Source organism: Aegilops tauschii, chromosome 2 (assembly GCF_002575655.3).
Source record: "Aegilops tauschii subsp. strangulata cultivar AL8/78 chromosome 2, Aet v6.0, whole genome shotgun sequence".
In the NCBI taxonomy this organism is placed as follows: Eukaryota; Viridiplantae; Streptophyta; class Magnoliopsida; order Poales; family Poaceae; genus Aegilops; species Aegilops tauschii.
Genome location: NC_053036.3, coordinates 552,161,143 through 552,305,321, shown reverse-complemented (window position 1 = coordinate 552,305,321; position 144,179 = coordinate 552,161,143). Strand labels below are relative to the sequence as shown.

Here is a 144,179-nt window from a genome sequence, read left to right as displayed (position 1 = left end):
TTAGAGGACGTCTAACTTGTTTTTGCAGCATGTGCTATGTGATGTGATATGGCCAGAAGATGTGATGAATGATATATGTGATGTATGAGATTGATCATATTCTTGTAATAGGAATCACGACTTGCATGTCGATGAGTATGACAACCGGCAGGAGCCATAGGAGTTGTCTTTATTTTTTGTATGACCTGCGTGTCATTGAATAACGCCATGTAAATTACTTTACTTTATTGCTAAGCGCGTTAGCCATAGAAGTAGAAGTAATCGTTGGCGTGACAACTTCATGAAGACACAATGATGGAGATCATGATGATGGAGATCATGGTGTCATGCCGGTGACAAAGATGATCATGGTGCCCCGAAGATGGAGATCAAAGGAGCAAAATGATATTGGCCATATCATGTCACTATTTGATTGCATGTGATGTTTATCATGTTATGCATCTTATTTGCTTAGAACGACGGTAGTAAGTAAGATGATCCCTCACTAAAATTTCAAGAGACGTGTTCCCCCTAACTGTGCACCATTGCGAAGGTTCGTTGTTTTGAAGCACCACGTGATGATCGGGTGTGATAGATTCTAACGTTCGAATACAACGGGTGTTGACGAGCCTAACATGTACAGACATGGCCTCGGAACACATGCAAAACACTTAGGTTGACTTGACGAGCCTAGCATGTACAGACATGGCCTCGGAACACAAGAGACCGAAAGGTCGAACATGAGTCGTATAGCAGATACGATCAACATGGAGATGTTCACCGATGATGACTAGTCTGTCTCACGTGATGATCGGACACGGCCTAGTTTGACTCGGATCATGTATCACTTAGATGACTAGAGGGATGTCTATCTGAGTGGGAGTTCAATAATCAGATGAACTTCATTATCATGAAGATAGTCAAAAGGTCTTTACAAATTATGTCATTGCGTTTTAGTTCTACTGTTTAAGATATGTTCCTAGAGAAAATTTAGTTGAAAGTTGATAGTAGCAATTATGCGGACTGGGTCCGTAAACTGAGGATTGTCCTCATTGCTGCACAGAAGGCTTATGTCCTTAATGCACCGCTCGGTGTGCTGAACCTCAGCGTCGTCTGTAGATGTTGCGAAACATCTGACATACACGTTTTGATGACTACGTGATAGTTCAGTGCGTAATGCTAACGGTTTAGAATTGTGGCACCAAAGATGTTTTTGAAACGTCGCAGAACATATGAGATGTTCCGAAGACTGAAATTGAGATTTCAGACTAGTGCCCACTTCAAGAGGTATGAGACCTCTGACAAGTTTCTTAAGCCTGCATAATAAGGGAGAAAAGCTCAATCGTTGAGCATGTGCTCAGATTGTCTGAGTACTACAATCACTTGAATTGAGTGGGAGTTAATCTTCCAGATAAGATAGTGATAGTTCTCCATAGTCACTGCCACCAAGCTAGTAGAGCTTCGTGATGAACTATAACATATCAAGGATAGTTATGATGATCCTTGAGCTATTCGCGATGTTTGACACCGCGAAAGTAGAAATCAAGAAGGAGCATCAATTGTTGATGGTTAGTAAAACCACTAGTTTAAGAAGGGCAAGGGCAAAAGGGATACTTCATGAAATAGCAAGTCGTTTGCTGGTCTAGTGAAGAATCCCAAGGTTGAACCCAAACCCGAGACTAAGTGCTTCTGTAATGAGGGGAACGGTCACTGAAGCGGAACTACCCAAGATACTTGCTAGATGAGAAGGCAGGCAAGGTCGACAGACGTATATTGGATATACATTATATGAATGTGTACTTTACTAGTGCTCCTAGCAGCACTAGGGTATTAGATACTGGTTCGGTTGCTAAGTGTTAGTAACTCGAAATAAAAGCTGCGGAATAAACGGAGACTAGCTAAAGGTGAGATGACGATATATGTTGGAAGTGTTTCCAAGGTTGATGTGATCAAAGCATCGCATGCTCCCTCTACTATCGAGATTTGGTGTTTGCGCTGAGCATGATTGTATTATGTTTATCGCAATACGGTTATTCATTTAAGGAGAATAATGGTTGCTCTGTTTATTTGAATAATACCTTCAATGGTCTTGCACCTAAAATGAATCTCGGTCGTAGTGATACACATGTTCATGCCAAAAGATATAAGATAGTAATGATAGTACCACATACTTGTGGCACTACCACTTGAGTCATATTGGTATAGAACGCATGAAGAAGCTCCATGTAGATGGATCCTTGGACTCACTCGTTTTTGAAAAGATTGAGACATGCGAACCATGTCTATTGGTATATATGCATGAAGAAACTCCATGCAGATGGATCGTTTGGACTCACTTGATTTTGAATCACTTGAGACATGCAAATCATACCACATGGGCAAGATGACTGTAAGGTCTCGTTTTCAGTAAGATGGAACAAGAGAGCAACTTGTTGGAAGTAATACATTTGATGTGTGCAGTCCAATGAGTGCTGAGGCACGCAGTGGATATCGATATGTTCTTACTTCACAGATGATTTGAGTAGATGCTAAGAATGTTTACTTGATGAAACACAAGTCTGAATTATTGAAAGGTTCAAGTAATTTCAGAGTGAAGTTGAAGATCGTCGTGACAAGAGGATAAAATGTCTATGATATGATCATAGAGATATCTGAGTTACGAGTTTGGCACACAATTAAGACATTGTGGAAAGTGTTTCACAATTAATACCGCCTGGAACACCATAGTGTGATGGTGTGTCCGAACATCATAACTGCACCCTATTGGATATGGTGCATACCATGATGTCTCTTATCGAATTACCACTATCGTTTATGGGTTAGGCATTAGAGATAACCGCATTCACTTTAAAAGGGGCACCACGCAATTCCGTTGAGACGACACCGTTTAGAGAAACCTAAGTTGTCGTTTCTTAAAAGTTTGGGGCTGCGATGCTTATGTGAAAAAGTTTCAGGCTGATAAGCTCGAACCCAAAGCGGATAAATGCATCTTCATAGAATACCCAAAACAGTTGGGCATACCTCCTATTTCAGATCTGGAAGCAAAAGTAATTGCTTCTAGTAACAGGTCCTTTCTCGAGGAAAAGTTTCTCTCGAAAGAATTGAGTGGGAGGATGGTGGAGACTTGATAAGGTTATTGAACCGTCACTTCAACTAGTGCGTAGCAGGGCACAGGAAGTTGTTCCTGTGGCACCTACACCAATGAAGTGGAAGCTTATGATAGTGATCATGAAACTTCGGATCAAGTCACTACCAAACCTCGTAGGACGACGAGGATGCGTGCTACTTCAGAGTGGTACGTGATCCTGTCTGAGTTATCATGTTGTTGGACAATACTGAACCTACGAGCTATGGAGAAGCGATGGTGGGCCCATATTCCGACAAATGGTTAGAAGCCATAAAATCCGAGAGGATCCATGTATGAAAACAAAGTATAGACTTTGAGAGTACTACTTGATGGTCGTAAGGCTGTTGAGGTAAATGGATCTTTAAGAAGAAGACGGACATGGACGGTAATGTTATCGTCTATGAAGCTCGACTTGTGGCAAAGAGTATTTCCACAAGTTCAAGGAGTTGACTACGATGAGATTTTCTCATCCATAGCGATGCTTAAGTCCGTCGGAATCATGTTAGCATTAGCTGCATTTGTGAAATCTGGCAGATGGATGTCAAAACAAGTTTCCTTACCAGTTTTCGTAAGGAAAGGTTGTATGTGATACAATCAGAAAGTTTTTGTCGATCCTAAGGATGCTAAAAGGTATGCTAGCTCCAGCGATCCTTCCATGGATTAGAGCAAGCATCTCGGAGTCAGAATATACACTTTGATGGAGTGATCAAAGTTTTTTGGGTTTATACAAAGTTTGTTAGAAACTTGTATTTACAATAAAGTGAGTGGGAGCGCTACAACATTTCTGATAAGTATATGTGAATGACATATTGTTGATCCGAAATGATGTAAAATTTCTGGAAAGCATAAAGGGTTGTTTGAAAGGAGTTTTTCAAAGGAAGACCTGGATAAAGCTGCTTTCATATTGGGCATCAAGATCTATAGAGATAGGTCAAGACGCCTGATGATACTTTCAAAGAACGCACACCTTGACATGATTTTGAAAGAGTTCAAAATAGATCAGCAAAGAAGGAGTTCTTGGCTGTGTTACAAGGTGTGAGTATTGAGTAAGACTCAAGACCTGACCAAAGCAGAAGAGAGAAAGGACGAAGGTCGTCCCCTATGCTTTAGACGTAGGCTCTACAGTATGCTATGCTGTGTACCGCACATGAAGTGTGCCTTGCCATGAGTTGGTCAAGGGGTACAATAGTGATCCGGGAATGGATCACATGACAGCGGTCGAACTGATCCTTAGTATCCAGTGGACTAAGGATTTTCTCGATTATGGAGGTGAAAAGGAGTTCGTCGTAAAGGGTTACGTCGATGCGAACTTTGACGCTAATCCGGATGACTCTGAGTAGTAAACCGGGTTCGTATAGTAGAACAATTATTTGAAATGGCTCCAAATAGCGCGTGGTAGCATCCACAAGATGACATAGATATTCGTAAAGCACACACGGATCTGAAAGGTTCAGACCCGTTGACTAATAACCTCTCTCACAAGCATAACATGATCAAACCAGAACTCATTGAGTGTTAGTCACATAGTGATGTGAACTAGATTGTTGACTCTAGTAAACTCTTTAGATGTTGGTCACATGGTGATGTGACCTATGAGTGCTAATCACATGGTGATGTGGACTAGATTATTAACTCTAGTGCAAGTGGGAGACTGTTGGAAATATGCCCTAGAGGCAATAATAAATAGGTTATTATTATATTTCCTTGTTCATGATAAACGTTTATTATCCATGCTAGAATTGTATTGATAGGAAACTCAGATACATGTGTGGATACATAGACAACACCATGTCCCTAGTAAGCCTCTAGTTGACTAGCTCGTTGATCAATAGATGGTTACGGTTTCCTGACCATGGACATTGGATGTCGTTGATAACGGGATCACATCATTAGGAGAATGATGTGATGGACAAGACCCAATCCTAAGCCTAGCACAAGATCGTGTAGTTCGTTTGCTCAGAGCTTTTCTAATGTCAAATATCGTTTCCTTAGACCATGAGATTGTGCAACTCCCGGATACCGTAGGAATGCTTTGGGTGTACCAAACGTCACAACGTAACTGGGTGGCTATAAAGGTGCACTACAGGTATCTCCGAAAGTGCCTGTTGGGTTGGCACGAATCGAGACTGGGATTTGTCACTCCGTGTAAACGGAGAGGTATCTCTGGGCCCACTCGGTAGGACATCATCATAATGTGCACAATGTGACCAAGGAGTTGATCACGGGATGATGTGTTACGGAACGAGTAAAGAGACTTGCCGGTAACGAGATTGAACAAGGTATCGGGATACCGACGATCGAATCTCGGGCAAGTAACATACCGATAGACAAAGGGAATTGTATACGGGATTGATTGAATCCTCAACATCGTGGTTCATCCGATGAGATCATCGAGGAGCATGTGGGAGCCAACATGGGTATCCAGATCCCGCTGTTGGTTATTGACCGGAGAGTCATCTCGGTCATGTCTGCGTGTCTCCCGAACCCGTAGGGTCTACACACTTAAGGTTCGGTGACGCTAGGGTTGTAGAGATATTAGTATGCGGTAACCCGAAAGTTGTTCGGAGTCCCGGATGAGATCCCGGACGTCACGAGGAGTTCCGGAATGGTCCGGAGGTAAAGATTTATATATGGGAAGTCTTATTTTGGTCGCCGGAAAAGTTTCGCACTTTATCGGTATTGTATCGGGAGTGCCGAAAGAGGTCCGGGGGTCCACCAAGGGGGTCCACCAGCCCCGGGGGGCCACATGGGCTGTAGGGGGTGCGCCTTGGCCTATATGGGCCAAGGGAACCAGCCCCAAGAGGCCCATGCGCCAAGAGATAAGATAAAAGGAGAGTCCTAAAGGGGGAAGGCACCTCCGAGGTGCCTTGGGGGGGAAGGACTCCTCCCTGGCCGCACCCTTCCTTGGAGGAAGGGCCAAGGCTGCGCCCCCCCTCTCCCTTGGCCCTATATATAGTGGGGGAAGGGAGGGCAGCAATATCCAAGCCCTGGCGCCTCCCTCTCCCTCCCGTGACACCTCTTCCTCCCCGCTTGCGCTTGGCGAAGCCCTGCCGGGATCCCGCTACTTCCACCACCACGCCGTCGTGCTGCTGGATCTCCATCAACCTCTCCTCCCCCCTTGCTGGATCAAGAAGGAGGAGACGTCGCTGCTCCGTACGTGTGTTGAACGCGGAGGTGCCGCCCGTTCGGCGCTAGGATCATCGGTGATTTGGATCACGACGAGTACGACTCCATCAACCCCGTTCTCTTGAACGCTTCCGCTCGCGATCTACAAGGGTATGTAGATGCACTCCCCTTCCCCTCGTTGCTAGAGTACTCCATAGATTGATCTTGGTGATGCGTAGAAAATTTTGAATTTTTGCTACGTTCTCCAACACTTTCCTCTCCGCAAAAAATCTGACGTTCATGTTCTCTTTCTCAATTTTCAGCGATACGTCTCCGTGCACTTATTTCTCCCTATTCGCTTCATACAATGTGATAATGGTCGTGAATTTGATAATGTTAAAAATCGTACATTCTTTCTTAACCACGGCATTCTTCTCCGTTTTTCTTGTCCCTACACTTCTCCTCAAAACGGAAAAGCTAAACGTTCTCTTCGTACTATAAATGATATTATTCGTACCCTTCTTCTTCAATCTTCCATGCCTTCCCAATACTGGGTTGAGGCTCTCCACACCGCTACATATCTTCTCAATATTCGTCCTACCAAAGCCAATACCAACATCACCCCCTACTTTTCTCTGTTTCTGTTTCATCCAAACTACTCCGACATTCGTGTTTTCGGTTGCCTCTGTTTTCCTAACACTTCCGCTACTACCGCTCATAAGCTCTCTCCCCGCTCTGTCCCGTGTGTTCTCCTTGGGTTTTCGGATGAACACAAAGGCTATCGCTGCCTTGACTTATACACTGGTCGGGTTCTTGTATCTCGGCATGTCACCTTTGCCGAACACATCTTTCCATTTGCTCAACGTACTTCTCCATCACACCCCACTACTTCCCCACCTAACCATCCTCCTACTCGTTTCCCTTTTTATGCTCCTCTCCTGACATCTCAATCTCCAAATACCTCTTCACCACCATCCCAGCCAAACGCCCCTACACCGCCGACACCCAATCATAACCCTCCACCTTCGCCACCTGCATCATCGCCCATACATACCGATGCGCCACCTTCCCCTCCCGCACCATCCCCCACACATGTTGATGCGCCACCATCCCCTCCAGCATCATCACCCACACACACTGATTCCCCACCATCCCCTCCATTGTCTGCACCATCCGCTGCGCCGGACATCCGTGTCGCTCCCCTTCCCATTCGCGATGTTCCCATTATTCCCTCAGTCAATGACCATTCTATGCGCACTCGTTCAAAATCAGGTTTTCATCAACCCATAGATCGTCTCAACCTTCACGCCACCTTGCTTATCTCAAGTTCCCAAATCTTACAAAACTGTGCTTCTTGATCCTAATTGGGCTGCAGCTATGCAAGAAGAATATTCGGCCCTTACTGAAAATAATACTTGGAAGCTTGTTCCTCGTCCGTCCAACACCAACATTGTCTCTGGTAAGTGGGTGTTTCGTCAGAAGTTTCACTCCGATGGTACTCTTTCTTGCTACAAAGCTCGTTGGGTATGTCGTGGCTATTCCCAACAACATGGCATTGATTATGATAAAACTTTCTCTCCTGTAGTTAAGCCTAGTACCATATGCACTGTTCTCAGCCTTGTTGTCTCCTCCACCTGGCCTATTCATCAATTAGACGTAAAAAATGCCTTTCTTCATGGTTCTCTCCAAGAGACCGTCTACTGTCAGCAACCTCTCGGTTTTGAAGACCCTTCTTATCCCAACCATGTTTGTCTTCTTCAAAAATCTCTCTATGGTTTCAAACAAGCTCCACGTGCATGGTTTCAACGCTTCTCTTCCTTTATTCAAACCATAGGTTTTGTTTCCTCTCTTTCTGACGCTTCTCTCTTTGTCTATCATCATAATTCTGACATTGCATACTTACTTCTTTATGTTGACGATATCATTCTCACTGCTTCTTCTCAAACCTTTTTTTGACCGCGTCATTACTCATCTCCGCTCAAAGTTTTCTATGACAGGTCTTGGTCTTCTTCATCATTTTTTAGGCATTGCAGTGATTCGTGATTCATCGGGTCTGTTTCTTTCCCAACGTCAATACATCCTAGATCTTCTCAACCGTGCTGGTATGCTAGACTGTCATCCTTCCCATACACCTGTCGACACTAGTTTCAAACTTTCTGCCAATGGTGATCCTTTCAATGATCCTACTCTTTATCGTAGTCTTGCTGGTGCTCTTCAATATCTTACCATTACTTGTCCTGAAATTTCTTTTGCTGTCCAACAAGCTTGTCTCTATATGCATGCTCCTCGCATACCTCACTATAATCATATCAGGCGCATCCTTAGGTATCTAAAAGGTACTCTCGATCATGGTCTCCACATAAACAATTCTTCCCCTACCTCTCTCACCGCGTATTCTGATGCATACTGGGCTGGTTGTCCCGACACTCGATGATCTACATCCGGTTTTTGTGTTTTTCTTGGTGACAATTTGATTTCTTGGTCCTCAAAAAGGCAGGTAACCGTCTCCCGCTCGTCCGCTGAAGCTGAATATCGTGCGGTTGCACATGATATGGCTGATACGGCCTGGCTTCGTCAGTTGCTCTCGGAGTTGCATCGACCGCTTGCACATGCTACCATTGTTTATTGTGATAACATCTCAGTTGTTTACATATCCGGGAATCCTGTTCAACATCGCCGGACTAAACATATTGAGATTGCTATCCATTTTGTTCGTGAGAAGGTGGCTCTTGGACAAGTTCGGGTGCTGCATGTTCCTTCTACGGCTCAATTTGCTGATATATTTACCAAGGGACTGCCATCAACATCCTTTTGTAATATTCGATCCAGTCTCAACGTTGTCGAGCCTCCCGTTGATACCGCGGGGGGATGTTAGACTATTACTTGGCTCTCAAGTTATCTAGTCCTAGTCGTATTGTAATAGGTCTAGTTGGTTTGTAATCTCTTATATATACCGCTCGGCTAGCAATATTCATTAATAATAATAGTTCTATTCAATCTTACACGTTTTTTGACGCAAAATGCGTCAGATATGGAATTCGGGCGGCAGGCGCAAGTGCGATGTTTAACAAAGCCCGTGCGCTGCTGATTGATGCAGGGCTGGTCACTTGCACAGCCGCCCTAATCCTGGGCCACTTTCAGGTAGCCCAGGTGGCGGGTGGAGCTGGCCCATCCAACTAAGGGAAACAGGCTGAGATCCCTCAGTCCTCTTCACCGAAATAGTCCCGTCCCGTGATTCTGCTCCCTTGCAGAACCTTGCGGCGACGATTCTCCAAAGGAGGTTGGGCGCCGGCGCCGCAGACCTCGCCGTGGTAGTGACCCCGCGCACCTGCCCCCGACCGGCGTCCCCCCGATGTGGCGGCTGCCCGGGCTGCTCTCCCAGGCCGCCGCGGCCGGGAGGGCGGCGGCGAGGACCAGCAGCGGCCACGTCAGGGGTTCCAAGGGGTTCTCCAGCGGAGGGGACGGGTCCCCGCTGCCCCGGGGGTGGCTGCGAAGGCTGTGGATCGAGGAGCTGAAAAGGGAGAAGGAAGCTGCGAGGAGACTGGGGGGAGGCGCCTTGGTCTGCAAGGCCGAAGGTGTCGGCGAGGATCCGCTCGGCTATTTGGCCAACGCCGCGCGCGCGTTCGTGAATTCCGGGTCCGCCGCGGCGGGGATTGACAAGGTGAGGGCTGGTGGGGCGGCCCGCGGCGAGGTGGCCCCGTCTAAAGGCGGCCACTATGACCCCAAGGACCTTCCATACCTAGAGGCAAGCGGATTCTGTAACTTTTAATCGCAGTTTGTTACTTGTAGTACCATTCGATTTTGATCAGATGTTATCTTAGACTCTATGCACCAATCCTTTTTAGATAACGGAAGAGGAAACCCTCCTATCAAGCGCATGATGAAGTCCTTTAGAGAATGGAAGAGAAAACTCTCCTGCCAGTAGTTAGTAGACTCTGTTTTTGAAACTGAACTCTGATTACGATGTGTAGCAGGGTCGTGCGGGAATTTGTAGGTTAGCTGAACAGGGCCGAGTAGTGGTATGTGAATGAATATTTCTGGGGGTAATATAGCAGGATACTGGCCAATCGATTAAAAGTTTGTTCCCTACTGCTTACAGTTATACTTGATGGTTGATGTTTCATCCAACAGTAGCTGTTTCAATGTGCTGAAATCTGAGTGATTTATAACTATTGGAATAACCAAGGTGGCCTCTATATGTGTTTTATAGGCCAAACTGGAGCCTCTCCTCTCAAGAGCCAACCTCCTTATAGCCAGAGATGTGGAATGGGCAAATATCATGTTTGCTTTCGAGCAGGTGATTTATATGAACATGCTTCTCCAGCTCGTTCCATAATGGAATAGCAGATTATGTGAACTATTGATAATTTGCTTACTACTATTGTTCTGAAATGCAGGAGAGTAGATATATCATAATGGATCCACTCTTTTCCCAGTCTGTAAGTGTGTCTCCTTCCAGCTAGCTGGTTTGGTTGTTGTGTTATTTTCATCATCTATGCTTCATCTCCGGGTCTTACACATTGACTTGTTTCTTTTTCAATGCCAGCCTGTAGGATATATTCGAGAGAAAAGCAATGTCATCTTTAGGCAGGTACATCTATGTGGTTACTTGATCATAAATAAATTTGTATTACCTTATGCTAACACTTTATGGTAATTTATTGAAATTTGTTCGATAGACCAGAGTTTCCATTAACCTTCCTATGCTGAAGAACACCTGTTGGTAGCATGCCACTTATTGTTGTGATCTTTTGGTTGGACAGATAACGGAAGTCTTCCACTATATTTCTTTTTATTGGATGCTTTTTTGGTTGTTCTCTCCTGGGCAAGGAGGTTTTTGTGATTGCTTCTCTTATTTTCGTTTTTGGAATGATTGATGTTACATATTTTCAGTTGGAGTTGACACTGATAGTTTATGTACGGTACACGGTGTAAATCTTGAAATATTTCCTATGGGACGTGAAATGGGGGTAAATGTAAGCTATAGGGACTTAGGAAATGGAGACATGGGAAAATCTGATGTGTTAGAGAGAGGTGTCAGTGGTGAATGTTGAATGTCGTGGAAAATTGGTTGCTCTCCCATGTCTAAGCCTCCACTGTGCAGTGTTATCATATTGAGTAGTTTTTGGGATGCTCTGGAAGGACTGTATCTTGGACTTGGTTTTAGCTTCATGGAAACAATTGGCGTTGTGCAAGAAAAACTTTAGTTATCATGAAGAATTTTATATGTGTAACATGTTTTATCCATTTAGTAATGGAGGTATGGGAATATATTTCTTATCTAGCTGGCAATATATTTCTGATATGGTAGAAGTGTCATCTGGTATGTATGTTAATTTACTTTCTTAATGTTTGTTCTTTGTCATGTTTATAGATATGATATGGCCTATTTATTTACAACATTACAAAATTTCACTCACTTGCTGTCTTGATCAGTTATGATGCTAAAAGTTAATTATGTTCTTTTCTTAGTATTGCTAGTGTAGGAAATAATCTAATGCTATTGTCTCTTCTTTGTGTGCAAAAAAGCACCTTATTGTATTTGGCATTTGTTTGTTCATTTGTATCTGACGTTTATTTATTCATTTTTTTCCTTGATGGCAACTATTACTACCTTAGTACCTTACAACATTTCCCTTTTTCTGGTATTTCAGTTACTTCGGTCGAGACGGCCATTTACTGCACAATTTACTGATGCTATGGGTAATGAGATATTCACGGTAAGAATTTGCCATTGTGTTTTTTTTCTTTTGGGGACGAGCCATTGCTGTTTTTCGTTGTAAATACATAGTTGGAATTTCTGCAAAGATATTAATGCTATGCATACTATTTGGTTCAGGTCCGCCGGCCATTTTGGTTCATCAACAGCTCCATTTATGCAGAAGTGGATGGCAAGGTACACAAATATTCTTGATTTGATTGCTATAACTCACTCAGATGGGAGTTTTGTCCTCGTATGAATGTACAGGAATACTGCTGATGAAGTTTCATTATTCTCCTTTGATCAGGAGGTAGGTGTAGTCCACAGGCGCTGGCATCTTTGGCGTAGAATTTATGATCTGTACTTAGGGTAACATGGTCTTCTGATCTCCCAATTCCCTTATTTCTTTAACCCAGTCTAAGTTCTTTATGTAGGTGTCATTCTTGCTATACCGTCTGAAAGGTTGATTTTCATCTTGTTTGTCCTTTAGGAACAAGCAATTTGCTGTGGTTGAGAATCCTGGATTTTGGAACTGGACTTTTACCCTGATTGATGAAGATGAAAATGTGTTGGCCCAGATTGACCGTAATTGGAGGGGAATTGGTTTCGAGGTAATGTCCTTTTGAGTAGGCGCGTACTTTCATGCATTTGAAGGAAATTCATTATGGGATGTGTTTGATAGATGTCTAGCGAAACGTAATCAGTAATGTAAGCTAACGATCCACACTCTTATCACTAAGAACTATGATGTGATACTATTGCTTGACATTGCTTCTGCACAAGGAAATTATCATACATCATTGGACACATAATTATAGCATGGTTGTACAATCCCATATCTTTTCCGAGTGCATTTTGTGTTGCATTATCTTAGCCTGTAGAAAGGACGTGGCTGACTGAGGAGTAATGACCGATCAATTTATCTTTGGTTGTATCTCATTGCAGCTCTTTACGGATGCTGGCCAGTATGCAATTCGGTTTGGTGATGATGGACAAAGCAGTAGACTTGGTCTTGGTTCAGATGTAAGTGTTCTCACTTGACAGACATTAAGAGCATATCTGCCTTGATGTAGCTGTGCCCTCCTGCCGGATGTGAAACTTAGGATCATATGGCGCGTTTCAGTTTCTGTATTTGCACGATGTTGCTCTTTACACTGATATTTTAAGAACCTCCCTTTAAACTGGTCTCAAACTCACATTTCACTGATGCTTCCAGATCGAAGAACTAAACGTTGTTCGCCCGCTGAGTTTACCTGAAAGGGCCGTAGCTCTTGCTCTGGCAGTGTCCCTGGACTCAGATTACTTCTCTAGGAGAGGGGGCTGGTATGCATGCATACCTTACTTCAGTTTTCTACATTGACTTGTCTGGATAGATTCACTGAACTATTATTACCATGCAACCTGGGGTTTATCACCTACTGGTGCCCCTGACACTAACCGAAGTGCTTGTTTCTTTCAGGGGACTGCCTTTTCTCATCGCCACAGAGTAGACGCGCATACGAATGCCATCCTCTCAGTTCACAGCGGAACTTAAATTGCCAGTTCTTTCACCATTGATGTCTGAAGAAGCTGGTGGCATTCACTGTCGCCACACCATTGTGATCATTACACAAGTGTACCGTGTTTTTTTCGTTACCGTGACCGTACTTGGTTGGCTTTTCGTATGAATTTTAGTGCACTCTGAGAGTTTGACAGCTCGCATCGAATTCCCTGCTGCCTTCACACGAACTGCCAGTGTGACTGCTCTTAGGCCTCATTTGGTTCATAGGATAGGATCATCATAGGAATAGAAAACTTGTAGGAAATGAGGTGACATATATCTCAAATCCTATGAGTAGGAATAGGAAAAGAGATGTCATTTGGTTCACACCATAGGAATTTTTTCATCGAGTCTAGGCTAATGTTTATTTTCCTTTGAAATGTGGAGAATATGAACCAATCCTATGTAGAAATAGGAATCCATTTCTATGAACCAAAGGGCTCTAAAGGAAAAATTCTTATAAAAATCCTACCCTATAGAATTCCTAAGAAATTCCTTCAAACCAAAAGGAGGCATTAGCAGGAAACTGAACTCGTACGTCTGCTGGTTACAGCGTCTCTCTTTTCATCCCTTTGTTTATTTAGGAGATAAATACACTCATGGTCATTATAGTTGCGATCGAAGCACGATACGGTCACTGAACTTAGGAATACGCTCGATACGGTCACTCAATACAATGTGACGTGAAAATACGTTCACTGTAGCACGTACACGGTGGGTACAGCGTTGTTGACCACGTGTTGACCGGTCGTCCAGGCCAGGTGGCGAAACGTGGAGGTGTCGCCGTCGCTTTTTTGCATTTAGCCCCCTGGCCATCGCGGAATCCACCCATTCACCCCTCCTCCAGTCACGTCGCCTCTTCGTCTTCGATTAGAAACAGGGGAGCGGCTTCTGCATAGGCGACGCCGCCGCCCCCGACGATCGTCGATAGTGCAGGCGAGCTGAGGCGTGGAGCTCGTCAGCGGTTGCACGGGCGGCGCCGCCGCGTGTGTTCTTCTCGTCGGAGGCGTCGGGGATGGCCCCTGTTCGTCGTGCGGAAGGGGCGCCACCCCCTCTATACAGTAAGTTTTCGCCCCCCATGGAACCCGAGCCTTTTTGTGCGTTTTGATCGTCAAAAGACCTCCTTTTAGGGCCGCATTGCCATCTTAGATGTGTTCTAGTTGCAAGGTAGGACCGATTGGTCTAGGGGTTTCAGTCAGGAATTGGGGGTTAAGGGAATTAGGGCTTAGGGTTTTTGAGAAGTTACCAAATTGAAGATATCATCGATTGTGATGCATATACTGCTGTTGTTGTTCTGTCAGGTCGTCGAAGCAGCAATTTTTCGGTGCAGATCAACCATGGTGGATTTTTTGTTGGCCAAGGCAGGAATCGTTCTTATGTAGATGGATCAAGTGGAAAGGGTCACCTGGTCTCCTATTATGATTAAAAATCTGGTGGAAGAAATAGGTTATGAGATGGCAGGGAGGGTTAAGGTTTTCTACTGTGTCCCCATCCTCACACTTAGCACAAATGGTCTCAGGGCAATTACTGATGATGAACAGGCTACCAGAATGCTAATGTTTCTTGATATTGGTCACCACTTTTTCAATCTCTATTTGGATCATGATGATAGCTTCTGTGCAAACCTTAGTGAGGATGATGTTCTGAATCATCCAAGAGCTAGTCTGCCTCCAGTTTTCAGCCCAACAAGAAGAGTTCATAGCAATGCAGAGAATGCAGAGACAGAGCATGGAGAAGCTGAGGCAGAAGGAGAGCATGGAGAAGCTGAGGCAGAAGCAGATCATGGAGAAGATGAGGCAGGAGCAGAGCATGGAAAAGGAGAGGAAGCAGAGACAAATGTGCCACCTATTCCTATCCAAGTTGTGTATCCTGATTGTGATGAGGAGGAGGATGTCAACCAGTTTGAGTTTGTCAAGAGGGCATCAGTTCATACAGAGGATGGTAATCAAAGACATGAAGAACAGGCAGAGCTAGAAGGTGACGCAATTGAAGAAGATGATGGAGCAAGTGATAGTGATGATGAAGATTATGAACCTGATATGCTTGTGGACAGTGACAATGAGATAGGAGATGGTGATGATGATTTGTATGCAGATAATGTAGATGAGGATGAACCTGAGCAGAGAGATGAAAAGAAATCAAATGATAAAGCAAAGCAAAAAGGGAAAGAGAAAGTAGTTCCTACCAATCAACAAAAAGGGAAAGAAGCATACCACTTTGATGAAGACATGTCAGAGAATGATGATTTGTGGGCTCCTGATTCAAATGATGAAGAGCTCAATTTGAAGTTCAAATCCTTCAGAGAAGAGGATCTTCATAAGCCAAAGTTTCATGTTGGGCAGGTGTTTGAGAGTGTAGAGCTGTTGAGGACTGCCATCAAAGAGTACTCATGTCAGAACAGAGTTGATATCAAGTTGCCTGTGAATGACAGGAAGAGATTGAAAGCAAAGTGTGATGAAGACTGCACATGGTACTTGTGGGCATCATATGATAACAGGACTATGGCTTTCATGGTGAAAAGATATGTGAGTGAGCACACATGCAGCAAGAAGTGGAAGATTAGGGCTTTCACAGCTAAATTCCTAGCACATAAGTACCTAGAGATGTCCAGGGCTGATCAAGACATGAACCTTATGAATTTTTCTAGGGTTGTTCAGAAAGAATGGCATGTTACACCAGGCAGAATGAAGTTGCAGAGAGCTAGAAGGATGGCAATGAAAATAGTATATGGTGATGAAGAAGGGCAGTACAAGCTGCTTTGGAATTATGCTAATGAAGTCAGGAGAAGCAACCCTGGCTCATCATTTTATGTCTCCCTTGGTGAGAATGCAAGGTTCAGCAAGCTATATATGTGTGTGGATGCTTGCAAGAGAGGATTCCTTTTGGGTTGTAGGCCAGTGATCTTTGTTGATGGCTGCCACATAAAAACAAGGTACAGAGGTCAACTACTTGCAGCTGTTGGTGTAGATCCAAATAATTGCATCTTTCCAATAGCAATTGTTGTTGAAGTGGAGGACACCCCTAACTGGGTGTGGTTCCTTGACACACTAAAAAGGGATCTTGGCATCATCAACACTGAACCCTGGACTATCATGTCAGATAAGCAAAAGGTAACACTTGGTAACATTGATCTTCATCTTGTACTTGTTTCATGCACTTGTTACTGTTGGTAGCTATAGTTAAAGCCTTTCATTCATACAATGTGCAGGGTCTCATTACTGCAGTTGAACAACTATTCCCTCAGTCAGAACACAGATTTTGTGTGAGGCACATGTGGCAGAACTTCCAGCAGCATTTCAAAGGGGATGTTTTGAAGAATCAACTATGGAAGATAGTAAGGAGCAACATAGTTCAGTTATATGAGAAGGGGATGGAGGAAATGAAGCTACTAAATGCAGATGCTCACAAGTGGCTTCATGAGCGGGAACCCAACACTTGGGTGAAAGCCTTTCAGAAAGATTTGCCAAAATGTGATATATTAGTGAACAACATATGTGAAGTTTTTAACAGGTTAGCATGATCATTTTTTGATGCTTAGGTTATTTGCTAACAATCTTACCAAAATATTGTCATACTTAGGTTGTTCTAACAGGCTAGGGAGCTGCCAATACTGACCATGGTTGACAGAATATATAGGCAGCTTATGACAAGGCATTATAACAAGCAGATTGAATCAGGCAAGTGGCCAGAAAATATATGCCCTAAAATCATGAAACAAGTTGAGAAAGCAAGTGAGTTTGCAAACACATGCTATCTGGATTGCTCAGGTGATGGTCTTTTCCTAGTAGGTGACAGAGGGACAGATTACATAGTTGACTTGCATAAGAGAACATGCACTTGTAGAAGAATTCAGAAATCAGGGGTGCCATGTTCTCATGTGGTAGCCTGCTGTAGAAATGAAAGAATTGATCCTCTTGAACTGGTAGACCCTTGCTACTCCAAGCAAATGTTCAAGAAGGCATATGAAAGCATTATCTACCCTTGCAAATATACGAGAGAGTGGCAGGACATGTGTGGGCCCCCAATACTGCCACCATTGTACCAGAAGCATGTAGGAAGGCCATCCACTACGAGAAGACAAGCACCTGGAGAGGTTGACCATAGAAGGGGAGGGGGGAAAATCACAAGGCATGGTGTAATCATGCATTGTTCATATTGTGGTGAGCCAGACCACAACAAGTCTGGATGCAAATACTTGAAGGCAGGAATTCCACCACCAAGTGCAAATAGTAGCGGCAATGGTGCACCCAGTGGGCCACCCACAGCTCCAGATGAAGGCAATGGTACACCCAGTGGGCCACCCACAGCTCCAGATGAAGGCAATGGTGCACCCACGGTGCCACCCAGAACTCAACATCAAGATGATCCAGTCTTAAATCAGGTAATAAAGAGTTGCAGCTCATGAAAACCAAATGCATTATCTCCATAAAGAGTTGCAACTAACACAAAGTGTTTCGGTCCTGTCTAATTACAGGGAGTTGAAGAGCCAAGTGTTGTGTTAGAAGATCTTATGGTGGATAACATGGTTGCCCAGGTATAAATTACTGCATAATCAGTTGCTTTTATTTCCTTACTATTTTCTAGTATCATATATTTGAGAGAGGCCATTACCTTATCACATATTCTGCAGATGCCAACACCAAGGGTTGTTCAAGAGAGGCCATTACCTTATTCTGGGTTTCTCACTGCTGCCCAAGTGATGCTCAACCAGACTAATGCTAGTCAAGGTAGTCAAGCTAGCTCAAGCACCATTAGGCCAGGTGAGTTGGCACAAAAGCTGGAGGCAATGAAAAATCATAAAGATAGGGAGTTGGAGGAGAGGAAGCAAGCCATCCTTGCTTCTAGGAGGGAAGAAGAATTGAAAAAAGCTCAAGACATAGCAAGGAAGAAGCATGAGGTAGCACAGAAGAAAGCAGAACTGGCTGAGAGAAGAAGATTGGCTGCACTGGAGAGGAGTGCCAAAAGAAAAGAAGAAGCAGAGATAAACAAGAAAGCTCAAGCTGAGACCAGACAAATTGTTGCAGAAACAATGAAGACTATAGCTGCAGAGAAAAAGGCAAAGCAAGAAGCTGAGAGAAGAGCTGCTGCTGAGAAGAAGGAGGCACAAAGGAAAGCAGACAGGGAAGCAGCTGCTGCAAAGAAAGAAGAGGAGAAGAGAAAGGCTGCTGCACAGAGAGAAGAAGAGAAGAAACAAGCTGCTGCTAGGAAAGAAGAAGAGAAGAAACAAGCTGCTGCTAGGAAAGAAGAAGAGAAGAAGCATGCTGCTGCTAAGAAATAGCTGGAGAAGAGGCCTGCTACAAAAAGAAAGCCAAGCTGGCTAGCCAATGAAGCTGATTATCCAAAAAAATCAGCAAGATCATCAATGTTTGATGTCTTTAGGTAGTTTTCAAAGATATGCCTATTTATGATCATGTAGGAGGTGTTCAAATGAGCATTTATGAAACTTGTGTATTCATTTTGGTGGCTGATGATGTGTACTCATTTTGGTGGATGATCATGTTTGGTGTTTTTCTCATGCCAAATTTACTACAATTTAACAGTTTAATACCATTTTCTCTTGTATTATGCTGATCACCAATTGGCACTTCACATTCAAACACATGCTACTGCTTATTGGACAAAGAAAGTGTTGATGATCATGAGCAATATGATGACTAGCACTTCACATTCAAAGAAACTGCTTATTGTACAAAGAAACTGTTAATTGTACAAAGAAACTGGTACTGCTTAACATTGCCACTTCACTTTGCCAGTTAGAACATCACATCAACAATCATCTACATGATCACTTAACTTAAATTGGCACAAAGAAACTGGACTGAACAATTGACATTATCATGCATTGATCATGCATAGAACATCACAAAGTATTGCATCAGGGTTCACCACCACTTAACTTTCCATTGCATCATGCTGAAACAAAAGAGTTGAAGCACCACCATTGCATCAGGGTTCACCACCACCATTACAAGACACAAAATAACTAACACCAGGGTTCAACACCACCATTACAAGACACAAATTAACTAACAACATAGACCTAGCAACACCAGAACATCATCATCTTCACTTCTTCAACATGATCACCACCATTCCTGCAAGACCCAGCACCACCACAACACCAACCAGCATCTTCATGAGCATCACCAGCTCTCTCCCAAGCATCATCAGTGCAGCAGCTTGCTGCCTGGTCATCAGATTGGCACTGGTCATTAGATTGGCACTGTCATTCTTCTTCAAAACCTTCTTCACATTGCTGACAGATCCATTCATATAGAACAGTTCTTGTGCTTTCAGAAGTTCCTCCATGCGTTCCTCCGCCGCACCAATAGCATCCACTACCGCATCGCTAGTGAGATACTGCTTCTCAACTAGGTGCTCAACATACTCCAACTCCCACCTCCAGAAATCACAAGTGACCTATCCAAACCAGAGACGAATTGGGTGAAAAAAATCTTCAATCTCTGGATCCAGAACATAAGACAAATCACAACAAGAATGTAAATTGAACAGTATAACTTACCCCATGCTTCTGGCACTTGTAAAACACCCATCCGTCAGGCTTCTCTGTGGTGGAGATGTACATGCGCACCTTCTCCTTGCAGGTCGGGCAGCGGGCCAGTGGTAGCGCCAGTGCACGGCGGCGAACAACAGAGGAGGAGGAGCTGGTGGCAGACATGACCACCAGAGGGCAAGGAACTGCCCTCCTCGACGGCGGCGGCGAGGTGTGGCGGAGCAGAGCGACGGGACGGAGGCGCAGCAGAGCGACGGGAGGGAGGCAGAGCGACGGGAGGGATTTGACGGGGACGAGCTGCGGGTTAGCGATTTGAGGATGGGGAATTTTGCTCTTTTACAAAAAAAACCTCCATGCAAATTTGGCCGAATCCAAATGAACTACGTGGCAGTCAACAGTTGGTCAAACCCACCGCCTACCCACCGTGTACGTGCTACAGTGACCGTATTTTCACGTCACATCGTATTGAGTGACCGTATCAAGCGTATTCCTAAGTTCAGTGACCGTATCGTGCTTCGGTCGCAACTATAGTGACCATGGGTGTATTTATCTCTTTATTTAGTGGGTGGAAAGGGAAGTGCTAGTGTGATAACGACTTGAAAGTCGCCATTCTTTGCTTTACTGCTGAACCTTTGTGTTTACAGTATGCTGGTGGGGGTGGGGTTTAAGGGAATCTACAACGCCGGCCTGAAACGTCCACAGACTGATGCGGACATTTTTTTGTCATTCAACATGGTGCTGCAAACATCCACAGATGTGTCCGAGTGCGAGAGTCCGAACCTGCGCCACGTAGGACTCCGATAACTCTAACTCATCCAAAACCTCACCCGGAGCCCGCATATTTGGCACTCCATGTGGCACTGTATTGACTCCCTCCCAGCCCACTGTCGTCGCTCTACCACCTTGGTCGCCCGCCCAGGCATTGTCTGACCTTTGCCGCTTTACCTGGGCATCAGCATGCTTTGTTGCTGTCGTCGGTCCCCCTTCCCCCCTCCCATACGTCTGCTGCTCAGGTACCTTTCGCCTGCAGCTGTTGTCAACGGACAACATGCTCGACAAGTGTTTTGTCAAAATGTCATAGAAAAGTTGTTGACATTTTTTCCTTATTTTGAAGTAAGCGCGATGGATTCGGAGGATGAGTACTTCTACAACAACTTCATCTTCCTCATTGAATAGGAGGACGGATATGAGGATGAAACAGTGATGATTCAAGCGGTCCTAGCAGACGCGGAGCTAGCGGGGGAGCATGGCCTGAATTTCAAGGGATAAATTAAGGGACATCCAGTGTTGAATGGAAGAGAGCATGAGGGCATTTCACATCAGTGGACAACTACTTTGCCCGTGAAGCCTTATTCGCTGGCAATTTTCGCCGACGCTTTCAGATGCAGAGAGATGTTTTCAATCGTCTCTACGATGGTGTCCAGGCTTGTATTGACTACTTCATCTTGAAGAAGGATGGCGTTAGGAAACATGGATTCGTTGTTTGCCAGAAGTGCACACCTACATTGAGGATGCTTGTCTATGGCACAAACGCAGATTCATGCGACGAGTACCTCCGGATGTCTGAAAGCACATGCTGCGCAGTGTCATGATAAGATTTGCTACTGTGATGGTCGACGTGTTTGGATGGTAGTACTTGAGAGAATCATCCGTTGCTATTGCGGAGTCAACTAGAACATACTACCTACTTCATGGTTTACTAGTCCCCATAGTATTTTGGGTCAAAAATTAACCATATATTTGACTAGCAAAATATTAATGCATGTCATAAAAAAAATATTGTTGGATTCGTATTTGAATGTAGTTTTCAATAATATTACTTTTGCTATGTCTAACTTATATTTAGTAGTTAGAATCTTGGTCAACATATGACCCCAAAAAAAGATGGATACTAGTAAACCAGGACATAGGTAGTAAGTGGAATTCATGTTTGTCCATTTTATTTCAAAACTTAATTTTTGAATTGTAATATTTAAATTTGAACTGGGTTGCATTTGAGATTTTCACTACTCGAAGAATTATGCTTGTATATGGTTTTTTTAGCATTGCGGACTTAAAACAGAAAAGGAGAAACAATGCAGATATTTGATGGATAAGACTGAATTGCTAGCTGCATTATACGGCTTCGCGGATACATCCAGAGATGTTAGGCCAACCCCAACGCATGACCCCAAATAGTCCGCCCGTGTCTGTTTGAAGGTAAATGGACACAAAATGCAGTCCAACACGCGAGAGCAAACGGACAAATGTCTTTTTTCGGTCCGCTTTCAATCCATTTTCAGCCCAAATTTGGGCCGCATTTGCGTCAAAACGGACAACACGCAGACGGGCGGGACGCGCACCCATGTCTCCCCTGGCCCGCCCGTCGGGGACACACGCGCCCATTTCCCCTCCCTTTCGCCCAAAACCCTCTCGCGCTCCCCCTCCCCTCCCTCCTTCATGGCTGGCGCCCTGAAGAATCCCGGCGACCCGGTCGCTACCGCGCGCTCCGCAACGAAGAAGAAGGATCCCAAGAAGCTGCGGTAGGAGCTCACGCAGGCGGAGGTCGCCAAGCTGGACTATGTATCAGCCAAGAGGAGGGCCGACGTACAATTGCGGCGGAGAAGAAAGCCGTGGCCGACTTCACCGCCGAGGCGGCCGCGCTGCGTGCCAGGCAGCAGAAGGTTGCCATCGACGATAAGGAGGCCATCGTCGCCAAGGCTCACGCCCTCCTCATGCTAGGGTTGTGTCGACCCCCGCCGGCCATCCTCTCGGTCGTTGTCATGGCCGCGGCTAGCACAGGCTCGTCCTCCATCACACCGGAGACGCCAGAGTTTCATCCGCCGCGGCTGCATGGCCAGACCCGGGTCTCCATGTCGCCGGACGGCAGCGTGATCACGCCGGCCACCCCGCCCATCCCGAGCGTCATCGACCTCAATGTCAGGTTCAACGGCACTGGCCATTCGTCCAACGGGATGCACAGGAAGCAACCTCGGTAGATTCCTACGGCCAACCTTGCCGGCGCCCGCAAGTTGTTCGACGAAATGCCACTGCCGACACTGACGGCCGACGACCCTGACTACGCCGAGTTCATGGAGAACATCATCTACGAGGGCCATGACGAGGCCTTCCACGTCAACGACCAAGGCCATGCTTTCGACCCCGACGAGACCCAAAGCCAAGACGGCCGTGGCCAATATGGTGACGACCAATTCGGTGACCATGAAGAAGAGGAGGCCGGCGACCATGGCATGAAAAGATGATGACACGTATTGCGAAGAAGAGGAAGAAGAGGTTGACATTGCTGAGGAGTCATTGTTTATCGGTGTGCTCACCCAAAGGGCCGACGCACGAAGAAGGAAGCAAAGCATTCGCACGGGATCATACACCAAAAAAAGAAGACACTTTGATTTGCGAGAGTTGGATGGAGATAGGCCAAGACCCACGAAAGGTGTCGAGCAAAGAGGATTCGTCTTTTGGACGAGTGTTCATAAAACCTTTTATGAGCGAAGGAAGTTTGCGCCCTACAAGTTTGCGATCACCAGAGGCATCAACTCAATCCAAACTAGCATCGACATGACCAACATGTCCCCGAAGAGAAAGATTTGGTTCGCAAACCGTCAAAAGGAGATGTTCGATCAAGACGACCTGAACTAGGGAGGCCTCAGCCGTGGACTATGGCCGTTCTTTTTGAAGGTTGGCTAGTGTGCCGAGCGCTGGCTTTGTTGCCGGCGTGAAAAACTTGTTCATTTTGAAGGCTGGCTAGTCTGCCGGCGTGAAACTTGGTTGCTTGACCATTTTGTAGGATGTCATATATTTGCCGGCCGCTGGCTGTGTTGTCGACATAAACCACGGCCACTGGCGTGAACTATGACCGTTGGCATGAAGCTACATCTTTGTTGCTTTGTCAAAGTTTGCATGCAGCCGAACAAGATGCAACCGAGATGCTGCATGTTAGGCGCACAGCCGACGCATCCAGAAAAACGCGCGGACGGCATCCCATTACCAATACCGAAACGGACAAAATTTAGACAAAACAGACGTCCGTCTGGGATCGTATATGTTGAATTTGGCCTTAAGAAAAATTAGTAGGGGGATGACGTTGGAGATGCCCTAGGCTAAAAGGAAGGCCATGCAGAGATTGGACCACGGATCGCGTGGGCTTGTCGAGCGATCCGACGCTTCTGTACCCAAAAGGCAAAAGAGGTTCGCAGGCCGAAAAGTTGTGGGCTTTAGCTTTACACGTTTGACAGAGAAGACCCCGTTCCCTTTCGGCCGCTTTTGCACTCCCGCCCTACCCCCCCTCTCCACTCCCGCTCCGAACCCAAACGAAACGACCGCCTCTCTTTTTCCTTTTCCTTTTCGTTTTTCAATTCATTTCTCTCTCACAGAAATGCTGCATTCAATACCAGAGCCAAGATGAACTAGGCTAGCGGTGCAGTAATAGCTGCAGTAACTCACGCACCATGCTTTCACCGGCATTTTCACGTCGGATAATGTGCAGCGGCCAGGCTATTTTTGGGGAAACGAACGGCATTTGTGATGGTTGGTGAGGGCTTTTACTCCAAGCTCATCCTCCCGGTAAAGAGGAACCTCCTCCTTTTCTTGTAACACCGCATCATTGCCAACTAAAAAAAACCCATCATATTATTGTTTTCACGAGAGACACATATTTCTTGGCGAGAGACGGTGAAATATTGACATTTGAAAGCGGTAGAAAAACGTTTCCGCCTGGGATCCGTCGCACCCGAAACAACCAACAATCAACCCATTTTCCATCTCCAGTGAGATCCCCACATCCAAACCAGTCAAGCTTCTTCCTTCCCTCTGACGGCGACACCGCGGGGGCCCTCACCTCCTGCGAGTTTTGGTTGGCGACGCCGTGGTCGGCAGGGGTGTCCGCATCTCAAGCTTGGACCCGCCTAATCCGAGTGGCATCAAAATAAAAAAAACATGTGAGCCCGCAAGTTGTCCATGTCTTCGCCGAGGTCTTGGCTCGGTCTCGTTGTCCCCTTCTCTGCCTCACAATTTTATATCAGAAAACTTACAAAATAGCCACACGTTGTGAAACAAAACAATACTATATTGAAACATGTGTGCATTGATACACTTTACTTATTTATTGGCACATATCTTGCTCATGGATTAACTAGAGGAAGGAGCCCGAAGGCTATACAGATTAATTACAAATCCACAATGATAACAAGGAAAATTTGTGCGTAAGAAAATCCAGACGAAGCTCGCAAAGGACACATGGTAGTGAGCGTTGTACAAAGTCCGACATGTGTCCTAAAGAACCATGTAGGCAAAAAAGCGCGTACTCAAGCTCTGGACATTGCTGGCCATCGAGAGGGACGCCAATGTCGATCCGTCATCGCTAGTCGCCACCGACTAGCAGAATAGGCTGTTAGCGACTTAGCGTAACATCCACACATGCACGGAAGAAACCAAAAAGTTTGAAAGTGGGAGTTTGAAGAAGCAGCCACTGAAGGTGTTGAAGTAACAACTGTGACGTTTATTGAAGAAGTTGAGATCGACACCAATGGTGTCAGATGCATTAGCCATCTAAGCCCCTAAGAAGGGCAACAATTTCCATGAGGCAAACATAACATTGCCAGATATGCCATTACCAACCCCCCCCCCCCCCCCCCACACACACATGGTAAGCATGATGACTGAAGCTAGCGACCATAGATACCATTGGGTTACCGCATGTCCTGGCCATAGTGCAACGATTCTCTCGCTTTACATACTCACTCGAAGGGAGTACATAAAATTGATCCCAGTCCTTGTTCGATACTGGTCTTACCTAGGTTGTTTAGTGTCATCAGTCTTTTGCCCCCACAGTGCACGAGTCGATTGTTGACATGAGCAATGGTTTTTCTGATAATGCTCGAACTCGCATTTTCCCTTTCTCTCCCCCTGTATCCCTTGCTGCCCGAACAATGTATTCCCGTCATGTATTAATAAGTAATGTAAAGGGAAAGACCGATTTGAAAAGAAGTACCGGCTTGAAAGCACTTCCTAATTTAACGAACTACTCCCTCCTTCCCATAATGTAACGTTTTACATTATGGGACGGAGGGAGTTTTGTTTATATATGTTTGATCCCAAATATATATGTTGTCATATTTCAAGTAGATTTAAGATCAAATCTCTCCTACCTTAAAAATTAGGTAAAGCTTTGTCTAACATTTCCTTCTTTGCCCCCCCCCCCCCCCCCTCTCACACCCACATCTTTTTCTTGCTTTGCAGTTTTTTCCATCGGTTTTCCTTTAAAAGCCTGCCTCAATTGCCTCACGTCTTGTTGTTTTGCCAAATGGAAATTATATTGTCTTTGGTAAGTCAATATGTACCGATTCAATAGGCAGCAAAAGTTTATTTTTGGTACACAATCGCTTTATTACAATATTCATGGTGATTGCGTAGTTGTGTCCACTTTGCAATGCCCGGACAATAATTTAGTACTTTTTTTTAGCACAGTACAATCAAAGTCGCTCCTATACACGAGCATACACTCACCTCTATGATCGCAGGCATGCACGCACGCTCCATCATTATGAGCACCTCCGAGATATTGAACCGGCATAGCATCTTGAAATTTTACAAAGTCACTCACAGTTGACGGAAACATCTCCTCCATCTGAGCGAAAATCTTGAAATCCTAAAATAGATCCAACTCCCCGCACTGTTAACGTAATTTTTTTCCGCTGTTTTGGCAATGTTAAAGAAAAAATCATTATATCACACGGACACCGAGAAGAGGATAATCCTGTTGCAGAAAAAAGAAAATCAGTGCCATTGTTGCTCGTTCGCCGGTCGCCGGCCACACCTCAGCCTACAGCGCACGCGGTGCAACGCCCCTGGCCGACGAGGCGAGAGAAAAGAGGAGGACCGAGAGCTGACCGAGAGCACGTTCTTCTACCTGTACGTACTTTTACCACCACGAACGATTGATTTTACCGCACCAGTCCGCTCGGTAAAACCGGAGCCAGTTCCCCCACTCCGCGCACTGTGCGCCTACGCGGCAGTCCATTCACGCGCCGGCCTGTTTACCTTCCCTATGAAAAGAGGGCCCGACTCCCCACCCTGAGCCATCCCATCCCATTCCTCCCCATTGATCACGCTTTCCCTCCTGCCGCGGAGCAGCATCTTCGCCCAGAAGCTAACGTCCCATCGATCACCTCCTGCCTTGTTTTTTTCTCCACACAGCAGCAGCAGTCACCCCACCGCCGCCTTTGACTCGCAGCGACGACTCCTCGTCCGACACCCCCCCTCCTCCTCCTCGCGGATGCCGCTTGCTGCTCGCTCGGGCGTTCGCGCGTGAGCGGCTGGGGCGGCCGGGGAGACGGTGCGGCGCGGCGGCATGGCGGAGATGGATTTGGGCGACGTGGTGCTCTCCTGGTCCATCCGCGACATCAACGACGACGACCTCTACAGGGACAAGGTACAACCGCGCCATCCATCCCTCGGTTGCCGCTGCTAGTAGTTCCGGATGATGATTTCCGCGGCTGCCGGCTTGATCCATTTTTTTTTCTGTTCCGAATCTGCGCGCACGTACGGATTCCGGAGCGCGCGGTGCGTGTGTCAAGCGTATGCATGCCAGGTTTCCAGAATCTGTTGATCGAATATTAGTCGCTTGTAGTGCGCTGGTCGTCAGTAATGTGCAACTGAAGTTGGCATCTGGATGCACGCGTCAGGGAAGTGCAGTTGCAGTCGGCATGTTCGTACAGTCTCTGCTCGCCAAATAGTCGCGCACCGGGCGACACATGCTGCTTCAGGAAATTGCATGTTTGCTGCTGCCTGTTGGCGCCAGCCGTGACTGATTCATACTAATTCATAATTGGTGTCCACTGCTGATGAAAATAATGGCGCACTAATTTGCTGTGCCCACGATGCTCGTAGCATAATCGGCCATGTCCCGTTCTGAAAACTGTAGATAACACGATCGTATAAGTTATCAGATGTTTCTATATGTTGGTGACATTTATGACAAGTTCTGTCTTCAAACTTCGGTTGATTAGCAGCTTATGCCCTGTATTTTGTCCTTGCTTCATCTTGGCGTAGATCAAATTGACCACATAGCACCGTTCTGCTAGGCTGATAGCGGCATTAGTTTTTTTTAGAAGATGCCAGAATTAGTTGCATGCCGTTTGTGTGCTCAAGGTACGTGTATCATCGATCCATCCCCTCGGTGCTGCTAGTTCCGGTTTGTTGATTTGTGGGGTTGCCAGCTAGAGCCATTTCTTTTTTTGAATCGTGCCAAGCGTATGCATGCGTTTGCGCGCTAGGTTTCCAAAATCTATTGATTGATTAGTCGCTTGTAGTGCAACTGAAGTGGGTCATTTGGATGCACGCGTCAGGGAAGTGCGGCGCAGTTGGCATGTTTGGACAATCTCTGCTCACCAAATCGTTGCACACCTGGTGACACATGGCACTTCTGAAATCTGCATGTTGCTCGTTGCCTGTTGGTGTCATTTGTAACTGATTCACATTGGTGCCTGCTGCTGTTCAAAAATAATGATGCATTAATGTGGTGCTATGCCGACGATGCACGATCATTCTTGTCAAGTGTTACGGTGGTCGTAGCATAATCGACCTGGCTGCATTCCGAAAACTGTATGTAGCAAGATAATACATGTGGCGAGACAGGTTTTCTAACGTGACAGGTATATGTTGGGATTTTATGTCTTGAGAATTCGGTTGATTACAGTTACCTCCTAGGTGATGCTTATGCTCTGGATTTATCCTTGCTGGTCTTGCATTAGATGAGATTGACCACATAGCTGTTCTGCTAGCATTAGTTTTTTTTGTGTGTAAGGAGCATTAGTTTTTTTTTGTAAAGGGTGCCAATTAATTGCATGCCATTTCTGTGCTCAAGCAGTTAGTAAAGAATCTTTTGCTAGCTATAACCATATTTTCATTTATACCCTCATTATGTAGGTTGAGACCATTCCCTGCAAATTCAAGTCAGTTGATCACTATCTCCAATCGTATCGTCTGCCTCTGATTGAAGAAACGAGGTCAGATCTGTGCTCATGCCTTGAACTCATCAATGAAGCACCCTCGTCGAAAATACTTTCCATGGAGGTAGCAGGAAAATCAGGATTATACTTCATGGATGTGGACTTCTGGGACAATGGTGCTGGTTTTTCCACTGAGACATATACGGCAAGGAATGGTGATATATTCATTTTGTCTAGCTTGAAACCTGAATCTGCAGAGGACCTTAACCGCTACGGTGTGACATATTGCTTGGCAATGGTTACTGAGGTTTCTTTGGATGATGAATACCAGAAGGGTTTCAGAGTTAAAGTTGCAAAGGATATTGGTTTGGAAGAAGAAGACTTGAGTAAATTCAGACATGCAATATTTCTCACTAATATCATGACAAATATACGTATATGGAAAGCACTTTCGTTTGATACGCACATGGATAACAATTTCACAGTAATCAAGTCTCTGTTAGCCCCAACAAATTTGGTAAGTTAACCTGGATAGTTGTGTTTTAGTTACTTGCTTTTTTCTTGCCAGTATGAATTGGTGTCTAACCTTTTGAGTTCCTCTTTTTTGGGTCTGTTGCAGGGTGATGATGTATGTGGTATCTGTGTTGCACAGGATGGGAGCTTATTGCCTTCCTTGACAGAGCAATTACTATCAATCAAACTTAATCAATCGCAACTGGACGCTATTGAATCTGTGATCTCAGCTGTACGATGTAGGCATATGAACCTGTTGAAGCTTATATGGGGTCCTCCAGGTACTGGAAAGACCAAGACTGTTAGTGCTTTACTATGGGCTTTGGCGTGTGTGAAATGCAGAACTCTTACTTGTGCTCCCACTAATGTCGCTGTCGTTGGAGTTTGCACTCGTTTCCTTCAAAACTTGAAGGAGTTCAATGAGCACATTGATGAAAATGGTCTACCCTTTTCTCTTGGAGATGTCTTGCTGTTTGGGAACAAGTATAACATGGACATCACCGAGGATCTTCAGGAAATTTTCTTGGATTTTCGGGTGGACGACCTTGTTGAGTGCTTTTCATCGTTGTCTGGATGGAAGTACAGAATAGCTTCGATGGTATCCTTTTTTGATGACTGTGTGTCACGTTACGATATGCTTCTTGAGGATGAAGGAAATAGTGATCCCGTGAGCTTTCTGGACTTCATAAAGAAACAGTTTGATGCGACAGCAATAGCTCTGAAAAGATGCATAATGAATTTGTGGGTTCACCTTCCTGGAAGGTGCTTTTCTCGTGATAGTGTCGTAAATATATCTTCCTTGCTTAATATGCTGGAAATTTTTGGGACCCTTCTGTGCAACGTAGACTTGACTGAAGATTGTTTGAAAAGGGCCCTTGGTTGTCTGTCAAATGAAAACTCTGTTTGTGTAAAGCCTATATCTTCTATTGAGAAGGAACTGGACGGAGCAAGGTCTTCATGCCTTAAATTGCTTAAAGATCTGCTACACTCGCTTAATTTACCCACTGGAGTAGACAAAAACTGGGTCCAGAGCTACTGCATACGTAATGCCACACTTCTTTTCTGTACTACCTCTAGCTCTTACAGGTTGCATCACATGGAGATTGCACCCCTCGATGTCTTAATTGTTGACGAGGCTGCTCAAGTGCGGGAGTGTGAGTTGGTGATCCCTCTACGTCTGCATTGGTTGAAGCATGTTGTTTTGGTTGGAGATGACTGTCAGCTGAGTGCAATGGTTAAAAGTCAAGTAAGTTTCACCTTACCCTCTTTATACTATACGTTGTCATCGAGCCATCGGTGCAGTTGGCTACAAATTTCTAATGCTAAAATGCTACAGCAACTTTTTAGTTATTGCTGCATCACTCTACAACACTACTAATCACGCATGTGAATATGCATGTCTTCTATAACGTATTTTTTTTATTTTTTTTTACCTTACATTGATTTTTTAACGCTGCAAAGCCTATGAAGCTTTAGACCATAAATGCTGCAGACCTTAAAATTGAGTTGTAAATGGCTGCATTGGGTAATTTTCATAATTTTCTTTAAGTTCGATGGATAACACAATCAATACAACAGTTCAGGTGGCTAAAAAAGAAGCTGGATTTGGTGTGACTCTTTTTTGGATATATGGTATAAGTTTTTGTGGGAGATTGATTTATGACAATCTTAGTTCTTACCTTTCATTTGGAAACAAGCTGGATCTGTTGATGATAATCGTACTTCTTATGTTCATTGTTTATCTGTAGGTATGCAAAGAAGCTGGCTTTGGTACAAGTCTTTTTGGGAGATTGGTTATGTTGGGATTCGATAAACATTTGCTGAATATACAGTATCGCATGAATCCTATTATTAGTTTGTTTCCAAATGTTCAGTTTTATGAGAGGAAGATTTTAGATGGTTCAAATGTCCTGTCACCTAGCTATAACAAGGATTATACATGCTTCCCGTTTGATAGCTACACTTTTATAAACCTCACTGATGGAAGGGAAGACAAAGAAGGCACAGGAAACAGTCGAAGAAACATGGTTGAAGTTGCTGTTGTTTTGCACCTGATCCAAACCATCTTTAAATGTATGTTAGCTGAATCCTATCTTTTCTTCCAACCTTAATATCCTGCCTCAGTATCCTTGGTACACCTCCATCCGGGTTTATTAGCCCCCCTTGTAGTTTGAGTCAAACTTTTGCCATCTATAAAAATAATAAAATATTACCTCTGTTAGGAAATAACTGACGTGGTTTTAGTTCAACATCAGTTACAACCACATCAGTTATTTCCAAATGCTGGGAGTCTAAATTATATGATACAAAAAGTACACTATTTGATTTATATCTGAAAGAGCTACTTGGCTATATAGTTTACTTTTTGTTAGTTAAATTTATGGTCAAACTTTAGCCTAAAATAAAAGGGGGCCTAATAAACCCGGATGGAGGTAGTAGTTACTAATTTGTTTCTATATGAAGATACTTAGCTGATATGACTTGCATCTTTAGAAGCTCATAGGGTCTTTCTTGTATTTCATGTTGCATAACCTTCATTGATAGAAAGGTGATCAGTATAATAGTTTATGTTCAACAGTCAGTTTGTTACCTGTGTATATCTTGTGATTTGTTAACTGCATCAATCTGGGTTTATGAAAATTCAATTCCCTACATATGTCTGTCAGCAAGTCCACTGTCATACACTTCCCTGTTTAATAGATAATGTTACATTTTTTATTTGCAAAACTTAGAACATTAAGTAGATGATATGAAAGGTGAGACATCAAGCTCTGTTAGAGTTGTTGGCCACTACATGTACTCACTAATTGGTATTTTGTTTTTACCTTCAGAGCTGAAAAGTAATGCTATGTCACTTGTAAGCTAATACAGAATCAACTGCAGTTTGCTATAGAAAATTCTCTTGCTCGCCTTATGCAAAATAGACCCCAAAAGCTCATTAAAGACTTAGCAGTTTAATTTTTTTTTGCAGGTTGGAAAAGTACGGGCAAAGTGCTCAGCGTCGGTGTGGTCTCTCCATATAGTTCTCAAGTTGATGCAATTAAAGGTAGACTTGGCAAACAATATGACACATGTGATGGCTTTCATGTGCGAGTCAAGTCTATTGATGGTTTCCAAGGAGAAGAGGATGATATAATAATACTATCAACAGTTAGATCCAACGGGAGAGGAGTTGTTGGATTTCTTGCTGATAACCAAAGGACAAACGTTGCTCTTACCAGGGCAAAGTGAGCATTTTTTCCCAGTCCTTTGTTTTGTTACTGTTCAAAGTATTGTCAGATTGATAATATAGTCTTTCTAATGGATGCTTTATTTGATGCAGGCACTGTCTTTGGATTGTTGGTAATGCTCGTACACTGTACAAAAGTGGAACTGTCTGGACAGACCTTGTTTCTGATGCTCAAAGACGTAAATGTGTTTTCAATGCCACTAATGACACGGCCTTATGTAAGTTGGTTTTGCAAGTAAAGCAAGATCTTGATGAACTTGAGGATCTTCTTAATGCTGAGTCGGCCGTTTTCAGCAATACCAGATGGAAGGTAAGTAACATAGTGATTTTAGTCAGTTTGACTTTGACCATACTTTCGTGTGCTCCCTCTACGTGTGCGTTTATTTACCTCCTTTTCTTTTTGCTAGTAGTTTAGAATTTAGATTGTAGTTTTTTCCTCTGTTGGTTGGCTTGGCTTCACCTTGAGTGGCTGTGCCATTTTGCGCCATTTTAGCATGTTTGGATGCATGCTCAAGAGAAAATTTAAGTTAGTTTAGTTATGTGCATTTAATGTATTGGAATGCAAACCACATTTATGCACATTAGTCTGATAAGACTCTGCTTGTTGTCAGGGAGTATTGGGTTTGTTGATACATGGTTTCTTTATAACATGTTTTTTTTTGTGGTTTGCTTGTCTCTGTTATGCTGTTTGTAATTAAGATTTGCAGGGACATGTGCTACTTTGCAGGATGGTATGTCAATATATGATTTTTTTTCTATAGATTACATACCATCTTGTAACTCCCTACTTTTTTTTACAGAACATACCTGTTGATATATTCTTGAGTTCATTCTTTCTCAGACTCTATTTTGTGTACTGGTAAATTCAACAGGTCATTGTTAGCGACGAGTTTAGAAAGTCTTTCACCAAGCTAAAATCATCACAGCTCAGGAGAGAAATACTCCAAAAGCTTGTCAAAGTTGGCGGTGGTTGGAGGACACCAGTTAGGAACTTGGATGTACCTGGTGTTTCCAATCTTGCAAAAGTATACAAGATCAGGGACCTTTATCTTATTTGGAGTACTGACTTGGAGAAAAGTGAAGAAAGGTATATCCAGATAATAAGAATTTGGGACCTACTTTCACAACAACATGTTGCAAGAACCGTTCAACGTCTCGAGAACCTATTTTCCATGTACACGGATGATTACCTGGATCACTGCAGAGGAGTGCAGACCCTCGGGTATGCGCTGTTCATTTTTATTGGGCCATACTTTGTTCCTAGGATTCTTTTACCATGCTTGAAATTGAACTGTTCGTCAATAGTCATGTTTATGAGTTATGAGTGGGCTGCTTGTAGACATTCTTCTTATTTCTCTTTTTTGAATAGTATTACTCTTATTTCTTGCTTCTTTTTTTGATGGCTTGCAGGAAACTGGAGGTTCCTATGGTTTGGGATGTTGAGCATGATATTATTCACTATAAGAAGGATTGCAGAGTTGATGCCCAGGAAGAGCATGATCTAGTGGATACATCATATACTATGGAAAATTCAAAAGTTCGCGAAAGCTTCTTGCTGATGAAATTCTACTCGTTATCATCTGGAGTGGCAAAACATTTGCTGACGGCTTCTGATGGTTCTGAAATCGATATCCCCTTTGAACTAACTGATGAAGAGAAGGTGATAATCCAATTCCCGGTCACTAGTTTTATACTTGGGAGGTCAGGCACCGGAAAAACCACTGTATTGACAATGAAATTGATTCAAAAAGAGCAACAGTCATTAATTGCCTCCCAAGGTCTACATTTGGATGGAGATGATTTGTCAGGGCTTGATGAAAAAGATATTGTGCCACTGAAGGATGCAGGAGAAGGTTTTGTGAAGCAAGTGTTTATCACTGTAAGCCCAAAGTTGTGTTCAGCCATAAAAAATCACATTTCTGGACTTAAAAGGTAAGTCTGTTGAACTAGAGCCCTATTTTGAAGTTTACACGTGTTTAGCATTTTCAAAATTATTTTTGTACATATATTTAAAGTGGACAGAAATATGTGTGCAATTTGGTCCAAGGTATTTTTTCAATGTACTCACTCCATTTTACTGTATGGGGTTACTGTATTTATAACTTCTTTTTATTTACGGGGTTACTGTATTTATAAGTTCATGCTCTTTAGATTCTTCGTTTGTCATGCCCTTTCAAGGTTAACATTTTTATCCATATGAAGTACATTTCTCTTTGATATACTTGAATAATTATAAAAAACACTATACTTATGGGGACCAACCCTCGTGGATTTGTATTGAAAGAAACAGCAACCATGTGCTCCTTCGTAGGCGAGTCCTTGAACATGTTTGGTTGGTACGGGCATGCACCCACATGACTAGTCGCTAAGTTCCTCCTTTAAAAAAAAACACTCTTCAAATGATATTTACTGATTCTTCTATGAGTTATATGATTATATCAACCATGACGCGCATATTACTTTATTTCAACCCTGTAGGTTTGGCTCTGGTGACGTCTCTGATCAGCCTAGCATTCTTCACATGCATGACATCATTGATGACCAGGAAGAGTTTACAGATATACCTGACAATTTTAGCAATCTACCTCATGAGCACTATCCTCTTACTATAACATATCGGAAGTTCTTGATGATGCTTGATGGAACATGCCGGACATCATTTTTGGATGTGTTTTATGGTGAACTGCAGTCTAGCATTGATAGAGGGCATTCAAACTCCCGTGCACTGCAAACTTTTATTGAATCGAAGGAAGTTACCTATGAGAAATTTGCTGCTACCTATTGGCCTCGTTTCAATGCAGACCTGACCAAGAATCTTGACGCATCCACTGTCTTCACTGAAATAGTTTCTCATATAAAGGGTAGATATCAAGCAAGCAGTCCTTATATCAGCAAGCTTGGAAGACAAGATTATGTGATACTCTCAGATAAAAGATTTTCATCTCTGAACAGTGAGAAGAGAGATAGGATTTACAATATTTTTGTTGATTATGAGAGTATGAAATCCACTGCCAGAGAGTTTGATTTGTCAGATTTTGTCAACAGCCTTCACACCAGTCTTGTATCCGAGGGCTACAATGGAGATCTATTGGACTTTGTTTACATAGATGAGGTGCAGGATCTAACCATGACACAAATAGCACTTCTTAAGTACGTCTGCAGGAACTTCAAGGAAGGCTTCCTTTTTGCTGGTGACACCGCACAGACTATAGCAAGGGGTATCGATTTCAGGTTTGAAGATATTCGTTCGCTTTTTTATACCGCATTTCTCTCAGAAACGGAAGCATTTAATCAAGGAAGTCAACAGGGAAAACAAGTCAAACTCTCTGATATGTTTCAACTTACTCAAAATTTCCGCACACATTGTGGCATCCTTCACATGGCACAAAGTATCATGAGCCTTTTGTACTTCTTTTTCCCGTCAAGTGTTGACAAGCTTAACCCAGAGACTGGACTTGTGTATGGAGAAGCACCCGTGCTGCTGGAGTCTGATAATGATGAAAATGCAATTATGACTATATTTGGAGAAATCAAAAGTAAGCATGGTAGCATGCATGGGTTTGGTGCTGAGCAAGTCATATTAGTTCGTGATGATGCTACCAAAAAACAAATTGTTGATCTTGTTGGTAAACAGGCTCTTGTTTTGACCATTGTTGAATGTAAGGGCCTTGAGTTCCAGGTATGAGCATCTAGTTCACTAAATTTTTGTGCATTTTGCCAAAAAAAAGTTAAATGTCATGTCATAAGATTTTGCGTATTGTTACTTTGAATACATTGTGTAGGATGTGCTGTTGTACAACTTTTTCGGCTCGTCGCCCTTAAGAAACAAATGGAGAGTTCTGTACGGCTACATGAAAGATAAAGATATTATAGCACAATCTGAAGAGATCTCTCATCCGGGTTTTGACAGAAGCAAGCATCATCTTCTCTGCTCAGAGTTGAAGCAACTCTATGTTGCAATCACACGCACTAGGCAAAGGCTGTGGATATGTGAGAATACAGATGATTACTGTCGACCAATGTTTGACTACTGGAAGAAGTTGTGTCTTGTAGAGGTTAGATTACTTGATTCTAACCTCGTTCAAGCAATGCAGACAGGAAGCAGTGCTGATGATTGGAGGCTACGGGGAACAAAGGTTAGTGATCTTTACTTGTTTGCTTTGGAAAGCCAGTTTACCTTTTTTGACCTTTTATTTTCCTGAAGTTCATGGGCCTTTTTCTGTCTGACAATTGGTCGTACAGAATTTTTTTGAGGTGTACTCCCTCCGTCCGGTAAAGAGTGTACATTTGGCTTTGAAATTTGTCCACAAAAGAGTGTACTTCTATCTTTTCAATGCACTTTAAAGTAGGAAAAATATTTCTCTCTCATCACACGGTAATCAAGACCAATAACATTCTATGCATGGTCTCCTTAATTTTTACATGCACTTAGCTCATTGAGGGTTGGATAATTAAAGAGGAGAGAGATGATGGCTTGCACCTTTTCAATGTATTTTTTACTCCACTCCATAATTTGTCCTAAAATTTCTATATGTACACTTTTCACCGGACGGAGGGAGTAATTGTGCATACCTACTTACAATTTTAGCGTACTTCTCTTTCGAAGTTGTTATTCCATCTTAGAAGTTTTTTTTTCTTGCAGTTATTCAATGAAGGGCAATTTGAAATGGCTACAATGTGTTTTGAAAAAGCTGGTGATACATACAGAGAGAAGTGGGCAAGAGCTGCCGGACTTGTAGCTACTGCTGAACGTGCCATGTCCTCAAATTTGGAGAAGGGCAACGCTCAATTGCAAACAGCATCAGAAATCTATGAGTCCATAGGCATGCATGAGAAAGCTGCTACCTGCTATATCAAATTAGGTGACTACAAAAGAGCAGGTCTGCTAATTCTCCATAATATTCAATCTGTATCCACCACCTCTGAGATTTTTTATTCCATAACGTTTATCAACAAGTTGTTCCTAAAGAGTTACAGTATAATGTCTTAATATTTTAAACAATTTTTAAGGTCTTTTCATCACATCCCACGCAGCTCTATCTGACTAAACACTATTTTTCTTGAACTGCAATAGGTATGATCTATATGCAAAAATGTGGTGCTTCCAGACTCGAGGATGCCGGTGACTGTTTTGCCATGACTGAAAGCTGGTCAGATGCAGCTGATGTGTACTTCAAAGCTAAATGTTACACCAAATGTTTCTTGATGTGCTCGAAAGGAAAACAATTATTTAATCTTGGCTTGCAGTTCCTGCAACAGTTGGAGGACCATTTGGCTGAGAATTCAAAATCCTTGGAGGTTTCTGCAATCAGAAAGACATATCTTGAAAATTGTGCTCAACATTATTTTGTGTGCCGTGACATAAAGCATATGATCCATTTTGTCAAGGCTTTCAGTTCTATGGATCATGTGCGGGCATTCTTAAAGTCTAGAAATCTTGTTGATGAACTGTTCAGTTTAGAGATGGAAAAGGGTAATTTCCTTGAGGCTGCAGGAATGGCAAAGCATAAAGGAGATGTCCTGCTGGAGGTAGATATGCTCGAGAAGGCAGATATGTTTGAGGATGCAACACGGCTTCTCCTACTCAATATCATTGTAGATTCCTTCTGGTCTTCAAACAGTCGAGGGTGGCCTCCCAAAAGATACGCAGAGAAGGAAGGGTCGCTTGCAAGGGCCAAACAGATGGCAAAGAAGGTCTCTGAGGGCTTCTACAGCTTTGCTTGCCTGGAAGCTGATGCACTGTCAGATATGAAGAGGTCTCTTCCCAGTTTAAATTGCACTTTGCTTGATGGCAGAAAATGTGAAAACTTGTTCGTTGAATTTATTGCTTCCCGTTTGATTCTTGATGTTCATCTTCAGTCCCAAACCTCTGAATATAATTTGGAATTAGGACCAGGATCTGAAGATGACAGTAGTTGTAATGATATGGTTGCTCGTAACCAGATATCACCCCAAACTCTAGCGTATGCTTGGAATCATTGGAAGTCAATCATAATCAAAGTACTATCTCATCTTCACCACACTGATGGTCCAGAATTAAATGATTATGAAGTTTTGTATGAAGAGCTTTGCTGTAAGTACTTTGGGTTGAGGAAAGATGGCGAAGATGGCCGATATGTCGTGCTTAACATGAATTCAAGTTGGCTCTCTAATGCAGGCAGAAATTCTTTGCAGCAAGATGGCAACAGATGTTGGCTGGATGTCCTTCAGTGTCATTCATGTGCTCAGTCTTTCCTGATGAATGAGTTGTCTTCTGTTGGTTTGAGTGTACTTAAGAAGTTGGAGACCATTGTTCAAATTTATCCAAATCCGGCATCTTCATATGCCCTGGTGAGAACTACCCTTATCATAAAAGAGATAGCTAACTTTTTGGAAGAACCAGAGTTCAGTATGCCGAAAAGTACCATGAAGTTAAGAAGCTTCTCTGCTCTGTGCGAGCGCCGCTTCTTTGAGTTAGTTTTTCTTGTCTGGAGAGATGGCGCAACGAGGAGCCTCTTGCGTATACTTGACTCACCAGCTTCATATTGTTTGATTGCTGATTCCCTTGGTGCAAATCTCCGGCCAAGAAATAAAAATTTGACTTACGGGCATCTTGGGAGGACAACTGTGCTTCTGCTTCATGCAGCACGATTGGATGATGCACTCATTTCAAGGCTGCTACAGTACCTCGACAATGATTCTGACTGGGCAAAGTTTTTCCGACATTTGAAGAGATTTCTTGATACTGGTGTTGATAGATCCTACTTGATCAAGAACTTTAGGACTGCTCTTAATTCTACCTTCTATGATGTGACTTGGAGGAATGAACTGGATTACATATCCCCAATATGCTATGTGGGTCTGATGGAGTGCCTTGGTTTCTTGGCTTCATCGTACCTTCTACAGAAAGGTTGTATATATGGCACAAAATCTCTGTTGCTCAATATGCTGGACTGCCGTACCAGCAAGGTTTACCTTGACAGCTGCCTGGTATCTAATTCGAGCCCAGATCCCGATCTTGAGGAGATGACATTCTTATCAGGGCGTTTCATATTTGATACAATTATGAGTATCTTGAGAAACAAGAATACGCTCCGGGATTGGGTACAGAAGACTTCAACTCCTAGTTGTTCATACACTGCAGTCCTGTTGAGACTAGTGGTTACACTTTATCCACTGATCCTAACTCATGATGGTCTGGGGAACTGCTATGAGGCCACAAATATTCTTCTGAAGCATGGAGTCTTTAAGGATTTACCTGTGGAATTCTCTCAGAAGATTGTGCGTGTCCTGCAACTGCAAATGAGGTCTCGCACCAGGGGCAACTTCAGAAGAGCACTTGCTGATGCAGTTGCTGCAATCGGAGATCGTATGGTAGTAATGGGTCCACCCAAAGATATAGCAAGCTTTCAGAACATAAATGCTGATATGATTAGCACAGAGGATTTGGGTGATGTTCAGAAGGTAATGGCTATTCTTCGTCCTGAAGAGGCAAGTTCTGTAAAGGAAGAGGCCGCACTGCTAGAAAAATCTGATGGTAAAAAAAACATTCCTAAGGCTGTACCAGCCAATAAGGTGGAGAGTACAAGTGAAATAGATTTAAGTGATGAGAATACTCCCTTCTGGGATAAGTTTGGGGCTTTTCAAGCCAACAAGGAAGGCCAGGTGAGTTTCGTATGTTATGGTGCTTGTTTTGTTATTTTTCACTCTGTCCCATTGCTCCGCGGCCGCCAAGTTATTCTAAAAGCTGATTTCTGCAGAAAGATGCAAGGGTTATTATCCAATTCCTTAGAAGTGTTGTTCGATGGATGGAACAAGCAGGCTTTACAGGAAAGCTTGATGCACAACTGTTGGAAGATATCAGGCGCATCCGCAGTGAATTTGATGAATGCATTGCTGGGTAAGCCAATGTTAAACTAAGGCCAACTCTAAATTTCTTAATGGCAGTGTAAATGCCGAACTGCAATTGGTAGATAATAAGGTATGAGTGACATCTTGTAAAACATGACTAGGCCATCCCCAAAGTCTTTTGAAAATTTACCATTTGCGCAGGATGGAGAAGACAGCTTGTCTGACTCTGGAGGATCTATACTCGATATGGGGAGATGGTGAGAACAAACTGCAGACGGTCATCAGCTTTGTGTCCTCCGCAAGGGCGTCCATGGAAGAAGATGACAGGAGGAATGTCCAGCCGCAGACTGACAGAGCGGTTGAATGGACCGGATGTTCAGACAGTGAACCTGACACGGGAGGAAGCAACGAGGTGGAACCGTTGAAGGAGGAAGCAGTGGCCGCCGCCTCGACCTCGCAGAAGGCGGCGCAGAAGCACAAGGGCAAGAGGAAATCCAAGAAAGGTAAAGGCCGTGGCAGGAAGTGAGCCGCTGTAGCTGTAGCCCGTGGTATAGTCTCCCACCTGCAAACAATCGCCTGCATTGGAGAAACTCGTTTTGTACCATGGCTGTAAAACCAACGTATGGCAGGGGCTCGTTGTTGACTTGATGGATGCTAGTGGCTCTGCATTTTGTTTTTGGGAAGGATGAGATGGTTCTGACTCCGGTGAATGTTCTAAAGTAGCACGAGCATCTCTCTCGCGCGAAATAGCATGAGCATCTCCAACATCGTACCCGTAATTTGGCTGCCCAAAACAATTATGGATCGTGGAACGAGAAGATCTTTATATGCAAACGGTTTTTTGCTTTTACAACATACCCAAAAATGGATGCTCAGATATCCGGAACGATTCACATAAAACACGGTTCATTTCACAATTAAACACTACAATGAGTATAATTAAACATCACTGCCACTACAAAATAAGCTAAAATGAAGCAGTCCTGCTCCTCGATGATTAAAACTCCACCCCCCGGCTTCTTAAGGAGATCCAAGCCACCTCCACCATGGTACCTGAAGCGGAGCCTTTCACCCCACGTCGTTGCACCATGTCAGGCAAGGCAAAGGCTGGCAGGAAATCTTCCAAAGCTTCGACAGCCGAAACGGTGCTCATGGGAGCATTGGGGATCTTACCGGAGAACCTAGAGGAGGATGAGAATGTTGTCGCAGAGCTAAAGGGCTTGTTCAATTCGCCGCTATGAGACCAACACGTCAGGGCAACTGCAACGATCTTTGGAAAGGCGGGCAACATGCATGGGAGGAAGAGATGCAAGATGGGCAACTGAACATGCAGTAAGCTATGGGAATAAAGAACAGAGAATATGGGGCATGGGCAAGAACATTATCACTGACCAAGTGGGCTATGAGAACTCTTTTGCTGATTCTTTCGACAACCTCTTGGGAAATATGAAGATTAGGGAGCACTCCATTGATCTGAGCGCTATTGGTGTGAATTCGGTGGATCTGTCTGACATGGATGGTGTGTTCGCGGAAGAGTAAGTGTGGAGGGTGTTACGTGATCTACCACTTGACCGTGAACAAGGCCCTGACGGCTTCATTGGCCTATTTTACCAGAAGGCTTGGAGCATCATAAAACCTGACATCATGACGACTCGCTTAAAAACTTTATGTGGGGGATTGTTGTGGCTCGTGGGTTTGGTGCTCTCAATAAGGCTCTGATTACCATGACCCCAAAAAAGCTGGATGCTGAGCGAGTTGGTGACTACCGACCAATCAGCTTGGGGCATAGTTTCTCTAAATCATTTGCCAAGGCGTTTTCTGACAGAGCCAGAAGGAGGATGGCCAAGTTAGTCCAAGTCAATCAATTGGTGTTCATCAAAACTAGAAACCTCCATGATAATTTTCTTCTAGTGCGACAAGTGGCAAGGAAGTTACATGCCAAGAAGATCAAAGGCGTGATGCTCAAACTGGATTTGACGCGAGCGTTCGACCCTCTCTCCTGAGCCTTTCTCAAGTTCTCCAACAAAAAAGGATTCAGTCAAGCGTGGCTGAGGTGGATCTTGATATTGCTTTCCACGACAAGCTCTTGGGTGTCGGTGAATGGCATTCCAGAAAGAAAGATCTCTCATGCTCAAGGATTAAGTCAAGGGGATCTGGTCTCCTCTTTGCTATTTTTCATCACAATGGATGCCCTTACGACCTTGATTCTGCAAGTTGTGGACGAGGAGGTGCTGGAGAACTTACCAGGGATTGTGCCCATACAACACATGTCCATCTTTGCAGATGATGTGGTTTTCTTCCTCAGGCCCTCTTGTCATGATCTAAATGGACCGTGCTACAAATTTGATGTCAGATTTTTAAACATGGCAAATCGAACGTTTTGTATGGCAAACTGCATGTCACGAGCCTCACAATTCCCTTCAGCAAGCATGGCAAATCCTAACATGTTCAGTTTTTTTTCTTCAGAACGCATGGCAAATCCTGACATGTTCAGTTTTTTTTTCTTCAGAATTTGCCAGGCTTGCTGAAGTAATTTGCCATGCTCGTGACACGTAATTTTCCATAAAAAACGTTTGATTTGCTATGTCCGATTTTTAGCATTTCTGATCTAAATTTAGTTAGCATTCAAACTGAGAACCCCACCTAGGATTAGAAGAAACAAGGGGAACCGACCAAATGAACGACGGTCCAGGAAAGTGTAACAAGCGAGCACGTGAAGCATGCACATCGGTCGGCAAGGTAGAAGGGGTAAAAGGCCGGGGGCGGAACATGCTAGCCGAGTAGCCGCATCGGTCCAACACCGGGCAGCACGTGATATGTCCAGCTACAAGGGTCTCTCTCAAGTTCTGGGCACTGCACAAAACCCGCACCTAGATGCCGAAACATGCCTTCCGGTCAAGGTGACACAGCTTCGAGAAGTCACTTCATAGTCTGACAACAAGACTAACAGAACAGAAGCAAAAGAAGGCCGACATTCACATTGCTTTTCTATCAATGATTGTCGATGCAAATAGAAACGCAGTAGGAACATAGTCATTTGCAAACAGTTGAGGAAAAATCCTCCAAATAGTTCGCTTGGCTTCCAGGCTACAGTTGGTCTCTGTGCCAATTGGAGCAACGAGTCATCTAGTTAGGAAAAACTGTGGTGATAGCATTGGCACAACTTAGAGCAGTAGCAAAACAAAGAGATGTTGCAAACAGGCTCAAGTTTGATGTTGCAATGGCCAAGATCCAAGAGGAAGATCAAATGATTATACAACTGTCTTAAAGAAGGCAGGAGGAGGCTGAAGCAAGGAAGAATGCAAATTAAGAGAAAAGGAAAGCTTTACAGATAGAGAAACTAAGACTTTTTGAATAAAGAAAGTAACTGAAGAGAAAAAGAAGCAAGCAAAAGTGGCCAAGAGGCAGGTTTTGGCAGCTAGAAAAAGAAGAAGAATCGGAGCAGAAGATGTTTAGGGTTGCAGAAAGAAAAAGAAAAGCTGCAGAGAAGAAGAAGCAAAGAGAAGAGAACAGAGGAGCAAAAGAAGTTGCAGAGGAATATGTCTTTTTTATTCATATTTCAACATGATGAGCTAGAGAGGCAACTGGAGGAGCAGAATAGGCAACATGCATGGGAGGAAGAGATGGAAGTTGGGCAACTAAACATGCAGTAAGCTGTGGGAATGAAGAACAGAGAATATGTGGCAGAGCATAAGAGAGAAGCCGAGGCAAGGAAAAAAGGAAGACAAGGCAGAACATTAGAGAGAAACCGATGCAAGGAAAAGAGGAAGCTGGGGCAAAGCATTTTGAAGAATCATTGTGATTTCTCATCCATGCAACAACACCAACAACCAAAAAGATATTTCAAGATCACCTAAGGGGTTTCAAAAGACAGAAAGTAAAGCATGTTTGATAATTTCAGATAGTTGTCCTAGGCAGCAGACTAGTCAAGCAACCTAGTCAAGTAGGTTGACAGTGATGTATTTTATGATCAACTGATCTTCTATATGGCCATCAACATGTAGTGATGATAGCAAGTGCATGATCAATTTATGTTGATGATCATGTAGTACAACTTCGTTGTTAGTGATGTATGAAAAAACCCTGACATGTACCATGTTGTTCTATGAAAAAGTATATGGGGTATTTAGATCATCTTACTCTTATCTTGACAAAACTGCATTATCGACCATTTCTTCAGTTAACTTTCAACACTACTTCAGTTAATATCTGAAAGCACACACTGCGTCCTACCGACCATTTTCAGCTAACATTATGTCCAGTACGAGGAGAAGAGAGGAAACCCTGAGTTGAGTTGGTCTAATAAATAGATAGAATACGGAAAATTTTGGTTGGATTGGATTGGATGGATGCCGAGGTTATGCTGTGCTAGTGTCTTTGGCATTGAATTGAAACTTGGAGGATATATATTCTATATGGTTTTGTCGTTGTTGTTGGCCTTGTGCTGTGAAGCACTGCAGATTGAGATGACACGAATGGAATGTGAATATATCGTCTTGGGTGCAGTTTTTTTCTTTAATGATTTATTTTGGTAGGCAATTGGATATTACCCCCTCCGATTTCTAGTCTTCGGGAAGATTCCACTATGAACCACATACAAAGTAAAATAAATGAATCTACACTCATACATCCGTATGTGGTTCATGGTAAAATCTATACAAAGACTTATACTATTTAGGAACGGAGGGAGTATTATATATACGATTAAAATACACTTTTTTTGCGGAAGGATTAAAATACACTTAATTGGGCGGGTACGGTATGTGTGAAGCTGGGAAGCTGCACCGTGGTTGAGCCTGAATCCGAGTCCGGCAGGGAAAGCAAGGTGCAGCCTCCGCCTTCTTTATAACACTGGAGGCTGGACCAAGAAGCCTCCCTCCCCAAATCGTTCCAGCTAGCGTTCCAAATCGGGAGAAAGAAAAATCCACCCGTCAAACCTGCTGCCTGCATCTGCGTCTGCGATGGCCGGTGAAGAAGACGGCGGCAGCGCGGCGACCCAAGGTACTGCTGTTCCTGATGCTGATGCTGAAGCAACGGCGGCCCAGGAAAGGGCGCTCGTGAACGTGATGCCGACGGAGGAGGTGGAGTACCTCCTCTCCCGCGACCACAGCAAGCCTGTCCCCCGCCGGGACGACGACGACCACAACCCGCACAAGGATGAGTGGAACGACGCCGCCGACTTCTTCGACGACCTGAGTAGGCAGCTCGCCGCCAAGCAGGCCGTGCTCCGGGCCGAGTACATCGCCAAGGGCTACATCGACCTCGGCCACGACCAGGTGGCCAGGAGATCGCAGGTCAGTCACCAGGTGTATCTCGAGGCCAAAGCCGCCGCCGCCGCCGATCACCATGGTGATTTCGTTGAAAAGCTCAACCGTGACAAGGAGGACGATGACGAGTGAGTCCGCCAGAGGATAGAAACACTTCTCAACATGCAAACAATTTATCTACTAATATCAATGTATCATCTAAAGTTGTACTAAGTCAGCAACACTTATTTTGGGATCGAGGGAGTAGTACCGATGTCTCAAGTTGGCTCTATACAGTTTATCTTGTTGTGGTGAAGTCCTGCACCTTGTTATGTTTTCGCTATTAATTACATTGTGATGATGATACAACTGACTATTTCAGCTGTCAATTTGTTTAATCTTCTCTTCCTCTTTGGTAAGATATTACCGTGTTAGCCTTCCGTTTATTGAAACTAGCACAATGCCCGTGCGTTGCTATGAAGCATGAGAGTTGAGGAGTTATCACCAGCTTAGGAGATTGTCAAAAGATGATGATATCTTGCGGCCATTGCATGGTTCACGATTGAAAACAGAGCGAAAATACAATGAAAGATTATGTTGTGGTTAAGTTCTACGTTTCCGTGATGGAGTTGGTTTGAATCCGGATGCGAGGTGCTTTTGTCTGCCGATCCATTCAGGTGGCAGTTTATTTTAGGGGATTTAGCGAGGCTTTGGCCTGGATTTCAGGTTTTTTAGGGCGATTTAGCGAGGTTTTGCCTGCAGCTAGCTCTGAAATCCAGGACACCAAGTTCCAGGCCAGTTGCAGGAATCATGGATGCAAACAGTTCCGGGTTGTATAGGCAGTCACATGATCCAGAATCATGGATGAAATCCTGTGTGAGGCATATAAGTAACTAGTACGTGCACTAGGAACCTCGTATAAACTGCACGAATTGGTTCGTTTAATAGGTGATTAATATCAACACATCACACCTCCATTATTGTTACTTCCTTCCTGAATTTAGTTGGTATAGGTGATAACATTTGGGCTGCTGTTTTAGGGTATTACTAGTAAAAAAACTGAAACTGATAGAGGCATGATCCCTGCATTAGTTACAAGAGGTTCTGCATTGCATTTGGAAATGTTTTTGGTTTGATCACTTTGCCTCGGCATGCATGCTTGCTCATACATACGACTGCCCCAAATAAGATAACATGGTTGCTTTGCTTCTGTATTTGGTACGAGTATGGATGAATTGCCAGCCGATGCGCATTGCATGTTTTTTGTTGTTGCTTTCACTAGCTATTTCCTGATGACAATTCTGCTATTGCTATTGTCATAGGACGCGATGGCGGACGACCTTTGGGAGAACACCAACCATCAGCCCCGGGAACTCCCCGTCAAGTCCAAGGTACGTAGTACTAGTACATGTGTGATATATACTCGCAACAACTTAACTGATGCGTCGGCTCTTCCTCAATATGCCGATGCTCCTCGATATGAAGTACCCTCGCTGGCTAGTGCTACGGAAGCAGCTTAAGGCCTTGTACAATGAAAGATGCTTAGAGGGGTGCTTAGAAAAATAAACCGAGATTTTCTAAAGCACCGGTGCCTATTTCTACCGGAGAGACGCTTAGTTAAGCGTCTATCCTGTACAAATAAACACCGGTGCTTAAAGAAAGTCTGGTTTATTTCTCTAAGCACCTCCCCTAAGCACCTCCCATTGTACAAGGCCTAATAGGCCAAGCAGGCTAGCTGCCTGCTGGATGGATTCCTCGAGCTTACCACGCGACGCTAGCTTGCACTAGCCAACAGTAGGCACGTACACCAACCGCCAATCCCTCCTTTTGTTACCTATACGTACGACTGATCAGCGATTGATTTCTATCATAGCCGGACATGACTCGTGGTTAAAAGCTACTCCCTCCGTCTCATAATATAAGAACGTTTTTAACACAACAGTAGTGTTAAAAACGTTCTTATATTACACTACAGTAGTGTTAAAAACGTTCTTATATTATGGGACGAAGGTAGTACTTGTTTATATGCTCTGTTCTGTCTTTTGTTGTGCAGTTTGCCGAATCCAGGCTCCCAAAGTTCAAGTTCTTGCCTGAGCACAGGTCTCCAAAACCCCAGGTGAACAGGTTGATCAGCAAGTACATCGACTACCTCAACACGATCCAGGACAAGAGGGAGGACACTTTCAACACCCGACCAGAACATGAGCAAGGAGTCGCTGGCGAACGCGAGCAAGACGATGAACAAGAAGCTGCACGCCATGGTCAAGTCGGCGAAAGAAGACTTGAGCGAAATCGTGAAGCTGGGCGGCAATGCGCCGGCGGTCCCTGCCCGGTTCGCTACCGATGTCAAGGCTCCTCCCCGTGGATAGGTAGTCTGCATGCAAGTCCTATAGACAGCTATGCGGTTCATGGTGTGCGCTGAGACGTGCTTGCTTTCCGGGTGGCGAGCGTGGAGTGTTTCACTCGTGCCGATAGACAACTATATATAGCATAGACAAGACATACAGGTGCTCGACTAGCTTGTGCGCGCGCTGCTACCATTCCAGGTGCATGCTTTTGTGTTGCAGTTGCTGGTGAACTACGTACGTTGCCTCTCCCAAGTTAAGCGCTTGTGAAATTGATCGCCTACCAGTAGTAATTCCTCTGGTTCCTGCTACTGATTCTTTACTAGTAGTACTACGTTTGGTCAGATGTGTTTGTGTGTAATTTTGGCCGGCCGGCACTCATGATGTTATATCTGCCACACCATACCTGTCATCGGAGCAACAGAAATAGGAAAGGATTAGCTTCTTTTAGAATCTTGATTCCTTCGTTTATATGAATATAATAATAAGCTGCTTTCGCAAAAACAACTTCCACGTAAAATATTCACGTAAGCATTGAAACTCTCCCACTAAAACTATTCGTACAGCTTCCGACTAAATATAATTCTCGGTAACTTTCAATTAAATACATAGTATTTTCTGTTTTGCTAAATCACATCTAAATTTTGGAAAAACGTTTATTTTAAGCTGGCTGATTTCTGTCTCGCGCAAACCGCCTCCTATGCTCACCACGTGTTCCCATGAAGCCCATCCACCGCCCATGGTCCGCTTCCTTAACGTTTCCCCCGAGCCGGATCTCCTTTTCTTCCCCAAAAATGCTAAACGTACGGGCACCTACAGGCTCGTACGAGGACCTTCCAACCAACTAAACACTGCCCCCCCCCCTGATTTTCAGGGGGTGGGGCCTGCTTTGACAACTAAAATCCAATCACAAACTTCCACGTCACATTATTTTCAAGTCAACCTGTAAAAGCCTGTATAATCCTGTACGTGTAGCATTACTGTTTCTTCCCCGGATGGTCTCTATCATGACCACACTCGCTTCTCTCTTCCGCGTGCTCCGTCATCGTCGCGTGCATCCGCCATGGTCTTGCGCCGGCTGGGTTGCAGCAGCAGCTCGCCGCCGCCGTGCTGCATGTAGTGGCCGACGTGCTGCATATCCCCGTCGCAGCATGTCATCATCGTCGCATGCTTCATCGCAGGTCGTCCTCACACCGCCGCGTCCATCGTCACAACATCCCGTCGCCCGCCGTGTTGCATCCCGCTGCCTCCGCGTTGCATCCCCGCCTCTGCTTTTCATCCCCTACGTTTCTCCCACTCGTGGATCTTCGCCACGGTATTCACGGATTTCTACGCTCCGGCAGCTCGTGCCCACCGTCACGCAACAAATCAGGCTGGTTGCTATAGTGAAGGCGCCGATGCGTCGTGGGTGCTGTGATGGAGCTGGGACGAGGGTCAGCAGGTGGCGGCGCTGCAGTGAAGCTTCGCCGGCGGCCATCGGGTGCTATGATGGAGGTGCGACATCAGCCGGTGCTGCGATGAAGCACCGCTGCGGGGTGGTGGCACTGGAGTGAAGCTTCGCCGACGGCCATCAGGTGTTGCGATGGAGCGTTGCCGCACGGTTGTCGCGCTGCAGTGAAGCTTCGCCGGCAGCCATCGGGTGTTGCGATGGTGGTGCGACAGCAGCCGGTGCTGCAATGGAGCACCGCCGTGCGGTGGTGACGCCGCAGTGAAGCATGCGGCGGTCGTCGAGGTGCTGCGATGGAGCACCGCCGCGCCGGCATCGGCGCTGCAGCGAAACATCACGGCGCTGTAGTGAAGCATGCGGCTGTCGTCGAGGTGTTGCGATGGAGCACCGCCGCGCCGGCATCAGCGCTGCAGCGAAACATCACGGCGCTGTAGTGAAGCATGGGGCGGTCGTCAAGGTGTTGAGATGGAGCACTGCCGCGCCGCCGTGAAATATCATATCACCGGCGGCAGGCGGGTGCTGCGTTGAAGCACCACCGTGAACGGTGTCAGCGCAGCAGTGAAGCGTCGCCGACGGCCAACGGTGGAGTCATTGCGCTGCCAGCCAGGAAGTGCGGCTCCTGCTGCGAACCGGGCGGCCTGCTACCCACGACGAGCGGTTGCTCCTGTTGCGACTGCAATGAGAGGATGGGACGACCCGTGCGGCGACGTTGACCCAAGGTACTGCTGATGCAACGGCAGCCCAGGAAAGGACGTACGTGAACGTGATACCGCCGGAGGAGGTGGAATACCTCCTCTCCCATGAGGCCATGACTACAGATCTCCCCCGTCGAGACGACGACGACGACCACAACCCGCACAAGGACGAGTGGAACGACGCCGTCGACTTTTTCAACGATGTGAGGAAGAAACTCGCCGCAAAGCAGGCCATGCTTCGGGCCGAGTACATCACCAAGGGCTGTGTCGAGCTCGACGACGACCAGGTGGTCAGGAGATCGCGGCTCAGCCACCAGGTGTATCTCGAGGCCAAAGCCGCCGCTGCAGATGACCATGGCGATTTCGCTGAAAAGCTGAACCGTGGTGAAGAGGACAATGACGAGTGAGTCCGCCAGAGGATGGCACTTCTCAGTTTCTCACCATGCAAGCAGTTTATCTACCATCTATACATCCTGTAAAGTTGTACCAAGTCACCGGCACTTTTTTGGGCCAAAGGGAGTAGCACGGATGTCACAAGTTGGCTCTACAAGTTTATCTCGTGGTCAAGTCCTAGACCTCGTTATGTTTTTGCTATGGGTGTGGCTAGGTCTCCGTCGACTGAGATTTAATCAGTCAAGTGACATAATTTGCAAGAAAGAAAAAGAAAAGCCTAAGAAGAAAATTTTGCACAGATCTTAATGTAAAATGTCACGGATATAGCACCAACGGAGACATAATCAAGTCTTGGTCGACTGAGGTTTAGTAAAACTATTTCGCTATTAATTACATTGTTGTGACGGTACCTGATGCTGTTGAACCGTAGAGGAGTTTTTTTTAGTAGTTTTCATCGCCTGTTACTTTGGTGCGTTGTGGAGGTGGTCTTTGCTGTTTGAACTCTTTTGCTTTATATAAAAGCAGGGCTTGTCTGAGTCTTTTCTCTTAAATAAAATAAAATAAAATAAATAAAGCGCAATTCCGGTGCGTTCATTTGGCGTCGCACCATGGAAGCAGCTGACACAAGGTAATTACTGTATTATTATTATTTTGCGAGGGGGTAATCTACTGTATTTATCTGTACATGTAATCACAGCGACCTGGTGTTCTCTTATTTGCGACCCATGATCCATCGATCATTTCAAGATCGACGTTGTACATATAGTACTTTTGAACTAGCCGTTATTGATTATTTTTCTTGTGATAAATTAGACCACATAGTAATTAGACCCGCTTATTTCTGCTTCCTCCTGTTTACATTAGCCACTGCCCTGCACGTAATTAATCTTTTTTTCATAACATTGAAAGTTTTCTTTTTATGGGATGATTCTACATGGTGGCGGACCAAGGATTTGAGCATGACCGGGGCTAGAACGTTCTAATTGCGGAAAAAAACCGGGCAAACTCCCTCCCACAGTATATAACACCAGAGAGCCATAACGGTGCTGAAGGAAGACGACAATGTTAATCGGTGAATGATACAATTAACATATACTTCCTCTGTTCCCAAATATAAGTCTTTCTAGAGATTCTAACAAGTGACAACATACAAAGCAAAATGAGTGAATCTGAAACACTAAAATATGTCTATATACATGCATCCGTATGTTGTAACCTACTTGAAATATCTAAAAAGACTTGTATTTAGAAACGGAGGGAGTATAAACCTGCTGATATTTAGTGAGATTTCTTGGACATTGTTTTATTCCCTAGCAACGCGCACACCAAGATATTTGCTATAATAAAAAAGCCGAAATCTCCAAAGAAAGCCTAATTATGAGGCCACTCACAAGTTTTCAGAATTATTGGAGTTACAAAAGTATTTGTAGGAAATTATACTCCAATTCAAATAAGTGTTGATTTAATTCAAAGACCAAAAATGTCCTGGAAAAATGTGTATCATCTCTGGTTAAGGTTTTCAACTTTTTCCATAAATCATGAACATTTCTAAAGGGCATTTCGGGTTCATTGAAAATATTTTTAGGTTGAACCTATATGAATTCCATTTGATGCTAGGGTTTGAACATCCCCAATTCAAATTCATTTGAATTTAAACATGATGACATGATGAGCAAGCAAAGTCAAACAAAGGCTGATCTAGGGCTGCGACAATACCAGAATGACCTACTATGCCAACGGCCCAGGCCGTCGGCACAGGCCAGTTTCCCGTCGGGATAGGCATAGATGCCACGTGGCAACTCATGGTTGCTCCTGGTCATGGACTATGCCTACGACATTGCCGTAGGCATAGATGCAAAACTATGCCGACGGCTTTGCCGTAGGCATAGTCCTCGACCAAGAGCTATCAGGAGCTGCCATGTGGCATGTATGAGCTAGTAGCACATCTATGCCGACGGCTAAGCCGTCAGCATAGCTCCAAGCTATATTCATAAATAAATAATACAAGTGATATTGCAAAAATTGAATAAAAGAAATTACATTCATAATAAATGAAACATTAAAATTATTTGGTCTGAATAAGAAACAATAGACTTATATTATTATAAATGTCAATTACAAGCATTCAGAAATTATAATTGAGGAAAAAGAAATAAAAGAAGGAAAAGCCCTAAACTAAACCTACACTAAACTATCTAGTTCTTCATCTTCTGCTTCTTTCTTCCAGTTCATCAACCTGCAAAACAAGAAACCACAAACAGGAAAAACTTGATGAAGGTTAAAATGTACCATTCCCCTAAAGGAAATGCCTTTGCTGTAGGAGCTAGCACTTAGGAGTTTGGAAACATTAGTCAAACCCCAATCAGGTTAAGTTGATCAAAGAAACAGTAGAAGAGAGCCAACACTACGTAAATCGGGCCAATGGAACAGGTTCAATTGGCAGTAAGGAATAACCCAAGACAGAAGTAGAGCCAGCAAAGTATGGATCAAAGCCAAACCCAAAGATCAACTCAAATTAGGATCCGTCAATTAAGCTTGGGTTATCACTACATGCAACCATCATAACTAAACCATATAACTAAACCACCAGTAGATGATGTACTAAACCATACAAGAAATGGCAATACATGGTATTTAGATAAAGACTAGCATATATCAAACACAGATACCAGCTTGAAAGAGAAACTATAATTTTATACCACTACAGGAGCAAATCATGAACTACACAGAGTAATTGCAGTAAAGAGATGAATCAGTATATGTTGATCAATAAGAGGGTTCAGCTATATACAAATGAAGGACTATATCCTTTATAAGATAACAAAGAAACAGTAGCACTTATGCATATGAACAAACAGAACCATCAGCCAGCCAAAATAAAGAAACTAGCATGTGCTATGTGACAGGAACAATAACGTCTATAAGACCAAGATAATTGCAATGATAGACCAACAGTAGGGTCATGCAATCATTCGAACCCATCATTGCAGCACTAGTTGAGCGACAAATCAAATATAACAGTAGTTCCATTGGTTCAACCAACAAGTTAACAAAAGTTTACTTCCCACTACTAATTTTGCAACTCGTGATAATAAAGAAAACAAAGCACAAATAAATAGAAATGATCTTTTCCATGACACAAGCACGGCAAGCACAAACAAAATCACCCATGCGCATGAAACAGAGCAAGGTACTAATATAGCAGCACAAGAGAGGGAGCTAGAGGTAGGAGACGGATTCACAGGAGAGGAGGTTGTAGTCAATGCCGCACACGACCACGTTGCCGTCACGCGGTGGAGGATGTTGTAGTCGAGTTGGACCATGTGCGGGGCGTCGTTGTGGCGGTGGATGACCTGGTTGTCGTCATCGTCCATGGAGGATGCCTGCTGCTCCGAATCTAACAAACAAGTGCTAGTGTCGTTGATCTAGTACAGAAATTAAGCAAGCTAGTATAGGAGACACGCGTGCTGCTGCTAGTATCTACAGAAATAAATCAAGCTGCCTGTGTGTGTGCTTGAGCTAGCTTAGTACGTATAGTCCATGGTTGGGCTCCAAAACTAACAGAGCATGCTAGCGTCAACAGAATCAATAACAAGGTTATTTTTTTGTTGTTGCTAGCACTGCTAGCTGTATGTGTTGATCCATCCATCCATGGACCTAACTAATGTTGTTGTATCTCTAGACTAAGTGCAGCAACACAAGAAGAACTAAAACTGCAGAGCACATGTGTACGTAACTACATATACTCATCCATGGCAAACTGTACCAAACCATCCATACATAGCCAGATTGCAATGGAGCGGAATTTACACAAGACATGAAAAATTGATGAGCCAAATGATTTTTAGTATTACTAACTTGAAAGGAAGCTCACTGTTTCCATCTTCTATCTATCCATGATTTTATTTTTCTGAAGCAAGCATCAAAAAGCACAATGACAATCGAATTTCACACAAAAACTGAACCAATACTTGCAGGGGAGGGGTGGAGGGCGTCCTGCAGCAGAAGCTTCGCCATTAGAGCAACCTGCACAAAACAGAGGAAGGGGAGATGAATAAATCATGGTGAGGAAAAGGGCCTTCCACATGTTTAGATCGGGAAGAGAAACAAGAACAAAAAAAGACCCAAAAAAAAAAACCTTCCATGGCGTGCTGTACTAGGAGCAGCTCCTCTCTCTCCGCTAGTGTTTGGGGCGCTGGGAGGCTCCATGGGGCCGCTGCGTGGTGGGGAAAGGGAATCCATCTCCATGGCGGCGTCCCGCCCCACGGAGGTGCGCCCCTCCTGCCGTCGTCGCCGGCACGCCCATGGCGACCTGCAGAGAAGGAAGAGAAGAGAAGATGAGGTGAGGTGAGGTGAGGAGGAGATGGTGGGCGGAGAAGGAGGGGGAGGGGCTTACTAGTGCTGGATCCGGTCACCTCTGGCCTCGCCGTGGCCTGCCGTGGCGGATCCCGGCGAACAAAAGGGGATGCAAAACCCTAGCCAGTGGGGGAGCCGCGGATCTGCACGGAGGTAAGGCAGACGCGGACCAAGGGGATCTCGCCGGCGTGCTGCGCGCGGCCGGAGCTCGCCGGAACCGGGCGGCGTGGGTGGCGGCGGCGGCGAGGGAGAGAGGGGTTCGGGGGGGAGAGAGGAGGCGACGAGGGTTTGGGTGGGTTCGAGCGAGAGAGAGAGTGTGTGCTGGTGCGTTCGGTGGGTCGGATGGATGGATGGATGGATGTGGGATTGTGGGATTCCTGGGCACAAATGGACGGTAGGATGTGAGCCAAGTCATCAATCCGTGGCACAAATGGATCCACCAATGAGAATAAGTGAAACTGAAATTGAGTGTGTGGGTCTCTCTCTTTTGACATTTTTTTTTCTAATTATGATTTCATTAGCGGGCTGTTTTTTTCCCGGTGAAGACGAAAGGAAATAATATATGTTTGGCGGACCGATGGGTTGGGTTTCGAAAGCACCGCGCGCATGTTTCGTCTGGCTTTTGGAACACGGCATGGTGTCGAGCAGAGCCCACACGTTTCATTCGGCTTTCGAAACACGAAACTCAAATTAATTGTAGGCTCGCGTCGTGGAGGTCGAGGAAGAACCGGCGTTCGTCATCGCCGTCCTCACAACTGCTACACATGCATCTCGGAGGGGGTTGTGAGGCCGAACATGAACACGTGTGATGGTCAACATCATAGATCTTCCTCTGCGATGGGTGGGTGATGCACGACGAGTACGATGTTACACGAGATATGCATGTTGTGGACCTCTTCCGGCTCGGAATCTATGTTGTGATAACTCAGCCCATGGGAACATGTCAGACCAAGGTATTAGCCCAACCCACCACAAGATTGCCTTCGGGCTGACCCGACGTGGCCATTTCCCCCCTCCAAGTGCTGGCGACAGTGTCATCCATGAAAGGGTCACACTTCGAAGTCACGTGCCAGGTGGTCACACCTGCCACCACACATTAAGACATGTAAGAGGATCCAACGCAAGTTCTGGTGGCATTGCTAGCCACCGAAGACCGCAGACCCGACGTGGTTGTTTCCCTCCTCCCAGTGCTGGCGGCAGTGCCGTCCGTGATGGGGGTCACACTCCGAAGTTGCGTGCGGGATGACACTGAATTGATCACGCTCTGAGTGTTCAAGAATATTCATGCAACACCAAAATTGCAAAACATTACTTCAGTGTCATCGGCGTCCGTGAGGGGGGCCACACTCCGGAGCTGCGTATTGCCTCGGGACCTGGCACGGTGTCGTCATATGGCCCTTGTAGGGTGCGGTGAAAGTTTTAGCGCGTTTCGAAGAAGCCTGACCGGAGGTCGCTTGTAAACTGCACCATCTCCGAGGTAGTGTCTGGCTATCGAGAGAGAACGTGTCCGGTTTTGTGAAGGAAGTGCGTTGCCCGTTGCTCTGTTGACCTCGAAACTTCTCGTGCTCTCAAAGGGGGCCATTTGCATGACACGTGCCAGTACATGGCACTTTTCGGGCCCGCCTGCAATATTTGAGACATTTACTGCATCCGTAGGGTTTCAATGCGGGAAATTGCAGATCTGCACGGCGGCCACCTGAAATGATGTCTGAAAGTGGTTTGTCAAATCATATATGATGTATTTGCGGTATGTGTAGGCCTAGTGCAACCCAAGGAGGGGCATGCCCCACCACCGGGAGGCGAATGTACCTCGGCGGCATGCCGGATCTAGCCGTTAAAATCCACGGGAAACCATACGATGTCGGAAATCCTCAGGACCTGGCATGGTGTAGTCATATGGCCCTTGTAGGGTGTGGTAAAAGTTTGAGCATGTTTCGAGAAGCCTGACCGGAGGCCGCTTGTAAACTACACCATCTCCAAGGTAGTATCTGATTACCGAGAGAGAACGTGTCCGATTTTGTGAAGGAAGTGTGCTGCCCGTTGCTCCGTTGGCTATCTCAACCCTCCATCACACTTGTATACATATATTAAGACACATATGCATGTTTTGGTGGCATTGGTACCCCCGAAGGCCCCTGACCGGCCTAACCCTAGCCCCGTTGACCCGGAGATCTAGGCCTTTGACTTCCACCGTACGGCCTTTGACCAACGGACTTTTCCACCTGGTTGTGATAGGTCAGCCCATAGGAACATTTCAGAACAAGGTCTGGGCCCAACCCACCATCGGACCCCCTCGTGTCGACCCGACGCAGCCGTTTCCTCCCTCCAAGTGCCGGCGGCAGCGCCTTCCGTGAAGGGGGTCACACTCCGGAGCCGCATGACGGGTGTTTGCACCCGACACCACACTTCCAAACATGTAAGAGGACCCAGCACAAGATTTGGTGGCATAGCTAGCCCCCGAAGGCCCCTGGACATAAGATTCCCTCCGTGTCGACCCAACGTGGCCGTTTTCCCCCTTCAAGTGCCGACGGCATCGTCGTCCATGAAGGGGTCACACTCCGGAGCCGGTTGCCGGGTGTTTGCTCCTGCCACCACCTTCCTTGAAACAATCTCATGGATGTAGATATAAAATTTGTCTCGATTGGCCAAGGGATGAAAAATATACAAAAAAACAATCAAAACAAAAGGGTGTTTTCTGTAAATTTGAAGCAAACATGATTTAAGTTTGTTCAAATTTGAAACATAGCATAGCAACAAAATCCTTTCAAGATTCTGATAAAAAACATATAAAATTTGTCAAAATCGATCCAAGTATCAATTACTTATGATTTTAACAAAGTATAAAGACCTATATGCAAAAGTACATGAGGTCACATTTCTAACATACTAAAAAACTGGATATTCATAATCCATGGAAAATTCTACCCCAAGTCGATGTATAATTTGTGAATGTTTAAGTTTAGATAAGTTAGATTCAAATCATTCAGATTTTAACTTTTAAATATATAAAAATAATTTAAAATAAAAAACAGATGATACCTATGCCTACGGCCATGCTGTAGGCATAGTTCTCGGGGTTACCAGGAGGCGCCACGTGGCGGGGCTATGCCTACGGCCTTGCCGTAGGCATAGATGGAAAACTATGCCTACGGCTTGCCGTCGGCATAGCTCTGTGACGTGGCAGCTCCTAGTAAAAAAACAAATGATATTTATGCCGACGGCCGCCGTCAGGGTTGTCGCATAGATTTGACGGCGTCAGCCAACCGTCTGTCCCCGGACCACCAGGGCCACCTCTATGCCGACGGCCTAACTATGTCTACGGCTGTCGTAGGCATAGATCGATGTATGCCGACGGCCTTACTATGCCTACGGCTGCCGTAGGCATAGATGGAGCTATGCCGATGGTATTCCCCAGGCCGTCGACATAGCTCTATCTATGCCTACGGCAGCCGTCGGCATAGATAAGGCCGTAGGCATATAAGGTTATTCTGGTAGTGTAATAAATAGCCTATATATAGGATAAGAGGATCAACATGGGAAGTAAAAGTAAAATTTCTTCTACTACTGTAATTCTTATTCGTAATACTCTCCTCCATAGGGGTGGCCCAGTGATCCACCAGGTTCTTGGGTCACACACCACTTGACGTACTCGTCGTCGTCCGCACGATGATGCTGGCGCTGGTGCGGATGCCGGCGAGGAGGGCCATACAGGCCGTGCAGCGGGGGTGCGTAGTGCTGCCCGTCCCTGATAATTTCGTCTTGCGCCAGCCAAGAAAGGTTAATCTGCGTGACGCCAACGTCGCACCGGATCATGATGCAGTAGTCACGGATCAGATCCCCGCGGCACCTCTCCAGCTCTTCCTTCCGGATGGACTCGTCATGGCCGCATCCTGGCCCTGGTTCCTCGCCGTCGCCGTCGCCGATGACGGGGTTGTAGGGAGCGTGGACGTTTGGGAAGACGCCGGTGAAGGAGCCTGTCTCGGCCGGGAGCTCGTACGCCGGGACGCCGGCCCGGTCCAGCAGGCTGAACTTGTACGGTGCCTGCTGGGGGCTCTGGGTGGCGTGGGTCAGCTGGAGATAGACGGAGATGGTGCCGGAGTTGGATTCGTCGCGGCCGTTGGGGTAGTAGTCGATGCGCTAGTTGTGGCCGCCGACGTGGAACTCCTGGCAGGAGAGCTTCTGGCCGGGGAGGATCGTCTTGGTCTACGAGTAGCCGTCGATGCGCAGGAGATGGAACCCGTCCGCTGGCTTGGTCACGATCCTCGAGGCCGACCGCGACAGACGACCGGGGCCGGCGGCGGACGACATGGTTGGTCGCCAAGATGAGATGAGATGCTTGCCTGATCTGATCGAGAAAACCTTGCTAGGTCTAGGTCAGGTGGGGGAGATGAGCTAGCGTGGAAAACTCAATTGAAAACTGATATCTATATGGCGACTGCTACAAATCAGCCGGATGATTTCTCTAAGAAATCATCCGCCTGCGTAGCCGTCCGATTTGGCGCTGGGTGGTCGTTCGTCCAAGCAACACAGCCCTCCTCACGGCTTCCTCTTCTGATCGCCTTCCACCAAAGCAATGCGGCTCCCTTGGCACATCCGTCCTGCGACCTCGCGGCACCGAAGCCGCCGGTGAGCGCTACAACACATCTTCAAGAGCCGCCGCCGACCGCTGCATCACCGGCAGCGCTCCATTGCATCGTTGTGGCGCGCTCCGGGAGCACCAGCGTGCTACTCCATTGCAGCCATGGCCATGGCCACACCAAGCACAAAAAAGCATCGACACCGCATGACGACGTCTCCGGTGAAGCTTCATTGCAGCCACGGCGGCGCTCCATTACAACCTTGGCCGCGCTCCATTGTAGTTGTGGTGAAGCTCCATTGCAGCCGCGGCAGAGCTCCAATGATCTCGGATGCGCTCCATTTGTAGCTGCGGTGAAGCTCCATTGCAACCGAGGCGGAGCTCCATTGCGGCCACGGCGGTGCTCTATTGCAAACGCGGTGGAGCCCCATTGCAGCCGTGGCGGAGCTCCAATGGCCCCAGTTGTGCTCCCTTGTAGCCCTGGGTGCACTCCGTTACAGCGCAACCGACGACGGCGGATGCTGCGATGCAGCATGCGGCGGCCATGGCAGGAGCTACGACGCAGTGCGTGGCGATGACGGCGGATGCTGCGATGCAACGCGGGAATGTTTCCATGTAGCTTCGGTGGCGCTTCAATTGCAGCCAGGACAGCTTCAAACAACCTCGCTTGGTGCTCTACTGCCCGGCGGCGTGAGGATGAATCAGGCGTCTCCGCTGCCTCTCCTTTGCCGCTTGACGAACTAGAAAAGGGGGAAAAGAAAACGGGTGGAGGATACGCTCGGGGAGAAGATAAGATGGAGGGGGTGGGAGCGGTGGACGGGCCCCACAGCGACACGTGGAGCGCGGAGAGGGAGGCTTACAAGCGACAGTTTTCATCTGGTTGATTTTAAACAATTTCCTATTTATATTGCTTCGATTCGATACACGTTTTAGGGACGGATCAAACACGTGCAGGAGTATAAGTCAGTTTTACGGACTAACCGACTTGGTTGCCAACTTTGGCTCCAAGACTCTTGACAGAACTTTCCATAGTTTTCGGTTTTGCAGGCTACAAAGTTGTCATTGGAGTCTCGTATATACCTACATACATACATATAATATTTCCAACGTATACCAAACTAACATCACATAATGTTACCAAATATTGGTAAAAACGTACATGTGCACTGCATAATTTTCACCCCAAAAAAAAGCGTAGCTCCGGTGTGGTGAAAAGAACCTTGCCCGTGTGACCGTGTCGTGACGCCTTGCCAGCGTTGATGAGCATAATGCCCGCACCGTGACGCCTCGCCCGTCCCAACAACCACCTTGCCCGAGTCGACGACTCCCTCACCACGCAGTTCTCCACTGAACCCATTGACCTCGTGTTGCCGTTGTCTACCACACCGTCACGTTGCTACCTCTATGTCATATAATCCACGTTGCACGTCGTCATCGGCCTATACAAAAGAGGTAATCTCTTCCAACCCCTTGTCGCAGAAATGGAGGTGTCGGTGCTGTAGGACGAGGTCGGGTAGTAGACGACGACCACAACCTGCTGCGTGAAGACTGGACCAAGAAGCCTCTCCCCCGTCGAGACGACGACGACCACAACCCGCACAAGGACGAGTGGGACGACGCTGTCCACTTTTTCAACGACGTGAGGAGGTAGCTCGCCGCCAACCAGGCCATGCTCCAGTCCGAGTACATCACCAAGGTCTACGTCGAGCTCGACGACGACCAGGTGGCTAGGAGATCACAGCTCAGCCACCGGGTGTATCTCGAGGCCAAATCTGCCAAAAGCAGGACCGTGGCGAAGAGGACAGTCACGAGTGAGTCCGCCAGAGCATCAAGACTCATCTCAACGTGCATGAAGTTTATCTACTACTACTATATATAATTTATGTGTCTCGAGTTGGCTCTCTCTATAGGGCCGGAGTGCTTCAGACCACACGAGTGGCACTTATCATTTGGGATAGTTTATCATATTTTTACTAATACAGCTTAATAGGTTTTCCATGTTCACCAACAATCTCACAAGCTTTGTAAGAACGCTTAAAAATTTAGTTTTGAACCACACCAAGTAACAACGATCTTAGTATATGTTTTACAACAACCTTCGAAAGGCACTAAGATAGCTAGGTATAATATAATTCTTTTTAGAATCGGGGGGAGGGGGTCTCCCACCCGAAGGCCAAAATTCAAGAGTCACCCCTTAGGCTTTGGCTGATTCAGTTTATAATTTAAACCGGATCGAGAATCTGAACAAGTTGGCCTCTTTTATAAGATAAGGCACGCCTAGCTAGCAGGCAGGAGGATCATCACCATGTGAACCAACTTGTGATTAGATGGTTAGAGGGACAGTGAAGTTAAAGAATAATTGAGAGATGATTTGGAGCCGTACTTTGCCCCATGGACTTTGTCTTCCATATATTCCAGTACATGATTACAACTTGAGAGTCAATTCAGGATCACATGAGATCAATCTAACAGATTTTACAATTCCTAATATCACGAGTATGATCTCTACTTGATCATATGCCGGTTAAACAAGGCACAAGATGTTTACGTTAACATTCCCCCTCAATCTCAATCAGCCACAAGGTTGATATTGCATTGTAATTTGTCCAACATGACCTTTGTAGCAGGTTTAGTGAAAGCATCCACCACCTGATCACCAGAGGACACAAACGGGACATCCAGTGCTCCTTGTGCTACCTTTTCTCTAACAAAGTGAAAATGCACCTCTATGCTTCATCCTAGCATGGAATACTAGATTTGTAGTTAGGTATGTGGCACCCAAATTATCACACCATAGGATTGGTGGACAAGACTGAGGGATGCCCAATTCTCTAAGTACAGAGTGTACCCAAGCCAGTTTAGCTGCACCATTTGCAAGAGCCTTATATTCTGCCTCGGTACTTGACCGTGATATTGTTGGTTGCTTCCGAGCGCTCCATGATATCAGGTTAGATCCAAGAAAGACCTCAAAACCTCTCATGGAGCATCTATCATCGGCACAACTTGCCCAATCAGCATCAGTGAAGACACTTATAAGTGTGGAACTTGATCAACGAATCTGAAGTCCGGTGGCTATAGTACCCTTGATGTATCTCAATATGCGCTTGACAACCTCCCAATGTACATCAGTAGGTTTGGACAAGTATTGGCATACCTTGTTTACAGCAAAAGAAATATCAGAACGAGTGAGCGTAAGATACTGCAAACCTCCAACCATACGGCGGTAACTAAAAGCATCATCATCAGTAAGAGGAGTGCCAAGATCTGCTACCAGCTTAGCTATGACTGACATGGGTGTGGAAACTGCCTTGCAATTCTCCATATGTGCTCGATGAAGAAGATCATCAGCGTCTGAGATAGCACCATTCCCCCTGAGTTGTAGGTGGCTTCAACCCCAAGAAAGTAACTCAAACGACCAAGATCCTTGATAGGAAAGACCAAGAGAGGGTGTGAAGCAGACAGTCCACCACTTGAGAATAAGAGCCAGCAATGACAATATCGTCAACATAAACAAGCATGTAAATAACCACAGAATCATGCTGGAAGATGAACAACGAAGTGTCGACCTTAGATGAGTGAAAACTGAGCTATTGCAGCCGGACACTAAGGCGAGAATACCAAGCTCGTGGTGACTGTTTCAAACCATAGATAGACTTCCGAAGCTTGTACACATGGCGAGGATAGCTAGGATCCTCGAAACCGGCGGTTGTTGCATATAAATGTCCTCATCAAGCAGTGCATGAAGAAAAGCATTGCTGACATCAATCTGTGGATGACACCAGCCCCATGAAACTACAAGAGAAAGCACTAGACGAACGGTTGCTGGTTTAACGACATGGCTAAAAGTATCAAGATAACCAATGCCATACCGTTGAGTAAATCCACGAGTAACTAGACGAGCTTTATATTTGTAAGGGAACCATCATGATGTTGCTTGACTTTTGAAATTCTACTTACAGCTAACAATGTTGGTGCCTGAAGGACGCGGCACGACAGACCACGTCGCTGTGCGCTGTAGGGCAGAAAATTCCTCCTACATGGCCGTCTCCCAAGCAGGATCAGCAAGCGCCTGCCTATGGGTGGAAGGTGCAGACACGACAACACCAAAACCGCGACGATATGGATTGTACCGAACAGTGCCGTCCTTGGGAATCTTTGGACAAAAAATGTTATTCTGGAGACGCGTGCGTGCACGCTCCATTGGAGGAGCCGCCGGCAGCGCCGGAGAAACTGGTGGCGACGGAGGAGTGGCTTGCAGCGCTAGAGAGACCGACGGTGACGGAGAGACGCTGGCTGGGGAGCCTGGTGCAGCAGGCGCCTCGGCTGTGTGCACAAGTGCACGTCCAGCAGACGCATCAGACGCTCGGACAGCGCGCTCGGGCGTCCCGAGCATGACGAAGCTGGCGACGGCGGTTCGCTCGGCTGGGCTGAGTCCGGCCCACTCGATGAAGACGCGGCCGTGGTTGCATCCAATCCACGCGACGCAGGGGAGCCCAGCAACTGGTGCGTGGCGCCTACTCTTATCCTGATAAAACTGCATCTTATCGACCATTTCTTCAGTTAACTTCCGACACTACTTCAGTTAATATCTGAAAGCACACACTGCGTCCTAGTGACCATTTTCAGCTAACATTTGAAAGGAGACACATAAGTTGCACACACTCAAATCAGTTGGCCAAATCAGTCAAATTAGTTCTCCAAACTACAGACTGCCAACACTTAAGTTCAAACTACAAAGCACATACATACATCACAATTCACTGCAAAGATCACTTAGAAGCATTACAACCTAGTTCTCAAACATTACATCGTACTTAAACTGAATTTAACAAAGTTTGGAGCACACATTTCAACTTAATTTAAACTGATCTTAAACTACGTAGAAACGACAGAGCACAACAATACACTTCTTCACTATCCAGAGGGGCCAAAGTCGTCTCCATGTCCGGTGCAGTTAACCTTCTACGCCAACACACAAATTCATGCTGATGGCTCAGGCATTGATGACCCACAAGTATAGGGGATCAATCATAGTCTTTTTGATAAGTAAGAGTGTTGAACCCAACTAGGAGCAGAAGGAATCAATAAGTTGTTTTCAGCAAGGTATTCTTTGCAAGTGTTGTAAAGTAGTTGTGACACATAGTTTGGTAGCAAGATAAGTTGTAACAAGTAACAAAAGTGACAAGGTGCAGCAGGTGGCCCAATCCTTTTATTGCGAAGGAGAAGTCGGAAGTACTTCTTATAGTGAGGAAAACGTTCTCGAGGAAACATGGGAATTTTGTCTAGTTAACTTCATCATGATTTGCAGATTCACGTTCACTACTTTGATAAATTGTTATGTGGGTGGACCGGTGCCAAGGTGATGTTTTTACTTTAACAAACAACCTACTCCCTCCATTTTTATATGCAAGGCCACAAACTGAAATTATAGGTACCAAGATAAAAATTAATGTGTGCTTTACAAGCCAATTGTTTTCTAGTTTACCGGGCTAATTAATAGGGTGCATGCACATTAGAGGAAACTGAGTGGCCGTGAGGGAGGAAGTAGGTGAGTGTGTCATTATCATCCACTGCATGCATGCTAGTAATTAAGTCATGGGTTACTACTACGAGAAAACATCATTAATATTTGTCTCAATTACTGTTGGTGGCCTTGTATAAATGCAAAATGTGTTTTTCATAGTGGCCTTGTATACAAAAATGGAGGGAGCACTTATGATTACCCCCTCTCGCAAGCATCCACAACTACAAGAGAAGAATTAAGATAAATCTAACCATAGTATTAAACATATGGATCCAAATCAGGCCCTTACAGGATAACGCATAAACTGGGGTTTAGGCTTCTGTCACTCCTGCAACCCAGCATCTACTTATTATTCCCGCAGTGCCTTCCCCTAGGCCCAATGCCCAAACATGGAAACGTGTTGTGTAGTCGACATTCACACGATACCACTAGAGGAAGAACAACATAACACATCATCAAAATATTGAACGAAAACCAACTTCACATGATTACTTATAACAAGACTTCTCCCATGTCCTCAGAAACAAACGGAACTACTCACAAATATTCATGTTCATGATAAGAGGAGATAAATAAATGATTAACAATCTGAACATATAATCTTCCACCAAGTAAACCAACTAGCATCAACTACAAGATGTAATCAACACTACTAGCAACCTAGAGGTACCGATCTGAAGTTTGAGACAAAGATTGGATACAAGAGATGAACCAGAGTTTGGAGATGAGATGGTGCTGGTGAAGATTTTGATGTAGATGATTCCTCCCACGATGAGAGGAGCATTGTTGACGACAATGGCTTTGATTTCCCCCCGAAGGGAATTATCCTCGGTGGAATCGCTCCGCCAATGTGAAAAAGTGCCCCTGCCCAGGTTTTGCCTCGAGACAGCGGTGTTTCATCCCGAAAGTCTTATTCTAATTTTTTATAGGACAAATGACTTCATATAGCAGGAGATGGCCCTCAGAGGCCTTCCGTGGGCCCACAAGCTCACACGACGCGCCCAGGGGGCTCACTTGAGCTTGTGGGACCATGGTGGGTCCTCTCTGGTATCATTTTGTTCCAGTATTTTTTATATATTCCAAAATATATCTCCGTAAGTTTTCAGGTCATTTGGAGCTCCAGAGAATAGTTATCTCTATTGTAGCTCTTTTCAGGTCCAGATTTCCAGCTGCTGGCAATCTCCCTCTTGTGAAATAACTTGCAACTTAAGAGAGAAACTGCATTATAATTGCATTACAAAGTGAAATATAACTTTAAAACAATGAAAATAATAGTAGTAAAACATGATGCAAAATGGACGTATCAACTCCCCCAAGCTTTGACTCCACTTGTCCCCAAGCGAATATCGAGCTCGATAATCATGACCAAAGGTTTATAGAGAGAGGTGTCGATAAAAAAATATGGACATGCACTGGTGCAGTGACGTGCTATACAAACGGTTTTTACCCCCTTTCCACAACGGAGTTTTAAAGTGTTGCCTTACCTGTGCGTGCGATAAGGGAGGGGGGGGTCCATCCCACACGATCCAGAACCGTTGGCGATAGTGACCCATGATGCAGACACTCTGCCAAATGTAATCATATTGGAACATATCGTACACACTATATTTTGGCACACGTGTGGAATTGGGGATCAATCACACACGTCTCTCACGAGTCAAACGTTTCTAATTGCGAAGGGAAACCAAATGGTGTTTGACATTGGACCATTTGCGAAATATTACCTAAGCCATACGGGCCATCATAGAAACCGTGCGCGATATGTGACCCATCACAGACGATTATTCTATGGCAAGCGTCTGACATGCATGATATCATCGCACACGTTTCCTGAACCATTTACGAGTGGGATTGCATTTTGCATTGGGCATGGTTTCCTCTAAGCTCACACGTGCGATAATGTGCTATCACAAACCGTTGAGGAGCCCCTACACACACGTAGAAGTGCTATAAATCATGTGCGATTTCTTGTGTATTACCAATGGTTCAGTTCATATCTTGTGTGCTTTTCCTGTAGATCACAGGCAGTTGCGCTATGAGTGAGTGTGCTTCCGTTCTGGATCCCACATGCTCAGTTAGTTGAACCACGTGTGCTTTAATGGCCAGATTAAAGCAAAATATTCCATTTGAATCACCCTGCAAAAAGAAATTTTCCACAATATTGAATTGAATAAACAATGTCCACAGGAAGAACATTCATCAAAATTCGCCACTATATGCAGTTGAACAAATGCTAGCTAAATTTCATTGATTTATCGACATATGCAATACATAATCATAGTGTACTCAATACGAAGACCTCATCACATGGAAAACAATGCATCCATGCGTATATGTTTAGCTGCTAACACTAGTTAAATGCATACTCATTGTTGGAGGAAAAGACATGCTGAAATTTTCATCATAGTCAATGGGCTTGATGTAGTAATTCAGGAAGAAGTTGCTGATAAATCTCCTAATAACCAACAATTCACCAGCGGGCAGCGGTTCAGGGGTCATCATTTTAAAGATGAGCTACATGATTTTTAGATCAAAATGTGCCATATGTGTGGAGTAGAAGATAGTAATTAAAATACATACTTACTGGTATTAAAGCGACAGTATCATTACAACAATCAACAGATTTGCAGATGGAGATCATGTGTCTGTAGAGTATCCAGAAAGGTTGCTCTCTTCCTGCTGTTGAGGACAATGCAATTTTTTGTAGATAATTAGTCATGTATTTGCCCTATTAGGAACAACCTAACCAATGTAAGCTAATTATTTTTTTCTTTGAAGAGAAATAGAAAGAGTTTTATTTAGAAACATGAACATTTGACTAGCATAAGAAAAGGTATTTGCGAACCTTTGGATACATTTTCTAAACATAAAATATTTCAGTGTCTTACCGGAGAAACAATCTCATGCTGCAGATGTAGTTGATTGTCGAACTTGGACCCTCCTTTAGTTATGTACATTGACAATACACTACAAATGAAGATGAATTTTCACATACACAATTCTTGAACAAGATATGAATACAAATTTCAACATCAAAGAATTCAATACCAATCCATGAACTCGTGAAGATGCGTCAAATCCTGTGGTCTTTTTGACTTTCTGAGAAAATCCAGGTAGTATTTGTGATAGACATATACTAACGGGAATTCTGAACTCCCGAATGCTTTAATACTCTTCTAGTTCCGACAATTTACTTGTACCACTGCGCTCATTTACATTCTTTTTGTGACACCCTGATTTTTGGCCCTTTCTTTTTCTTTTGAATTTCTTTGAATTTTGGTTTGGATTTCTTTTTCTATGGCTCTATGGTCTTGAAAACCCGGGAAGATCATCTCTCTATCTTCATCACCCTCAAATCCTTCCCAAGATCATGTCATTTCCATGTTAGCCCAACCCCAAATTCTTTTTCTTGGGAATATTCCTTTTTTATTACAGGAATAACCCTGTTTGCCCTAGGTTGTGAAGCAACAAAGCAACCGGATTCTCGTTGCCCAATCCCCTTCATAAGATAAGCATGTAGTTCGTACTTTCCTTTTTTCTCCAGGTCCCAATCCCCTTCATAACCTAGGGTTTCCTGTTGCCCAATTCCCTTTATATATAACCCCGAAATCTTGCAAAATCCCTCGAGCCGCCGCCGCCAACAACCAACCATCCTAGGGTTTCTCACCCTTCCGATTGAATCGAAGGCCCCTTGGTGAGATCGTCTGAAGATCCATCGAGATCTCAGTTTGTTCACTACGCTGGGTAAGCCCTACATTCTGTATATCCGATCTATGCTAGCGCAATTCAATCTTTAGCCCATTCGCACTATTATGGTTCTCAATCGGCTCAGGATTCTATAATCCATGGTGCATATATTGCTTTTGTACTGCTTCCCACCACAAGAAATGGTGTATCCATGTTCGTAGTTCTTCCTGAACGTTTTAGTTCAGCATAGATCAGTGATACCTCTCCAACGTATCTATAATTTTTGCTTGTTCCATGCTGTTATATTATCATTCTTGGATGTTTTACAATCATTTTATAGCAACTTTATATCTTTTTTGGGACTAACCGATTGACATAGTGCCCAGTGCCATTTGCTTGTTTTTTACTTCACAGAAAATCAATACCAAATGAAGTCCAAACGCAGCAAAACTTTTTGGAGATTTTTTCTGGACCAGAAGACACCTGTTGAGCCAAAGAAGTACCAAAGGGGGGCTCCGAGGGGAGCACAACCCAGTTGGGCGCGCCCTGGTGGGTTGTGCCCACCTCGGCCACCTCCTGCACCACCTCTTTGCTTTATAAATACCCCAAAAATCCAAAAACCCTAGGGGAGTCGACGAAACACAATTCCAGCCGCCGCAAGTTCCAGAACCACCAGATCCAATCTAGACACAGTTCGTAGTAGGTCACACTATAGGTCAACAATAATAATAACCTGAATCATAAACAACCCTGGTTCCATGAGGAAAGAAATTGGTTGATCTTTATGTGGTCATGCGATGATGGTCGAGCTCCTTGTGGTCATGTGATGATTACGATAGTATCGTTGATACCAGTGTTGGTTAATCAGGAGGTGATCGTGTAATGATCACAGCGGCAAGTACGATTGATACGTATGGTGTTTGTGAGATAACCTCCGCGATGAGTAAGTTGGTCCACGAGACCTTAAACATCGACTCCCTCTCATGCTAGTGCTAGCATCATCATGTTCATATCATGCGTAACATGTATATGCCATGCTCAACCTCATATTGTTCTAGTAGTATCATGTTTCTCATTGATAATAAACTTGTAAATGCCATGCTGTTGTTTGTCTTGATTGCTTTGGTTGCTATGAGCTTGTGAGTACATTCAAAGTACTCACCTGGCATGTCATGCCAGATTACAGGTGATGTCGTGAGTGATTGCTTGTCGAGGATCCCGAGTTTTCATGCTAGTATGTGTCCAAGCCAGAGTCCCTGCGGAGTGGAGTTCATCACCATTGTTGTAGTTCCGCTGCTAGCATAGAGCTACCTTAGCAGGTGTAGTGTCGTCGTGCTGCTGTAACCTTTCCAATATCAGAACCTTGGTACCCATATTATTTGTAATAAAGAGTTGTTCTATTCTATCCCAGACAGTGACGTATTCCAGAAGACTTGATCTCTGGGCTGGAATACAGGGTGTTCCGGTTCCTCTAAGCCGGGGTGCCACTCTTTTGTGTATTCATGTTTAATCCACACTATACTCAGAATCATTATACTTCCACCCTCATTTTGCTTTGAGTTTACAATTTAATGGCAAGCACATTTTCATGAGTATCTACGAGGGACAAAAATCCAATTCAAGTGCTCCCTATGGGATCAACACTTCTACTTCGTAAAGGTTGCAACTAAAGCATGCGTACTTGCAAGCCATCATCATCTATAAAAATTGGTCTTATTTTATTTTTAAAAACATAACATCATTACCAATGTAACCTTTCGGCAACACTATACATGAAAAGACTTTCACAAAAAAGTGTATTGTACACTACATCATAATGTCACGATATTGATTATATGGAAAGATAACTCTCATCGACCTCCTTTTTACACAAGAATAAAAAAACCGGTGGGGGAAATTACAACAAAACTTCTATTGGTTTGATCGACGCTCTGTAATTTCTGCTAGATAACACGGTCCCATATCAAAATATATTTTGTAAAATGTCATAAAAACAAGCATGCCTTTTTAAATACAAGTCAGTTTAGCAACCAATAGTCAAAATTAAAAATACATACTAGATGAACGTAAATCAACTTATTTTGCCTAAAGATTTTAAATAAAATACTATAGATTGACCCTCTACGGAACACCCTCAACCAACGGGCCTAAAGTAGATCCTCATTTGAAGTATTACCATTGACATGTGAAGGAAAAACTAGCGGGCCTAGAATTGGGCCTAGCGAGCTTGATATTGTTCCATTTGATGATGACGGGCCTCGAAAAATTAAGACTGGACTTTCCTTTCTTCTCCCAAGTCCCACCCCTTTCAAGACCTAGGGTTTTCCCCTTTCCGACCCCCTTTATAAACACCAAATCTTGCAAAGTCCATCGAGCCGCCGCCGCCGCAACCAACCATGTTGGCCTTCATCTAAATCACATCGTCCTCTACTCTCGCCTTCTTCGTTGAAACGAATGCCCCTTGAAGAGGTCTGATATTTAGATCCATCAAGATTTAAATTGATTCACAACGTTGGTAAGCCTCATAGTATATCCGATCTATGCTACCGCAGTTAGTTCTTTGGCCCATTGGTATGATTATGTCTCGCCTTATTATTCTATAAATCTAGTGTGCATCATGCTTTACTTATTCCCAACACAAGGACAGGTGTATCCATGTTCATTGTTCGTAAATGTTTTAGTAGAGCATAGATCAACATGTGGGATATAACTAGAGGTTTTGTTGATAAGGTTAATGTATCCGTCTTGTCACTTTGAGGGAGGGGGTATAGATTCTTGTGCAACACACAACAATGGTGTTGGTGTCATCATCGTCGCATTGGAAATTTGGCCATGTGGGAAGAATGATCTAATGCCCTATATATATGGAAGAAAGAACCCCACTAGGAAAAATATATTTTTAGTTCATAATGTTATATTTAGTTTTATTAAAATATTGCAGGTTAGTACAATGCCACATTTTCTCTTCTGATAACTGTTGGGTTACTTGTTGGGCCATACCTTTCTTGTCTCAAGACAGGGATGGTAATATATCAACACAATATGTGCATGTTTCTTGGTCTACTAAATTTTCATAGTGGAATCATCAAATTTGTAAACCTCATCAAGAAAATATTAATATTTGTTTGGCAAATCCTCTAGAAGGATAAACACGGGGAGCACATGAAGGCCTATTAGGGGATAGATCGGATAATGTATCAAAACCGAATTGCTTAGCTAGATGAATATATACAAGTGTGCAAGTGTGCCTCCACAAAAGATTACGCGTGTGGCCACTCTCTATATATATATTCCTAGCATTGATGTATGATGTGTACATGTGTGTCAAACATTTGAATAATATGAGATAAATAGTGTTCTACTTTCTTCCCCGAAGAGCTTATATGGAAATTATATTCATGTTGGTTGTTATATCTATAACAAAAGGACCTTTGTAGGAGTGTTCTTGAAAATAACTAATACACTCTGGAATAATCATTGAATAATCGTAGCAAAAATCCAAACTTGCAAAGTGTTTCATACACAGATTCAACTCTTGGGTGGAACTTGAGTGGTATTATATGCCATTGTTACCATTGGAAAGTTTTATGCTAATGTATCATATATCTTATATTGTATTGCAGAGGGAGGAGTACTTGCCATCAGTAAAGGTCCAATCATGGTACATCATAAGAAACGGTATAGCACTATGGGCCTGGTAGATAATAAGCAAAATGTCAAAGTAAAGGAAGAGGAAGATGAAAACGCGAATACAAAGAGAAAAGGAAGAAAAATAAAAATGAATGTGATAAGAAAACAGAGGAGAAGAAAAATTCCTCAAAGAGGAAGATGGCTAAATACAAGGAGGAGAAAGAGAAGAAAACGAGAGTTGTCAGGAAGGATGATGAGGAGAAGGAGAGGGAGGATCAGAGGAAAAGAAAAAGGAAATGTGAAGAATGTTAAGTCACATAAGGAAAGAGAGGATAATGAGAATGAGAAAGAAGAGCAGGAGCAGCGAGAAATTCAGAAAGAGAAATAGGAGGAGCCAATGGAGATAAATGAGCAGAAGGGAAAGGAGATTGGTAAAGAGGAAGAGGAATCGAAGAAAAGGGATGAGAAGGACCAGAATGATAAAAAAATACCCCCACTTCTTTAGGGCGTTTATATCCCGTTCGATTAGGGAACGTGTGGTAGGTTTTCTTCATCATATCAATAAACAAAGAGACTAACTAATTTTAGCTGTCCTAATTTTACCTACCATATTTTGCATGATTGCTGTGAAGATTATCTTTTCCATTGTGGTTCACTTTTAGGAATGGTGCTCTCTAATTTGATAGAGTTATATATATAGTATATTTCACCCAATAGATTCTTTGTGCAATCAGTGATTGATATGTTTCAAACATGGACTATATAATGTTTTCTGCCATTGAGAAGGATAAACGAGGTAGCATATCCAAAATATAAACTACTTCATGAAAGTTGACATCTTTTGTATTTACAAAACATATAGATTGTAAATAAAAGAGACATATGTAACATTTCTGCAAAATATAAGGCCAATTGAGGAGTGACTGATAGCTTGGATTGGACTATAGGAAGGCAAGGTTAAATGCCATATATGCATGTTTGGGTTGTGCTCGTCATGTTCACCCATTACTAATTAGTTTGTATGATGACATATGTTGCAGAAAAGTCCAATAGGATTCCACAAATACTTGGAAGAGTGTACATGAATGGTTTCCCTGAGAGGTCCAAGCAGGAATAAATGGCCCGTAGAGCTGGCTAAAATCTCCGGGGAGATACGCTTTGCGCATGGATGGAAGGAGTTCCTCTCGGACCATTGTGTCGGGTATGGCTGGCTGCTAGTATTCTATTACGACGGGCAGTCACAGTTCTCAGAGACGGTTTTCTTCCCATCATCCTGTGAGGATCCGTATGCATCTCTCGCCCAGCCGCAGCACAAGGACATCTACGTGACCAGAGAGGAAGAGAAAGGTCTCACGAGCACCAATGCATATGGTACTGCCCCCAGAAGAAGAAGACGCTCACACTAACACTAGTGCAGTTGGTACACCACAAAATAAAGCTTCAGAAGAAGAAGAGGCTGAGGAAGAGGAAGATGCATTATCAGAATCTCTGGAGAATGAGGAAGACAGTGAATCTCGCATGTGCTGCGATGATGCACTGGAACCAACGCAACAACAACAGGATTATCGACACAAGACCGATGATGGTTTTGTGGTCGGGAAGAGGGCAAGGTTCAGGAAGGTTGATGATATCATGGCAGAAGTGGACCAATCCAGCTAGTCCAAGCTCGCAAAGGGGAAAAATTCTGAAGCTCCATCTGGTGATCCAGCTTCCGAGGGAGCAGCATCAAGCGACAATTTGGCACGCAATTAAGAAGAACCCTCCGATCCAGTGATTTCAAAATAATTAATACTTCTAGTACTTTTACGTATATATTGGTATCAGATGGCTTGATGGTGTAAAATGATTCTTATACTCTTGTTATTGAGCTAACCATTGTTTGTGTGCACATCAAACTGTAAGAAGAATCGGAGCATCGTCCAACCAAGAAGTCCAAGTTTGAGGAGATAAGGTCTCCATTTGGTGATTCAGCTTCTAAGGCAGCATCATTAGGTGACAATTTTGTAGGTAATTAAGAATAACCATCTAATGGATTAAATTGAAATTAACTGTTGTGATGGATAAATTTTGTCAAATGATTCATAGGCTCTTGTTATTTAGCTAACCTATGTGCACATCCATTGTAAGCAGAGTTTGCCAGTCGACCATCCAAGGAGTCCCAGGCTGAGGGGAAAAGCTCTGCTGCTCCTTTAATTGTTTATACCAGGTCTGCTGTTTCAGCATCTAAACGAGATTCTAAAGGGGCAACATGAAGTGGAAATTTGGCAGGTAACTAAGAAGAAGCCTCCGATCGAGAATCTATTTCAAAATGAGTAGTACTTGTTTTACATGTACACACACATACATATTGGTTGAGATGGCTTAGATGGTGTGTCAGTCTTGACTCTGGTAGCTAGATATAGCACTGGTCTTGTACTATAAAATGATTTCTATCTATATGCTCTTGTCATCGAGCTAATGAACTTTGCCCGCGTATAGTTCGTAGATGTGTATTCGCGCCAGAATCCATGTGCAGGCACAAATCTTTTGGTAACAAATATGGTATGGAGGCTCAGTTCACGATGTTCAACAAGAGCAATGGTGAAAACCAACCTGGCAGAGGTAAATCTTCTTTCTTCTTTCCTTCCTGTAAACCAACCTTCTGGTACTAATTAGAACAAACTTGAAGTGAACTATCCTGATATATATAGTCTGCATCTTTTTATACTAGTTCTCATAAGGGTTACGAGAAGGCTGGGATTAACGTCGCAGAGGCGTCCAGTAACTCAAAGGGAGAAGGAAGACGCCATGGAGAGGGCGCGGAGGTTCAAATCCGTGAGGCCCTTAACCGTCAAGGCAATGAAGCACAACAATGTCTATGCCTGTACTTCATGGTAATTGATCAATTCAGTTTCTTCTCTCGAAACTCGTATTCTAAAATTGCGTTTCTCTCTGACTGATTGTGATCGACCTGCAACTGCAGATCGAACAGGTTCATGAAAACATTCCTTCCTAAAGAGAGCAGGACAATGACGCTATGGGACCCGCAGGCGAAGCCGTGGAAGGCCTGGTACAAGTACACATGCGGTGAGTGTCCCCACGCGGTGTTGAGCGCTGGGTGGGGCACACTCGCCATGGAGAACAACCTGGAGAAGTGGGACATGTGCGTGTTCGAGCTTTTGGACCAGGAATACAACATCAAGTTGCACATCCACAAGGTCTTCTTGATGATCACCCCATGTGTCCTCGCCCCAAAACCTCGCATAGATGAGTGAAAATTTGTGCATAGACGTTTTGATCTTGTGTTGTTGACAAGGGAGGCACATCGTTCCATCATGTCGTTGTTAAAACATAACATCAAGAATTATAATGTTTGTTGCTGCGACTAATTACCAGATTCTCGTTGCCCAATCCCCTTCATAAGATAAGCATGTAGTCCGTACTTTCCTTTCTTCTCCAGGTCCCAATCCCCTTCATAACCTAGGGTTTCCCGTTGCCCAATTATCTTTGTATATAACCCCAAAATCCTGCAAAATCCCACGAGCCGCCGCCGCCAACAAACAACCATCCTAGGGCTCGATTGAATCGAAGGCCCTTGGTGAGGTCTTCTAAAGATCCATCAAGATCTCAGTTTGTTCACTACGCTTGGTAAGCCCTACATTCTGTATATTCGATCAATGCTAGCGCAATTCAATCTTTAGCCACACTATTATGGTTCTCAATCGGCTTGGGATTCTATAAATCTATGGTGCATATATTGCTTTTGTATTGCTTCCCACCACAATAAATGGTGTATCCATGTTCATAGTTCTTCCTGAACATTTTAGTTCAGCATAGATCAGTGATACGTCTCCAACGTATCTACAATTTTTGCTTGTTCCATGCTGTTATATTATCATTCTTGGATGTTTTAAAATCATTTTATAGCAACTTTATATCAATTTTTGGGACTAACTTATTGACATAGTGCCCAGTGCCATTTGCTTGTTTTTTACTTCGCAGAAAATCAATACCAAACGGAGTCCAAATACAGCAAAACTTTTTGGAGAATTTTTCGGGACCAGAAGACACCTGTTGGGCCAAAGAAGTACCAGAGGGGGGCTCCCAGGGGACCACAACCCACCTGGGCGCGCTTGGAGGCCTAGGTGGGCCCTGGTGGGTTGTGCCCACCTCGGCCGCCTCCCGCACCGCCTCTTTGCTCTAGAAATACCCCAAAAATCCAAAAACCCTAGGGGAGTCGACGAAACACAATTTCAGCCACCGCAAGTTTCAGAACCACCAGATCCAATCTAGACACAGTTCATAGTAGGTCACACTATAGGTCAACTGTAATAATAACCTGAATCATAAACAACCCCGGTTCCATGAGGAAAGAAATTGGTTGATCTTCATGTGGTCATGCGATGATGATCAAGCTCCTTGTGGTCATGTGATGATTACGATAGTATCATTGATATCGATGTTGGTTGATTAGGAGGTGATCGTGTGATGATCACAGCGGTAAGTACGATTGATACATATGGTGTTTGTGAGATAACCTCCGCGATGAGTAAGTTGGTCCACGAGACCTAAACATCGACTCCCTCTCTTGCTAGTCATAGCATCATCATGTTCATATCATGCGTAACATGTATATGCCATGCTCATCCTCATATTGTTCTAGTAGTATCATGTTTCTCATTGATAATAAACCTGTAAATGCCATGCTGTTGTTTGTCTTGATTGCTTTTGTTGCTGTGAGCTTGTGAGTATATTCAAAGTACTCACCTGGCGTGTCACAGATTGCAGGTGATGCTGTGAGTGATTGCTTGTCAAGGATCTCGAATTTTCAAGCTAGTATATGTCCCGGCCAGAGTCCCTATGGAGTGGAGTTCATCACCATTGTTGTTGTTCCGCTGCTACGAGTTGTTCCGCTGCTAGCATAGAGCTACCTTAGCAGGTATAGTGTCATCATGCCCCTGTAACCTTTGCAATATCTGAACCTTGGTACCCATATTATTTGTAATAAATAGTTGTTCTATTCTATGCCAAGCAATGCCGTATTCCAGAAGACTTGATCTCTGGGTTGGAATACAGGGTGTTGCGGTTCCTCCAAGCCGGGGTGCCACTCTTTTGTGTCATTCACGTTTAATCCACACTATACTCAGAATCATTATACTTCTGCCCTCATTTTGCTTTGGGTCTACAATTTACTTGCAAGCACATTTTCATGAGTATCTATGAGGGACAGAAGTCCAATTAAAGTGCTCCCTATGGGATCAACACTTCTACTTCGTAAAGGCTACAAGTAAAACATGTGTACTTGCAAGCCATCATTATCTATAAAAATTGGTCTTATTTTATTTTTAAATACATAATATCATTACCAATGTAACCTTTCGGCAACACTATACATGAAAACACTTTCGCATAAAAGTGTATTGTACACTACATCATAATGTGACGATATTGATTATATGGAAAAATAACTCTCATCAACCCTCCTTTTTTACACAAGAATAAAAAAACCGGTGGGGGAAAATACAACAAAACTTCTATTGGTTTGATCGACGCTCTGTAATTTCTGCTAGAGAACACGATCCCATATCAAAATATATTTTGTAAAATGTCATAAAAACAAGCTTGCCTTTTTAAATACAAGTCAGTTTAGCAGCCAATAGTCAAAATTAAAAAGACAAACTAGATGAACGTTAATCAACTTATTTTGCCTAAAGATTTTAAATAAAATACTATAGATTTACCCTCTACAAAACACTCTCAACCAACGGGCCTAAAATAGACCCTCGTTAGAAGTATTACCATTGACATGTGAAGGAAAAACTAGCAGGCCTAGAATTGGGCCTAGAGAGATTGATATTGTTCCATTTGATGATGATGGGCCTCAAAAAATTAAGACTGGACTTTCCTTTCTTCTCCCAAGTCCCACCCCTTTCAAGACCTAGGGTTTTCCCCTTTCCGACCGCCTTTATAAACACCAAATCTTGCAAAGTCCATCGAGCCGCCGTCGCCGCAACCAACCATGCTGGCCTTCATCTAAATCACATCGTCATCTACTCTCGCCTTCTTCGTTGAAATGAATGCCCCTTGAAGAGGTCTGATATTCAGATCCATCAAGATTTAAATCGATTCACAACGTTGGTAAGCCTTATAGTATATCCAATCTATGCTAGCGTAGTTAGATCTTTGGCCCATTGGTAGGATTATGTCTCGCCTTATTATTCTATAAATCTGGTGTGCATCATGCTTTTGTTATTCCCAACAAAAGGACGGTTGTATCCATGTTCATTGTTCGTAAATGTTTTAGTAGAGCATAGATCAACATGTGGGATATAACTAGAGGTTTTGTTGATAAGGTTGATGTATCCGTCTTGTCACTTTGAGGGAGGGGGGGTATAGATTCTTGTGCAACACACAACAATGGTGTTGGTGTCATCATCGTCGCATTGGAAATTTGGCCATGTGGGAAGAATGATATAATGTCCTATATATATGGAAGAAAGAACCCCACTAGGAAAAATATATTTTTTAGTTCATAATGTTATATTTAGTTCTATTGAAATATTGCAGGTTAGTACAATGCCACATTTTCCCTTGTGATAACTGTTGGGTTACTTGTTGGGCCATACCTTTATTGTCTCAAGACAGGGATGGTAATATATCCACACAATATGCGCATGTTTCTTGGTTTACTAAATTTTCATAATGGAATCATCAAATTTGTAAACCTCATCAAGAAAAAATAATAATAGTTTGGCAAATCCTCTAGAAGGATAAACATGGGGAGCACATGAAGGCCTATTAGTGGAAAGATCGGATAATGTATCAAAACCAAATTGCTTAGCTAGATGAATATATACAAATGTGCAAGTGTGCCTCCCCGAAATATTATGCATGTGGCCACTCTATATATATATTCCTAGCATTGATGTATGATGTGTACATGTGTGTCAAACATTTGAATACAAATATGGGATAAATAGTGTTCTACTTTCTTCCCCGAAGAGCTTAGATGGAAATTTATATATGTTGGTTGTTAGATCTATAACAGAAGGACCTTTGTTGGAGTGTTCTTGAAAATAACTAATACACTCTGGAATAATCATTGAATAATCGTAGCAAAAATCCAAACTTGCAAAGTGTTTCATACACAGATTCAACTCTTGAGTGGAACTTGAGTGGTATTATATGCCATTGTTACCATTGGAAAGTTTTATGCTAATGTATCATATATCTTATATTGTATTGTAGAGGGAGGAGTACTTGCCATCAGTAAAGGTCCAATCATGGTACATCATAAGAAACGGTATAGCACTATGGGCCTGGTAGATAATAAGCAAAATGTCAAAGTAAAGGAAGAGGAAGATGAAAATGCGAATACAAAGAGAAAAGGAAGAAAAATAAAAATGAATGTGATAAGAAAACAGAGGAGAAGAAAAATTCCTCAAAGAGGAAGATGGCTAAATACAAGGAGGAGAAAGAGAAGAAAACGAGAGTTGTCAGGAAGGATGATGAGGAGAAGGAGAGGGAGGATCAGAAGAAAAGAAAAGGAAATGTGAAGGATGTTAAGTCACATAAGGAAAGAGAGGATAATGAGAATGAGAAAGAAGAGCAGGAGCAGCGAGAAATTCAGAAAGAGAAATAGGAGGAGCCAATGGAGATAAATGAGCAGAAGGGAAAGAAGGAGATTGGTAAAGAGGAAGAGGAGTCGAAGAAAAGGGATGAGAAGGACCAGAATGATAAAAAAATACCCCCACTTCTTTAGGGCGTTTATATCCCGTTCATTTACGGAACGTGTGGTAGGTTTTCTTCATCATATCAATAAACAAATAGACTAACTCATTTTAGCTGTTCTAATTTTACTACCATATTTTGCATGATTGCTGTGAAGATTATCTTTTCCATTGTGGTTCAATTTTAGGAATGGTGCTCTCTAATTTGATAGAGTTACATATATAGTATATTTCACCCAATAGATTCTTTGTGCAATCAGTGATTGATATGTTTCAAACATGGACTATATAATGTTTTCTTCCATTGAGAAGGATAAACGAGGTAGCATATCCAAAATATAAACTACTTCATGAAAGTTGATATCTTTTGTATTTACAAAACATATAGATTGTAAATAAAAGAGACATATGTAACATTTCTGCAAAATATAAGGCCAATTGAGGAGTGACTGATAGCTTGGATTGGACTATAGGAAGGCAAGGTTAAATGCCATATATGCATGTTTGGGTTGTGCTCGGCATGTTCACCCATTACTAATTAATTTGTATGATGACATATGTTGCAGAAAATTCCAATAGGATTCCACAAATACTTGGAAGAGTGTACATGAATGGTTTCCCTGAGAGGTCCAAGCAGGAATAAATGGCCCGTAGAGCTGGCTAAAATCTCCGGGGAGATATGCTTTGCGCATGGATGGAAGGAGTTCCTCTCAGACCATTGTGTCGGGTATGGCTGGCTGCTAGTATTCCATTACGATGGGCACTCACAGTTCTCAGAGACGGTTTTCTTCCCATCGTCCTACGAGGATCCGTATGCATCTCTCACCCAGCCGCAGCACAAGGACATCTACGTGACCAGAGAGGAAGAGAAAGGTCTCACGAGCACCAATGCATATGGTACTGCCCCCAGAAGAAGAAGACGCTCACACTAACACTAGGGCAGTTGGTACCCCACAAAATAAAGCTTCAGAAGAAGAAGAAGATGCTTTAGAAGAAGAAGAGGCAGAGGAAGATGCATTATCAGAATCTCTGGAGAATGAGGAAGACAGTGAATCTCGCATGTGCAGCGATGATGCACTAGAACCAACGCAACAACAACAGGATTATCGATAAACGTGTGGTAGGTTTTCTTCATCATATCGATAAACAAAGAGACTAACTCATTTTTAGCTGTTCTATGTTTACCTACCAGATTTTGCATGATTAATGTGAAGAGTATCTTTTCCATTGTGGTTCACTTTTAGGAATGGTGCTCTCTACTTTGATAGAGTTACATATATAGTATATTTCACCCAATAGATTGTTTGTGCAGTTAGTGATTGATATGTTTCAAACATGGACTATATAATGTTTTCTGCCGTTGAGAAGGATAAACGAGGTAGCATATCCAAAATATAAACTACTTCATGAAAGTTGATATCTTTTGTATTTACAAAAACATATAGATTGTAAATAAAAGAGACATATGTAACATTTCTGCAAAATATAAGGCCAATTGAGCAATGACTGATAGCTTGGATTGGACTATAGGAAGGCAAGGTTAAATGCCATATATGCATGTTTGGGTTGTGCTCGACATGTTCACCCATTACTAATTAATTTGTATGATGGTGTATGTTGCAGAAAATTCCAGTAGGATTCCACAAATACTTGGAAGAGTGTACATGAATGGTTTCCCTGAGAGGTCCAAGCAGGAATAAATGGCCCGTAGAGTTGGCTAAAATCTCCGGGGAGATACGCTTTGTGCGTGGATGGAAGGAGTTTCGCTCGGACCATTGTGTCGGGTATGGCTGGCTGCTAGTATTCCGTTACGACAAGCAGTCACAGTTCTCAGTGACGGTTTTCTTGCCATCGTCCTGCGAGGATCCGTATGCGTCTCTCGCCTAGCCGCATCGCAAGGACATCAACGTGGCCAGAGAGGAAGAGAAAGGTCTCACGAGCACCAATGCATATGGTACTGCCCCAGAAGAAGAAGACGCTCATACTGACACTAGAGGTACACGACAAAATGAAGCTTCAGAAGAAGAACAAGAGCCTTCAAAAGAAGAAGAGGCATAGGAAGAGGAAGATGCATTATCAGAATCTCTGGAGAATGAGGAAGACAGTGAATCTCGCATGTGTAGCGATGATGCGCTGGAACTAACGTAACAACAACAGGAGTATCGACACAAGACCGATGATGGCTTTGTGGCCGGGAAGAGGGCTAGGGTCAGGAAGGTTGATGATATCATGGCAGAAGTGGATCAATCCAGCAAGTCCAAGATCGCAAAGGGGAAAAAGTCTGAAGCTCCATCTGGTGATCCAGCTTCTAAGGGAGCAACATCAAGCGGCAATTTGGCAGGCAATTAAGAAGAACCCTCCGATCCACCGATTCCAAAATAATTAATACTTCTAGTACTTTTACGTATATATTGTATGAGTTGGCTTGATGTTGTAAAATGATTCTTATACTCTTGTTACTGAGCTAACCATTGTCCGTGTGCACATCAAATTGTAAGAAGAATCGGCGCGTCGTCCACCTAAGAAGTCCAAGGCTAAGGAGATAAGGTCTTCATTTGGTGATTCAGCTTCTAAGGCAGCATCATTAGGTGACAATTTTGTAGGTAATTAAGAATAACCATCTAATGGATTGATTTCAAATTAACTGTTGTGATGGATAAATGTTGTCAAATGATTCATAGGCTCTTGTTATTTAGCTAACCTATGTGCACATCCATTGTAAGCAGAGTCTGCCAATCGACCATCCAAGGCTGAGGGGAAAAGCTCTGCTGCTCCTTTAATTGTTTATACCAGGTCTGTTGTTTCAGCATCTAAAAGAGCTTCTAAAGGGGCAGCATGAAGTGGAAATTTTACAGGTAACTAAGAGGAAGCCTCCGATCGAGAATCTATTTCAAAATGAGTAGTACTTGTTTTACATGTATGCACACATACATATTGGTTGAGATGGCTTAGGTGTGTCAGTCTTGACTCTGGTAGCTAGATATAGCACTGGTCTTGTACTATAAAATTATTCCTATCTATATGCTCTTGTCATCGAGCTAATGAACTTTGGCCGCGTATAGTTCATACATGTGTATTCATGCCAGAATCCATGTGCAGGCACAAATCTTTTGGTAACAAATATGGTATGGAGGCTCAGTTCACGATGTTCAACAAGAGCAATGGTGAAAACCAACCTGGCAGAGGTAAATCTTCTTTCTTCCTTCCTTCCTGTAAACCAACCTTCTAGTACTAATTAGAACAAACTTGAAGTGAACTATCCTGATATATATAGTCTGCATCTTTTTATACTAGTTCTCATCAAGGTTATGAGAAGGCTGGGATTAACGTCGCAGAGGTGTCCAGTAACTCAAAGGGAGAAGGACGATGCAAATGTGAATACAAAAGAGAAAAGGAAGCAAAATAAAGATGAAGGTGATAAGAAAACAGAGGAGAAGAAAAATTCCTCAAAGAGGAAGATGGCTAAATACAAGGAGGAGAAAGAGAAGAAAACGAGAGTTGCTAGGAAGGATGATGAGGAGAAGGAGAGGGAGGATCGGAGGAAAAGAAAGGGAAATGTGAAGAATGTGAAGTCACATAAGGAAAGAGAGGATAATGAGAATGAGAAAGAAGAGGAGGAGCAGCGAGAAATTTGGAAAGAGAAATAGGAGGAGCCAATGGAGATACTTGAGCAGAAGGTAAGGAAGGAGATTGATAAAGAGGAAGAGGAGTCGAAGAAAAGGGATGAGAAGGACCAGAATGATAAAAAAATTACCCCCACTTCTTTAGGTGGAACAAGTGGCAGGTTTTCTTCATCATATTAATAAACAAATAGACTAACTCATTTTAGCTTTTCTATTTTTACCTACCATATTTTGCATGATTGCTGTGAAGATTATCTTTTCCATGGTGGTTCACTTTTAGGAATGGTGCTCTCTAATTTGACAGAGTTACATATATAGTATATTTCACCCAATAGATTCTTCGTGCAATTATTGATTAATATGTTTCAAACATGGACTATATAATGTTTTCTGCCGTTGAGAAGGATAAACGAGGTAGCATATCCAAAATATAAACTACTTCATGAAAGTTGATATCTTTTGTATTTACAAAAACATATAGATTGTAAATAAAGGAGACATATGTAACATTTCTGAAATTTTTAAGGCCAATTGATCAGTGACTGATAGCTTGGATTGGACTATAGGAAGGCAAGGTTAAATGCTATATATGCATGTTTGGGTTGTGCTCGACATGCATATGTTGCAGAAAATTCCAGTAGGATTCCACAAATACTTGGAAGAGTGTACATGAATGGTTTCCCTGAGAGCTCCAAGCAGGAATAAATGGTCCGTAGAGCTGGCTAAAATCTCCGGGGAGATACGCTTTGCGCGTGGATGGAAAGAGTTCCTCTCGGACCATTGTGTCAGGTATGGCTGGCTACTAGTATTCCGTTACGAGGGGCAGTCACAGTTCTCAGTGACGATTTTCTTGCCATCGTCCTGCGAGGATGTGTATGCGTCTCTCGCCCAGCTGTAGTGCAAGGACATCGATGTGGCCAGCGAGGAAGAGAAAGGTCTCACGAGCACCAATGCATATGGTACCGCCCTAGAAGAAGAAGACGCTCACGACACCAGTGCAGTTGGTACATGACAAAAAGAAGCTTCAGAAGAAGAAGAAGATGCTTCAGAAGAAGAAGAGGCAGAGGAAGATGCATTATCAGAATCTCTGGAGAATGAGGAAGACAGTGAAGCTCGCATGTGCAGGGATGATGCTCTGGAACCAATGCAACAACAGGAGTATCGACAAAAGACTGACGATGTTTTTTTGTCAGGACGAGGGCTAGGTCCAGGAAGGTTGATGATATCATGGCAGAAGTGGACCAATCCTGCAAGTCCAAGCTCGCAAAGGGGAAAAATTCTGAAGCTCCATCTGGTGATCCAGCTTCTGAGGGAGCAGCATCAAGTGACGGTTTGGTAGGTAATTAAGAAGAACCCTCCGATCCAGCGATTTCAAAATATTTAGTACTTCTAGTACTTTTTATGTATATATTGGTATGAGATGGCTTGATGTTGTAAAATGATTCTTATACTCTTGTTATTGAGCTAACCATTGTCCGTGCGCACATCAAACTGTAAGAAGAATCGGAGCATCGTCCACCCAAGAAGTCCAAGGCTGAGGATATAAGGTCTCCATTTGGTGATTCAACTTCTAAGGCAGCATCATCAGGTAACAATTTTGTAGGTAATTACGAATAACCATCTAATGGATTGAATTCAAATTAACTGTTGAAAGATCGTGGATGTCGCCTAGAGGGGGGTGGGGTGGGGGTGAATAGGCGCTTTAAAATAATTACGATTTAGGCTTGAACAAATGCGGAATAAACCTAGCGGTTAATTTGTCAAGCACAAAACCTACAAAAACTAGGCTCACCTATGTGCACCAACAACTTATGCTAAGCAAGATAAACTACTAGGTGATAGCAATATATATGACAAGAAACAATATGGCTATCACAAAGTAAAGTGCATAAGTAAAGAGCTCGGGTAAGAGATAACCGAGGCATGCGGAGACGACGATGTATCCCGAAGTTCACACCCTTGCGGATGCTAATCTCCGTTTGGAGCGGTGTGGAGGCACAATGCTCCCCAAGAAGCCACTAGGGCCACCGTAATCTCCTCACGCCCTCACACAATGCAAGATGCCGTGATTCCACTAAGGGACCCTTGAGGGCGGTCACCGAACCCATACAAATGGCAACCCTTGGGGGCAGTCACCGAACCCGTACACGTTGGCAACCCTTGGGGGCGGTCACCGGAACCCGTCAAATTGCTCGGGGCGATCTCCACAACCTAATTGGAGACCCCAACGCTTGCGCGGAGCTTTACACCACAATGATTGAGCTCCGAACACCACCAACCATCTAGGGCGCCAAGGCACCCAAGAGGAACAAGCTCTAGGGTGCCCAAACACCCAAGAGTAATAAGCTTCTCAAACTTCACTTCCACGTATCACCGTGGAGAACTCAAACTGATGCACCAAATGCAATGGCAAGGGCACACGGAGTGCCCAAGTCCTTCTCTCCCAAATCCCACCAAAGCAACTAATGCTAGGGAGGAAAATGAGAGGAAGAACGAAAGAAGAACACGAAGAACTCCAAGATCTAGATCCAAGGGGTTCCCCTCACTTAGAGGAGAAGGTGATTGGTGGAAACATGGATCTAGATCTCCTCTCTCTTTTCCCTCAAGAACTAGCAAGAATCATTGGAGGGATTGAGAGTTAGCAAGCTCGAAGAAGGTCAACAATGGGGGAAGAACACGAGCTCAAAGGATAAGGTTCATTGGGGAAGAAGACCCCCTTTTATAGGTGGGGAAAAATCCAACCGTTATGCTCACAGCCCGCACCGAGCGGTACTACCGCTCCAAGGAGCGGTACTACCGCTAGGGCGGTAGTAGCCCTTTGAAACACAATAGCGAGGATGCAAAAAGCCAGAAGAACCATCGGAGCGGTAGTACCGCTTGACCTCACGGTACTACCGCTTGACCTCACGGTACTACCGCTAGGACTTGTGACGAGTTTTTGGTCCCGAGCGGAAGTAGCCACGGAAGTATTCGCGGTAGTACCGCTCCCAAGAGCGGTACTAAAAAATTACATCCGCAGCAGCCCCTTTTAAGGACACCAAAACTGACACAACTTCTACAAACGGACTCCGAATTCGACGAAACCAAGTTTGTTGGAAAGCTAGCGACAAGGACTAACACAATATTGATAGAAATACCAACAAGAAGCAAATGAGAAAAGGCCCAAAAGAAAATGGTGAGAACCCTTCCTCGGATAAGACCGGTAAAACCTCCAACACCGAAAACATCATAGAAGACGCATGCAAACTCCGTTTTCGATGAACTCAAGCTTGTCATCAAGATGACCATAAGCTCTAAGACTCACAAAGAGAATCAAACAAGAACCAAGAAACATGATGCAAGGATGCAATGGTTTGAGCTCTCGACGAACGATACGATCAAGTTACTCACTTGAGAGCCCCCCTTGATAGTACGGCTATCGATCCTATAACCCGGTCTCCCAACTACCACCATGAGACCGGTAAAATAGAAAACCTATCAAGGGCAAAACTTTGCCTTGCACATGATCCACTTGAGCTAGATGATGACGATCTTGTCCTCCTCAAGATGGACCACCTTTCTTGATTGTGTTGGGTCGATGGAGACTAGATGATTGCTCCCCATACTCCACTATGGGTGAGCCACTCTTCGGCAGATCTTCACAAGTCCATTGACACCACAATGGATGGCAAGCTTCAAGCACTTGATCTCTTCGTGATGCTCCACTTGAACTTGCACACGGCAATCTTGATGATGATCACCACTTGATGTCATCCTTTCCATGGGTTGTATGATATCTTCCTCTTGACGCAAGCCCATGGACACATACCTAACCCCACATAGACTCTCACATAGACCATGGGTTAGTACACAAAGTGCAATGGACAATGCTTACCATACCATGGGATCACTTGATCCCTCTCGGTACATCTTCTACGCTTTGTGAGTTGATCAACTTGATTCACTCTTGACTTAGTCTTGATCAACCTTGAATCTTTCCAACTCTCTTCGTTTGGATGATGTCTTGAAGGTAAACATGAATGATCACACAATCTTCTTCTTCAAGTCATGCTTGCAATAAGCTCAACACTCACATGACCAATCTTTGGACAATTCCTTAATAGCACCTTGGTCAACCCATAAACTCCTTGAAACCAACACATGGACTTCAAGAAATGCCTATGGAAAAAATCCTTCAAATATAACTCAATGCAACCATTAGTCCATAGTGAATGTCATCAATTACCAAAACCACACATGGGGCACCGCATGTCCTTTCAACTGTTGTGATGGATAAATGTTGTCAAATGATTCATAGGCTCTTGTTATTTAGCTAACATATGTGCACATCCATTGTAAGTAGAGTTGGCTAGTCGACCATCCAAGGAGTCCAAAGTTGAGGGGAAAAGCTCTGCTGCTCCTTTAATTGTTTGTACCAGGTTTGCCATTTCAGCATCTAAAATACCTTCTAAAGGGGCAGCATGAAGTGGAAATTTGGCAGTTAACTAAGAAGAAGCCTTCGATCGAGAATCTATTTCAAAATGAGTAGTACTTGTTTTACATGTACGCACACATATATATTGGTTGAGATGGCTTAGATGGTGTGTCAGTCTTGATTCTAGTAGCTAGATATAGCACTGGTCTTGTACTATAAAATGATTCCAATGTATATGCTCTTGTCATCGAGCTAATGAACTTTTCCCGCGTATAGTTCATACATGTGTATTCGCGCCAGAATCCATGTGCAGGCAGAAATCTTTTGGTAACAAATATGGTATGGAGGCTCAGTTCACAATGTTCAAAAAGAGCAATGGTGAAAACCAACCTAGCGGAGGTAAATCTTCTTTCTTCCTTCCTTCCTGTAAACCAACCTTCTAGTACTAATTAGAATAAACTTGAAGTGCACTATCCTGATATATATAGTCTGCATCTTTTTATACTAGTTCTCCAAGGTTACAAGAAGGCCGGGATTAATGTCGCAGAGGCGTCCAGTAACTCAAAGGGAGAAGGAAGACGCCATGGAGAGGGCACGAAGGTTCAAATCCACGAGGCCCTTCACCGTCAAGGCAATGAAGCACAACGATGTCTATGCCTCGTACTTCATGGTAATTGATGAATTCAGTTTCTTCTCTCGATACTCATATTCTTAAATTGCATTGCTCTCTGACTGATTGTGATTGACCTGCAACTGCAGATCATCCCGGACAAGTTCATGAAAACATTCCTACCCAAAGAGAGCAGGAAAATGACGCCATGGGACACACAGGCGAAGCCATGGAAGGTATGGTACAAGTACACTGGCACTACTAGTGAAAAGCCTAGCAGTAGCGCGGGTATTTGGTGTAACAGTAGAGTGGGGCTACACGCGCTACTGATACATGTTAGCTGTAGTGTCGTATCAGTAGCGCGTGTAGCCCCACTCTACTGTTATACATGGCTAGCAGCAGCGAGCTTTAGTTCAACGCGCTACTGCTAATAGCTGCAACGCTTTTAACTTGGGCGCGCTACTGGTAAGAGCGTGCTGGTGCTAACTTTATTCGCCTCGCTACTGTTAGTTTTATTAGTTTTTGTTTTTTTCCGGAATATTTGTTTTGTATTTGAATAGGCTTTATACAATAATCTTTAGCATATCATACACATACAAATGTAATCATAACATCAAATCATGTCATCACCATAATCATCATCCAACACAAAGTGGTCTCTCGTCATCATCTTGAAAATAGCGATACAAGTCTCGATTACTTGCAACTACATCGTCATCCATCGAAACAATGATATACGCGAGAAGAGCTATTACTATGAGTGAGAGCAGAACTATGCAGTACATGAGTTCGTATCCCTCTCTCGCATTAGCGTGAACCTAAACTAACTAATGGTTGTCACTCGGATACCGAAAACCGGTACACCTGGGCCTGACACTCCGGCAACTCGTCGTATACTCCTGGCGTTGCACTTCTTCGTCATCGATGATCTATGCTCCTGCATCGTCACATGAGTCGATGATATGCAACATACATAGTTGAGCAACAGAAAGAGACAGATCTTCGCTAGTTGAGGAGGACGGTTTAATTACGTCACAAATAAAGTTTCGTTGTGCATAACTCAAAGTTTAGTCATTCAGAAAGTATGGACTAAATGGACACATTGTCAATCACTCCAACATGTCGTTCCATCCATCCAAGTCAGGGAGATAGTCCCCGAGCTTAGTGAAAGGCTTCAGGTCAAGACGCTGAGCGGCTACACATGTTCGGACGTCTTCCCGCGACATTTGCTCTTCCTCATAGAACAAACCTGCTTTGTCGAGGACCTCCTTCACGATGACTTGGGCAAGTTCACGCTGGATGTGATAGAACTCACCTCGAAGTCGATGATCTAGGATATCTCCTACGTTCTTTGCCCATTGCAGAATATGGGCATCGCCGGATTTAGGTGACATGCGAAGGTTCTGCTGATCTCGTCTGTACTCCAGCATGTGGTGTAGGACATAGAATCCATCACTAAGAGTATCACTCGGTTGCTGGATGCAGCAGAAGTCGGTCTTATGGTCAAAGGCGGGCCTGCCGTCCCTTTTCTTCTTGTCCTTGACCTCTCCACCCCGTACGCCGTAGTAAAAGATAGCACTGTCAAGAACAGACTTGATGTGGGTGTAATCCTTTTTGTTCATGTTCTTCGACGAGTCCAAGTAAAGAGTGTGGGAGTATCGGGGGTATAGGATGATGAGGACGGCGCGCCCGCCGCTGCGCAAAATAAGTATACCTCAAATTAAATAGCCTCCACCGTGCAAATGAATGATTGAAATCGAAGGAAGGATATCCGCGTGGTTGACTTACACGGGATGATAAGGCACGAGAATCGCCTCCTTGTCCTTATTGGCGACCATGAAATTGGCGATGTAGTCCCTTGCGTATTCGTGGTGCTCTGCGCAGACTGCCAAGAAGCCCTCGTGCATGAAGTACGGGTCAACGACACACATATAAGGTATCTGCTCATTCCCGATGATGTAGTTCATGTACAAGGCATAAAGGCGGACAAACATAAAATCCAGCTTCTTCAAGTGAAACATGTCGAAGATGTAATCGAATCGAAGGAAGAACTTGTCCGCGGGGCATGTGTGGACGTACGACCTTTGCCGCGACACGTTAACCACGTAGAGTGGGTATCCTGGATTTTCCGAGGCGATGAGGCTTTTCTCTCTCCGCAGCACATCGTCATGAAGTCTCCTTAGATCGCCATGTGTGGCCTCTAACGCTGCCTTAGGTAGGATTGGTTCACCGGGGATATGCCATTTTGCCGCATCGGGGATAGGTATACGGTCTTGAACCCGAGGCTGCTAAGGCGGCTGGATCCTAGAAGCAACTTTGTTGCCTTTCCTCGGTCTCTTCCTATGCTTCTTTCCTACTGGAAGTTCGTCTATAATACGTTCAGCCTCTGGAGGCGGCAATTCAGGCACCGACTCATGTCGCTCAAACCCTGAGTACTCATCATAGGGGCCAGTATTGAGATACTGTTGAGTGTCATCATCATCCTCATCCTCATCTATGACAACGTCATCAGCGACTAATTGAGCCTCTTCCTCACCCCTTCCACTATCACCCAGCACGACAACCGACGCTAATTGGGTGGGTGGGGTGTTGATGTTCATACCTTGCTGAGGCTGCGTGCTCGTGGGTGTGCTCCCAGCCGCCTCCACACGAAGCAGACTCTTTGGCCACAACAGGACCCACCCATTGCAACCACCAAGCCGCCGCGGGGTCTCGTCGTCATCCCCCTAGTACCGGAGGAGCCAAATTCTCGTGGCCCGGTTTGACACTAGCCACGGAAACCTTGAAGACGTCCGGGGGTATCGGCCAGCCATGGAACAATGGTTCCTTCGGCTTCATTATCGTCGCCTTCCCCACGTCCACCTTCTGGTCGCCGATGGTGTACAATATGGTGCACGGGGTTACGTCGGCCTGCAAAGACATGTCTGCGATGTGAGACATCCGAAAGGCAACGGAAACAGGAGATTATACATTTACTGAAGAGGGCCGGTGTGATAGATACCGTGAGGGCGTCGAGCTCAGCCAAAGACGAAGCACCACCGAGCACGTCCGAGACGGAGGACGGGCTGCTATGAGCAGGTGCGGGAGCCGGTGTAGGTGCAGGTGCTGGTGCAACGCTACTCGAGCTGCTCCCGAAGAAGTTGGCAAGGGGAAAGTCCGCTGCATTTTTTCTGGATTTTGCCTGCTCCAACTGAGAACGGCCGGAACCAAGACACCAGACATATCTGCAATCGCCTATTTTGCTGCAGCGTACACTGTTGCGACTGTCTCAGCTGATTTCTTCTCAACCGCAATCTCAACCTTCTTGTCGATGTTTTCTTCAGTTAACCTCCGTCTTTCCTTTCTCTCCTCCGTGGTCTCACGGTAGTACTTCTTCCACGTGGCGCCGTCTCCGACACCGTGCACGCGTCCATACGACGGCCGAGTGTCCATTGGGAGTCCTTTCAATATGTTCAACGATCGGTTGAATGGGGTGTCCCACTTGGGCCTCACCAATGCCTCAGACGGCGAGTCGCTTTCGGCCGCAATCCTGTGCTGCTCTCTCTGCAAAAGGAACAAGGATCGTTTACAAATATGACTAAACATGCAGTCGAATTGACCAGAAACTAAAATTACCAGCAGTCTCATGAACTCCGTCGTGACCGGGTCCGTCTCGAAAACCTTCTTGACTGGGTCCCAATGGTACCGGGCCCTCAGGACGTGATAACCCACAAGTATAGGGGATCGCAACAGTTTTCGAGGGTAGAGTATTCAACCCAAATTTATTGATTCGACACAAGGGGAGCCAAAGAATATTCTCAAGTATTAGCAGTTGAGTTGTCAATTCAACCAGACCTGGATAACTTAATATCTGCAGCAAAGTATTTAGTAGCAAAGTAGTATGATAGTAACGGTAACGGTAGCAAAAGTAATATTTTTGGGTTTTGTAGTGATTATAACAGTAGCAACGAAAAAGTAAATAAGCTAAGAACAATATGTGAAAAGCTCGTAGGCATTGGATCGGTGATGAAGAATTATGCCGGATGCGGTTCATCATGTAACAGTCATAACATAGGATGACACAGAACTAGCTCCAATTCATCAATGTAATGTAGGCATGTATTCCGAATATAGTCATACGTGCTTATGGAAAAGAACTTGCATGCCATCTTTTGTCCTACCCTCCCGTGGCAGCGGGGTCCTAGCGGAAACTAAGGGATATTAAGGCCTCCTTTTAATAGAGTACCGGACCAAAGCATTAACACATAGTGAATACATGAACTCCTCAAACTATGGTCATCATAGAGAGTGGTCCCGATTATTGTCACTTCGGGGTTGCCGGATCATAACACATAGTAGGTGACTCTAGACTTGCAAGATAGGATCAAGAACTCACGTATATTCATGAAAACATAATAGGTTCAGATCTGAAAATCATGGCACTCGGGCCCTAGTGACAAGCATTAAGCATAGCAAAGTCATAGCAACATCAATCTCAGAACATAGTGGATACTAGGGATCAAACCCTAACAAAACTAACTCGATTACATGATAAATCTCATCCAACCCATCACCGTCCAGCAAGCCTATGATGGAATTACTCACGCACGGCGGTGAGCATCATGAAATTGGTGATGGAGGATGGTTGATGACGACGACGGCTACGGATTCCCCTCTTCGGAGCACTGAACGGACTCCAGATCAGCATGTTGGCACGCAGGGTAAACCATTATAAGCTCATAGCTAATTAAGCATGGCATAAGTAACTATAATCTCTAATTGTCATTGCAAACATGTTTATTCATAATAGGCTGAATCAGGAACGATGAACTAATCATATTTACAAAAACAACAGAGGTCGAGTTCATACCAGCTTCTCTCATCTCAATGAGTCCATCATATATCGTCATAATTTCCTTTCACTTGCACGACCGAATGATGTGAATAATAATAATAGTGCACATGCATTGGACTAAGCTGGAATCTGCAAGCATTCAATAAACATGAGAAGACAAGGCAATATGGGCTCTTGGTTAAATCAACAATAATGCATAATAGAGCCACTTCAACAATTTCATCATGGTCTTCTCCTATCGACCCCCAAAGGAAAGAAATAAAACTATTTACACGGGAAAGCTCCCAACAAGCAAAAGAAGAACAGGAAATATTTTTGGGTTTTCTTTTTAATTATTACTACTACAGTAAGAAAAGTAAACTAGCTAAAGCTACAACTAATTTTTTTGTTTTCTTAAGGTTTATCCGACACACAAGAAGAAAGCATAAAAAGGAAAATAAACTAGCATGGATAATACAATGAAAGAGTATGAGCACCGACAACTAGCATGAGTGTGTGAACATAAATGTAATGTCGGTGAGAGATACGTACTCCCCCAAGTTTAGGCTTTTGGCCTAAGTTGTTTTATTGCCACGACTGGCCTAGCAGGATATCCAAAGTTATTGTTGGGGCCGTACTGAGAAGAAGAAGCCTCTGATTGCCACTGGTTGGCAATCATCTCCGGATCCCACTGGTAATTAGACTGTCGTGGAGGATCAAATTGTGGTTCCGGCTCTGGCTCTGTGGCTGATGTAGGGTTCCGGTACACTTGGATGGTCGCTAGCGGAACGAGATACTGGCCTGCAGATAAATGAAACAGGGAAGGAGCAGGCAAGGTAATAGTCTCGGGGTGACTTTTATCAAATAACAATTTGTATTTAAGCGCCCTTTTCCTATTCTTAACAATAAAATCATGCGCTACCATACTCTTATAATCTAAATAAATAGTAGGCATCAATTTTTCTTCTTTTTCATAGTGCCTAATAGGTATGTTATAGTATGCAGTGAGGCGTGAGGCGAAGATGCCTCCCAAGATGGGTCCCTTAGTACGGTTAAGATTTAACCGCTTTGCAACAATAGCGCCCATAATAAATGTGTCATCACGAAACAAGGCATGGCACAAAATAATAATATCTGGGACACTTAGGTTTCCACAGTTTCCGCGACCAATTAAGCATCTACTTGCAAATATAGCAAAGTAACGTAGAACAGGAAAATGTATGCTAGTGATTCGTGCGTCGGAAACCTTCCTTGTTTCCCCTACAACAATTGTATCAATAAACCCCTCCACATCGTTACTATGTTGTTCCTCTATGAAACCCGGAAAAGGTAACTTGCACACTACACAGAATTCACGAAGGGTCATCTCCTTATACTCATCATATAAATAAAAATCCACCATAAGTGGTGACCTCCTAGAATGGAAATGAAAATTTTGCACAAAGGTATTGGTGAGTAAGAGATACTGTTCGCGTTGGTCACGGAGGATGTCGGTGAGGCCTGCATTCTCAGCCAACTCATAAAAATCATCATAAATCCCGGCTGCTCTCAAGAAATCATCACAAGGCCATTCACACGGCCGAACTTCCGTGGTGCGAGGCAGATTATATTTAGGCCTCTCTGCTTCTTCACTTTGCTTTTCCTTCGAGCTTCGGCTCGATGAGCCCCTCAAAAATCTCTTCATCATTTTCTGAAAATTTCTGAAATTTTTAGTAACTTCAAATAACAATGAACCAAGCTCAGCAAAATTGATAGCAACTACTCCTACAAGTGCCTAGAGCCTATATCATGCATTAGAACTACTTGGAACCATATAAATTTGACATGCAAGCTCAAGAACAGGGTCACCTAGGCAACACAAATTTGCAATGAATAAAGTATTAGAACAAAAACTAATTGGACCAATGGAGGGGTCACATACCAATGAACAATCCCCCAAAGCAGTTTTGTGAGAGGTGCTTTGAGCCAGGAGATCGAAAATTGCAGCAAAATGAGCTAGAACTCGTGCTTGAGCTGGTTGGTGATTTTTTTGCGAGGAAGAAGGAGTGTGTGGGTGCAGGAATAAGTGGAGGGGAGCCACCATGGGCCCACGAGGCAGGGGGCGCGCCCTGGACCCTCGTGCCCAGGTGCTTGCTCCCCGTGCTGTGTTCTCAGTGCCAAATATTTTCAAATATTCCAGAAAAAATCATATTAAATTGGCAGGGCATTTGGAGAACTTTTATTTTCGGGGTATTTTTATATTGCACGGATAACTCAGAAAACAGACAGCAAAAATACTATTTTTACTTTATTTCAACTAAATAACAGAAAGTAAAAGGAGGGTATAGAAGGTTGTGCCTTCTAACTTCATCCATCTCATGCTCATCAAAAGGAATCCACTAACAAGGTTGATAAGGTGTCGTTAACAAACTCATTCCGAATAACATGGAACCAGAGAAATTTCGAATAACACTATGTTACCTCAACGGGGATATGCACGTCCCCAATAATAAGAATATCATATTTCTTCTTAGCAGTAGGAAGAGGAAATTCAAAACCTCCAAAAATAATCGATGGAATTTTTCCAATAGAATTGATACTTTGGACTTGAGGTTGTTTCCTCGGAAAGTGTACCGTATGCTCATTACCATTAACATGAAAAGTGACATTGCCTTTATTGCAATCAATAACAGCCCCTGCAGTATTCAAAATGGGTCTTCCAAGAATAATAGACATACTATCGTCCTCGGGAATATCAAGAATAACAAAGTCTGTTAAAATAGTAACATTTGCAACTACAACAGGCACATCCTCACAAATACCGACAGGTATAGCAGTTGATTTATCAGCCATTTGCAAAGATATTTCAGTAGGTGTCAACTTATTCAAATCAAGTCTACGATATAAAGAGAGAGGCGTAACACTAACACCGGCTCCAAGATCACATAAAGCAGTTTTAACATAGTTTCTTTTAATGGAGCATGGTATAGTTGGTACTCCTGGATCTCCTAGTTTCTAAGGTATTCCACCCTTGAAAGTGTAATTAGCAAGCATGGTGGAAATTTCAGCTTCCGGTATCTTTCTTTTATTAGTAACAATTTCTTTCATATACTTAGCATAAGGATTCATTTTGAGCATATCAGTCAAACGCATAGGCAAGAAGATAGGTCTAATCATTCCAGCAAAGCGCTCAAAATCCTCATCATCCTTTTTCTTGGATGGTTTAGGAGGAAAGGGCATGGGTTTCTGAACCCAAGGTTCTCTTTCCTTACCGTGTTTCCTAGCAACAAAGTCTCTCTTATCATAACGTTGATTCTTTGATTGTGGGTTATCAAGATCAACAATAGGTTCAGCCTCTACATCATTATCATTGCTAGGTTGAGCATCAACATGAACATTATCATTAACATTATCACTAGGTTCATGTTCATCACCAGATTATGTTTCAGCATCAGAAATAGAAATATCATTGGGATGCTCAGGTGTGTCTACAACAGGTTCACTAGAAGCATGCAAAGTCCTATCATTTTTCTTTTTCTTCTTTTGAGAAGGACTAGGTGCATCAATATTATTTCTCTGAGAATCCTGCTCAATTCTCTTAGGATGGCCTTCAGGATGCAGAGGTTCCTGAGTCATTTTACAAGTTCTAGTAGCCACTCTAACAGCAAAATCATTATTCTTACTATTCAATTCATTGAGCAAATCATTCTGAGCCTTAAGTACTTGTCCTACTTGAGTGGTAACCATAGAAACATGTTTACTAATGAGTTTAAGTTCACCTTTAACTCTAGACATATAATCACCCAAGTGTTCAATCATATAAGCATCATGTTTTAATTTTCTACTAACATAAGCATTGAAGTTTTCTTGTTTGACAATAAAATTATCAAACTCATCTAAGCATTGGCTAGCAGACTTATAACGAGGAATATCACCTTCATCAAATCTATAGAGAGAATTTACCTTTACTACCTGTGTCGGGTTATCAAGACCATGTGTTTCTTCAATAGGTGATGGATTAAAACCATGTATTTCTTCAATAGGCGGTAAATTAAGACCATGTATTTCTTCAACAGGAGGTAAATTCTTAACATCTTTAGCTTTTATACCTTTTTCTTTCATAGATTTCATTGCCTCTTGCATATCTTCAGGACAGAGAAATAGAACAGCCCTTTTCTTCCGAGTTGGCTTAGGAGTTGGTTCAGGAAGTGTCCAATTATTTTCATTTGTCAACATATTATTCAATAGAATTTCAGCTTCATCTGGTGTTCTTTCCCTGAAAACACAACCAGCTCAAGTGTCCAGGTGGTCTCTGGAAGCACCGGTGAATCCATTATAAAAGATATCAAGTATTTCATTTTTCTTGAGAGGATGATCAGGCAAATCATTAAGTAATTGGAGAAGCCTTCCCCAAGCTTGGGGGAGACTCTCTTCTTCAATTTGCACAAAATTATATATTTCCCTTAAGGCAGCTTGTTTCTTATGACCAGGGAAATATTTAGCAGAGAAGTAATAAATCATATCCTGGGGACTACGCACACAACCAGGATCAAGAGAGTTAAACCATATCTTAGCATCACCCTTTAATCAGAACGGAAATATTTTAAGGATATAATAGTAGCGAGTTTTCTCATCATTAGTGAACAGGGTGGCTATATCATTTAATTTAGTAAGATGTGCCACAACAGTTTCAGATTCATAGCCATAGAAAGGATCAGATTCAACCAAAGTAATTATATTAGGATCAACAGAGAATTCACAATCCTTATCAGTAACAAAGATAGGTGAAGTAACATAAGCAGGATCATATTTCATTCTAGCATTCAGAGTTTTTTGTTTCACCTTAGCTAATAATTTCTTAGGATCACTTCTATCATTGCAAGCAAGAAAGTCTCTAGCAGTTTCTTCATCCATAACATAGCCCTCAGGCACAACAGGCAATTCATATCTAGGGGGAGAGTCTTCATCATCACTTTCATCAATATTATCAGTTTCAATAACTTCATTCTCTCTAGCCCTAGCAAGTTGTTCATCAAGAAATTCACCAAGTGGCACAGTAGTATCAAGCATAGAGGTAGTTTCATCATAAGTATCATGCATAGCAGAAGTGACATCATCAATAACATGCGACATATCAGAATTAATAGCAGAAGCAGGTTTAGGTGTCGCAAGCTTACTCAAAACAGAAGGTGAATCAAGTGAAGAGCTAGATGGCAGTTCCTTACCTCCCCTCGTAGTTGAGGGATACATTCTTGTTTTCTCGTCTTTCAAGTTCCTCATAATGACCAGCAGATACAAATCCCAAGTGACTCAAAGAATAGAGCTATGCTCCCCGGCAAAGGCGCCAGAAAATAGTCTTGATAACCCACAAGTATAGGGGATCACAACAGTTTTCGAGGGTAGAGTATTCAACCCAAATTTATTGATTCGACACAAGGGGAGCCAAAGAATATTCTCAAGTATTAGCAGTTGAGTTGTCAATTCAACCACACCTGGATAACTTAATATCTGCAGCAAAGTATTTAGTATTAAAGTAGTATGATAGTAACGATAACGGTAGCAAAAGTAATATTTTTGGGTTTTGTAGTGATTGTAATAGTAGCAACGGAAAAGTAAATAAGCGAAGAACAATATGTGAAAATCTCGTAGGCATTGGATCGGTGATGGAGAATTATGCCGGAGTGCGGTTCATCATGTAACACTCATAACATAGGGTGACACAAAACTAGCTCCAATTCATCAATGTAATGTAGGCATGTATTCCGAATATAGTCACACGTGCTTATGGAAAAGAACTTGCATGACATCTTTTGTCCTACCCTCCCGTGGCAGCTGGGTCCTAGCAGAAACTAAGGGATATTAAGGCCACCTTTTAATAGAGTACCGGACCAAAGCATTAACACATAGTGAATACATGAACTCCTCAAACTATGGTCATCACCGGGAGTGGTCCCGATTATTGTCACTTCGGGGTTGCCGGATCATAACACATAGTAGGTGACTCTAGACTTGCAAGATAGGATCAAGAGCACACATATATTCAAGAAAACATAATAGGTTCAGATTTGAAATCATGGCACTCGGGCCCTAGTGACAAGCATTAAGCATAGCAAAGTCATAGCAACATCAATCTCAGAACATAGTGGATACTAGGGATCAAACCCTAACAAAACTAACTCGATTACATGATAAATCTCATCCAACCCATCACAGTCCAGCAAGCCTACGATGGAATTACTCACGCACGGCGGTGAACATCATGAAATTGGTGATGGTGGATGGTTGATGATGACGACGGCGACGGATTCCCCTCTCCGGAGCCCCGAACGGACTCCAGATCAGCCCTCCCGAGAGAGTTTAGGGGTTGGCGGCGGCTCCGTATCTTAAAACGCGATGAATCTTTCTCTCTGATTTTTTCTCCCCCAACACGAATATATGGAGTTGGAGTTGAGGTCGGTGGAGCTCCAGGGGGCCCACGAGGCAGGGGGCGCGCCCAGGGGGCAGGCGCGCCCCCACCCTTGTGGCAAGGGTGTGGGCCTCCTGGCCTTGATTCTTTCGTCAGTATTTTTTATTATCTCCAAAAATAATCTCCATGGAGTTTCAGGTCATTCCGAGAACTTTTGTTTCTGCACATAAATAACACCATGGCAATTCTGCTGAAAACAGCGCCAGTCCGGGTTAGTTCCATTCAAATCATGCAAGTTAGAGTCCAAAACAAGGGCAAAAGTGTTTGGAAAAGTAGATACGACGGAGACGTATCAACTCCCCCAAGCTTAAACCTTTGCTTGTCCTCAAGCAATTCAGTTGACAAACTGAAAGTGATAAAGAAAAAATTTTACAAACTCTGTTTGCTGTTGTTGTTGTAAATATGTAAAGCCAGCATTCAAGTTTTTAGCAAAGATTATGAACTAACCATATTCACAATAACACTTAGGTCTCATGTTTACTCATGTCAATGGCATAATCAACTAGCGAGCAATAATAATAAACCTCGGATGACAACACTTTCTCAAAACAATCATGATATGATATAATAAGATGGTATCTAGCTAGCCCTTTCTGAGACCGCAAAACATAAATGTAGAGCACCTTTAAAGATCAAGGACTGACTAAACATTGTAATTCATGGTAAAAGAGATCCAGTCATACCCAATATAAATTAATAGTAATGGATGCAAATGACATCGGTGCTCTCCAGCTGGTGCTTCTTAATAAGAGGGTGATGACTCAACATAAAAGTAAATAGATAGGCCCTTCCCAGAGGTAAGCAGGGATTTGTAGAGGTGCCAGAGCTCGATTTTGAAATAGAGATAAATAATATTTTGAGCGGCATACTTTCATTATCAACATAACAACCAAAAGATGGCGATATCTTCCATGCTACACACATTATAGGCGGTTCCCAAACAGAATGGTAAAGTTTATACTCCCCCTCCACCAACAAGCTTCAATCCATGGCTTGCTCGAAACAACGAGTGCCTCCAACTAACAACAGTCCCGGGGGAGTTTTGTTTGCAATTATTTTGATTTGACTTGCATAAAGCATGGGACTGGGCATCCCGGTGACCAGTCATTTTCTCGTGAGTGAGGAGCGGAGTCCATTCCTCTTGAGAATAACCCGCCTAACATGGAAGATACGGACAACCCTAGTTGATACGTGAGCTATTCGAGCATACAAAACAGAATTTCATTTGAAGGTTTAGAGTTTGGCACATACAAATTTACTTGGAACGACAGGTAGATACCGCATATAGGAAGGTATAGTGGACTCATATGGAATAACTTTGGGGTTTAAGGGATTGGATGCACAGGCAGTATTCCTACTTAGTACAAGTGAAGGCTAGCAAAAGACTGGGAAGCGACCAACTAGAGAGCGACAATAGTCATGAACATGCATTAAAATTAACGAACATTGAGTGCAAGCACGAGTAGGATATAATCCACCATGAACATAAATATCGTGAAGGCTATGTTGATTTTTTTCAACTACATGTGTGAACATGTGCCAAGTCGAGTCTCTTGAATCATTCAAAGGAGGATACCACCCCATCATACCACATCACAACCATTTTAATAGCATGTTGGCACGCAAGGTAAACCATTATAAGATCCTAGCTAATTAAGCATGGCATAAGTAACTATAATCTCTAATTGTCATTGCAAACATGTTTATTCATAATAGGCTGAATCATCAACATTGAACTAATCATATTTAAAAAAACAAGAGAGGTCGAGTTCATACCAGCTTCTCTCATCTCAATCAGTCCATCATATATCGTCATAATTGCCTTTCACTTGCACGACCGAATGATGTGAATAATAATAATAGTGCACGTGCATTGGACTAAGCTGGAATCTGCGAGCATTCAATAAACATGAGAAGACAAGGCAATATGGGCTCTTGGTTAAATCAACAATAATGCATAATAGAGCCACTTCAAAAATTTCATCATGGTCTTCTCCTATCGACCCCCAAAGAAAAGAAATAAAACTATTTACACGGGAAAGCTCCCAACAAGCAAAAGAAGAACAGGAAATATTTTTGGGTTTTCTTTTTAATTATTACTACTACAGCAAGAAAAGTAAACTAGCTAAAGCTACAACTAATTTTTTTGTTTTCTTAAGGTTTATCCGACACACCAGAAGAAAGCATAAAAAGGAAAATAAACTAGCATGGGTAATACAATGAAAGAGTATGAGCACCGACAACTAGCATGAGTGTGTGAACATAAATGTAATGTCGGTGAGAGATACGTACTCCCCCAAGCTTAGGCTTTTGGCCTAAGAGTTGTTTTATTGCCACGGCTGGCCTGGCAGATATCCAAAGTTATAGTTGGGATCGTACTGAGAAGAAGAAGCCTCTGATTGCCACTGGTTGGCAATCATCTCCGGATCCCACTGGTAATTAGACTGTCGTGGAGGATCAAATTGTGGTTCCGGGTCCGGCTCTGTGGCTGATGTAGGGTTCCGGTATGCTTGGATGGTCGCTAGCGGAACGAGATACTGGCCTGCAGATAAATGAAACAGGGAAGGAGCAGGCAAGGTAATAGTCTCGGGGTGAATTTTATCAAATAACAATTTGTATTTAAGCGCCCTTTCCCTATTCTTAACAATAAAATCATGCGCTACCATACTCTTATAATCTAAATAAATAGTAGGCAGCAATTTTTCTTCTTTTTCATAGTGCCTAATAGGTATGTTATAGTATGCAGTGAGGCGTGAGGCGAAGATGCCTCCCAAGATGGGGCCCTTAGTACGGTTAAGATTTAACCGCTTTGCAACAATAGCGCCCATAATAAATGTGTCATCATGAAACAAGGCATGGCACAAAATAATAATATCTGGGACACTCAGGTTTCCACAGTTTCCGCGACCAATTAAGCATCTACTAGCAAATATAGCAAAGTAACGTAGAACAGGAAAATGTATGCTAGTGATTCATGCGTCGGAAACCTTCCTCGATTCCCCTACAACAATTGTACCAATAAACCCCTCCACATCGTTACTATGTTGTTCCTCTATGAAACCCGGAAAAGGTAACTTGCACACTACACAGAATTCACGAAGGGTCATCTCCTTATACTCATCATATAAATAAAAATCCACCATAGGTGGTGACCTCCTAGAATGGAAATGAAAATTTTGCACAAAGGTATTGGTGAGTAAGAGATACTATTCGTGTTGGTCGCGGAGGAAGTCGGTGAGGCCTGCGTTCTCAGCCAACTCATAAAAATCATCATAAATCCCGGCTGCTCTCAAGAAATCATCACAAGGCCATTCACACGGCCGAACTTCCGTGGTGCGAGGCATATTATATTTGGGCCTCTCTGCTTTTTCACTTTGCTTTTCCTTTGAGCTTCGGCTCGATGAGCCCCTCAAAAATCTCATCATCATTTTCTGAAAATTTCTGAAATTTTTAGTAACTTCAAATAAAAATGAACCAAGCTCAGCAAAATTGATAGCAACTACTCCTACAAGTGCCTAGAGCCTATATCATGCATTAGAACTACTTGGAACCATATAAGTTTGACATGCAAGCTGAAGAACAGGGTCACCTAGGCAGCACAAATTTGCAATGAATAAAGCACTAGAACAAAAACTAATTGGACCAATGGAGGGGTCACATACCAATGAACAATCCCCCAAAGCAGTTTTGTGAGAGGTGCTTTGAGCAAGGTGATCGAAAATCGCAGCAAAATGAGCTAGAACTCGTGCTTGAGCTGGTTGGTGATTTTTTTGGGAGGAAGAAGGAGTGTGTGGGTGCAGGAATAAGTGGAGGGGAGCCACCATGGGCCGACGAGGCAGGGGGCACGCGGGGGGGGGGGGGGGGGGTGGGCGCGCCCTGGACCCTCGTGCCCAGGTGCTTGCTCCCCCTGCTGTGTTCTCAGTGCCAAATATTCTCAAATATTCCAGAAAAAATCATATTAAATTGGCAGGGCATTTGGAGAACTTTTATTTTCGGGGTATTTTTATATTGCACGGATAACTCAGAAAACATACAGCAAAAATACTATTTTTACTTTATTTCAACTAAATAACAGAAAGTAAAAGGAGGGTATAGAAGGTTGTGCCTTCTAACTTCATCCATCTCATGCTCATCAAAAGGAATCCACTAACAAGGTTGATAAGGTGTTGTTAACAAACTCATTCCGAATAACATGGAACCAGAGAAATTTCGAATAACACTATGTTACCTCAACGGGGATATGCACGTCCCCAATAATAAGAATATCATATTTCTTCTTAGCAGTAGGAAGAGGAAATTCAAAACCTCCAAAAATAATCGATGGAATTTTTCCAATAGAATTGATACTGTGGACTTGAGGTTGTTTCCTCGGAAAGTGTACCATATGCTCATTACCATTAACATGAAAAGTGACATTGCCTTTATTGCAATCAATAACAGCCCCTGCAGTATTCAAAATGGGTCTTCCAAGAATAATAGACATACTATCGTCCTCGGGAATATCAAGAATAACAAAGCCCGTTAAAATAGTAACATTTGCAACTACAACAGGCATATCCTCACAAATACCGACAGGTATAGCAGTTGATTTATCAGCCATTTGCAAAGATATTTCAGTAGGTGTGAACTTATTCAAATCAAGTCTACGATATAAAGAGAGAGGCGTAACACTAACACCGGCTCCAAGATCACATAAAGTAGTTTTAACATAGTTTCTTTTAATGGAGCATGGTATAGTTGGTACTCCTGGATCTCCTAGTTTCTTAGGTATTCCACCCTTGAAAGTGTAATTAGCAAGCATGGTGGAAATTTCAGCTTCTGGTATCTTTCTTTTATTAGTAACAATTTCTTTCATATACTTAGCATAAGGATTCATTTTGAGCATATCAGTCAAACGCATACGCAAGAGGATAGGTCTAATCATTTCAGCAAAGCGCTCAAAATCCTCATCATCCTTTTTCTTGGATGGTTTAGGAGGAAAGGGCATGGGTTTCTGAACCCAAGGTTCTCTTTCCTTACCGTGTTTCCTAGCAACAAAGTCTCCCTTATCATAACATTGATTCTTTGATTGTGGGTTATCAAGATCAACAACAGGTTCAACCTCTACATCATTATCATTGCTAGGTTGAGCATCAACATGAACATTATCATTAACATTATCACTAGGTTCATGTTCATCACCAGATTGTGTTTCAGCATCAGCAATAGAAATATCATTGGGATTCTCAGGTGTGTCTACAACAGGTTCACTAGAAGCATGCAAAGTCCTATGATTTTTCTTTTTCTTCTTTTTAGAAGGACTAGGTGCATCAATATTATTTCTCTGAGAATCCTGCTCAATTCTCTTCGGATGGCCTTCAGGATACAGAGGTTCCTGAGTCATTTTACCAGTTCTAGTAGCCACTATAACAACAAAATCATTATTCTTACTATTCAATTTAGCTAGCAAATCATTTTGAGCCTTAAGTACTTGTCCTACTTGAGTGGTAACCATAGAAGCATGTTTACTAATGAGTTTAAGTTCACCTTTAACTCTAGACATATAATCACCCAAGTGTTCAATCATATAAGCATTGTGTTTTAATTGTCTACTAACATAAGCATTGAAGTTTTCTTGTTTGACAATAAAATTATCAAACTCATCTAAGCATTGGCTAGAAGACTTATAACGAGGAATATCACCTTCATCAAATCTATAGAGAGAATTTACCTTTACTACCTGTGTTGGGTTATCAAGACCATGTGTTTCTTCAATAGGTGATGGACTAAAACCATGTATTTCTTCAACAGGCAGTAAATTAAGACCATGTATTTCTTCAACAGGAGGTAAATTCTTAACATCTTTATCTTTTATACCTTTTTCTTCCATAGATTTCTTTGCCTCTTGCATATCTTTAGGACTGAGAAATAGAACACCCCTTTTCTTCGGAATTGGCTTAGGAGTTGGTTCAGGAAGTGTCCAATTATTTTCATTTGTCAACATATTATTCAATAGAATTTCAGCTTCATCTGGTGTTCTTTCCCTGACAACACAACCAGCACAAGTGTCCAGGTGGTCTCTGGAAGCACCGGTGAATCCATTATAAAAGATATCAAGTATTTCATTTTTCTTCAGAGGATGATCAGGAAAATCATTAAGTAATTGGAGAATCCTCCCCCAAGCTTGTGGGAGACTCTCTTCTTCAATTTGCATAAAATTATGTATTTCCCTTGAGGCAGCTTGTTTCTTATGAGCAGGGAAATATTTAGCAGAGAAGTAATAAATCATATCCTGGGGACTACGCACACAACCAGGATCAAGAGAGTTAAACCATATCTTAGCATCACCCTTTAATGAGAACGAAAATATTTTAAGGACATAATAGTAGCGAGTTTTCTCATCATTAGGGAATAGGGTGGCTATATCATTTAATTTAGTAAGATGTGCCACAACAGTTTCAGATTCATAGCCATAGAAAGGATCAGATTCAACCAAAGAAATTATATTAGGATCAACAGAGAATTCACAATCCTTATCAGTAACAAAGATAGGTGAAGTAACATAAGCAGGATCATATTTCATTCTAGCATTCAGAGTTTTTTGTTTCAGCTTAGCTAATAATTTCTTAGGATCACTTCTATCATTGCAAGCATGAAAGTCTCTAGCAGTTTCTTCATCCATAACATAGCCCTCAGGCACAACAGGCAATTCATATTTAGGGGGAGAGTCTTCATCATCAGTTTCATCAATATTATCAGTTTCAATAACTTCGTTCTCTCTAGCCCTAGCAAGTTGTTCATCAAGAAATTCACCAAGTGGCACAGTAGTATCAAGCATAGAGGTAGTTTCATCATAAGTATCATGCATAGCAGAAGTGACATCATCAATAACATGCAACATATCAGAATTAATAGCAGAAGTAGGTTTAGGTGTCGCAAGCTTACTCAAAACAGAAGGTGAATCAAGTGCAGAGCTAGATGGCAGTTCCTTACCTCCCCTCGTAGTTGAGGGATAAAATTTTGTTTTCTCGTCTTTCAAGTTCCTCATAATGACCAGCAGATACAAATCCCAAGTGACTCAAAGAATAGAGCTATGCTCCCTGGCAACGGCGCCAGAAAATAGTCTTGATAACCCACAAGTATAGGGGATCGCAACAGTTTTCGAGGGTAGAGTATTCAACCCAAATTTATTGATTCGACACAAGGGGAGCCAAAGAATATTCTCAAGTATTAGCAGTTGAGTTGTCAATTCAACCACACCTGGATAACTTAATATCTGCAGCAAAGTATTTAGTAGCAAAGTAGTATGATAGTAACGGTAACGGTAGCAAAAGTAATATTTTTGGGTTTTGTAGTGATTGTAACAGTGGCAACGGAAAAGTAAATAATCGAAGAACAATATGTGAAAAGCTCGTAGGCATTCGATCGGTGATGGGGAATTATGCCGGATGCGGTTCATCATGTAACAGTCATAACATAGGGTGCCACAGAACTAGCTCCAATTCATCAATGTAATGTAGGATGTATTCCGAATATAGTCATACGTGCTTATGGAAAAGAACTTGCATGAAATCTTTTGTCCTACCCTCCCGTGGCAGCGGGGTCCTAGCGGAAACTAAGGGATATTAAGGCCTCCTTTTAATAGAGTACCGGACCAAAGCATTAACACATAGTGAATACATGAACTCCACAAACTATGGTCATCACCGGGAGTGGTCCCGATTATTGTCACTTCGGGGTTGCCGGATCATAACACATAGTAGGTGACTCCAGACTTGCAAGATAGGATCAAGAACTCACATATATTCATGAAAACATAATAGGTTCAGATCTGAAATCATGGCACTCGGGCCCTAGTGACAAGCATTAAGCATAGCAAAGTCATAGCAACATCAATCTCAGAACATAGTGGATACTAGGGATCAAACCCTAACAAAACTAACTCGATTACATGATAAATCTTATCCAACCCATCACCGTCCAGCAAGCCTACGATGGAATTACTCACGCACGGCGGTGAGCATCATGAAATTGGTGATGGTGGATGGTTGATGATGACGACGGCGACGGATTCCCCTCTCTGGAGCCCCGAACAGACTCTAGATCAGCCCTCCCGAGAGAGTTTAGGGGTTGGCGGCGGCTTCGTATCTTAAAACGCGATGAATCTTTCTCTCTGATTTTTTCTCCCCCAACACGAATATATGGAGTTGGAGTTGAGGTCGGTGGAGCTCCAAGGGGCCCACGAGGCAGGGGGCGCGCCCAGGGGGGCAGGCGCGCCCCACCCTCATGGCAAGGGTGTGGGCCCCCTGGCCTTGATTCTTTCGCCAGTATTTTTTATTATCTCCAAAAATAATCTCCGTGGAGTTTCAGGTCATTCCGAGAACTTTTGTTTCTACACATAAATAACACCAAGGCAATTCTGCTGAAAACAGTGTCAGTCCGGGTTAGTTCCATTCAAATCATGCAAGTTAGAGTCCAAAACAAGGGCAGAAGTGTTTGGAAAAGTAGATACGACGGAGACGTATCAACTCCCCCAAGCTTAAACCTTTGATTGTCCTCAAGCAATTCAGTTGACAAACTGAAAGTGATAAAGAAAAACTTTTACAAACTCTGTTTGCTCTTGTTGTTGTAAATATGTAAAGCCAGCATTCATGTTTTCAGCAAAGATTATGAACTAACCATATTCACAATAACACTTAGGTCTCATGTTTACTCATGTCAATGGCATAATCAACTAGCGAGCAATAATAATAAACCTCGGATGACAACACTTTATCAAAACAATCATGATATGATATAATAAGATGGTATCTAGCTAGCCCTTTCTGAGACCGCAAAACATAAATGCAGAGCACCTTTAAAGATCAAGGACTGACTAAACATTGTAATTCATGGTAAAAGAGATCCAGTCATAGTCATACCCAATATAAATTAATATTAATGGATGCAAATGACATCGGTGCTCTCCAGCTGGTGCTTTTTAATAAGAGGGTGATGACTCAACATAAAATTAAATAGATAGGCCCTTCCTAGAGGGAAGCAGGGATTTGTAGAGGTGCCAGAGCTCGATTTTGAAATAGAGATAAATAATATTTTGAGCGGCATACTTTCATTGTCAACATAACAACCAAGAGATGGCGATATCTTCCATGCTACACACATTATAGGCGGTTCCCAAACAGAATGGTAAAGTTTATACTCCCCCTCCACCAACAAGCTTCAGTCCATGGCTTGCTCGAAACAACGAGTGCCTCCAACTAACAACAGTCCCGGGGGAGTTTTGTTTGCAATTATTTTGATTTGACTTGCATAAAGCATGGGACCGGGCATCCCGGTGACCAGTCATTTTCTCATGAGTGAGGAGCGGAGTCCACTCCTCTTGAGAATAACCCGCCTAACATGGAAGATACGGACAACCCTAGTTGATACGTGAGCTATTCGAGCATACAAAACAGAATTTCCTGTGAAGGTTTAGAGTTTGGCACATACAAATTTACTTGGAACGGCAGGTAGATACCGCATATAGGTATAGTGGACTCATATGGAATAACTTTGGGGTTTAAGGGATTGGATGCACATGCAGTATTCCTGCTTAGTACAAGTGAAGGCTAGCAAAAGACTGGGAAGCGACCAACTAGAGAGCGACAACAGTCATGAACATGCATTAAAATTAATGAACATTTAGTGCAAGCATGAGTAGGATATAATCCACCATGAACATAAATATCGTGAAGGCTATGTTGATTTGTTTCAACTACATGCGTGAACATGTGCCAAGTCGAGTCACTTGAATCATTCAAAGGAGGATACCACCCCATCATACCACATCACAACCATTTTAATACCATGTTGGCACGCAAGGTAAACCATTATAAGCTCTTAGCTAATTAAGCATGGCATAAGTAACTATAATCTCTAATTGTCATTGCAAACATGTTTATTCATAATAGGCTGAATCAGGAACGATGAACTAATCATATTTACAAAAACAAGAGAGGTCGAGTTCATACCAGCTTCCCTCATCTCAATCAGTCCATCATATATCGTCATAATTGCCTTTCACTTGCACGACCGAATGATGTGAATAATAATAGTGCACGTGCATTGGACTAAGCTGGAATCTGCGAGCATTCAATAAACATGAGAAGACAAGGCAATATGGGCTCTTGGTTAAATCAACAATAATGCATAATACAGCCACTTCAACAATTTCATCATGGTCTTCTCCTATCGACCCCAAAGAAAAGAAATAAAACTATTTACACGGGAAAGCTCCCAACAAGCAAAAGAAGAACAGGAAATATTTTTGGGTTTTCTTTTTAATTATTACTACTACAGCAAGAAAAGTAAACTAGCTAAAGCTACAACTAATTTTTTTGTTTTCTTAAGGTTTATCCGACACACAAGAAGAAAGCATAAAAAGGAAAATAAACTAGCATAGATAATACAATGAAAGAGTATGAGCACCGACAACTAGCATGAGTGTGTGAACATAAATGTAATGTCGGTGAGAGATACGTACTCCCCCAAGCTTAGGCTTTTGGCCTAAGTTGTTTTATTGCCACGGCTCGCCTGGCAGATATCCAAAGTTATAGTTGGGGTCGTACTGAGAAGAAGAAGCCTCTGATTGCCACTGGTTGGCAATCATCTCCGGATCCCACTGGTAATTAGACTGTCGTGGAGGATCAAATTGTGGTTCCGGGTCTATCTTTGTGGCTGATGTAGGGTTCCGGTACGCTTGGATGGTCGCTAGCGGAACGAGATACTGGCCTGCAGATAAATGAAACAGGGAAGGAGCAGGCAAGGTAATAGTCTCGGGGTGACTTTTATCAAATAACAATTTGTATTTAAGCGCCCTTTCCCTATTCTTAACAATAAAATCATGCGCTACCATACTCTTATAATCTAAATAAACAGTAGGCGGCAATTTTTCTTCTTTTTCATAGTGCCTAATATCTATGTTATAGTATGCAGCGAGGCGTGAGGCGAAGATGCGTCCCAAGATGGGGCCCTTAGTACGGTTAAGATTTAACCACTTTGCAACAATAGCACCCATACTAAATGTGTCATCACGAAACAAGGCATTGCAGAAAATAATAATATCTGGGACACTCAGGTTTCCACAGTTTCCGCGACCAATTAAGCATCTACTAGCAAATATAGCAAAGTAACGTAGAACAGGAAAATGTATGCTAGTGATTCGTGCGTCGGAAACCTTCCTCGATTCCCCTACAACAATTGTACCAATAAACCCCTCCACATCGTTACTATGTTGTTCCTCTATGAAACCCGGAAAAGGTAACTTGCACACTACACAGAATTCACGAAGGGTCATATCCTTATACTCATCATATAAATAAAAATCCACCATAGGTGGTGACCTCCTAGAATGGAAATGAAAATTTTGCACAAAGGTATTGGTGAGTAAGAGATACTGTTCGCGTTGGTCACGGAGGAAGTCGGTGAGGCCTGCATTCTCAGCCAACTCATAAAAATCATCATAAATCCCAGCTGCTCTCAAGAAATCATCACAAGGCCATTCACACGGCCGAACTTCCGTGGTGCGAGGCATATTATATTTGGGCCTCTCTGCTTCTTCACTTTGCTTTTCCTTCGAGCTTCGGCTCGATGAGCCCCTCAAAAATCTCTTCATCATTTTCTGAAAATTTCTGAAATTTTTAGTAACTTCAAATAAAAATGAACCAAGCTCAGCAAAATTGATAGCAACTACTCCTACAAGTGCCTAGAGCCTATATCATGCATTAGAACTACTTGGAACCATATAAGTTTGACATGCAAGCTGAAGAACAGGGTCACCTAGGCAGCACAAATTTGCAATGAATAAAGCACTAGAACAAAAACTAATTGGACCAATGGAGGGGTCACATACCAATGAACAATCCCCCAAAGCAGTTTTGTGAGAGGTGCTTTGAGCAAGGAGATCGAAAATCGCAGCAAAATGAGCTAGAACTCGTGCTTGAGCTGGTTGGTGATTTTTTTGGGAGGAAGAAGGAGTGTGTGGGTGCAGGAATAAGTGGAGGGGAGCCACCATGGGCCCACGAGGCAGGGTGCGCGCCCAGGGGGGGTGGGCACGCCCTGGACCCTCGTGCCCAGGTGCTTGCTCCCCCTGCTGTGTTCTCAGTGCCAAATATTCTCAAATATTCCAGAAAAAATCATATTAAATTGGCAGGGCATTTGGAGAACTTTTATTTTCGGGGTATTTTTATATTGCACGGATAACTCAGAAAACAGACAGAAAATACCATTTTTACTTTATTTCAACTAAATAACAGAAAGTAAAAGGAGGGTATAGAAGGTTGTGCCTTCTAACTTCATCCATCTCATGCTCATCAAAAGGAATCCACTAACAAGGTTGACAAGGTCTTGTTAACAAACTCATTCCGAATAACATGGAACCGGAGAAATTTCGAATAACGCTATGTTACCTCAACGGGGATATGCACGTCCCCAATAATAAGAATATCATATTTCTTCTTGGCAGTAGGAAGAGGAAATTCAAAACCTCCAAAAATAATGGATGGAATTTTTCCAATAGAATTGATAGTGTGGACTTGAGGTTGTTTCCTCGGAAAGTGTACCGTATGCTCATTACCATTAACATGAAAAGTGACATTGCCTTTATTGCAATCAATAATAGCCCCAGCAGTATTCAAAATGGGTCTTCCAAGAATAATAGACATACTATCGTCTTTGGGAATATCAAGAATAACAAAGTCCGTTAAAATAGTAACATTTGCAACTACAACACGCACATCCTCACAAATACCGACAGGTATAGCAGTTGATTTATCAGCCATTTGCAAAGATATTTCAGTAGGTGTGAACTTATTCAAATCAAGTCTACGATATAAAGAGAGAGGCGTAACACTAACACCGGCTCCAAGATCACATAAAGCAGTTTTAACATAGTTTCTTTTAATGGAGCATGGTATAGTTGGTACTCCTGGATCTCCTAGTTTCTTAGGTATTCCACCCTTGAAAGTGTAATTAGCAAGCATGGTGGAAATTTCAGCTTCTGGTATCTTTCTTTTATTAGTAACAATTTCTTTCATATACTTAGCATAAGGATTCATTTTGAGCATATCAGTCAAACGCATACGCAAGAGGATAGGTCTAATCATTTCAGCAAAGCGCTCAAAATCCACATCATCCTTTTTCTTGGATGGTTTAGGAGGAAAGGGCATGGGTTTCTGAACCCAAGGTTCTCTTTCCTTACCGTGTTTCCTAGCAACAAAGTCTCTCTTATCATAACGTTGATTCTTTGATTGTGGGTTATCAAGATCAACAACAGGTTCAGCCTCTACATCATTATCATTGCTAGGTTGAGCATCAACATGAACATTATCATTAACATTATCACTAGGTTCATGTTCATCACCAGATTGTGTTTCAGCATCAGCAATAGAAATATGATTGGGATTCTCAGGTGTGTCTACAACAGGTTCACTAGAAGCATGCAAAGTCCTATCATTTTTCTTTTTCTTCTTTTTAGAAGGACTAGGTGCATCAATATTATTTCTCTGAGAATCCTGCTCAATTCTCTTCGGATGGCCTTCATGATACAGAGGTTCCTGAGTCATTTTACCAGTTCTAGTAGCCACTCTAACAGCAAAATCATTATTCTTACTATTCAATTCATTGAGCAAATCATTCTGAGCCTTAAGTACTTGTCCTACTTGAGTGGTAACCATAGAAGCATGTTTACTAATGAGTTTAAGTTCACCTTTAACTCTAGACATATAATCACCCAAGTGCTCAATCATATAAGCATTGTGTTTTAATTGTCTACTAACATAAGCATTGAAGTTTTCTTGTTTGACAATAAAATTATCAAACTCATCTAAGCATTGGCTAGAAGACTTATAACGAGGAATATCACCTTCATCAAATCTATAGAGAGAATTTACCTTTACTACCTGTGTTGGGTTATCAAGACCATGTGTTTCTTCAATAGGTGATGGACTAAAACCATGTATTTCTTCAACAGGCAGTAAATTAAGACCATGTATTTCTTCAACAGGAGGTAAATTCTTAACATCCTTAGCTTTTATACCTTTTTATTTCATAGATTTCTTTGCCTCTTGCATATCTTCAGGACTGAGAAATAGAACACCCCTTTTCTTCGGAGTTGGCTTTGGAGTTGGTTCAGGAAGTGTCCAATTATTTTCATTTGTCAACATATTATTCAATAGAATTTCAGCTTCATCTGGTGTTCTTTCCCTGAAAACACAACCAGCACAAGTGTCCAGGTGGTCTCTGGAAGCACCGGTGAATCCATTATAAAAGATATCAAGTATTTCATTTTTCTTGAGAGGATGATCAGGAAAATCATTAAGTAATTGGAGAAGCCTCCCCCAAGCTTGTGGGAGACTCTCTTCTTCAATTTGCATAAAATTATATATTTCCCTTGAGGCAGCTTGTTTCTTATGAGCAAGGAAATATTTAGCAGAGAAGTAATAAATCATATCCTGGGGACTACGCACACAACCAGGATCAAGAGAGTTAAACCATATCTTAGCATCACCCTTTAATGAGAACGGAAATATTTTAAGAATATAATAGTAGCGAGTTTTCTCATCATTAGGGAACAGGGTGGCTATATCATTTAATTTAGTAAGATGTGCCACAACAGTTTCAGATTCATAGCCATACAAAGGATCAGATTCAACCAAAGTAATTATATCTGGATCAACAGAGAATTCATAATCCTTATCAGTAACAAAGATAGGGGAAGTAGCATAAGCAGGATCATATTTCATTCTAGCATTCAGAGTTTTTTGTTTCAGCTTAGCTAATAATTTCTTAAGATCACTTCTATCATTGCAAGCAAGAAAGTCTCTAGCACTTTCTTCATCCATAACATAGCCCTCAGGCACAACAGGCAATTCATATTTACGGGGAGAGTCTTCATCATCAGTTTCATCAATATTATCAGTTTCAATAACTTCGTTCTCTCTAGCCCTAGCAAGTTGTTCATCAAGAAATTCACCAAGTGGCACAGTAGTATCAAGCATAGAGGTAGTTTCATCATAAGTAATGCATAGCAGAAGTGACATCATCAATAACATGCGACATATCAGAATTAATAGCAGAAGTAGGTTTAGGTGTCGTAAGCATACTCAAAACAGAAGGTGAATCAAGTGCAGAGCTAGATGGCAGTTCCTTACCTCCCCTCGTAGTTGAGGGATAAAATTTTGTTTTCTCGTCTTTCAAGTTCCTCATAATGACCAGCAGATACAAATCCCAAGTGACTCAAAGAATAGAGCTATGCTCCCCGGCAACGGCGCCAGAAAATAGTCTTGATAACCCACAAGTATAGGGGATCGCAACAGTTTTCGAGGGTAGAGTATTCAACCCAAATTTATTGATTCGACACAAGGGGAGCCAAAGAATATTCTCAAGTATTAGTAGTTGAGTTGTCAATTCAACCACACCTGGATAACTTAATATCTGCAGCAAAGTATTTAGTAGCAAAGTAGTATGATAGTAACGGTAACGGTAGCAAAAGTAATATTTTTGGGTTTTGTAGTGATTGTAACAGTGGCAACGGAAAAGTAAATAAGCGAAGAACAATATGTGAAAAGCTCGTAGGCATTGGATCGGTGATGGAGAATTATGCCGGATGCGGTTCATCATGTAACAGTCATAACATAGGGTGACACAGAACTAGCTCCAATTCATCAATGTAATGTAGGCATGTATTCCGAATATAGTCATACGTGCTTATGGAAAAGAACTTGCATGACATCTTTTGTCCTACCCTCCCGTGGCAGCGGGGTCCTAGCGGAAACTAAGGGATATTAAGGCCTCCTTTTAATAGAGTACCGGACCAAAGCATTAACACATAGTGAATACATGAACTCCTCAAACTATGGTCATCACCGGGAGTGGTCCCGATTATTGTCACTTCGGGGTTGCCGGATCATAACACATAGTAGGTGACTCTAGACTTGCAAGATAGGATCAAGAACTCACATATATTCATGAAAACATAATAGGTTCAGATTTGAAATCATGGCACTCGGGCCCTAGTGACAAGCATTAAGCATAGCAAAGTCATAGCAACATCAATCTTAGAACATAGTGGATAATAGGGATCAAACCCTAACTAAACTAACTCGATTACATGATAAATCTCATCCAACCCATCACCGTCCAGCAAGCCTACGATGGAATTACTCACGCACGGCGGTGAGCATCATGAAATTGGTGATGGTGGATGGTTGATGATGACGACGGCGACGGATTCCCCTCTCCGGAGCCCCGAACGGACTCCAGATCAGCCCTCCCGAGAGAGTTTAGGGGTTGGCGGCGGCTCCGTATCGTAAAACACGATGAATCTTTCTCTCTGATTTTTTCTCCCCGAACACGAATATATGGAGTTGGAGTTGAGGTCGGTGGAGCTCTAGGGGGCCCACGAGGCAGGGGGCGCGCCCAGGGGGGCAGGCGCGCCCCCACCCTCATGGCAAGGGTGTGGGCCCCCTGGCCTTGATTCTTTCACCAGTATTTTTTATTATTTCCAAAAATAATCTCCGTGGAGTTTCAGGTCATTTCGAGAACTTTTGTTTCTGCACATAAATAACACCATGGCAATTCTGCTGGAAACAGTGTCAGTCCCGGTTAGTTCCATTCAAATCATGCAAGTTAGAGTCCAAAACAAGGGCAAAAGTGTTTGGAAAAGTAGATACGACGGAGACGTATCAGGACATCACGCTCCTGCGGGACGGTGAAGTCCGCCAAGGGGTCTGGGATTCCCAGACTTTCGCGTTCCGCGTCCTCCTTGGCCCATATGGACCTCTTCCCGCCATAACCATAGCTTCCGAGGTGGTGGCACCCCATGTTCCTCTCTTGAAGCCCCTTCATTTACTTCGACTTCTTTTTGGCAGCTTCAGCCTCGCAAGCCGCCTTGAATATTTGAAACTGCTCTTCCGTGATTGTCGATTATCCTTTACAATCTCGGAGTAGGGTTCCTTTTTGTTGACGATCCGATGTTTCACCCTTGCTTTCCAGGCGGCCAACGTGTCGCTAAACTTGGTCATGGCGTGTTTGTTTATCTTATTCATTGCCGGGTCTTTATCTGGATTTGTATATTCCTTTTCATCCCGGCCCGGGAACAAGAATGTCTGGTGCAGCTTCTTTAGGAGGGAGGGCCTCATATTATCTATCTTATGTAGTTTCTCATCATTGATGGTGGCGGTTGTCCGTACGATGCAACCTATTTGATTGCCGTAGCACGCGCGCGCTTCCGCGGGCGCTTTTGGCTCAAAAATGCCGTCGTCCACCTCCGTGATCACCAGTCTAGTAGTCATGAGCTGGTTTGGGTGCCGTTGCCTCTTTGCTCTCGGTTCTATACCGGCTCCGCTAGTCTCGGCGCCGGTCTCAGTCTTAGCGCCGGTCTCAGTCTCGGCGCCGGTCTCAATCTCCGATGTGACAGGTGGGCCCAGCAACAACAACCGTTGATCATCGGCAAGGCTAAAAAATTTGTCTGCCGCCAGGTAGACGTTGTCGCAATCACCAGAACCCTGTCCTTCATCGTTGCTAGCCATGTTTCCTATGATTAAATCTAGTCAATTAATTCTAGACCTAATAAAAATGAATAATGACATAAAAATGCCTATGTTTTGCAGGAACATTGACTGCTTCCCGGTGCAGCAAATCCCTGGCACTCGATATGTCCTAGTTTGTAGCACAAGTTATGCCGAAATTCATGGAAAATTTCGGCATGACCTTTGCTAAAAAGTGGACAAATCGAGAACCTGAAATTTGCCGGAACGGAAATGAATCAACATTCCGGCAAAACATAGGCCACTCGGCTTCATTCCCTGGAAACAACAAAAGGCCACTTGGGCACAATCGAACCACTTCAATGAAAAGATATAACATGACCACTTCAATGAAAAGATATAATCAACAATAAAAGTCTAGGAAGGGATCATCTTTAAAATAAAACTTGCCTAAATTCTTTTCCTAGAAAAATAGTGGTCTTTTCAAAAATAAAAAACCTTTGCAAAATGACCTCACTAAACACTTCTTTGCGTAGGACAGAACCCAAATTCTGTTCTAGCTATTCCTCACACACACACACACACACATTATTTTCTCTAACCCTTCTCTGCCTAGGACAGAACCCAATTAAATTGCAAAGGAACTCCATTTCTCTAACCCTTCTGACCTAATGCTCTAAAATATATTTTTGCTCTAACCTAGTGAACCTAGTTAACATAACGAACCTAATTAACCTAGCTATTTAACCTAGTTAGTTAACTAGCTAGTTAACCTAGATAATTAACCTAATTAAACTAGTTAACCTAGCTAGTTCTCTCTCAAAGCCCTAAATACATTTTCCCTTAACCTAGATAATTAACCTAATTAAACTAGTTAACCTAACTAGTTCTCTGTCAAAGCCCTAACTAAATTTTTCCACTAACCTAGATAATTAACCTAATTAAACTAGTTAACCTAGCTAGTTAGTACTCTATCCAATGTTTTTGCTATGCATGAGAGAGAGGAGGGGTGCTTATAGAGGATGGCTCCGGTGGTGGCGATGGAGGCAGTGGTGGCGAGGGTGGCAGGGGTGTCTCCGGTGACGGCGAGGGAGGCTGTTGTGGCCAGGGAGGCAGGGGCATCAAGGGTGGGTCCAGTGGCGCCGAGGGCGGCTTCGGTGGCGTTGATGAGGCCGCACGGCTCCTGGCGTTGGGGGCGGCTCCGGTGGTGTCGACGGCGCATGGCTCTGGTGGCTCCGGGGGCGTCGACGTCGGCAGGACTCGGCGGCGAAGTGGGGCGACGGCGAATTGGGGAGACGGCGGCGAAGTGGGGCGAGGGATTTGGGGGAGAAGTGGTGGCCGGGGGGAGGGAAACCGCTGGTTAAGTCAAACATAGTGGTAGCGTGTTAGTACAAATGCGCTATAGCTAAGTTAGCTATAGCGAGTTTCACTAAATGCGCTACTGCTATGCCTTTCTCCTTTTTTCCCTTTTTCATTTATTTTTCTTTACATTTTATTTTTTCCTTTCTCCTTTTTCTATTTCTTTCATTTTCATTTACTTTTCTATTTGTTTTTCATTTTATTTTCTTTTCGTTAGCAGTAGTGCCTTTCTCTGTAAACGCGCTTCTACAACAATCTTAGCGGTAGCGTGGTTTTTATAAGACCGCTTGATGCGTCTCCAACGTATCTATAATTTATGAAGTATTCATGCTATTATTTAATCATTCTTGGATGTTTTACAATCATTTTATAGCAACTTTATATCATTTTTTGGGACTAACCTATTGACCCAGTGCCAGTTGCTGTTTTTGCTTGTTTTTTACATCGCAGGAAATCAGTACCAAACGGAATCCAAACGCAACGAAACTCCACGGAGAATTTTGATGGACCAGAAGGAACCCAATGGGCTAGAGCTGCACCTGGGGGGTGCCCCGAGGGGGGCACAACCCACCAGGGCGCGCCAGGCCCCCCTGGCGCGCCCATGTGGGTTGTGCCCACCTCGGTGGCCTCCCGCACCCCTTCTTTGCACTATAAATTCATAAATATTCCGAAACCCTTCGGGGCTAACCTAGATTAGAAGTTCCGCTGCCGCAAGGCTCTATAGCCACCGAAAACCAATCTAGACCCGTTCCGGCACCTTGCCGGAGGGGGGAATCATCTCCGGTGGCCATCTTCATCATCCCGGCGGCCACCACGATGAGGAGGGAGTAGTCCACCCTCGGGGCTGAGGGTTTGTACCAGTAGCTATGTGTTTAATCTCTCTCTCTCTCTCTCTCTCTCTCTCTCTCTCTCTCTCGTGATCTCTATCATGGGCTTTGTTAATATAGTCGGATCATATGATGTTTATACCCTCTATACTCTTGTTATGATGAATTGAATCTTTACCCTTTGAAGTTTTGTCTTGTCGGATTGAATATTCAGATATGAGAACACATGATATATGTCTTGCGGTATGAATACTTGAGGTGACAATTGGGGTATCTTATTGATTCACTTGACATATGTTATGGCATTCAACTCGCGGATCCCCGCGGTGATATTGGGGTAATCTATGCATAGTGGTTGATGCATGTTTTTCTCTGGTAGAAACTTCGGTGTCTCTTTTTAGTTCTTTGTGTGGATTAAGTATTATGAATATGAATTTGCTTTGGTGTTATTCTAGTACGAACTCTAGGATAGATCAAACGGAAAAAATAGCTTTGTGTTATTTTAGTTCGAACTCTTGAATAGATCGAACGGGAAGAATAGCTTTGAGTTGGTCTCGTACCCTACAAACAATATCTATCTTTCGTTCTCCGCTAATAGGAACTTGGGAGTGATTCTTTATCACACTTTGATGGATAATCATATGATCCAACTATGTTAAAATTGTTGAGAGTTTGAACTAGCGAAAGTACGGACCCTAGGCCTTGTTTTCAAGCATTGCAATACCGTTTTTGTGCCTATCTACTATTTGTGCCTTGCTGTTTTTATTTATTCAGATTATAAAAATATATTTCTACCATCCATATTACACGTTTATCACCATCTCTTCGCTGAACTAGTGCATCTATATAATTTTCCATTGTATTGGATGTGTTGGGGACACAAGAGATTTCTTGTATTTGGTTGCAGGGTCGTTTGAGAGAGACCATCTTCATCCTACACCTCCTATGGATTGATAAACCTTAGGTCATCCACTTGAGGGAAAATTGCTACTGTCCTACAAAACTCTGCGCTTGGAGGCTCAACACGAGTCTACAAGAATAAAGTTGCGTAGTAGACATCAAGCTCTTTTCTGGCGCTGTTGCCGGGGAGGTGAGTTCTTGAAGGTATATCTTTAGATCTTGCAATTGAATCTTTTAGTTTCTTGTTTTATCACTAGTTTGGTTTATAAAAAATAAAACTAAAAAAAATGGAATTTAGGTTGCATCATATTATTGATCATCTTTATAATATCTTTCTTGAAAATGATGGTTCGGAAAATTGTGCTCAGTTGTTAGAAGAAGAAGTCAATAAAATGCTTGGCACAAAATATTTGAATGACGAGCATGCTTTCAATGTTGTTAGTATGAATTCTGTGAATATCCAAAATGCTAATGATGATTGCACAAGTCATGACAAAAATGTTTCTTATAAGCATGTCACTTTTTGTGGAGTGAATTGGGAGGCCTTTGCACACCAAAAAGGGAAGATAGATTTTGCAAGAAGCATAAATATTTAGAAACAAGAAAGTTGCAAGATAGGCTAGATGATTGTGCTGAAAGATTTAATTTTTTTCGCCATCCTTGTGAACTTTGCAATGAACTTGGTCATTTAAATCTCCAATGCAAATTCTTTCATGATCAAATCGTGTCCAAACATTGTGATAACTTGATTACCCTTGAGCATCATAAAGAGCTTAGTCTTCTTTTCGGGTATGAAGAAATGAAACGTATAACTGAGGTTATTCCAAAATTTAATCTTGAGAGGTTTCTTGATTTTGATCTAGAAGAAATTTATATGTTTTGTGCGGTAAATTGCATTGAGAATCCTTATGTTGCCAACTATCTAAAGTCAAGAGAACAAATATAATATGAAGAGAGTACTAATGAAAGGGAAAATGTTTCCCGAAACCCTCCTACTGTTTATTATGATGAATCAGGTAATGAGGAGGAGCTTCCCATCCAACCACTCTCATCAATAAGAAGCTTGAAAAGATTAATTAAACCCACACATGATGTGGTGAAGAAGAAGAAAAGAAGAAAGAAGAGAGGTAAAAAGGTATCTCTCCCAAATAATGTTGCTCCTATTATTGTTGTGCCTCATGAAAATGAATAAAAAATAATTGTGGACGATGATGCACTTGATGACGATATTGCTTCTATGTCTTATGGCACAATGACCGAGAGCACTATTGATGACGATTTTGTTATGCCTATTGCTTGCTGTGATGATTATGATTGGGAAGATAATGATACTTCTTATAATCTTGGAAATCTTTTTGGCACCAACTTAGGAAATTATGATGATAGCAATTGCTATACCGTTGGTGCTATTCATACTATTAATGATGAGAGTGATTATGCTTATGATATGCCAAGCCACAAGCTTGGGGATGCTATGTTAGATGAGAACGACATGTTTGAGAATTTATTTGCTGCAATTAATGTTTGTCCCAAGCTTGGGGAGGCTATGTTTAATGAAGATGATCTTTTTAGTCCCCCTACTTTGATTGATCAAACTTATTTTGATGATAGCATGCCTCCTATTTATGATGATTACATTGATAAAAGTGGGTTTGGAAGAGTGTCAACTCTAGGTAGTAGTGAGCCCACTATTTTGGAGGGTGTTGAATCTTATTACAATATTGATGAAAGTGGATTTGGAGAGGTCATGACTTTATTTAGTGATACCTCCACTATTTTGGAAGAGGTTTCAATTGACTATGGCAATAAAGTTGCTTTCTATGATCATTATTATGATGACATGTATGCCATGGAGAGTAATGCATTTTCTATGCTTGTGGATCATGAAAAGAATGCTTTATGTAATGGTTATATCGATGAATCTATTCATGATGCCACTGAAAATTATTATGAGAGAGGAACTTATGATGCATGATGTTCTCTTTGTGTTTCAATTCTTATATTTTATGTGAGCATCATTGAATCATCATGCCTAGCTTGAAAGGCATTAAAGAAAAGCGCTTGTTGGGAGACAACCCAACACTTTTACCTATTGTTTTTGCATGTTCACATGATTATGCTAGTGCATTTATCATGTTTTATAGCTTTTGTTTCAATACAGTGCCAAGTAAAGCCTTTGGGATCATGTTGGGTGATAGTTGATTTGACTCTGTTGAAAAACAAAAACTTTCGTGCTCACAAAAATAAGTCCCATTTTTAACAAAAGAGTGCTTTTGATGTAGCGACCCGACCTCAGACGATCAAGTCTCTGTGCTTCAGTGTCATCCCTAGATCGGTAATGCTGACACACACAGTACTCGAATGGATTTATAACAGAGTAGCAACACACACTTATTACATCGATAGTCTCAAGAGAGAACTTAATACAATAAATATGGCTTAAGGCCATCTAATTAAGATAACAGCGGAAGGCTTGGAAGATAAAGTGAGTCCATCAACACCAACGGCATAGCTGAGTGCACGGCAACGACCTAGCGCACCTTACTCTTCATCTGAAAAGTCTGCAACATGATATGTTGCAGCTCGAAACGGGTCAGCACATGGAATATGCTGGCAATATAACACAGTAGAGCAATGAACAGAATAAATGCTATCACTACATGCATATATGGCTGGTGGAGGCTCTATGGTTATAATGTTTTGCGAAAAGACAATTTTTTCCTACAACAAAGGAATATATTTTGTTTAACTATCATGGTAGTTGTTAAACATTGAGAAGGTTCCTCCAACTCAATCCCAATTAAACAGTATTATTAACCCAACAAATTAATTAAAAGAGTGATGAGATCAAATCAATAATTCAAGAACCAGATACTCAAGATGTTCATAACCGGGGACACGGCTAACCATGATTAGTTTATACACTCTGCAGAGGTTTGCGCACTTTTCCCCACAAGAGTCGATCTCCTCCGTTGGATTTCTCGCACTACATGGTGTTTGAGAAACGGATGACCGAGACACAGTCTTTCAGAAACACTAACTCTTTACTCTGGGTGGACAGTTACACCTACTTTCCCCTACATCTGCTAGCCCACCACTGAAAGAGGTCATGCATCATACTCAACTATGCTAGAGCCCATAATAGCTTGTGGCTGCACACGAAAGTTTCTAGCATGAATAATCTTATGATCCCTTTGAGCCTGGGTGGCGAACCATAGGATGATCACACGGGTACTCCGGGATATCCTAGGACAACACTAGATTCTCCAGGTGCCCTGACAACCAATCCACCCAGATGTGTATTTAAGTAGCCACCTTAAGTTAACCATTAATTATCAATCTCACATCTGTCATGGAATACACTCAACCCAATCCACGTCTACGAGCATAGCATGTCAATATAAGCATAACGTAGAAGTAACTCCCAAGGGTTTGATAATAAAAGGCAATAGGTTTTACCTCATCAACTACTTCCCAAACCCACATGTTAAGAGATCCTACTCATGCAATGTTTGAGGGGTGTAACTAATGCATAAAAACTGGGTATGAAAAGAGTATGATCAATGTGTTACTTGCCTTGCTGACGATCCGCAAACCCTAGAGACTCGTAGTAGCACGCTCCACACTCCGGGAATTCTATCGCAAACAAACAATAGCATACATAAGCACTCAAGCAATGATGCACTGGTAAAACTCAAATAAGAAGACTAAATCTGAAAGTTATACTGAAGAGATTCGATCTGCAAAAAGAATCAATTGAATCGGAGCTACGGAACTGAAACTACGGTCAAAAGAACTACGAGAACAAATCTACTTGAAACCAAATTTTAAATTTTCAAAACCTTCTTCAAGTTGATTAAACAGAAAGAGGGGCTAGAGACGAAGATTTTGGTGTTGGTTTCACTGGATTTGGACAAACGGTTTAGAAACGGCGAGGGTTTGAAGATCAGGGGCTAATCTGTGATAAAAATAATCGTGGATAGGTCCCTGGCAGAAAAAGAAAATAAAAGGAAAAGACTAACGAACGATCGTTCGCTGTCCGAACCTAACCGGCGAACAACGTTCGTTAAAACGAACGATCGGACGAACGTCCGCTAAATAAATAAACCGACGAAAAACCAAACCGATCTAAAAAACAGATCTAGGGTTTTCCGAAAAAAACCGAGGTGGTTTTTGCCTAACTGAGCGAAAAGACCGGCGGCGGTGGCGGCTAACTCCGGCGGGGCTCCGGCGGGGCTCCGACGGCGGAGGTGTCGGTGGGCGGCGGCGTCAGCGGCAGCGGCACGGTGGCGGGCGGCGCGGGGTGGCGGCTTGGGCTGGCGGGGCGGTCGGGCCTCGCCTTTTAAAGGGGCCGGTCGGGGAAGTCCGGCTCGGGCATGGCCCATAGGTCGGTTCTTTTTCTTAAACGGATGGAGTAAAATAAATAAAAGAAATACCAAACGAAGTCCAAAAATCCTGAAATAAATTTTCACGGTCCTCTAATAATATTTCGGACAAAGTGAACATTTATTTGGGCTAAGAATGAAATTTTGAAAAATGCATATTTTTCCTAATTCAAATAAAATAGCAATAAAATCCAAATAAAAATATTTATTTGATTTTAACATTTTCCCCCAATATTTCATTTATTTTGGAGAAGTCATATTATCTCCTCTCATATATTTTAATTTGAAATATTTTTGGATAGAAAAATAATTAAAATCAAAATGACCCCTGTTTCAATATTTGAGAAAATTCAAATATGAAAATAATAAAATCCCCAACTCTCTCCGTGGGTTCTTGAGTTGCTTAGGATTTTTAGGATCACACTCGAAATGCAAATAAAATATGATATGCATATGATGACCTATGTATAACATTCCAAATTGAAAATTTGGGATGTTACATTTGAGTTGATTATTTTTGCAGGAGTTTAATATACAAATTGCTCACATGTTCAAACTTTTTTTCATAATTTTTTGAGTAGCAGAAGTATGGTTTGAGTACAGATTACTACAAACGGTTTTGTTTTTGACAGATTCTATTTTCAATGCATAGTTTGCTTGTTTCCTGGTTTCTATGGCTTATATTGCTCAATATAAATTGTGGAAATGATATGCTACATTGGAATTGTGTGGAAACAATTATGAATCTTGTCTTTGACAGTACCAAAGTTAAATGGTTTACTCTTTATCATACTAACCTATCTCACGAAGTTTCGTTAAGTTTTGTGTGATTGAAGCTTTCAAGTTCTGGGTGAGATATCGATATGATGAGAATAAGGAGTGAAAAGACCCTAAGCTTGGGGATGCCCAAGGCACCCCAAGTTAATATCCAAGGAATATCCAAGCAAGTAAGCTTGGGGATGCCCCGGAAGGCATCCCCTCTTTCGTCTCCAACATTATCGGTAACCTCACTTGGAGCTATGTTTTCATTCGTCACATGTTATGAGTTTTACTTGGAGCGTCAATTTTTTTTAGGATTTTCTTTCTGTTATTTAGAATAATGTTTTGCATCTTTTATTTCGATAAAAATGGCATTGATAGCCTTTGCCATGCTTATTTTACAAGTCTACATGTTGCTGTTTCAAAACAGAAAGTTTATCGATGTTGCAAAAATTCCCTAGAAAAGTCAGAGTGTGATAAAATGTTGAAACTTTTTGCATAATAAGCTCTAATAAATTTTCTATAGTGTGGTAGAATTTCATAATGTTTGGAGTTGAATAAGTATTGATACTCTTGCATTCTTTGCAGACTGTACTGTTTTGGCAGATTGCTGTTATCTTTGCATTGTTTGCATATGCTTGCTTGTTTAATGAATCTATTTGAGGATAGGAGTATTAAATATGCAAAGGCATTTAGTATGCAATGTTGAATAATAATTTTAGTGATTTGCTACAGTAGAGAATGATAAAGTTTTTGCATTGGTTTATACTAACTTATCTCACGAGTTCTTGTTGAGTTTTGTGTGGATGAAGATTTTAAGATTTAGGGAAACTGGGATATAAGAGGAATTAAGGAGACACAAAAGCTCAAGCTTGGGGATGCCCAAGGCATCCCAAGATAATATTTCAAGAAGTCTCAATCATCTAAGCTTGGGGATGCCCCGGTAGGCATCCCACCTTTCTTCTTCAACAATTATCGGTTAGTATCGGTTGAGCCTAAGTTTTTGCTTCTTCACATGATGTGTGCTATCCTTGAAATGTCATTTTTTTTTGTTTTGCTTGCTGTTTTAATAAATTACTTAGATCTGAAAGTTTTTAAATAAGAGAGAGTCCTCAAATAGCTACCTATTTACTTAATTACTCGCATGATCTTCACTTATATCTTTTTGGAGTAGTTTGTCATTTACTCTTGTGCTTCACTTATATCCTATGAGTAAAATTGTTGAATGAATTGAATATCCTGAAGCTGAAATCATATCATGCCTAGTGGTAGCTTCACATTAGGGTTTAGAAAGTGAAACCTTTTGAGGCTTGACAATCACAATATTGGTCATACAAGCAATTCACGAATAATTAGTATAGGGAAGAGAACTTTCACATGAAAATACACTATCCTAGAAATCTTTTGTGATTGTGAGCCCCCATCAAAATATTATATGCAAAAATTGTTGACGTTGGACAAGGAAGACAACGTAATGGTTTATGTTTGTTCATATTCACATAGAAGTCATATTGTCATAGATCCTTCAACATGTGGTGCTTGCCCCCTATCTTTGCTAGCCAAAATTTCCGCACTAAGTAGAGATACTACTTGTGCATACAAAAACCCTTAAACCCAAATCTTATTTTCAAGAGTCCACCATACCTACCTAAGGATTGAGCAAGATCCTTCAAGTAAGTTGTCATGGGTGCAATAAGGCAATAAAAATTGCTTCTAAAAGTGTTAGATCATTTAGTTTAAGAGAAAATTGAGCGTTATACGAACTTATGATGGCAAAGCAATGGACTGCATAATAAAGGTTGCTATCATAAGGGGCAATATAACATGACGTTCTTTTGCACTAAGGGATTGAGCATACAAACAAATAAGCGCATGGAAACCTCTGCTTCCCTCTGCGAAGGGCCTATCTTTTACTTTTCAGTATTTACTTTTATGCAAAGAGTCAAAGTTATTCTCTCTATTCCTTTTTATTTTTCTCTTTTGGCAAGCATCATGTGGTGAGGAAAGATCTAGGCACATATTTCCAGTTGAATATGGGTAGCATGATTTATTATTGTTGACATCACCCTTGAGGTGAATACGTTGGGAGGCAAAACAATAAGCCCCTATCTTTGTATGTGCCCGGTTGAAACGTTTTGCTCATGTGTATGCGGTGAGTGTTAGCAATCATAGAAGACTATATGATGGTTGAGTATGTGGAGCTCTTACTTAAACTCTGTTGAATAAGTTGAATTGCAATTGCTTCGTGACTAAGAACATAGGTTGTTGGGTTTCAAGAGAGTTCATTGTTTAAACCTTAACATGTGAATTGGTTGCCACTACAACATGAGAAATTTTATGAGAAAGCATTGCCGTTGTGATGCTATAAAAAGTGATTGAAATTGTCATTGATCAAACTTTTGCACATTGCTAGCATTCACACTTCATAAATTATTTCTTTTATCATTTACCTACTCGAGGACGAGTAAGAATTAAGCTTGGGGATGTTGATATGTCTCCAACGTATCTATAATTTATGAAGTATTCATGCTATTATTTCATCATTCTTGGATGTTTTACAATCATTTTATAGCAACTTTATATCGTTTTTTGGGACTAACCTATTGATCCAGTGCCCAGTGCCAGTTGCTGTTTTTTGCTTGTTTTTTACATCTCAGGAAATCAATACCAAACGGAGTCCAAACGCAACGAAACTCCACGGAGATTTTCTATGGACCAGAAGGAACCAAATGGGTCAGAGCTGCACCTGGGGGGTGCCCCAAGGGGGGCACAACCCACCAGGGCGCGCCAGGCCCCCCTGGCGCGCCCAGGTGGGTCGTGCCCACCTCGGTGGCCTCTCGCACCCCTTCTTTGCACTATAAATTCCCAAATATTCCGAAACCCTTCGGGGTTAACCTAGATCAGAAGTTCCGCCGCCGCAAGGCTCTGTAGCCATCGAAAACCAATCTAGACCCGTTCCGGCACCCTGCCGGAGGGGGCAATTATCTTCGGTGGCCATCTTCATCATCCCGGCGGCCACCACGATGAGGAGGGAGTAGTCCACCCTCAGGGCTGAGGGTTTGTACCAGCAGCTATGTGTTTAATCTCTCTCTCTCTCTCTCTCGTGATCTGGATCATGGGCTTTGTTAATATAGTCGGATCATATGATGTTTCTACCCTCTATACTCTTGTTATGATGAATTGAATCTTTACCCTTTGAAGTTTTGTCTTGTCGGATTGAATATTCAGAGATGAGAACACATGATATATGTCTTGCGGTATGAATACTTGAGGTGACAATTGGGGTATCTTATTGATTCACTTGACATATGTTATGGCATTCAACTCGCGGATTCCCGCGGTGATATTGGGGTAATCTATGCATAGGGGTTTATGCATGTTTTTCTCCGGTAGAAACTTTAGGGTCTCTTTGTAGTTCTTTGTGTGGATTACGTATTATGAATATGAATTTGCTTTGGTGTTATTCTAGTACGAACTCTAGGATAGATCAAATGGAAAAAATAGCTTTGTATTATTTTAGTACGAACTCTTGAATAGATCGAACAGAAAGAATAGCTTTGAGTTGATCTCGTACCCTACAAACAATATCTATCTTTTGTTCTCCGCTAATAGGAACTCGGGAGTGATTCTTTATTACACTTTCAGGGATAATCATATGATCCAACTATGTTAACATTGTTGAGAGTTTGAACTAGCGAAAGTACGGACCCTAGGCCTTGTTTTCAAGCATTGCAATACCGTTTTTGTGCCCGTCTACTATTTGCTACCTTGCTGTTTTTATTTATTCAGATTATAAAAATATATTTCTACCATCCATATTACACTTTTATCACCATCTCTTTGCCGAACTAGTGCATCTATGCAATTTGCCTTTGTATTGGGTGTGTTGGGGACACAAGAGATTTCTTTTATTTGGTTGCAGGGTCGTTTGAGAGAGACCATCTTCATCCTACACCTCCTACGGATTGATAAACCTTAGGTCATCCACTTGAGGGAAAATTGCTACTGTCCTACAAAACTCTGCGCTTGGAGGCCCAACACGAGTCTACAAGAATAAAGTTGCGTAGTAGACCATCTTCATCCTACACCTCCTATGGATTGATAAACCTTAGGTCATCCACTTGAGGGAAAATTGCTACTGTCCTACAAAACTCTGCGCTTGGAGGCCCAACACGAGTCTACAAGAATAAAGTTGCGTAGTAGACATCACCGCTACTACTATGTGTAGCCTATCGGCTTAGTAGTGGGAATTTTACTAGTAGCGCTTTTACTGTGAGACGTGCTACTGCTACATATGTATCTGTAGTGCGGTTATCCTGCACGCGCTACTGCTAAAGTTTTGTGTATAAGGTTTTCCCTAGTAGTGTGGCGGCGAGTGTCCCCATGCGGTGTTCAGCGCTGGGTGGGGCGCACTCGCCACGGAGAACAACCTGGAGAAGTGGGACATGTGCGTGTTCGAGCTCCTGGACCAGGAATACAACATCAAGTTGCACGACCACAAGGTCGTCTTGATGATCACCCCCTGTGTCCTCACCCCAAAACCTCGCACAGACGAGTGATAACTCGTGCATAGACATTTTGATCTTGTGTTGTTGACGACGGAGGCAGACTATTCCATCCTGTCATTGTTAAAACATAACATCAATAATTATACTATTTGTTGTTGCGACTAATTACCGGATTCTCGTTACACAATCCCCTTCATAAGATAAGCGTGTGATACGTCTCCAATGTATCTATAATTTTTGATTGTTCCATGCTATTATATTATCCATCTAGGATGTTTTATATGCATTTATATGCTATTTTATTTGATTTTGGGACTAACCTATTAACCTAGAGCCCAGTGCCAGTTTCTGTTTTTTCCTTGTTTTTGAGTATCGCAGAAAAGGAAAACCAAACGGAGTCCAATTGACCTGAAATTTTACAGAGATTATTTTTGGACCAGAAGAAGCCCACAGAGTATCGGAGATTGACCAGAAGAGTCCCAAGGCACCCACGAGGGTGGGGGGCACGCCCTACCCCCTGGGCACGCCCCCTACCTCGTGGCCGCCTTGGAGACCCCCTGACTTGTTCCCGACGCCAACACGTCTGATATATACCCAAACTTCCAGAACATAACCTAGATCGGGAGTTCCGCAGCCGCAAGCCTCTGTAGCCACCAAAAACCAATCGGGACGCTGTTCTGGCACCCTGCCGGAGGGGGGGATCCCCCACCGGTGGCCATCTTCATCATCCCGACGCTTTCCATGACGAGGAGGGAGTAGTTCACCCTCGGGGCTGAGGGTATGTACCAGTAGCTATGTGTTTGATCTCTCTCTCTCGTGTTCTTGATTTGGCACGACCTTGATGTATCGCGAGCTTTGCTATTATGGTTGGATCTTATGATGTTTCTCCCCCTCTACTCTCTTGTAATGGATTGAGTTTTCCCTTTGAAGTTATCTTATTGGATTGAGTCTTTAAGGATTTGAGAACACTTGATGTATGTCTTGCATGTGCTTATCTGTGGTGACAATGGGATATTCACGTGATCTACTTGATGTATGTTTTGGTGATCAACTTGCGGGTTCAGTGACCTTGTGAACTTATGCATAGGGGTTGGCACACGTTTTCATCTTGACTCTCCGGTAGAAACTTTGGGGCACTCTTTGAAGTTCTATGTGTTGGTTGAATAGATGAATCTGAGATTGTGTGATGCATATCATATAATCATACCCACGGATACTTGAGGTGACATTGGAGTATCTAGGTGACATTAGGGTTTTGCTTGATTTGTGTCTTAAGGTGTTATTCTAGTATGAACTCTAGGATAGATCGAACAGAAAGAATAGCTTCGTGTTATTTTACTACGGACTCTTGAATAGATCGATCAGAAAGGATAACTTTGAGGTGGTTTCGTACCCTACAATAATCTCTTCGTTTTTTTCTCCGCTATTAGTGACTTTGGAGTGAGTCTTTGTTGCATGTTGAGGGATTGTTATATGATCTAATTATGCTATTATTGTTGAGAGAACTTGGACTAGTGAAAGTACGAACCCTAGGCCTTGTTTCCTAGCATTGCAATACCGTTTACGCTCACTTTTACCACTTGTTACCTTGCTGTTTTTATATTTTCAGATTACAAATACTCATATCTATCATCCATACTGCACTTGTTCACCATCTCTTCGCCGAACTAGTGCACCTATACAATTTACCATTTTATTGGGTGTGTTGGGGACACAAGAGACTCTTTGTTATTTGGTTGCAGGGTCATTTGAGAGAGACCATATTCATCTGACACCTCCCACGGATTGATAAACCTTAGGTCATCCACTTGAGGGAAATTTGCTGCTGTCCTACAAACCTCTGTACTTGGAGGCCCAACAACGTCTACAAGGAGAAGGTTGCGTAGTAGACATCAGCATGTAGTCCGTACTTTTCTTTCTTCGCCAGGTCCCAATCCCTTTCATAACCTAGGGTTTCCCGTTGCCCAATTCCATTTATATATAACCCCGAAATCTTGCAAAATCCCTCGAGCCGCCGCCGCCAACAACCAACCATCCTAGGGTTTCTCGTCCTCTCGATTGAATCGAATGCCCCTTGGTGAGGTCATCTAAAGATCCATCGAGATCTCAGTTTATTCACTACGCTTGGTAAGCCTTACATTCTGTATATCCGATCTATGCTAGCGCAATTCAATCTTTAGCCCATTCGCACTATTATGGTTCTCAATCGGCTTAGGATTCTATAAATGCATGGTGCATATATTGCTTTTGTACTGCTTCCCACCACAAGTAATGGTGTATTCGTGTTCGTAGTTCTTCCTGAACGTTTTAGTTCAACATAGATCAGTGATACGTCTCCAACGTAACTATAATTTTTGCTTGTTACATGTTGTTATTTTATCATTCTTGGATTTTTGCAATCATTTTATAGCAACTTTATATCATTTTTTGGGACTAACCTATTGACATAGTGCCCAGTGCCAGTCGCTGTTTTTTGCTTGTTTTTTACTTTGCAGAAAATCAATACCAACAGGAGTCCAAACGCAGCGAAACTTTTCGGAGAATTTTTCTAAACCAGAAGACACCTATTGGGCCAAAGAAGTACCAAAGGGGGGTTCCGAGGGGAGCACAACCCACCTGGGCCCAGGCGCGCCCTGGTGGGTTGTGCCCACCTTGGCCGCCTCCCGCACCACCTATTTGCTCTATAAATACCCCGGAAATTCAAAAACCCTAGGGGAGTCGACGAAACACAATTCCAGCCGCCGCAAGTTCTAGAACCACCAGATCCAATCTAGACACCATCACGTAAGGGTTCACATCCTCATTGGTGCCTCTCCGATGATGCATGAGTAGTTCATTGTAGACCTACAAGTTCGTAGTTAGTATCTAGATGGCTTCCTCTCTCTCTCTTTTGATTCTCAATACAATGGTCTCTTGGAGATTTATTTGATTTAACTCTTTTTGTGGTGTGTTTGTTGGGATCCGATGAACTTTGAGTTTATGATCAGATCTAGTTATCCATGAAAGTTATTTGAGTTTCTTTGATCTCTTATATGCATGATTACTTATAGCGTCGTATTTCTTCTTCGAATCTTTGGTTTATTTAGGCCAACTAGATCGATGTTTCTTGCCAGGGGAAGAGGTGCTTTGTGATGGTTCGGTCGTGCGGTGTTCTTTCCCAATGACAGAAGGCGCAGCAAGACACGTATTGATCGTTTCTATTAAGGATAACAAGATGGGGTCTACTCCTACATGAATAGATCTTGTCTACATCATGTCATCGCTCATATTGCATTACTTCGTTTCTCCATGAACTTAATACACTAGATGCATGCTGGATAGCGATCGATGTGTGGAGTAATAGTAGTAGATGCAGGCGGGAGTCGGTCTACTAATCTTGGATGTGATGCCTATATAATGAACATTGCCTGGATATTGTCATAATTATTTGAAGATCTATCAATTGCCCAACAGTAATTTTTTTACCCGCTATATGCTATTTTTTCTCGAGGGAAGCCACTAGTGAAATCTATGGCCCCCAAATCTATTCTTTATCATATTTGTTTTGAGATCTATTTTTATTTGCTTTTGTTTCAGATCTATTATTCTAAAAATCCAAAAATACCTTGCCGCACTTTTTCTTTATTTATTTTATTTTATTGCGACATCTATTTATCCAAAATCATACAAACCAATCTATCTTTTACCCGCGAGGGATTGATAACCCCTCTTACGCGCCGGGTTGCAAGTATTTGTTCTTTGTGTGCAGGTACTGTTTACATAGTGTTGCTTGGTTCTCCTACTGTTTCGATAACCTTGGTTTCCTAACTGAGGGAAATACCTACCGAAGATGTATTGCATCATCCCTTCCTCTTCGGGGAAATACTGACACGGATACGAGCCATCAAGAAAGGATTTCTGGCGCATTTGCCGGGGATACATCATCAATATCTATCAGGTTCCTAATCACAAATCTCATCTCCTTGCAATTTACTTCAAGAAAGTTTTCATCTCGCCCTCTTCACAAAAAATTGCCATTTTAATCGCCCTGTTTTTCATTCGCCGTTTTCTCGTCAGATCTGTTTTTGTGTGCAATCTGTTTGCGTAGTCACGATGACTCAAGAAAACACCAAGTTGTTTTACTTTTACAATACCAACAATAATGATTTTATTAGCACTTCGATTGCTCCTGCCGCCACTAGTGCGGAATCTTGTGATATTAATGCTGCTTTGTTGAATCTCGTTATGAAAGATCAGTTTTCTAGTAATCCTAATGAGGATGCCGCGCCCCATCTTAACACATTCGTAGAATTATGCGATATGCGAAAGAAAAAATGTGTGGACAATGATATTGTGAAGTTGGAATTATTTCCGTTTTCTTTGCGAGACCGTGCAAAAATTTGGTTTTCTTCTTTGCCTCGCAATAGTATTGGTTCTTGGGATAAATGCAAATATGCTTTCATTAATAAGTATTTTCCGCCCACGAAAATTATTTCCCTTAGATCAGATCATGAATTTTAAGCAACTTGAGCATGAACATGTTGCACAATCTTGGGAAATAATGAAATTGATGCTAAGAAATTGTCCTAATCATGGTTTAAATCTTTGGATGATCATAATTTTTTTATGCGGGATTGAATCTTTTAGATTTCACCGCGGGTGGCACTTTTTTGGAAATTACTTTGGGTGATGCTACTAATTGCTTGATAATATTATGGCAAATTATTCACAATGGCATACCGAACGAGCTCCTACTAGTAGAAAAGTTAATTCGGTTGAATAAATTAGTACTTTGAGTGAAAAAGTTGATGCTCTTATGAAATTAGTTGCTAATAAGAATGCTCCTATTGATCTTAATGGCATGCCTTTGTCTACTTTGATTGAGCAAAATAGTGATTCCGTAGACATGAATTTTGTCTCGCGAAACAATTTTAATAACAATGCTTATAGAGGTAATTTTAATCCTAGGCCTTTTCTTGGAAATTCCTCTAATAATTATGGTGGTTCCTATGGTAATCCTTCTTGTAATAATAATAGGAACACCTCTGATCTTTATAATAATATTAAAGAATTTATCAATGCTCAATTTTTTTTCAATAATATGATAGAGGAAAAGTTGAATAAGATTGATGATATGTCTAGAAGCATTGCTATGATTTCTCACGATGTAGAAAATCTCAAGTTGAAATTTTTTGTACCCTGAGTTGAGGAATCAATTAAAGCTTTATATGTTTCTATGGATGAAAGTAAGAAAAGAACCGCTATGCTTAGAGCTAAAAGAGAATTTTTAGAAAGAGAATTTTTTAGTGATTGCTTTCATAAGAATGATGAAGATCTTTAAATGATTGGTGTTTCTTCTATTGAATTCCTTGTTTAGTAAGATTAAAATTAATGATAAATGGGCTGAAGAAGAGTTAACTTTAGTTAGAAGGCGTCCCAATAATTCGGAGGGTGAAAATCTTGATGAAAAAATTGATAAAAGTGGGTTTGGAGAGGTCAAAACTTTAACTAGTGATGTGCCCACTCTTTTGGATTACAAAGACTTTAATTATGATAATTTATCTTTGATTGATTGTATTTCTTTGTTGCAATCCATTATTAATTCACCCCATGCTTATGAATAAAATAAAGCTTTTACTAAACATATTGTTGATGCTATGATGAAAGCTTTGGAAGAAAAGTTGGAATTAGAGATCTCAATTCCTAGAAAATTACATGATGAATGAGAACCTACCATTAAAGTCAAGATTAAAAATTATGAGTGTTTTGCTTTATGTGATTTGGGTTCTAGTGTTTCCACAATTCCGAAGTCTTTATGTGACGTGCTTGGTCTTACCAATATTGAAGAGTGTTCTTTAAATTTGCACTTGGTGGATTCTACTATTAAAAAGCCTATGGTAAGGATTAATGAGGTTCTTATTCTTGCAAATAGGAATTATGTGCCCATAGATTTTATTGTTCTTGATATTGATTGCAATGCGTCTTGTCCTATTATACTTGGTAGACCGTTTTTACGTACTACTGGTGCCAAGATTGATATGAAAGAAGGCAATATTAAATTTCAATTTCCACTAAGAAAGGGAATGGAACACTTCCCTAGAACAATAATCAAGCCACCATATGAATCAATCATGAGGGAATCTTATGGATCTAGAACTAAATATGACAAAACTTAGATCTATGCTTTATGCTTAGCTAGGGGCGTAAAATGATATCGCTTGTTGGGAGGCAACCCAATGAATAAAATTTATTTTTTTCTTTTTTCTTTCTATTCTTGAGTGTTTGCACAATTATGCCTCTGTTATGATTGTGTTTTTTTATGTTTTAGTTAGTTTTTGGGCCAACCAAAGCCTTTGAGATCATGTTGGGTGATAGTTGATTTGATCTTGTTGAAAAACAGAAACTTTTGCATCAGTAAAATAATTTTGAAAACTCACAGAAGCGACGAAAAATTCTGAAGTTTTTACACAAGATTTATATACAAATTTCTTACGTTTTTCTAATTTTTAGAATTTTTGGAGTTACAGAAGTATACAAAGTTTTCAGATTGCTACAGATTGTTCTGTTTTTGACAGATTATGTTTTCGTTGCATTGTGTGTTTGTTTTGGTGAATCTATGGGTTGTATCAGGGGGTATGAGCCATAGAAAAATTGGAATACAGTAGATATAATGCAATAATAAAATATGAATGGGTTTGCAACAGTACTTAGAGTGGTGATTTGCTTTGTTATACTAACGGATGTCACGAAGATTTTGTTAAGTTTTGTGTGATTGAACTTTTCAAGTTTTGGGTGAGATCATGTTGTATGAAGGAATAAGGAGTAAGAAGAGCCTAAGCTTGGTAATGCCCCATGGAACCTCAAGGTAATATTCAAGGATAAACAAGCAACTAAGCTTGGGGATACCCCGAGTGGCATCCGCTCTTTCTTCTAACGACCATCGGTATTTTACTTGGAACTATAGGTATCCTTGTTGAACACACCTATTTGAGAGAGCCAAAATTATGCTATGATTTGTTAGAATTGCTCTTTATGCTTCACTTAAATTTTTTGAGCTATGGAATTGCACTAGTGCTTCACTTATATCTTTTTGAGCACGGTGTGCTTTAATATTTTTGAAGAAATGTTCTCATGCTTCACTTAGATTTATTTGAGAGTTAGTAATTTTTGAAGAAATTCTCTCATGCTTTACTTATATCATTTTAAGAGACGAAATTTTTTATGCTCATGTTCTTCACTTAGAGTTGTTTGAGCTATGAAAAGCAACATATGAAACTAGTCCCAAAGTGATAGATATTCAAGAGGGATATAGTAAAAACTTTCATGAAGATCATTGGACTAAATAAACTTGATTCTTTGTAATAGTTTTGCAATATAATGATAGTGATATGTGAGTCATGTTGGTGAGTAATTGTGCTTTAGTAAGAATAATGGTGTTAAGGTTTGTGATTCCCTATGCAAGCACGAAAGTCAATAGTTATGCAATGAAATTACATCCTACTTGTGGTGCATTATTCGGTGTTAGTTATGCTTAATGCTCGCTTATGCGATTTTTCGTTTTTTGGTTGGATGCTTCTCAATCTTTTTGCTAGCCTTCACTTGTACTAAGTAGGAATACTACTTGTGCATCCAAAATCCTTAAACCTAGTTTTTCCAGATGAGTCCACCATGCCTACCTATATGCGGTATTTCCGTGCCGTTCTAAGCAAATTTGTATGTGCCATCCCTAATTTTCAAAATAATTTCCTTTTTGTGTGCTCGTACCGCTCAAGAAACGGTAGGGGGTGGCTGATATTTTTCCATGCTAGAAGTGTTATTCTCAAGATGAGTGTTTATTGACTTGTCATTGCACGAGAGTACGACAAAGGTATTAGGGATGCCCAGTCTCGAAATGAAAAATGAATTTACTTTATGCTTCCAAATAATAAATTCCTTGGGAAGTGTTGGTATGGACGGCACCCGTGGATATGGCTAGCCGTGGAATGTGAAAGTATGGTGGAAAAAGGAATTAACTTTATTTTCTCTCTGGGAACGCCTATGATATATCTAGCATGGAAAGTATTTGGAACTAATCGATCATTTTCGTTGATAGGAAAGGCATGCCACCCAAAATGTTTTATCTCTAATTTTTTCGCTTTGAGCTCTCGCACCTCTACAAATCCCTACTTCCCTCTGCGAAGGGCCTTTCTATTTACTTTATGCAATTTTTATTTTTTTATTTGAGTCTCCATCTTCTCTTATAAAGCACCAACTAAGGGGCACTATAATCGTACTTGAGCATTGGGTGTAGCTAATATGCGAGTGTGTTTCATGAATGCATCAATGATTGAGCATAATGGGCTAGGGATAACTTGCTTTAGTGTTGATATTTTGAAAGACATGGTTGCTTGTTGATATGCTTGAGTATTGAAATCTTCATGACAAAACTAGACTATTGCTTTGAATCATATAAAAGTCCAAATGTCCATGCTACAAAAGAAAGAATATGTGATGAACAAGTTAGGCAACATTCCACATCAAAAATTATGTTTTTATCATTTACCTACTCGAGGACTAGTACGAATTAAGCTTGGGGATGCTACTACGTCTCCAACGAATCTATAATTTTTACTCGTTCCATGCTGTTATATTATCATTCTTGGATGTTTTACAATCATTTTATAGCAACTTCATATGATTTTTTGGGACTAACCTATTGACATAGTGCCCAGTGCCAGTTGCTGTTTTTTGCTTGTTTTTTTACTTCGCAGAAAATCAATACCAAATGGAGTCCAAACGCAGCAAAAAAATTTTGGAGATTTTTTTTGGACCAGAAGACACCTGTTGGGCCAAAGAAGTACCAGAGGTGGGCTCCTAGGGGAACACAACCCACCTGGGCGCGGCTGGGGGCCCAGCCGCGCCCTGGTGGGTTGTGCCCACCTCGGCCGCCTCCCGTGCCGCCTCTTTGCTCTATAAATACCCCGAAAACCCAAAAACCCTAGGGGAGTCGACGAAACACAATTCCAGCCGCCTCAAGTTCCAGAACCACAAGATCCAATCTAGACACCATCACGGAGGGGTTCATCATCCTCATTGGTGCCTCTCTGATGATGCATGAGTAGTTCATTGTAGACCTACGGGTCTGTAGTTAGTAGCTAGACGGCTTCCCGTCTCTCTTTTGATTCTCAATACAATGGTCCGGAGATCTATTTGATGTTACCCTTTTTGCGGTGTGTTTGTTGGGATCCAATGAACCTTGAGATTATGATCAGATCTATTTATCCATGAAACTTATTTGAGCTTCTTTGATCTCTTATATGCATGATTACTTATAGCCTCGTATGTCTTCTTCAAATCTTTGGTTTAGTTAGGCCAACTAGATCATTTTTTCTTGCCATGGGAAGAGGTGCTTTGTGATGGGTTTGGTCATGCGGTGTTCTTTCCCAGTGACAGAAGGGGCAGCAAGACACGTATTGATCGTTGCTATTAAGGATAACAAGATGGGGTCTATTCCTACATGAATAGATCTTGTCTACATCATGTCATCGTTCTTATTGCATTACTCCATTTGTCCATGAACTTAATACACTAGATGCATGATGGATAGCGGTCGATGTGTGGAGTAATAGTAGTAGATGCAGGCAGGAGTGGGTCTACTAATCTTGGAAGTGATGCCAATATAATGATCATTGCCTGGATATCATCGTAATTATTTGAAGTTCTATCAATTTCCCAACAGTAATTTGTTTACCCGCCATATGCTATTTTTCTCGAGAGAAGCCACTAGTGAAATCTACGGCCCCCGGGTCTATTCTATATCATATTTGCTTTGAGATCTATTTTATTTTCTTTTGTTTTCAGATATATTATTCTAAAAATCCAAAAATACCTTGCTGCACATTTTCTTTCTTTATTTTATTTTATTTTATTGCGAGATCTATCTATCCAAAATCATACAAACCAATCTATCTTTTACCTGAGAGGGATTGACAACCTCTCTTACACGTCGGGTTGCAAGTATTTGTTCTTTGTGTGCATGTACCGTTTACATAGTGTTGCTTGGTTCGATATACTTGGTTTCATAACTGAGGGAAATACCTACCAAAGTTGTACTGCATCATCTCTTCCTCTTCGGGGAAATACTAACGCGGATACGAGCCATCAATCAGCTTGCGGGATGTAACTAGATGTTTTAGCATATTGACTTATCCTTCTTCTGAATTTGCTGGTGTCTTAAACTATTCTATTGTTATATAATACTAATGTTGTATTCACTTCTATTAAAGAAAATATTGGCGATTAGTGTAATGCTACCTTTTCTGCAGTGATAGTCATTGGGTTTCGTTGATAGTTAGGCCATACCTTTCTTGTCTGAACACAATGCAAGGATGGTGCAGATTTGAATCATCCATTAATATATCAATGCAGTATATGCATGTTTCATGGTTTACTGAATCTGCACAACAAAATGATGGAATTTGTTAATCTCTTCAAGAATTTTTTTGTCAAATACTCAAAAAGGATAAAAATGGGGAGCACATGGAGGTCTGTTAGTGGATAGATGAGACATGGTGTCAAAACTGTATTTCCTAGATATATGGTTATATACAAATATGCAAGTACCTAGCTAGGCTGCATCACAAAATATTCATGTGGATGCTCTCTATTTAAGTAAATATTCCTAGCTAGAAATGATGTATGTGTACTTGTGTGTTCAAGTATAAATATGGGATAAATTTTGTGTGATGGGTGGCGCCCGACTGAACTGTATTTGGACATGTCAGCTCCGATTGTTGTGGAAAATAGGGCGACATCAGACTTCTTCACCACATGCACAGTACGAGCCGCCGCTAGCGCTTGGCTCACGCCCGTGTCGTAGCCAGGGACAGAGCCTCGGCTCCAGGGGTGGAACCTCATGTTGCCGCCTCCATAGTCGTACCTGTTGTTCCTGTGAACCAATCCGCAATTCACCCTGGGAGATAGGGACCTTTTTCTACAAAAAGGGGCAGCCCCACTCCCTCATGTGACCAATCATTTGACCATTTTCGCACTTAAAACACGTCACGTGCACAGTGTGTGACCTCTTTAGTATAATATTTATGTTGGTTGTTAGTTTTGTAAACACGGGTCTGTAGGAGTGTTCTTTACAATAATTAATGTAGTTAGGAATGACCATTGCAAACAAACTTGGAAAGTGTGTCATATGTAGATTCAGCTCTTGAGTAAAACTTGAGTAGTAGTTTATACCATTGTTACCTTTGCAGAAATATATACTAATATATGCATATATCTCCTATTGTATTGCAGAGAGAGAGAGAAGTTCATCACATAAGTAAGGTCCAATCATGGTAGGTCATCAAAAGCAATATATCACTTTGGGAATGGTGGATAATAAGCAGAATGTGAAGGTAAAAGAAGCGAAAGATGAAAAATATGAATATGAAAGAGGAAAATAAGAAAAAGTAAAAAAAAGGTGATAAGAAAAAGGAGGAGAATGAGAATACCTCGAAGAAGATGGCTAAGTACAAGGAGGAGAACGAGAAGAAAATGAGAGGTAATGAGAAAAAGGATATTGGGAAGGAGAAGGAGGACAAGAGGGAAAGGAAGGAAAATGAAAAGAAGGTGAAGGCACATGAAGAAAGAGAGGAGGCAAATGACAATGAGAAAGAAGAGAAGGAGCAGCGAGAAAAGAAGAAAGATATTGAGGAGGAACAAAAGGAGATAGATGAGCAGAAGGGAAGGAAGGAGAAAGATAAAGAGGAGGAAACAGATGAGAAGGACCAGATTGACGGTATTTTTTGCCCTCAATTCTATAGGACGGTCATAGATTGTTCATCTATGGAACAAGTGGTAGGTTTTCTAGATTCATAAAAACAATTAAAGTGACTAACTCATGTTTGGCGTTCCATTTTTATCTACCATATTTGCATGATTGTTGTGAAGGTTTTCTTTATCATTTCGGTCCACTTTAGGAATGGTGCTTACTAATTTGAGCAAGTTAAGATTGTAAATAGTCTATTTCATCACAGTTTTTGTTTGAGTAGTGAGTGACATGTTTCAAACATGGACTATACTAGACTTTGAAAAGGTATAAAAGACAGATAACGTATCCACACATATATGAGTATGTTATATCCAAATATAAACTATTTCATAAAAGTTGATATTGTTTGTATTTACTATTTGTAGATTGTAAAGAAAAGACACACATGTAACATTTCCCCTAAATATAATGCATGTTCGGATAGGGGATTTGCACCCAATCCTTGAATTAGTTCAGATTGATTATTTACACCACTAACTATTACCAAACTCTTGAAATCAATCTCCAACACTACCATCGAACATGCCACTAATAAAGGGCTATAATTGATCACCTTTGTTGGGTGGTGGGCCCATCACTAATTTGTTTTTTATGGAGATTCATCCATCACTCATGGGATGGGACCAGTCAGTGGAGTGACTTACGACATTGATAGTCGCTTTACTGTCACTCTTCCTTGACCATGTAACCTATGACATATGATCATCGACCATAAGTAGTGGCAAGTTAAATGTTATTTATTCATACCATGCACCAAATTTCACTTTTCACTAAAACAAACATTTCATTGATTCTGAACATTTGCTTCATAGATCTTGAAAAACTGCAACATCACATATATAGATGGAAACTCATTACACATTCGTTTGAACATAAAATCCATCACACATTTCAAAGATGACATATATGGTGTAGATAACCATAGCACACAACTCTTTTATTTTATCAATAGTTTTTGGTTGTGTTCGACATACATATATTCTTAGACATCAACTAAAACAATAACATACTTTGCAGACAATTCCACTAGACTTCCACAAATACTTGGAAGAGTATACATGAGTGGTTTCCTTGAGAGGTCCAAGTGGGAATAAATGGCCTGTAGAGCTGGATAAAATCTCCGGGGAGCTATGCTTTGCGCGTGGATGGAAGGAGTTCCTCTCTGACCATAGCGTTGTGTATGGCTGCTTGCTGGTATTCCATTACGACGGGCAGTCACAATTCTCAGTGACGGTGTTCTTGCCATCGTTCTGCAAGGACCTGTACGCGTCCCTCGCCCATCCGCAGTTCGTGGACGCTGCCATGGCCATAGAGGATGAGAAAGGGCACACATGTGCCAATGCATATGGTGCCCCGCAAAATGATGATCTCACTGGTCTGCAAGTGGGTGACGACATGAGCATTGATGCAGATGGCACTGGTCCGCAAGTGGAAGTGAAAAATACATTCTCAGAAAGTCCAGAGAAAGAGGATGGAAGTGAATGTCACATGTCCTGCAATGACACAGTGGAACTATCGCATCAACTGGAGGAGGATCGGTGCAAGATCAACACTACTGCAGGTTGGTCCAAACGTGACAGTCCAATCACCCTTCGATGAAACTATGTGCGATGCATCAATCACAAACGGTGATGTAATAAAACCTTCAAAAAAGATGCAAAACGTTTGCAATGGCGGTGACATCAAATACGGTTCAGATTGGAGTTGCATGTGCGATGCGTGGTAAACGGTTAATCTAGAAGAACTGTTTGCGATGATGCAGAACAACAGAAACGGGCAGCCAGATGAGGGTGTGTGCGATATACGACATATAGTTCACTAGGATGAACTGTGTGTGATTAGGCAACATAATAGAAACAGTTCAACTGAACAAGATGTGTGTGTGATACGCGACAAACAGGCTCGTAATCAGAAATGTGTGCGAAGACCAATAATAACATAGACGATTGTTGCTAATAAGCCGTGTGATTTGCTCTGTCTACATAAGAATAACATATATATATATATAAATATATATATAAATATAACTGAAATAAGAATCCAATTACATAAGTGACTATACAGATCATTTGCACACACCTCAATAAACAATTGTATGCATTCTAAACTAGGAGAAATGATCGTCTAGTCATCTACTTCTTGTAACGCTCCTGCCATAG

The 144,179-nt window shown here is 42.6% G+C and overlaps 2 protein-coding genes, 1 long non-coding RNA gene and 3 pseudogenes across 4 annotated transcripts; 5 read left to right on the top strand and 1 right to left on the bottom strand.

The window, feature by feature from the left end:
* Positions 1-9,419: 9,419 nt before the first annotated feature.
* On the top strand, positions 9,420-13,779 carry LOC109737203 (altered inheritance rate of mitochondria protein 25). Its single transcript, XM_020296404.4, has 11 exons — positions 9,420-9,956; positions 10,422-10,508; positions 10,609-10,650; positions 10,758-10,802; positions 11,866-11,931; positions 12,051-12,107; positions 12,220-12,281; positions 12,403-12,523; positions 12,858-12,935; positions 13,129-13,235; positions 13,372-13,779. Exons 1-11 carry the CDS (start codon positions 9,564-9,566, stop codon positions 13,400-13,402), a joined length of 1,089 nt encoding a protein of 362 aa, XP_020151993.1. The 5' UTR covers positions 9,420-9,563; the 3' UTR covers positions 13,403-13,779.
* A 13,283-nt stretch (positions 13,780-27,062) lies between these two features.
* LOC109737194 (uncharacterized) lies at positions 27,063-41,166 on the top strand. 2 transcript variants are annotated; one of them, XR_005769033.3, is made up of 14 exons: positions 27,063-27,392; positions 28,889-29,428; positions 29,531-30,670; positions 31,173-31,497; positions 32,396-32,651; positions 32,747-32,963; positions 33,526-33,875; positions 34,064-34,585; positions 35,132-36,332; positions 36,436-36,789; positions 37,296-37,533; positions 37,728-40,297; positions 40,393-40,613; positions 40,685-40,888. XR_005769033.3 is itself a non-coding variant. In XM_020296395.4 (14 exons), the coding sequence occupies exons 1-14, from the start codon at positions 27,312-27,314 to the stop codon at positions 41,007-41,009; spliced, it is 8,259 nt and encodes a 2,752-aa protein (XP_020151984.1). In that variant the 5' UTR covers positions 27,067-27,311; the 3' UTR covers positions 41,010-41,166. The 2 variants fall into 2 exon arrangements, 1 of the variants encoding a protein (XP_020151984.1); XM_020296395.4 differs by having other exon boundaries at positions 27,067-27,392; positions 40,393-40,532; positions 40,685-41,166.
* Positions 41,167-52,677: 11,511 nt separating this feature from the next.
* On the bottom strand, positions 52,678-55,305 carry LOC109737188 (uncharacterized). Its single transcript, XR_002226527.4, has 3 exons — positions 55,006-55,305; positions 54,748-54,921; positions 52,678-54,635 (listed from the first exon to the last, which is right to left on the bottom strand). It is a non-coding gene; the product is annotated as an uncharacterized lncRNA (long non-coding RNA).
* A 14,386-nt stretch (positions 55,306-69,691) lies between these two features.
* Positions 69,692-75,636, top strand: LOC109737315 (B3 domain-containing protein Os11g0197600-like; annotated as a pseudogene).
* A 1,270-nt stretch (positions 75,637-76,906) lies between these two features.
* LOC109737305 (uncharacterized) lies at positions 76,907-83,738 on the top strand (annotated as a pseudogene).
* A 589-nt stretch (positions 83,739-84,327) lies between these two features.
* LOC109737290 (B3 domain-containing protein Os11g0197600-like) lies at positions 84,328-130,289 on the top strand (annotated as a pseudogene).
* The last annotated feature ends 13,890 nt before the right edge of the window (positions 130,290-144,179 follow it).

What these genes read in the sequence shown, in the direction of transcription:
- LOC109737203 (XM_020296404.4), top strand. Translation starts at nt 9,564, where the DNA reads ATGTGGCGGCTGCCCGGGCTGCTCTCCCAGGCCGCCGCGGCCGGGAGG. An exon ending in ATCCACTCTTTTCCCAGTCT is followed by an intron (nt 10,651 to 10,757) that starts GTAAGTGTGTCT and finishes TTTCAATGCCAG; the next exon opens with CCTGTAGGATATATTCGAGA. An exon ending in GGAGGGGAATTGGTTTCGAG is followed by an intron (nt 12,524 to 12,857) that starts GTAATGTCCTTT and finishes ATCTCATTGCAG; the next exon opens with CTCTTTACGGATGCTGGCCA.
- LOC109737194 (XM_020296395.4), top strand. Translation starts at nt 27,312, where the DNA reads ATGGCGGAGATGGATTTGGGCGACGTGGTGCTCTCCTGGTCCATCCGC. An exon ending in ACGACCTCTACAGGGACAAG is followed by an intron (nt 27,393 to 28,888) that starts GTACAACCGCGC and finishes CTCATTATGTAG; the next exon opens with GTTGAGACCATTCCCTGCAA. An exon ending in CACATTTCTGGACTTAAAAG is followed by an intron (nt 34,586 to 35,131) that starts GTAAGTCTGTTG and finishes TCAACCCTGTAG; the next exon opens with GTTTGGCTCTGGTGACGTCT.